We start from the raw sequence: 123,278 nt of genomic DNA, 5'->3' as shown, positions 1-123,278 counted from the left end.
TCCACTCCATTGGTTTATTGTGTTGTAACAAATTTGAACTATTTCCCTTAGGAATGGCTAACATGTTACTCCCCTAAGCATAAATGTTTGGTTGAGGGCGGTAATTTCATTTACTTCCAGCTTACTGTCATTGATCCTGGTGGTGTAAGGTACAAACACAGCTTACGGCCAGGAGCCCAGTGACCTATCACTAAGCTCACTGTGTGACTGGGGCCAGTCCCCTCTCATTATTCATTCACTGATGGCAGCAGGCACTGTACGGAGGACCAGGCCTGCCCTTGGGAGCAGAGAGAGAGAGAGAGAAAGCAGAAATGTACAGCTCATTAGAATTTAGAGTAGTCTGTGTCCGCTGAGAAGCCTGAGCAAAAGTTGCCTTCATGGCCTTTCTTTTCGTATCTGAATGGAAGGAAAGAAGCAACTATTGTCCTCCTGTTCTCTGAAGGCTTGGATTTTGCAGACTGAGTGCGCCAGGCCACTGTATCCTCACTTCAGCCAAAGTGGTTTCACTTTTTTTTTTTTGCATTTTATACGTTATCATCTAATATTTATTATTTTTAATATCGTTTTTTTAAATTGGAGGGTAATTAACAATGTTGTGTAGCTTTCTGCCATACAACGTGAATCAGTCCTAAGTACATGTATATCCCCTCCCTCCCACTCGATCTAAGATTTATTTCAAAGCAGAGGTTCTGCTGCTGAGAAACGCACAAGGAACCTGTAGAAGAGGGGTCCACATTTAACTGTGGGCTCTGAGGAGCCCCCGTACTTCCTCTCTGATCCACCCTTGAAAGGACTAATTTCAGAATCCTCGTGGTGGTGGACCGTGGCGCCAGCACTGGCTTTAGCACGTGGCAGAGGTGCCTTTTGAACGTCTTGCCCGTTTGCTCATCAGTAAGGCGAGGGCTATATGCTTACACACGAAGGCTGTGCTGCTTCACGCAGGCCTCAGTAAATCGCAGCTGCTGTTGTGACTTCCAGTTCACGTCAGGGCCCTGGGGCCTCTGGTGAGAGGTGGTCTTTGGTTCGGGGATGGTTAGGACCAGAACTGTGCTCTCCATGCTCTCTGGCCTAGACTGTCAGCCCTACGGTTAGTCCAGCCTTTGGCTCCAGCTTCCTCAGGCCCCAGGGATGTGCTGAGAGCCCAGGTCCCTGTGGCCAAAGGGAACCTTGTTAGGCATTTTTTATGTTTTAAAGATGATTTTATCTTGGAGTATTGTTGATTTGCAATGTTATGTTTATTTGAAGTGTACAGCAGAGTGATTCAGGTATAAACAGACATATGTATATATAAACTTCTCTTGCTCTTGGCTTCTTTTTGTATATAGGTTATGACAGAAAGTTGAGGAGAGTTCCCTGTCCTCTATAGTAGGCCCTTGTTGATTATTTTATAAATGTTACTGAAAGTGTCAGTTGCTCAGTCGTGTCTAACTGTTTGTGAGTCCCTGGGTTGCAGCCCACCAGGCTCCTCTGTCAATGGAATTCTCAAGGCAAGAATACTGGGGTGGGTTGCCATGCCCTTCACCTGGTGATCTTCCCAACCCAGAGACAGAACCTGGGTCTCCAGCATTGCAGACTTCTTTACTGTCTGAGCCACCAGGAAAGCCCATAAATATTAGTGGGTGTTGCTTAAACCCAGCCACCTCCTTTATCCCCCCCAACTTTCCCTTTTGGTAACCCTAACTGTATCATCTAAGTCTGTGAGTCGTTTCTCTTTTGTAAATTAGTTCAGTTCTATCCATTTTTGTACTCTACTTGTAAGTGATATCATACATGTCTTTCTCTGCCTGACTCACTGGACTTCATGTGGCCATCGCCCGGTCCGTCCATTTTGCTGCAAAGGGCATTCTTTCCTTCTGTTTCTGGCTGAGCCACAGTCCATTCAGTACATGTAGCGTATCTTTATCCGTTCATCTGTCGATGGACATTTCGGTTGTCCCCATCCCTTCTGTGTGCGTGCTTAGTTGCTCAGTTATATCTGACTCTTTGCAGTCCCATGGATTGTAGCCCACCTCGCTCATCCACTCATGGTTTTTTTCAGAGGAGAATACTGGAGTGGGTAGCCTTTCCCTTCTTCAGGGGATCTTTCCAACCCAGGGATTGAACCCAGGTCTCCTGCATTCCAGGCAGATACTTTACCAGCTGAGCCACAAGGGAAGCCCAAGAATACTGGATTGGGTGGCCTATCCAGCCCATCCTATTCAGTTCAGTTCAGTTCAGTCGCTCAGTCGTGTCCGACTCTTTGCAACCCGATGAATCGCAGCACGCCAGGCCTCCCTGTCCATCACCAACTCCCGGAGTTCACTCAGACTCACGTCCATCGAGTCAGTGATGTCATCCAGCCATCTCATCCTCTGTCATCCCCTTCTCCTCCTGCCCCCAATCCCTCCCAGCATCAGAGTCTTTTCCAATGAGTCAACTGTTCACATGAGGTGGCCAAAGTACTGGAGTTTCAGCTTTAGCATCATTCCTTCCAAAGAAATCCTAGGGCTGATCTCCTTCAGAATGGACTGGTTGGATCTCCTTGCAGTCCAAGGGACTCTCAAGAGTCTTCTCCAACACCACAGTTCAAAAGCATCAATTCTTCGGCGCTCAGCCTTCTTCACAGTCCAACTCCCACATCCATACATGACCACAGGAAAAACCATAGCCTTGACTAGACAGACCTTTGTTGGCAAAGTAATGTCTCTGCTTTTGATATGCTATCTAGGTTGGTCATAACTTTCCTTCCAAGGAGTAAGCGTCTTTTAATTTCATGGCTGCAGTCACCATCTGCAGTGATTTTGGAGCCCAAAAAAATAAAGTCTGACACTGTTTCCACTGTTTCCCCATCTATTTCCCATGAAGTGATGGGACTGGATGCCATGATCTTCGTTTTCTGAATGTTGAGCTTTAAGCGGGTAGGAGTTATTTATTTACATCCTTACAGCCCTTGTGAATGAATGTTAAGCACCGATTTGCAAGTTGTAGTTGCGAGCAATGGCCACAAGACGCAGGATTTCTTCATGCCAACTCTGGTTGCTGGGGCAACCAGAGCCCTAGGGAAAGTCTTGTTCCTGGGTTGTCCATTAGAGTGTAGTGTACCAGCACAAATATCCAAGGGCTTGTGATTCATTACTGCTCCTTCCTCACCCTTCTCCTCCAGGTATATTGGAATCCCTGCCAAGCTGCTATGCTGAGGGGTTGTCATTTTGTAAGTGGGGTGCCTCTAAGGAAGTGGGAACTCAGAGGACATGGGAGACCAGATGACTTTTCAAAGCTCTTCACGCCTGAAGGGACCATCATTTTGGGGGTCCTTTAGGCTTGGTTTAGCTGCAAGAGGGATCACCTGGATCTAAAGATTGTGGTCACATCCAGAGGGGACCAGACACTACAGGTCCCAGGGGGCTCATTGTTGGTACAACCTCCCCAGCAGCCTCAGCCAGAGGAGAGTCTAGCCTTGGAACCCAAGCCTCCTTAGGGATGAGATACCAGCCCAGGTCACCAAGGCCTGAAGGGAATATGGTAGGTACTTATTTTCATTAAAAACTTAAAAATTACATATTTTTCTTTTTGGCTGCATTGCATCTTAGTTGCAGCACTCAGGGTCTGCACTGTGGTGTGGGCCACTCTAGCTGGCGCGGGAATTCTAGAGCATGTGGGCTCAGGAGTTTCACCCCATGGGTTCACCCCTTGGGCCTAGCTGCTCTGAGGCAAGTGAGATCTTAGTTTCCCAAGAGGATCAAACCTGCATCCCCTGCATGGGAAGTCATGTTCTTAACCACTGGACCCCCAAGGAAAACCCAAAGATGCTGAGCATATTTTCATGTGATTGTTTTTTTTCTTTAAAGAATGGGAGGAAAATTTTGCTCTTGAAATGGCATCTTAAGAGTTGGCCCTGTACTGAATTCATTGATTTACCAACTGCAGGGCATTTCTTGAGGGAAGAGGTCATTTACAGTCCCACAGGCCTTGTGAATATTAAGCACCCTGAAACACCAGCTTTCCCTTCATGGATCACAGCCTTGCAGTGGTGAAGGGGCTTGCATAACTCAGTGAAGCTATGAGCCATGAAGGCCACCCAAGATGGACAGGTCATAGTGAGGAGTTCTGACAAAATGTGGTCCACTGGAGAAAGAAATGGCAACCCACTTGAGTTTTTGTGCCTAGAAAACTTCATGGACAGTATGAAAAGGCAAGAAGTTATGACACCGGGAGATGAGCCCCCTGACCCCCCAGGTCATACTGCATTCGGTATGCTACTGGAGCACAATTATTAACAGCTCTAGTAAGAAACAAGCCACTGGGCCAAAGTGGGAATGACACTCAGTTGTGGATGTGTCTGATGGTGATAGAACCAGATGGTCTGGTTGAAAGATGGTGGTAAAAGATGTGTCTGATGCTGTAAAGAACAATATTGCATAAGAACCTTGAATATTAGGTCCAGAAATCAAGGTAAATTGGACATAGTCAAGCAGGAGATGGCTTGACTGAACATCAACATCTTAGGAATCAGCCAACTAAAATGGACAGGAATATGTGAATTTAATTCAGATGACTATTATATTTACTATGGTGATGGCATTCCAGTTGAGCTCTTTCAAATCCTGAAAGATGATGCTGTGAAACTGCTGCACTCAATATGCCAGCAAATTTGGAAAACTCAGTAGTGGCCACAGGACTGGAAAAGGTCCGTTTTTATTCCAATCCCAAAGAAAGGCAATGCCAAAGAATGCTCAAACTACCGCACAATTGCACTCATCTCACACGCTAGTAAAGTAATGCTCAAAATTCTCCAAGCCAGGCTTCAGCAATACGTGAAGCATGAACTTCCTGATGTTCAAGCTGGTTTTAGAAAAGGCAGAGGAACCAGAGATCAAATTGCCAACATCCACTGGATCATGGAAAAAGCAAGAGAGTTCCAGAAAAACATCTATTTCTGCTTTATTGACTATGCCAAAGCCTTTGTCTGTGTGGATCACAATAAACTGTGCAAAATTCTGAAAGGGATGGGAATACCAGAACACCTGATCTGCCTCTTGAGAAATTTGTGTGCAGGTCAGGAAGCAACAGTTAGAAGTGGACATGGAACAACAGACTGGTTCCAAATAGGAAAAGGAGTACGTCAAGGCTGTATATTGTCACCCTGCTTATTTAACTTATATGCAGAGTACATCATGAGAAACACTGGACTGGAAGAAACACAAGCTGGAATCAAGATTGCCGGGAGAAATATCAATAACCTCAGATATGCAGATGACACCACCCTTATGGAAGAAAGTGAAAAGGAATTAAAAAGTCTCTTGATGAAAGTGAAAGTGGAGAGTGAAAAAGTTGGCTTAAAGCTCAACATTCAGAAAACGAAGATCATGGCATCTGGTCCCATCACTTCATGGGAAACAGATGGGGAAACAGTGTCAGACTTTATTTTTGGGGGCTCCAAAATCACTGCAGATGGTGACTGCAGCCATGAAATTAAAAGACACTTATTCCTTGGAAGGAAAGTTATGACCAACCTAGACAGCATATTGAAAAGCAGAGACATTACTTTGCCAACAAAGGTCCGTCTAGTCAAGGCTATGGTTTTTCCTGTGGTCATGTATGGATGTGGGAGTTGGACTGTGAAGAAGGCTGAGCGCCGAAGAATTGATGCTTTTGAACTGTGGTGTTGGAGAAGACTCTTGAGAGTCCCTTGGACTGCAAGGAGATCCAACCAGTCCATTCTGAAGGAGATCAGCCCTAGGATTTCTTTGGAAGGAACGATGCTAAAGCTGAAACTCCAGTACTTTGGCCACCTCATGTGAAGAGATGACTCATTGGAAAAGACTCTGATGCTGGAAGGCATTGGGGGCAGGAGGAAAAGGGGACGACAGAGGATAAGATGGCTGGATGGCATCACTGACTCAATGGATGTGAGTCTGAGTGAACTCCAGGAGTTGGTGATGGACAGGGAGGCCTGGCGTGCTGCGATTCATGGGGTCACAAAGAGTCGGACACAACTGAGTGACTGAACTGAACTGAACTGATGGGCAAGAATCCCTTAGAAGAAATGGAGTAGCCATCACGGTCAACAAGAAAGTCTGAATTGCAGTACTTGGGTGCGTTCTCAAAAATGACAGAAGGATCTTGGTTCATTTCCAAGGCAAAGCATCAACATCACAGAAATCCAAGTCTATGTCCCAACCACTAATGTTGCAGAAGCTGAAGTTGACCCATTCTGTGAAGACCTACAACACCTTCTAGAACTAACACCAAAAAGAGATATCCTTTTCTTCATAGGGGACTGGAATAAAAAAGTAGGAAGTCAAGAGAAACCCAGAATAACAGGAAAGTTTGACTGTGGATTACAAAATGAAGCAGGACAAAGGCTAAGAGTTTCCCAAGAGAACCCATTGGTCATAGCAAACACCCTCTTCCAACAACCCAAGAGATGACTCCACACATGGACATCACCAGATGGTCAGTACTTAAAATCTGATTGTTCTTTGCAGCCAAAATGGAGAAGCTCTATACAGTCCATGAAAACAACGTCTGGAACTGACTGTGGTCAGATCCTGAGCTCCTTATTGAAAAATTCAGGCTTAATTGAAGAAAGTAGGGAAAACCACTACTCCATTCAGGTATGACCTAAATCAAATCCCTTACGATTATATAGTGGAAGTGACAAATAGATTTAATGGATTAGATCTGATAGGATGCCTGAAGAATTTTGGATGGAGGTTCGTAACACTGTACAGGAGGCCGTGACCAAAACAATCCCAAGCAAAAAGAAATGGAAGAAGGCAAAGTGGTTGTCTGAGGAAGCCTTATAAATAGCTGAGGAAAGAAAAGAAGCAAAAGGCAAGGGAGAAAGGGAAAGATATACCGAACTGAATGCAGAGTTCCAGAAAATAGTGGAGAGAGATAACAAGGCCTTCTTAAATAAACAATGTAAAGAAACAGAGGAAAACAATAGAATGAGTAGAGATCTCTTCAAGAAAACTGGAGATACCAAGGAAACATTTGATGAAAGGCTGGGAACAAGAAAGAAGAGAAACAGTAAGGACCTAACAGAAGCCAAAAAGATTAAGAAGAGGTGACAAGAATACACAGAAAAACTATGCAAGAAAGATCTTAATGACCTGGATAACTGTGGTGGTGTGGTCAATCACTTAGAGCCAGACATCCTGGAATGTGAAGTCAAGTGGGCCTTAGAAAGCATCACTACGAACAAAGATAGTGGAGGTGATGGAATTCCAGTTGAGCTATTTCAAATCCTGAAAGATGATGCTGTGAAAGTGCTGCACTCGAAATGCCAGCAAATGTGGAAAACTCAGCAGTGGCCACAGGACTGGAAAAGGTCAGTTTTCTTTTCAATCCCAAAGAAGGGCAATGCCAAAGAATGTTCAAGCTACTGTACAACTGCGCTCATTTCACATGCTAGCAAGATTATGCTAAAAATCTGTCAAGCTAGGCTTAAGCTGTACTTGAAATGAGAACGTGAAGATGTACAGGATGGGTTTCAAAGAGGAAGAGGAAACCAGAGATAAGACTGTCAACATTCCCTGAATCATGGAGATAGAAAAGGAGTTCCAGGAAAAACACCTCCTTCATTGACTACACTAAAGACTTTGAATGTGTGGATCACAACAAAATGTAGAAAATTCTTAAAGAGGTGGGAATACCAGACCACCTTACCAGTCTCCTGAGAAACCTGTATTCAAGTTAAGAAACAACAGTTATGGAATAACCAGACATGGAATAAAGGACTGATTCAAAATTGGGAAAGAGTACGACAAGGCTATATATTGTCACCCTGCTTATTTAACTTCTATTCAGAGTACATCATGTGAAATGCCAGGCTGGGTGAATCACAAGCTGGAATGAAGACTGTCAGGAGAAATATCAACAATCTCTACACAGATACTACTCTAAAGGCAGAAAGTAAAGAGTAACTAAAGAGCCTCTGATGGGAGTGAAGCTCACTTGAAAGTCAACACTGAGAAAACTAAGATCATGGCATCTGGTCCCATCACTTCGTGGCAAATATTAATAGAAGGGGGAAAAAGTGAAAATAATGACAGATTTTATTTTCTTGGGCTCCAGAGTCACTGCGGATGGAGACTGCAGCCATGAAATTAAAAGCGACTTGCTCCTTGAAAGAAAAGCTATGACAAAGCTAGACAGCATACTGAAAAGCAGACATGTCACTATGCCAGTGAAGGTCTATCGAGTTTGGTTTTTCCAGTAGTCAGGGACAGATGTGAGAGTTTGTTCATAAAGAAGGCTGAATGATGAAGAATTGATGCTTTCAATTTGTGGTGCTGGAGAAGACTCTTGAGAATCCCTTGGACTGCAAGGAGATCAAACCAGTCAGTCCTAAAGGAGATCAGTCCTCGGTGTTCACTGGAAGAACTGTTGCTTGAAGCTCTGTACTTTGGCCACCTGATGCAAAGAGCTGACTCATTGGAAAAGACCCTGATGCTGGGAAAGATTGAGGGCAAAAGGAGAAGGGGGCAACAGAGGATGAAATGGTTGGATGGCCTCACTGAGGCAATGACCATGAATTTGGACAAACTCTGGGAGATGGCTGGGGACAGGGAGACCTGGTGTGCTGCAGTCCATGGGGTGATAAAAAGTTGGACACAACCTGGTGACTGAACAAAGGACAAAGCACCAAGGTTCAAATTGTTTTGAGACAGAACCACAAGCAAGGAGCCCTTCTTTATGACCCACTCTTGCAACCATAGCCTAGAGGTAGTCCTGTTTCTGCCTGGTAACTTACAAGTGGAAAGTGTCTGAAGAAATACTCAAGGGCTGTATCTCATTGCTTACACTTGACCTCCGGCCCCAGACAAATCCAAAATTCTGCCAAAGTGCTATGATGAGGGTGCTGTGGTAAGTAGATGGGAGACTCTAAGGAAGGAGGCTGGAAGTCCAGCCCCAGAAGCCTGGGAGACAATATGACTTTATGAAACTCTTCATGGACAGGGGGTTCATGACCCTTCAGAGACACAAACCTTGGCATAGCTATAAGCAGACCAGTCTGAATATGGGAAAGGAAGTCCCAAAAGTAGGGACAAGGTAATCCAGATACAGTGGGGGGAGCAGCAGCTGGCATAACCTCCGCAGTTCCCGCAGCCCCACTACAGCCCAGCCTCCCAAGGGTCCCAACCCATGCCTGCTCAGGCCCCGTGGATGTGACACCAACATAGCCCATCAGGAAGGAGGGGTTGAACACAGGCCTTTGGGTTTAATTTTCTATTCTTGTGTGATTCGTATCTTCTCTTGCAGTACAGTTTACTTGCAAAGTTAGCCTCTTGTCAGGAGCACAGCTCCTTGATCCATCTGTCTGTATGGACATAAGTATCCCTTTGCACATTCTCTACACGAGTAACTTACTACCCTGTTGAGGAGAACTCCCTGTTGTATCCAGGAAGTCACAGTTCATTAACTTTCTTTCTAACTATCTTTCCAGGCCTCCACCAAACTCTCTGTATACCACCTCATCTATAATTCTATCTCTATTTCTCTTTCTGGCTATCAATAAATTTCTCTACCTATATTTTTATCTCTGTCCATTCATTTGCTATCTATACATCCATAGGCCTCACTGTTTCTCTGTGTGTATTCCTCTTTTAAGTCCATGATTCCAGCTGCCTCTATGTCCATCTATCTAGGTCTGTCTGTCTGTCTAGCTGGCTATGTATCTATCTCTGTATTTGTGTTTTTCTTTCTCCAGGTACCTATGTATTCAGGAATCCAGCTATTGATCTACCTCCCCGTCTATACTCATCTCTCTCTCTCTGCTTCTCTGCAGCTGTTGGAAGATCTTTCCACGTCCTTTCATCCTCTGTGTGTGTATTTATGTTTTATCCATCTCTCTATGGATCCAGTCTCCCTATCTCCAGCTAGATTTCTATCACACTATCTCTGAGTTTCATCCCTCCAAATCTCTCTATAGCTACGTGTTGATACACATTTTAATTTATACCTACCCATGTATCTACATAAGCATGTATCTATTGATATTTTTACAGCTATATCTAACTCTCCCACTGTCTTTCCACCTCTCCAGCTCCCTTTATGCCCACATCTCTCTCCACCTCCGTATGTCACCCAAACTTCGTATGTTTTAATCCCAACATCCTCAATTACATCTCCCCTCGTCCCAGACATCGCTTGGCCAAGTCTCAGTTTGATGTCTCCGTCTGGGAATCCGTTTCTGCTGGGACACCAGTTCATTGGCATTGCTTCTGGATTCTGCTGAATGCTGTACTGTGTACACTCTTCATCTTTCTCCATCTGGTTTCCTTGAGTCAGTGTGAGGGTCCTTCAGTGTGGCTCCAAGTGACATGACTTTCTTGGTGTTTCTGGATGAGTCATAATCTACTGCATGTATGCAGCCTGTCTTCTGTATTCATCTGTGAATGGACATTTTGGGGAGTTTCCAGTGCTTGTCTCTTCTGGGGAATGCTGCAGGTGACAGTGGGGTTCAGGTGTCTAGAAGAAGGATGGTTTTCTCTGGATAGCGGCCCTGCAGTGCAATGTGCAGATCTCCTGGTAGGTGCATTTTTCGCCTATGAACAACCCTACAGGCTGTGTTTTCAGAGAGGCTGTAACAGTTTCCATTCCGTGCAGCAACACGGGGGTTCTGTCTTCTCCACATTGAGAAATTCTCTAATTCTGTCTATATTTCTCAATCTGGGTATCAATTAATTTATCTACCTGTATTTATATCTCTATCCATTCATTATCTATACATCCAGTAGTTTCACTACCTTTCTCTCTGTTAATATTTATCTCCGAAGTCCATGATTCCAGCTACCTCTATATCCATCTATCTAGATATTCACAAGGCCTGCGGGGCCCTAAATGATCCCCGCCCTGGAGAAACTTCCTGTGGCTGGTAATACTAGAAGAATGCAAAAGTGTGCCTAATTTCAGAGCCTATTTCAAGGCGAAAATTCTCCTCACAATTACAGCTTGTCAATGAACCTGGAGAGTTCTTCAGCCTCTCACCCATGAAGACAACCGCCATGCAAAACGACAGCCGAGGTGGCGTCTGGCGCTGGTCCTCCGCTACCTCTACAAAGAACAAATGTTCAAGGCCGCCTGGAGAAAACAGAACCCTGCTGTGTTGCTGCACAGAATGGAGGCTGTTAACAATCTTGCTACAGACACGGCCTGCAGGTTTGTTCAAAGGCAAAAAATGCACCTACCAGGAGATCCCCAAATCACACTCCGGGGCTGCTATCCAGAGAAAACCATCCTTCTCCATCACACCTGAACCCCAATGTCTCCTGCGGGGCTCCCCAGAAGAGTCCAGCATTGGAAACCACCAAAATGTCCATTCACAGATGAATGGATAAGGAAGACGGCCTACATACATGCAATGGATGATGACTCAGCCAGAAACACCAAGAAAATCACGCCAGCTCTTCCGCATTGATAGTCCCTCAGATGATCACACTGACTCCAGGAAATCAGACAGAGGAAGATGAACAGTATCCATACGGCAGCGTTCAGGTGGAGTCCAAAAGCATCACAAATGAACGAGTTTCCCCAACAGAGACAGATTCCCAGCCGGAGACATCAAACTGAGACTTGGCAAAGGGATGTCTAGAATGAGAGGAAGGGTAACTGAGGAGTTTGGGATGAAAACATATCAAATTTGAGTGACACAGAGAAGTGGATAGATATGCAGACAAAAAGGGAGCTGGAGAGCTGGAATGACAGCGGAAGAGTTAGATACAGCTGTAAATTTATCAATAAATACCTGTTTATGTAGATACATGGATAGATATAAATAAAAATGTATATAAAGACCTAGAGATTCAGAGGTATGAAATCCAGAGATAATGTGATTACATATATAGCTAGATATAAGAACACTGGATCCATCGAGATATGGATAAAATATAAACAAACACAGAGGATGAAAGAACATAGAAATGTAGATAAATAGATCTACTAACAGATGCAGAGAGAAAGAGACGAATATAGACAGAGATAGATCAATAGCTGGATTCCCGTCTACATTGGTACCTGGAGAGAGAAACAGAGATAAAGACACAAAGACACATTCATAGCTACAAAGCCAGCCAGCCAGCCAGACTTAGATGGATATAGAGATAGCTAGATTCATGGACTTAGAAGATGAATACACACAGAAATAGTGAATAAATGGACAGATAAATAAACATAGGTAGAGAAATGTACTGATAGCCAGAAAGAGAAATAGAGACAGAATTATAGATAGGGAGGTATACAGAGAGTTTGGTGGAGGCCTAGACAGACAGACAGAGAGATAAAGGGTAATGAACAACAGCTTCCTGTGTGCACATGGAACTCTACTCAAACGTATATTAACTTACTCATGGAGAGAATGGGTACGAGAATACCTGCATCTGTGTGGACAGATGGATCGAGTGGCTGTGCTCCTGACAACAAGCTAACCTTGCAAGGGAACTCCAATCGAAAATACAGCTTACACGACAGGAACAAATGACACCCAAAGGCCTGTGCTCGACCCCTCCTTCCAGAGGGGCTACGCTGGTGTCACATCCTCTGGGCCTGAGCAGGCGTGGGTCCCCAGGGTGGGCTGTCTCCTGGCTGAGGGAGGTGGGAGGATGGGTATGCAAATGAGCTCTTCCCTGCATCTGGAGGGCCTCGTCCTCTGCGCAGGGGACCTCAATCCTCAGATCCAGGCTGGCCCTCCTCCACCCTCACTAAGCCTACTGGCCCCCACTGAGGGACAGTAACAGGGCTCAGAATAGCCTGGAGTTAAAAGTTCCCCTCCAGGTCCTCCCCACCATTCTATGCAACACAAAGAACTCTCTCACCCGAAGAAAAAATGGACATTAGGTTGATTACGCCCAGCTCCCAGCCGGTTCAGCCTCTGCCGATCTCCAAAATTCCTTATCCCAGCTGTTTAAGAGATAATTACTCCTAACAACCTTGAGGAAGAACAGGCCCCAGTAAGACAGTAGCTTTCCACATAAGATGCCTATATATACTTACTCTTTTCTTGGGTTAGTGCAGCAGCTCACTAATCTGACTGCTGCCCCTTCTCGCCTCATTAAAGGTGATCTGTTCCTGTAAAGTGCTGGTCTCATTCTTTTTCTGAACCTCGCCTTCTCTAACTCCCTTACCCTACATTTTTGGTGCCAAAACCTGGGATGTGGAGGTTCCTCCTCGTTCTCCACGGCCACCTCTTCGGAACGTGGAAGCCTGTCTACCGGGCTTTCAAGACCTCTTCCAGAGGACGGCCTGTGCCTTCGTGAGCGGCACAAGCCCTGTGTAAGGGCTTTATTGGTTTTCCATGTAACCCGAGGAATACTGGCCTCTCTCTCTCTTCCTCTTTTCTCTACACTTTCTTTTCCACGAGACCAACCAACTCCAGGACAGGCCTTTTGCCATTCGACTGCTTTACACGCAACACTCCTCTCAAGCCAGCGCCTAGATTAAGGGAAGATCCGCACAGTGTTCTGGAGGCGCCCTAGAATCCAGTCCTCTCCGGGTCCCGGGGACCCCAGCCTAGGGCCACTCTGTAGGCAACGGTGGGGGATGCTCCACCTCGACACAGAGCTCTTTTCTCGTAACTCATATTGCGACTACTGGTGACGACTCGAGCTCCCAATAGGAGCCTCTGCTTGCCTTTCAATTATGGGGTCTGACCAATCTGTTCCAAAAGATTCCGCTATGGCCTGTGTTCTCAAGATTCTCAAAACACTCTCACTCACTGAACTCAAAGCTAACCGCTTAAAACAGCTCTGTATACAGATCTGGCCTCAGTACCAATTAGACAATTAAGACCACTGGCCTGAGTTCGGGACTTTTGATTTCAATATTTTATCAGATCTCAGTAACTTCCTCAAACGGAATGGCAAATGGTTGGAGGCCCCTATATTCAAGCCTTCTGAGGCCTTAAAAGCCGTGCCTTTTCTGCAAAGACTGTTCTACCTGTCCTCCTCTGCTCTCTCTCCCCCTCCATTACAAAAGAATCCACATCTAAAGCCCCTAAAAGGCCCCCTAAACCCTCAGCCCCCCGATTTCGACCCGGCAACTGAGCCTCCTCCCTACTGCCCCAAAGAAAAAGCTTCCGGAGACGAGACCCCATCCTCCAGCCATTCCTTCTCCAAAACAGAAAGCAATGACTCCAAAACCCCAGAAGAGACTTCCAGCCCCTCCATCGTCCAGGACCCGAAGCAAACACATTTCCTTTCAGGGTTAGTAGGATTGGAGGGCCCCATACCGGTTCCTGGGCCTTTCTCCATTTCTGATATGAGCCAAACTGAAGAAACAAACTATTGAGATCCTTTTCAGAAAATCCTACTAGATACAGAAAAACATTCCTCCGCCTTACACAAACAAATCATTTAACCTAGAATGATCTTTATTACATCCTAAATGCCACTTTAACCCCGATGAAAAAAAAAAACGGATATGACAGGCAGCCCGGACTCACGCTGATCAGATCCATAACCAAGATAGGACTAATCTGGTGGCTGATGATGCAGTCCCTTTAACTGAGCCACAGTGGAAATATCCAGCAGGCGATGCTGACATCCAGGACCTGCATCATATGATCACCCGTTTACTGGAAGAAATGCTAAAAAGCTCTCACATTCATATTAACTACGATAAGATTAGGGAAGTGACTCAGGAAAAAGATAAAAATCCTGCCCTTTTTCTTTCACGGCTTACTGAGGCAGTCCACAAATACACCAATTTAGATATTTCCACCCCCGCCAGACTTCTGTACCTACACATCCAGTTCATAAGCCAGGCAGCCCCCAATAAACGCCGAAAACTTCGCCAGTCAGAAAAGGGCCCCCAAAACCCCTCAGCGAGAGCTTCTAGAAATAGCCTTTAAAGCTTTCAACAATAGGGAAGAAGCGAAAAAAGAAAAAGAAAAGAAAAAAAAGGCCAAATATGCTTTATTCCCCGAAGATATCCAAGGAAAAAACCAACCCCTTTGGCCCATCAACCTCGGCCCACCCTTATGAGACCTAACCCTCCAGGGCCCTGCTTCAGATGTAACCAAACGGGACACTGGGCTAGGTCCTGCCCAAATCCCCGGCGACCCACCAAACCCTGCCCCACCTGCAAACAATGGAGCCACTGAAAAACAGATTGTTCTCAGACACTACCCACCAAACCTCGGGGTCCACCCCAGGCCCAACAACAGAGGGCCAGGAACCAGACTCAGGGAGGCGCTGGCACCCCAGACCATGGTTCCTCGGATGAGGTGAGAGATGATCCAATTGTGCCCGAGTCATTCCAGTGACAGAGCCCAAGCTCCAGACCCCAAGTCTGCCCCATACGGACGGACTCGGGGCTTCGGGTAACTGACACAGTGGCTGGACACAAAGTCTCGTTTCTATCAGACGCTGGAGCGGCCTGTTCACTTTTAACCTCCTTTAAGGGCCCTCTCCCGGAGAAGGCAATGGCACCCCACTCCAGTACTCTTGCCTGGAAAATCCCATGGACGGAGGAGCCTGGTAGGCTGCAGTCCATGAGGTCGCTAAGAATCGGACACAACTGAGTGACTTCCCTTTCACTTTTCACTTTCATGCATTGGAAAAGGAAATGGCAACCCACTCCAGTGTTCTTGCCTGGAGAATCCCAGGGACAGAGGAGCCTGGTAGGAGGCCGTCTATGGGGTTGCACAGAGTCAGACACGACTGAAGCGACTTAGCAGCAGCAGAAAGGGCCCTCTCCAACCTTCAAAACTGGCCATTAAAGGGGTCTCAGACATCCCTTTGTATCCCCAAATAAACCCTCCTCTCCTTTGTTCCTTTGGCAAAACAACACTAACGCATTCTTTTATAATAGTTCCTCAATGCCCGATGACATGGATGGGACGTAATCTTCCAGCCAAGCTACAAACTTCTGTAAACTTCCCATTCTTAGATCCCATATCAGTTCTTTGCATCCAAATGGCACCCGAACCCCTGGCAAGCCCTCACTCCCAAAACCTGCCCCTTGATCTTCCCCCAATAGATCCTCAGGTCTGGGACACCGAAGCCCCATCAGTAGCCAGACACCATTCCCACCCCCCGCAGGTCTTTCTTAAAAATGCCTCTCAAGTAATAACCCAAACTCAATATATCCTGACCACAGAATCCCGACAAAGACTTAAAACAATAATCCCAACTCAGAGATTTCGAGCCTTGACACAGACCCCCCAGGCCCCAGACCAAGAGAAAAACGGCTTTCTCTATTAGGTCTATTAAACTTCTTCCAAATATGGGTCCCAAATTTTGCCCTCCACGCAAATTCTCTCTACCAAGCTACTCAAAGAAACTTACATGATCCCTTATTGGCCCCCACCTCTCTCCACACCCCAATAGACTTTGATCAAACATTTACTACAGGCCCCTTCCCTTTACTTACCTGATTACACCAAGCCTTTTTTCCTTTTTGTACATTCTCAACAAGGACATGCTTTAGAGATTCTGTGCCAAAAAAGGGGGGATATATGGGGCCCTCTAGCTTACTAATCTAAACAACTCGATCTCGTCATGCTCAGATGGCCACCTCGTCTCCAGGCCTTAGCGGCAACCACCCTCTTAATACCTGAAGCCCAAACTCTCACCCGAAATGCTCCTCTAAATGCATGCTCACTCATTCCTTCAAAGATTTACTCTCTCATGGCTTTCCTTTCTCTGACCCCTGCTCGACTACTGATCCTCCACGCACACCACCTCGACCCATCCCTTTCTTTTATGCCTTGTAAACGTTTCTCTTAATCCTGATAGCTTATTCCCTACACCAGATCCAGAAGCAGAACACCTATTTCATGACTGTGTTCAGACCTTAGATATTACACTTAATCCCTTTGAACATATAATTGATCAGCCCCTTACTGACCCCAAAGTCCCATCCTGGTTCATAGATGGCATTGCCCAAAAACAAGCCCCATTTGGGGCTCAATGCTCTATAGTTCAGGGACAGCCTGACATAGTTATGCCCCCTCACCTCATCAAGTCAGCCACACTGCCAGCTCACACATTCTCACCACAGGCTGAACTGATAGCTCTTACACAAGCTTTGACCCTAGCCAAAGACCAAAAGATAGACAATTACACTGACTCCAAATACGTCTATAACGTATTACATTCTAACATTATAATCTGGAGAAGAAAGAGATTCCTCACTCAAAAAGACACACCTGTTCTCAATGCTTCTTTTATTTCTGAACTCCTCCATGTGGCTCAGCTCCCAAAACAAGCTGCTCTAATACATGGCCGGAGACATCAGCGACATAGTCCTAGCTCCTTTTATAACAATATAACAGATCACGACACAAAACGGCAGGCCGCCTCTGTTAGTCCTGTCTTTTCTATAGCCCAGATTGATGAGCCTAACATCCACACATTACTTTCATATTTACATTCCCTCTTCCACCCCTCTACAAAAGTACTTAAGGCTTGCCTTCAAAACTTTATTAAACTGACTAAAGACGATGTAACTTATTTAAATAATCTGACCCAAACTTGTACCATTTGTCAGCAGACAAATCCTAACATTCGCCCCCACTCCTTTCCCCACCCACCAAATTCACAGACATCTTCCTGCACAAGACTGGCAGGTAGATTTCACCCACATGCCACCTGTAAAAAGGGTTAAATTTCTCCTAGTCTTCGTAGATACATTTTCTGGATGGATTGAAGCTTTCCCTACTACTAACAAACGAGCCCCTACTGTGACTCAGCTTATTCTTACTGAAATCCTCCCAAGGTTTGGAATGCCTTCCTCCCTCCAGTCTGACAACGGGCCCAAATTCACATCCCAAATCACCCAAAATTTTGCATGAGCCCGTCAAGTTCCTTGGAGGTTTCACATTCCTTATCATCCCCGGTCTTCCGCTAAGGTTGAGAGAGCCAACCGAGTCCTAAAAGAAACTCTGACCAAATTAACGATCAAACTTCATCGAGACTGGACTAAACTCCTCCCATTAGCCTTCTTTAAGGTCTGGGCCTTACGGGAAAAAACCCTTAAATATCAGTCCATTTGAGGCCATGAATGAGAGGCCCATAATACCTGTGGGTCTCCCCTCCTCCCAAGACAGTCCCAAACTGCCTTCCCACCTCCCTTTTCCTTTACTTGCCCAGATACAAGATGGTCTTTGCAACATATAGGTAACTTACTCCCTCGACCACACCCCAATCTTCCATACCCATCCCTTCAAATAGGAGACAAGGTCTATATGACAGTTCAGTCCCCCTCAGATCTAACCCCAAAATGGCAAAGACCCTACACGGTAATTCTGCTGACCCCTACCACTGCAGAATAAAAAAAATTAAAAGAAATCACCCCTTGGGTACACACCACCCAGACAAAAAAGGTTACACAGCCCAATGATGAAAATGCTTGCCAGACTAATACTTATCAAGTTTCTCACACAGGCCCTACAACTTGGAAGTTCTCACGGTTTCCACTGGCCCCAATTGGCGATGGATGAGCCTGTCAGTTTCACAGCTACAATTATTCCTGGGACGACTTCTGGCAGATATCTGGGTCTCGAGTCCTCAAGGATCCATGCTCGAACACACTGAAGATTACATCTCCACCCTGTGGCTACAGGAAACCTTTTGTAACTTTTACCCCTTCTCAGACCATTCATGCTTATCATCTTCCTACTCACTTTTGGGCCTTGTTTGTTTAATCTTTTCCAGAGATTCCTCCAAGACCAAATCTGAGACATTTCCCAAGGCCAAGTCAAGACTGTTTTGCTTGAGACCCTGATGGCTAGAATAGAAAATCAACACTATGGGCCTTGGACTTCTTCCTCCCAGATCACAAAGCATTGACTCTCATTTATCAGCACGAAGAAGCCCTGAACATTAATGGCACCTGCCTCTCTTTCTTTTTTTGTATATATTCCTTAGGGTCTGGAATGAAGGACAGTTACATGGCTCAAAATAGGCTGGAGTTAAGATTCCCCTCCAGGTCCTCCCCACCATTCTATGCAAAACAAAGAACTCTCTCACCCAAAGAGAAAAATGGACATTAAGGCTGATTAAGCCCAGCTCTCAGCCCGTCCAGCCTCTGCCGGACCTCCAAAATTCCTTGCCCCAGCCCTTTAAGAGATAACTACTCCTAACAACCTTGGAGAAGAACAGGCCCCCCGAAGACAGTAGCTTTCCACATAGATGCCTATATATACTTTACTCTTTTCTTGGGTAAGTGCAGCAGCTCACTAATCTGCCTCATTAAAGGTGATCTGTTCCTGTAAAGTGCCGGTCTCGTTCTTTTTCTGAACCTCGCTTTCTCTAACTCCCTTACCCTACACCCACAAACGCTGGACGCCTCTGTGCTGAAAGAACTTTGCCAAGTCACCCTGTCTCCATGTCCCCTCAGGGTTCTGCTTCCCAATTTCAGCCTTCTCCTTTGCACTCAATTCAGCTTCCTAAGACATGGGCCTCAGCATAGCATATTTGCAGGGGTTCTGATATGACTGGGACTGGGGGCCTGAAGGGTAAAGGGGAGGAAGCAATGACCCTCAAGCCCTTATCGTTTTGTCATGGGCAGTGTGCAAAGTACAGTACAACCCAGAAACACAACTTTTGTTCAAGCTTAGCTTCTCCCAGTTCCTAGATCAGGCATGAAGATGTGCTGCCCCCTTGTGGACATTTCTGTGAACAACAACTTTCAAACCTGGTGCTTAAGGCTATAGATATTCACAAGGCCTGTGGGGTCCCTAAATAATCCCCGCCCTGGAGAAACATCCTGTGGTTGGTAATGCCACTGCTGCTGCTAAGTCGCTTCAGTCGTGTCTGACTCTGTGCGACCCCATAGATGGCAGCCTACCAGGCTCCTGCATCCATGGGACTTTCCAGGCAAGAGTACTGGAGTGGGTTGCCATTTCCTTCTCCAATGCATGAAAGTGAAAAGTGAAAGTGAAGTCACTCAGTCGTCTCTGACTCTTTGCAATCCCATGGACTGCAGCCTACCAGGCTCCTCCGTCCATGGGACTTTCCAGGCAAGAGTACTGGAGTGGAGTGCCATTGCCGTCTCCAAAATACTAGAAGAATGCAAAAGTGTGCCTAATTTCAGAGCCTATTTCAAGGCGAAAATTCTCCTCACTATTACAACATGTCAATGAGCCTGGAAAGTTCTTCCGCCTCTCAACCATGAAAACAACCGCCATGCAAAAGGACAGCCGAGGTGGCATCTGGCGCTGGTCCTCTGCTAACTCTACAAAGAACAAATGTTTGAGGCCACTGGAGAAAACAGAACCCTGCCGCGCCCCCGCCCCCCCCCCCCACCACCGTGTTGCTGCACAGAATGGAGACTGTTAACGGGCTCTCTACGGACACAGCCTGCAGGTTTGTTCAGAAGTGAAAAATACACCTACCAGGAGATCACTAAATCACACTCCGGGGCTGCTATCCAGAGAAAACCATCCTCCATCACGCCTGAACCCCAATGTCTCTAGCAGTGCTCCACAGAAGAGCCAAGCATTGGAAACCACCAAAATGTCCATTCACAGATGAATGGATATGGAAGACAGCCTACATACATGCAATGGATGATGACTCAGCCAGAAACACCAAGAAAATCATGCAGCTCTTCCGCATTGATAGTCCCTCAGATGATCACACTGGCCCCAGGAAATCAGACAGAGAAAGATGAACAGTATCCATACGGCAGCGTTCAGGTGGAATCTAAAAGCATCACAAATGAACGAGTTTCCCCAACAGAGACAGATTCCCAGCCGGAGACATCAAACTGAGACTTGGCAAAGGGACGTTTGGATGAGGGGAGAGGTAATTGAAGAGGTTTGATTAAAACATACCAAATTTGAGTGACATAGGGAGATGGATTTATATGCTGAGAAAAATGGAGCTGGAGATGTAGAAAGATAAGACTTGTGGTTCGATAGGTACAGCTGTAAATATGGGGACAGGAAATTGTTTACATAGATACATTGGTAGATATAAATTGTCATCTCTATCAACAGACAGCTACACAGACATTCAGAGATAAAATCTAACATAAGATGATATAGAAATAGCTGGATATAGAAAGATTGCATCCATGTATATATATGAATGGATCATATATATGATCATATATCTATGTAAACAAAGCTAGTCAAGGTGATGGAATTCCAGTTGAGCTATTTTAAATCTTAAAAGATGATGTCAAAGTGCCACACTGAATATGCCAGAAAATTTGGAAAACTCGGCAGTGGCCACACAACTAGAAAATTCAGTTTTCATTCCAGTCCCAAGAAGGGCAATGCTAAAGAACGTTCCAACTACCTCCCAACTGCACTCATTTCACGTGCTAGCAAAGTAATGCTCAAAACTTCCCAAGCTAGTCTTCAACAGTATGTGAACCAAGAACTTCCAAATGTTCTAGCTGGATTTAAAAAAGGCTGACGAATTAAGAGATCAAATTGCCAACATCGCTGGATCACAGAAAAAGCAGAAGAATTCCAGAATAACATCCACTTCTGCTTCTTGACTACACTAAAGCCTTTGTGTGGATCACAATAAACTGTGGAAAATTCTTAAAGAGATGGGAATACCAGTCCACTTGACCTGCCTCCTGAGAAATCTATATGCAGGTCAAGAAGCAACAGTTAGAACCAGACATGCAACAACGGACTGGTTACAAATTGGGAAAGCAGTATGTCAAGGCTGTATATTGTCACCCTGCTTATTTAACTTATACGCAGAGTACATCATGAGAAATGCTTGGCTAGATGAAGCACAGCTAGAATCAAGATTGCTGGGAGAAATAACAATAACCTCAGATATGCAGATGACACCACCCTTATGGCTGAAAGCGAAGAGGAACTAAAGAGCCTCTTGATGAAAGTGAAAGAGGAGAGCGAAAAAGCTGGCTTAAAACTGAACATTCAGAAAACGAAGATCATGGCATCCGGTCCCATCACTTCATGGCAAATAGATGGGGTAACAGTGACAGACTTTATTTTCTTGGGCTCCAAAATCACTGCAGATGGTGATTGCTGCCATGAAATAAAAAAGACACTTGCTCCTTGAAAGAAAAGCTATGACAAACCTACACAGTGTATTCAAAAGCAGAGACATTACTTTGCCGACAAAGGTCCATCTAGTCAAAGCTATGGTTTTTCCAGTGGTCATGTATGCATGTGAGAGTTGGGCCATAAAGAAGGCTGAGCACCAAAGAATTGATGCTTTTGAATTGTGGTGTTGGACAAGACTTTTGAGAGTCCCTTGGACTGCAAGGAGATCAAACCAGTCAATCCTAAAGGAAATCAACCTTGTATATTCATTGGAGGGACTGATGCTGAAGCTCCAATACTTTGGCAACCTGATGCGAAGAGCTGACTTATTAGAAAAAACCCTGATTTTGGGGAAGACTGAAGGCAGGAGAAGGGGACGACAGAGGACGAGATGGTTGGATGGCATCACCGACTCAATGGACATGAGTTTGAGCAAGCTCCAGGAGATGGTGAAGGACAGGGAGGTCTGGCGTGCTGCAGTCCATGGGGTTGCAAAGAGTCGGACACGATTGAGCGACTGAACTGAACTGACTGTGTATAAGACATTGTTCAGGCCCTCATGGAGTTTACAGTCTAGTGGGAGACTAGAAATATTACAACTATTTATGACCAGCACTGGGGAGAAGAGCACGAAGGACACGAATCAAGAGGCTGTTCTTGAAGGATGAGTAGGAGTTCACCAGGCAGAGAAAGTGCTCTTAACCACCTCTGATTTGAGGTTGCTGGAACTTAAAAGAGGGAGGCTCAGATTAACTCTTAGAAACCTGAAATGGGCAGAAATTAACGTTCTCACACACAGTGCTGCATTTCACGTGGAGCACACGCCTCCTCTAGTCCCTGAGCACCTCGCTCAGGGGCACCAGGGCTGAGGACTCTCAGTGCAGTCTCTTCCCACTGCTCCCGGCCCCCCACGCTCCTGGTGTCATCCTACCAAGGGTTTTTGACACCCTTTCCCTTTTTTGCCTTTTCTTCTCCACACAGGCACACACAGGGAATGCAGGTGAAACTCACGGTGACTTGAATCTGGTACCTCTAACAATGCATCTGCCCCAAGAGCAGACTGGAATCAGGGGCGCTGCTCACCGAGGATCAGTCCCAACTCTGGAGCAGCCCATCTGATGCCCCAGATTCCTGCTTCTCACTGAGGCTTAATGTTGTGGGCACAGCTCTGCTGCTCCAGAGTTTCCATCCAGAATATAGTCCCTCTTCCAAAATCAGACTTGCAGAGCCTAACAGGAAACACCAATTCACATTCCGTTTAAAATGATCACTTATGGAGAAGGAAATGGTAACCCACTCCAGTATTCTTGCCTGGAAAAGTCCATGGACAGAGGAGCCTGGGTGGCTGCAGTCCATGGGGTTACATGACTGAGCATGTGTGCATGAGGGTGGAGGGTGACGGGTTGGTAGCAATAAACTGGGAGAACTAAAAAAATAAATAAATAAAATGATCACTTAAACGACCATGAAAGGAAAAAGTGTCCTGCCATGACTCCACCCCCATTCCTTGGTCATCCTTCTCAGAGCAGCTCAGAGACCAGAGTTCTGATACAGTTCTGGAAACTCTGTCACCTTTGTGACTGGATCTGCCATTTATAATTTTTGATGCTCAGACTCAGATTAAAGAGAGGAAAAGTGAAAGTGAAAGTTGCTCAGTCGTGTCCAACTCTTTGCAACCCCATGGACTATAAATCCATGGAATTCTCCAGGCCAGAATACTGGAGTGGGTAGCCTTTCCCTTCTCCAAGGGATCTTCCCAACACAGGGATCGAATCCAGGTCTCCCACACTGCAGGTGGATTCTTTACTGACTGAGCCACCAGGGAAGCCGAAGGGAAGGAGAGGAAAGGACTTGAAATTTGGTGGGTAGATTTTATCTTTATTATCCATGATAATGAAAGAGAAGAAATAAAGATAATCTCTACTCCCATGAAGGCAAGGCTGACCTCTAAATCCTCCTGGGAAAGATGAACACAGAATACCCAGTCCCCAACACTGAATATGTAGTCCCCAGCAGATTACAACAATCAGCTCTCATAATATGTGGATCTTAGCAGTGTCTTAAACACATACCTGTGAGCATGCAGTAGATCCTCATGAAACATTCCTTTCGAGAATGAATACTTGTTGTCCCCCACAACAGGCTTGCTCAGACTCCGCTGCTTTCCCCAGGTCCTGCTCAACTGGCAGGTGGTGAGCAGAGAATGTCATCTTTTCAGAAGGTGGTGGTGGTCTTCACTGGCAACAGCAGTATTTGTGTTCAGATAGGGTGGTTGTGTGTAAGGCACTCAGGCGCTGTTCTTGATTTCTTTAATTAATCCTGCCAGAAATGAGGTCTGGGGTAAGCAACTTCAGTGGTCATTCAAATTGCAAATTAATGACCTTCATCCCAGATTTGGAGAGTCATACCCTCTGAGTGTGGGGCCCTAGTATTGGTTTTTTAATGAGATCCATAAGTGATTGCCATAGATGGGAAATTCTGATAAGCAACGTTCAAAGTCATTTTCATCTTTGATTCCCCACTGGGATCATTTGTGTATTTTTTAGAACTACCCTCAGAGCTTCTGTCAATTCATCTTTGGCAGAACTCAGATCAATGATATCTCAACGAAGTGGCCCAGGTTATTCTATCACGAGGCTGGGTATACACTGGGAGGCTCCAGGTTCATTCCTGAGACCTAGTAGAGGATCTGGGCCCTGGGGAGGCCTGCTCCGCACAGACATGAATGGGGGACAGTCAGTCTATCTCATGTTCCCGGCGTCAGCGGATGTGCAGGTGTCTCTAGGAGACAAGGGAGGAGAAACTCACACAAACTCCATAAAGGAACTCTGTAAACGCACAGATTTTCCCAGGCCCCCAAAAGCAATGGAAGAGTTAGAACATCCCTTGCTGGGCGTGGGGAAGCCTCTGGTTCTCACTTCAATTGCCATGGAAGATCACCGGAGCAAAAGGAAAAACCCTTAGAGGATTTAGGAGCATGGGGAGTGGAGCAGGAGAGGGACCTCTGTGACAGCGGGACACAGAGGCCTGGACTTCTCGAAGGAATCCCCCGTGAAGCAGAGCCGCCCAAACCACATTTTAAGGCCTCGGTTTCTCCTTCGCCTCGGACACCATCCCTGCGCAATCTGCGTTATTCATCCCTACCTACCTGGGTGCATGACTGTTGTCTCCTTTTCTTCACATCCCAGGGCTCCTTTCTTTGCTCAAAAAAGGTGACGAGGTTCAGCTTAGAGACAGCAAGACCTGTTTATTAAAAAAAGGAACATGAGTCATCCCCGAGATTCTACAATTTCCAATCTACTACAGTGTTCAGTAGAGAAGATAGGTCACTTTAACTTATAGAAAATTATTTCATCAAATAGTATTTCCTGACAGCCCCTTTAAAACACTTAGGAAGCATTTCTAATTTGCAGTTCCTTAACTCTACTTCCGAGTACTATTCAATCAAAACCATGTATACATGTTTATACGTGTCTGAGTCCCTTTGCTGTCACCTGAAATCATCACAGCATTGTTAATTGGCTATACCCCAATACAAAATAAAAAAGTTTGTTTTTTTTTTTAAAGGAATAGATATCTGATTTTAAGATGTGGGCAACATCTCATTTCATTTTAAATATCTAGAATGATCACTGATCAAGAGTGAAAGAGCCAGATCAACTCAAGACATGAGGACAAGATGAAACATCCTGAAGATTCTTTTTTGCATCAACAAACCCCTATTTCCTTAAAATGATTTTACTTCTCACCTGTGCTGATTGCAGCATTTTAAGGTACCTGAATTTTAAGCATTTTAAGAGTCCTATAGGACTCTTGTTTTCTTGTCCTGGAGATACAAACTGTAATAAAATGAATTCTTGTACATGACTGTGGAATAAAATTGCAAATTTATAGAACATTTACTTACAAAAGCCTGAACAAAGGTAAGAGCCTCCATTTTTCAAAGCCATCTACAAGTAAAGGAAAATGAAGCAGTCAGGGGGAGTATTCACTTGAAATGTGGTGGGTTTTAATACCCATCTCTCAGTAAATCCCTCCAAAACCCTATTAACGATGATGGGGAAATTACTAGCTTTTCAGTTGAGGAACCTGGGCAGACAGCCCCTGAATCAAATGAATAAAATTAATGTTAGCTGTAATGGGACAAATTGGTATCAGCTGATCAATACACTCATCATCACTGCTGGGATAGTTTTGACAAAAAATAATGATGACGGCAAAAAAAAAAACATTAATCTAGGATATCCCAAGAGGTCCAGTGGTTAATCCTCTGCCTTCCAATGCAGGGGGTGTGGGTTCAATCCCTAGTTGGGGAATTAAGATCCCACATGCTATGCAGTTTCGGAAAAAAATTAATACAATTAATCACAAGAGCAGGTTAAACACATTTAAAACCATATATAACTGTCATGTCCTGTACTTGGGTGTATTTTAAATAGGAAGTCTTGCCTTGAGGCAACTGAGAGCTCTCTCTTTCAGAACTTTGAGTTATTCTAAGCCATATAGCAGAGAAGGTAATGGCACCCCACTCCAGTACTCTTGCCTGGAAAATCCCATGGACGGAGGAGCCTGATGGGCTACAGTCCGTGGGGTCGCTAAGAGTCGGACACGACTGAGCGACTTCACTTTCACTTTTCACTTTCATGCATTGGAGAAGGAAATGGCAACCCACTCCAGTGTTCTTGCCTGGAGAGTCCCAGGGATGGGGGAGCCTGGTGGGCTGCCGTCTATGGGGTCGCACAGAGTCAGACACGACTGAGGCGACTTAGCAGCAGCAAACCACATAGCAACAGCTTTACTGCTGCACTTTCATTATCCTTGTCTACACAGACTGGTGCTACATCCAGACAGGACCTAGACATTGCATATTCTTCTTCTGCACTGATATGCCAGGACCCACCCTCACAACCAGTGGGAATCTTGTATCAACACATCCCCAAGGTGACCTGACAAAAAGGGAACATTTTCAACATTTGCACACTGGTAATTCATGGCAGGAATTCCTCATGCTCTGAAGAGACCTTGGACGGAGAAAATGGAGAGAAGGCGATGGGATATCAGAAGAATATCTTAAAGAGCTAACCTGGGGTATTACTAGGAAAAAAAAAAATGTATTAAAAACTAAGTTTGCCAGCACCACCCAGAGGTCAGAAGTAAATGTTCACAATTTCTAAGTACATGGGATTTCAGTAAGGGGGACCCAGCCTCTGATGTGGATCCCAGACTTTACCTGAAAACCTGCCACTTCCTCCTCTTCCTTCTCCATTTCTGGGTTTCTTTCTCTGGCCATATTATGCAGAGAAATCACACCTGTGCATCTTTGAAGCATCAGCTCTGTCCTTTCACCTGTTCACGCTCTGAGGCAGGTGGCCCTTGAAATGCAGAAAGACCACAGCGTCCCATCCTTTGTCATGTGACAGAGTCAGGAAAAAATGAGCTCCTACATCTCCTTCCGTTTCCCTAAGCCCTTCCGTCTCAGAGTCAGCCACCACAGCTGTGAGAGCAATGGGGAATGTGGGTGGCACCCACAGATGCTATCACCTTTCCTCAAACCAAAGGCTGGACTCAACTCTAAGTGCCTCTAACTCAACATAGTTCATATTTCAGAACCAATGACAGGCAAACTAAATTAAAAAGAAATGGATGGAGAAGGAAATGGCAACCCACTCCAGTATCCTTGCCTGGGAAATCCCACGGACAGGGGAGCCTGGCGGGCTGCAGTCCATGGGGTTACAAAAGAGTCAGACACAATTTGGCAACTAAACATCAACAGCATTTTGATGTATAATAAAAACAAAACGTCTGCTCAAAAAAAAAAAAGAAAAAGAAATGGAATTTCTACATTAACTGAAATGGTTTATGCACCCCCTTCACAGAGTATTTCTAAGACCCTTATTAAAGATAAAATGGAAAAAACACAAACTTCTCAAGTGCTGGAATCTCAAAGAAAGCATCTGAACCAGTAAAGATAAGAAGTCAGAGGATAAATGGATAGCAGACGACTAAAGCACAAGGAATGACACAGTATCACTGCCTGGGCGTTTTTGGCAAAAATAAATAAAATCTTAACCTGAAACAATCATGAAAATGTCACTTTTTTGCAAATTTCAATCCATACAAACTTTCCATTTCTTCTTCCCATTTAATCCATTTCTTTCTGTGTTCCTAATAGTACATTTAAATAGCAAGACTTTCCTAACTATAGAAAATAGACTCTCTGACTTTTTTAGAACATTATGAGGGATTCAAGATTATTAAGGTCATCCTGTTTATATGTGCATTTTCTTTTTTTAAACTTTTTATTTTATATTGGAGTATATATAGTTGATTAATGATGTTGTATTATTTTCAGGTGTACAGTAAGTCAGTTATATGTGCATTTTCTCAATCCTGTTCCAAGTGAAAAATGTATCCAGATATAATCACTACATTTTCTCCCACTTACCTAAAATCCAAACACCTAAACCCAACTCAACGGGAATCTTGGATAGCAGTACATTCCCTTGTTGATGTCTCACTAAGCGAACATTTCTAATACTTGAAACTTATAAACTCATGGTGGTAATTCTTCATCCTCTATAAGTAGGCTGGATTCAGACAAAGGAGAAAAGGTTCTGGGACAAAAGAGTATTTTAAAGAGTTGGCCATGACTATCATAAGAATAAAAGGGAAAAAAAATCAGGTTGAAAACAACCTCACTAGGCAAGAAATGAGGAGAGAATGAATGATTTGGACATTCTCAATCCATGGTATTTCAGGAGGAAAAGGGGACACAGCTTCTAAACCAGGACAGGGTATTAAGCTGCTGACGATGGTTTAGTCCAACTCTTGCTACCCCACTGACTGTAGCCTGCCAGGCTCCTCTGTCCATGGGATTTCCCAGGCAAGAATACTGGAGTGGGTTGCCATTTCCTTCTCCAGGGCACCTTCCTGACCCAGGGATCAAACCCAGGTCTCCTGCGTATTTACCTGAGATGCTCCTCTTCTTCCTCCTGCTCCAAGTTCTTTTCTCATCAATATTGTGTTGAGCGGGGCTTCCCTGATGGTCCAGTGGTTAAGATTCCACGCTTCCAATGCAGGGGGTATGGGTTCTGGTCGGGGAACTGGGATCCCGCATGCCGTGAGGTTTGGCCAGAAAGTTTAAAAAAAAAAAAGTTGAGGAATGACATCAGCATCTTGAGATTATGCCTTGGGTGGCGTCAGCACAGCTCCTCCCCCGCTTTCCACCACACCCACAAGCCAAACTTTCAAAGCCCAACTTGAAAAGGTGAAAAGGCCAGTCTCTCCACTCCTTTGTCTCAGGACAGATTCAGGAAAAAACAGGTCCTACATGGAGACCAAGCTGTGAGTTTGTCCTTTGTCGTCTACACGTGTTCTCTCTTCATAAACGTCCCAAAAACAGTGCGGGCAGGGTATGTGGGCTGCACTGCGTTCCCCTTCCAAGCCTGCGTAGAGCAGACTGTTGCCTCTTTCTGAGGTTGGCCTCAGCTCTCACAGATGTACTCAGAAGGCCACGTGCTTAACCCTGGCCGCACCTCAGAATCACCGGGAGCACCTACTTAAAGCAACACTGACTCTCCCACAGGACCAACAGACAGGCTCTGGGAAGCACACAGGTGATGCTCGTCTTAATACTGGTCATGAGATCCCAACAGGCACTCAGTTATACACTGAATACGGACGTGTAATCCCTACGTATTTTGAATGGCTATCTCACATGCTGTTTCATTTTGTGCAGTCTTTCCCCACAGTTTCCAGGCTGAGTTTATTTCTAGGAAAATGCATTATTTCAGATACATAATTGCACACTTGGGGCTCCTTTTCGTCCCTGAATTATTTAACAGGCTTCTCCATAATACTGCCCGCTCCACTACATGAGTAAGATTATATTTATACATGTATTTATACGATAAGCACGCAAGCATGCATTTACAGTTGTATTATGATTTACCGCTCCTTCTGGCCCATAAAACTGTATCATATGCCATTCTCTTATAAATGACTGTCTAATAATTATACTCAGGAATTACACAGGAGCGAGTAAACTAAAAACTGACCAATGTGCAAATATAATTTATATATATATATATCTCATAAGATTAGGAAATCCTCTAATAATTATCAAAGAAAAACAAAAGGGGGATTTCCCTGGCAGGCCAGTGGTTAAGACTTCACCTTCCAATGTAAGGGGTGCAGGTTTGATCCCTGGTCAGGGAGCTAAGATCATACTTGCCTCAAGGCCAAAAATCCAAAACATAAAAACAACAGAAGTAGTATTGTAACAAATTCAAGAGGCTTTTAAAAAAAATGGTCCTTGTTAAAAAAAAATCTTTAAAAATAGAAATAAATTAAGGCGGTTCCCTGGTGATCCAGTGGTTAGGATCCAGAATTTTCACTGCCATGGCCTGGGTTAAGTCCTTGGTCAGGGAAGTGAGATCCTGAAAGCTACGTAGTGCAGGCACCCCCAAAACACCCTGGGACCATCCCAGGGTTGGCCCAGTGGTTGAAGCTCGGAGCTTCCACTGCAAGGGGAACCAGGATCCCTCCTGCCACTCGACCAAACAAACAAACTTCAGCAGTTCCTTGCTGCAAACTGAATAAAGTTCAAGTTAAAAAAAAAACAACAACAAAAGCCTGGATACTCTGCAGTCATGAAACAAGAGAATGAAGGGGATTAGAATTAAGAAACAGTAATCAAAGAGACTGGCCTTTTATTTTAACATAAAAGTTATGCAAACATGGAATCTCTGATGTATAAAATCTTGTGCATTTTATTAAGTTGGAACTGGACATTTTTATTGATAGATTATTTTTTAAAAAGAGTGAATATCACAAGATATATTGGAGCCTGACTTCTGTTCTCTGAAATTCACTCATTTATATCTCCTTAAGAATTGATTCCTTTTCTTCAAGAGGGAAGGCCATCTCATCAAAATGACAGAGCACTGACATCTGCAGTAGGAAAAAATTTACTGTCTCCATTAAGCACTTCATACACCCTGAATTAGAGAACACAGTTCTATTCCAGTAACTGCCAAGCAAATGGATACACCATTTCTGCCCAAGACATAATGATTTCTGTACATTCACCTTACTCCTTTTATTATAAATGTGTGGTGTTACAGGCACATACCTGCATAATCCTGAAAATTTAGTGTCTGATTCTAGTCATTAATATGAACAACAAATTGGTTTCAGTCCTTAAGAGTATATTAAAAGTCAGGCTGAAGTATTACTTGGACTCAACACCAAGACATCAAGGTCATTTTGTGAATTACACTAAATTGATAGAAATTATAATCCCAGTCTCTTTTTGCTAGTTCAGCTCAAGCTTCAGAATTATTTCATCTTCCTGTGTGGCTAATGCAGAACCAAACCTGAAGAAGCACCTTCTCTGACATGAACATGTACCTAAATTCCTGACACCCTTTCTTCCATTGAGAAAGGAGACTCATGGAGAGTACCCTTTCAGATTGAAAGAAAAAAATTATCACCTGACTCCTTTCTATGCCAGGATGGGTTCAGTGTGATGGTCAAGACAGCCAGTACTTACACTGGAGGGAGGTAGGCATAAACCTAGGTACGGGTCTGTGGAACTTTGCTGGTGGACCAGTGGTTAGGACACCACCCTTTCACTGCTGTGGGCGGTGGTTCACTCCCTGATTGTGGAACTAAAATCATGCATGCTACATGTGGTGCAGCCAAAAAAATAGAAAGGAAAAAAAAAAAATCTAGGTATGGGTTTGTTATTGTGAGACTTCATCTTTCCTCAGAAGCACAAATATCTTAGTTTTGGAAAATGGAAGATATTTGTGAAAAACTTCATCCCAGTCATTAATTACTAAAAAACAACTACAATCTACTAGTTATTTCCACAGAGATTATTAAAGAGTTTTGAGAGACTTTTTTTTTTTATCCCAAAAATAAAAGTCAGAAAGAGGCTCAAGTGAAGGAAGCAGGAAATACTGAGTTGACCATAGAAACTGGAAATACACAGGAGACTGAAAGATTTTACAGAGGCAATAAATAATGCTCGAATCAAAAATCTGGAGGCCCATCAAGGGGAAGGAGAGCCAACCTAAAAAGTTCCCAATGGCCAAATGGAGATCGCCTTGAATGACAAAATAAAGAGCACAGCAGTGAATGATAACATAAAATATTCAATAAATACCTAGGGCTCCGAATCAATCTTAGAAAAATAACTACAGGAATAAATGAAGAAATTTATTCCTTATACAAAAATGATGAATAAACTAGGGAGTTGTTCCTCTTTTATAATGGCGAAGCTTATTCCAGTCTCCCCGCCCCAGCCTTTCCTTGAGTGTGAGATGCACTTAGTGATTTTCTGTAAAGAAGAGAGTATGGAAAAGGAAACCAGAGCTGTCACAGCGTGATGGGAAAACTTTTTTCCGGTCACAATATAATGAGGATCTTCCAGTTGAAATATCACTTTTCTTTAAATTGATGTTTTCTATGTGTGCTGAGAGCAGGTCCTAGGGGTCATGAACTCCCTGAGCTCACGGGCAGGATGTGGGTCTCATGCCACCATTGCTTTTTCGTTTGGGGGCAGGCCCTGTTGCTGATCAAGCCTGGATAAGTAAACCTGCTTTCTTGAGTCATCGTTAACCTACAGGGGTCTCCCGTATGTTTTTTCCTATAATCCCCTAGTGGGGTTAACCATGTAATCACCTACTTTGTCCCATTATTCTGTGCTATCACAAGTATGACCAAATCAAGAATATGGACTGGATATTTAAGATGTGGGCAATGGCATTTTATGTCATTCTATATTTTTTAGTATTTATTTATTTGGCTGTGTGGCACACAGAATTTTTGACCTTCACGGCGGCATGTGGGATCTTTAGCTGTGGTATGCTGGGGAATTTTTCTTTTGTGGTGATAAGATGGTCTGGAATTAGACAGTGGTGATGGCTGATAAGTATGTAAATATAATAACAAACTACTGAATTATACACATTAAGTGAGAAATAAATAAAATTCTAAAACCAGAAAAAAAAAAGTAATACTGATCTATCAGGCTGCGGGCTGTTGAAACTGGACATTTAATTGTCAGTTCCAGGGCAAGGTTCTATTGATCATCCAGGGTGCACAGCAGAAAGACAAATACAGATAAACAGTTCATCCTCTTATCCAGATAACATACCTCTGAAATGAGGAGACCCAGTGAACAGTTCCCCATCTCCTTAGATGGAGACATGTATCTCTCTGTGCTTTGAAAAATGACTAATCTTCATCTGAGAGAAACATCTCATTGTATCCTATGGTCTTCTGCAGGCACACCTGTTACATTGAGAGTGAGAGGCTCTGGGTCAGCACCAACCATCCTTAGGTATCCAGCAGGTGTCTGGATAGGAGGTAGGGTCTCCTCAGGACAACACTCTGAGATCGACTTTTTGCCCTTTCCACGAACTGCTCAGGGAGGCCAACTCTCAGCACTCTTCACGTCTGGCCTTGGTTGGGCACCTGACCCATACGTGTGACCACACACTGCAGAGCTCTGCATGGCCTTCATCTTCTTCATTGGTACAATAATGGGGTCAGGGGAGATCAGGGAGACCTGAAGATTGTACCTGGGAGCATCAGGGACCCTCAAAGGGGTAGGAGGTAACTGGTGAACAAGAAGAGTTCTGAGACCTGAAGAATGCTAGTAGAAAATGTAAAACAGGATCCTCTTCCACAGGACCTCTCCAGGGCTTTAATGGGCTGATGAGGGAAGCAGGATAGTTACAGCGATTAAGAGCACCAAACCCTGGAGCCACACAGACTTGGGCTGACCTAGTGATTTGGGCATTCATTATCTGTGTGACCTTGGGCAAATCACTCAACTTCTCTGAGACTTAGTTTCCTCATCCCTAAAAAGAGCATCTCCTTTTCATTATAGGGGACTGGAATGCAAAAGTAGGAAGTCAAGAGATACCTGGAGTAACAGGCAAATTTGGCCTTGGAGTACAGAATGAAGCAGGGCAAAGGCTAACAGAGTTTTGCCAAGAGAACACACTGGTCATAGCAAACACCCTCTTCCAACAACACAAGAGAAGACTCTACACATGGACATAATCAGATAGTCAATATCAAAATCAGACTGATTATATTCTTTGCAGCCCAAGATGGAGGAGCTCTATACAATCAGCAAAAACAAGACCAGGAGCTGACTGTGGCTCAGATCACGAACTCCTTATTGCCAAATTCAGACTTAAAGAAAATAGGGAAACCACTAGACCATTCAGGCATGACCTAAATCAAATCTCTTTTAATTATACAGTGGAAGTGACAAATAGATTCATGGGATTAGATCTGATAGACAGAGTGCCTAATGAACTATGGATGGAGGTTCGTAACATTGTACAGGAGGCAGGGATCAAGACCATCCCCAAGAAAAAGAAATGCAAAAAGGCAAAATGGTTGTCTGAGGAGGCCTTACAAATAGCTGTGAAAAGAAGAGAAGTGAAATGCAAAGGAGAAAAGGAACAATATTCCCATTTGAATGCAGAGTTCCAAAGAATAGCAAGGAGAGATAAGAAAGCCTTCCTCAGTGATCAGTGCAAAGAAACAGAGGCAAACAATAGAATGGGAAACACTAGAGATCTCTTCAAGAAAATTAGAGATACCAAGGCAACATTTCATGCAAAGATGGGCTCAATAAAGGACAGAAATGGCATGGACCTAACGGAAGCAGAAGATATTAAGAAGAGGTGTAAAGAATACAAAGAAGAACTATACAAAAACATCTTCACGACCCAGATAATGATGGTGTGATCACTCACTTAGAGCCAGACATCCTGGAATGCGAAGTCAAGCAGGCCTTAGGAAGCATCATTACGAACAAAGCTAGTGAAGGTAATGGAATTCCAGTTGAGCTATTTCAGATCCTAAAAGGTGATGCTGTGAAAGTGCTGCACTCAATATACCAGCAGGTTTGGAAAACTCAGCAGTGGCCACAGGACTGGAAAAGGTCAGTCTTCATTCCAATCCCAAAGAGAGGCAATGTCAAAGAATGCTCAAACTACCGCACAATTGTACTCATCTCACATGCTAGCAAAGTGATGCTCAAAATTCTCCAAGCCAGGCTTCAGCAGTACTTGAACCGTGAACTTCCAGATGTTCAAGCTGGTTTTATTTTTTTATTTTATTTTTTTAATTTTATTTTATTTTTAAACTTTACATAATTGCACTAGTTTTGCCAAATATCAAAATGAATCCGCCACAGGCATACATGTGTTCCCCATCCTGAACACTCCTCCCTCCTCCCTCCCTCAAGCTGGTTTTAGAAAAGGCAGAGGAACCAGAGATTAAATTGCCAACATCTACTGGATCATTGTAAAAGCAAGAGAGTTCCAGAAAAACATCTACTTCTGCTTTATTGACTATGCCAAAGCCTTTGACTATGTGGATTACAACAAACTGTGGAAAATTCTTAAAGTGATGGGAATACCAGACCACCTGACCTGCCTCCTGAGAAATCTGTATGCAGGTCAAGAAGCAACAGTTAGAACTGGACATGGAACAATAGACTGGTTCCAAATCGGAAAAGGAGTACATCAAGGCTGTATATTGTCACCCTGCTTATTTAACTTATATGCAGAGTACATCATGAGAAATGCTGGATTAGATGAAGCACAAGCTGGAATCAAGATAGCTGGGAGAAATATCAATAACCTCAGATATGCAGATGACACCACCCTTATGGCAAAAAGCAAATAAGTACCAAAGAGCCTTTGGATGAAAGTGAAAGAGGGGAGTGAAAAAGTTGGCTTAAAACTCAACATTCAGAAAACGAAGATCATGGCATCTGGTGCCATCACTTCATGGCAAATGGATGGGGAAACAGTGGAAACAGTGGCAAACTTTATTTTGGAGACTCCAAAATCACTGCAGTTGGTGACTGCAGCCATGAAATTAAAAGATGCTCCTTGGAAGAAAAGTTACAACCAACCTAGACAGCATATTAAAAAGCAGAGACATTACTTTGCCAACAAAGGTCCGTCTAGTCAAGGCTATGGTTTTTACAGTGGTCATGTATGGATGTGAGAGCTGGACTCTAAAGAAAGCTGAGCGCTGAAGAACTGATGCTTTTGAACTGTGGTGCTGGAGAAGACTCTTGAGAGTCCCTTGGACTGCATGGAGATCCAACCTGGAGGATTCAATATGTCAAAGTGGGGCTTATCAAGTCTGTATATCACAGCTTGGCCTTGGTCCCTGTGGGAGCTCAGAAAAAGCAGCACATAGTTCCCTGGGGGTTTGGAAGGATGACCAGGAGGTTTCCAGGGAGAGGGGAAGGGGAAGGGAATCCAAGGCAAAAGAAAAAGCACAAAAGCATGGAGGTGGGATGACAGGAGTGGACTCGACAACTGCTCAGATGCAGACGTGGGGGAAACTCAAGCATGGTGAGCAGGAGTGTGAAGGAGGAAGCAAGGGAGAAGCTGGAGAGGTGGGCTGGACTGGAGCCCAGTCACTAGGAGCCACAAAAGAGCCCTAGAAAGCTCCTCTGTCAACTGCAGGAAGCGGTGGAGGAGAGCAATGGCGTGCTACATGCATGCGGAGGAGGGGCCCGCCTGGGGACGACCCTTGTCATCCCCAGCCTGATGGCTAAGATGGTCCTCTCTCTTGCAGGGAACACGGAAGGAGACCCGAGTCCAGCCGTCAGGCTCAGGAGAGCTGAGAGGGCTCTCAGACAACCAGGGAAGCCCCGAGGGGTTGGAGTTGGGTGAGCATTACACTTGAAGCTACTCAAGGAATGAGGGTGCAGGCAACAAACAGACGATTTTGACTGACATTCACATGAGATAAGACACAAACCACTCAACATCACAGTCATCTAAGTCTATGCCCCAACCACTAACACCAAAGAAGCTGAAGGGAATGATACTATGAAGACCTAGAAGACCTTCTAGAACTAACACCAAAAAAAAAGATTTCCTTTTCATTATAGGGGACTGGAATGCAACAGTAGGAAGTCAAGAGATACCTGGAGTAACAGGCAAGTTTGTCCTTGGAGTACAAAACGAAGCAGAGCAAAGGTTAACAGTTTTGCCAAGAGAACACACTGGGTCATAACAAACACTCTCTTCCAACAACACAAGAGATGACTCTACACATGGACATCTCCAGATGGTCAATACTGAAATCAGATCGATTATGTTCTTGCAGCAAAAACAAGACCTGTATCTTACTGTGGCTAGATCAGGAACTCCTTATTGCCAAATTCAGACTTAAACTGAAGAAAGTAGGGAAAACCACTAGACCATACAGGTATGACCTAAATCAAATCCCTTATGATTACACAGTGGAGGTGACAAATAATCACGAGATCAGATCTGATAGGGTTTCTGAAGAACTATGGATGGAGGTCCATAACACTGTACAGGAGGCAGTGACCAAAATCATCCCAAGGAAAAAGAAATGCAAGAAGGCAAAGTGGTTGTCTGAGGAAGCTTTACAAATAGCTGAGGAAAGAAGAGAAGTTAAAGACAAAGGAAAAAGGGAAAAATAGACCTACCTGAAAGCAGAGTTCCAGAGAATAGCAAGAAGAGATGAGAAAGCCTTCCTAAGTGAACAATGCAAAGAAATAGAGGAAAACAATAGAAAGGGAAAGACTAGAGATCTCTTCAAGAAAATTAGAGCTACCAAGGGAACATTTCATGCAAGGATGAACACAGTAAAGGACAGAAGTGGTAAGGACCTAACAGAAGCAGAAGATATTAAGAAGAGGTGGCAACAATACACAGAAGAACTGTACAAAAAAAGGTCTTAATAACCCAGATAACCATGACGCTGTGGTCACTAACCTAGTCAGACATCCTGGACAGTGAAGTCAAGTGGGCCTCAGGAAACATTACTATGAACAAAGTTAGGAGAGGTGATGGAATTTCAGCTGAGCTATTTAAAATCCTAAAAAATGATGCTGTTAAAGTTCTGCATGCAGAAAGTCAGCAAATTTGGAAAGCTCAGCAGTGGCCACAGGACTGGGAAAGGTCAGTTTTCATTCCAATCCCAAAGAAGGGCAATGCCAAAGAATGCTCAAACTACTATACATTTGCGTTCATTTTACATGCAAGTAAGGTTATGCTCAAAATCTTTCAAGCCAGGCTTTGGCAGTTCATGAACTAAGAACTTCCAGATAAACAAATTGCCAACATTGGTTGTATCATAGAGAAAGGAAAAGAATTCAAGGAAAACATCTACTTCTGCTTCACTGACTAGATAAACAAATTGCCAACATTGGTTGTATCATAGAGAAAGGAAAAGAATTCAAGGAAAACATCTACTTCTGCTTCACTGACTACACTAAAGCCTTTATGTGGTTCACAACAAATTGTGGAAAATTCTTAAAGAGATGGGAATACCAGACCACCTTACCTGTCTCCTGAGAAACCTGTATGTTGGTCAAGAAGCAACAAAACTGGACATGGAACAAGGACTGGTTCAAAACTGGGAAAGGAGTATAACAGGCTGTATTTTGTCACCCTGCTTATTTTATGTGCCAGTGGCAGCCTGTTCATACAAAGGCCTATGAAGGCCTGGTGCACAAGTGAGAAGACAAGAAATCCTCTTGGCTCATCATGGTCACTCACTCACTCCAAGGATTCCACCCAACAGATACTAACTTTAAGCAAGACACTAACCTCAACAGGATACTAACCTCAAGCAGCTCCCACTGGATTAGTCCAAAATAAGCTTTAAATCTAAAGAATCAGACTGCCTACTGTCCAGGTCACAGCCTAACCCCGGGTACGCAGATACAATGAAACAAGGAGAAGCTGGCCTCTGACTCCTTATGCGAGAGGCAAAAAGTGACACCTCTGCAGACATGGGGAGCCAGTTTCGGAATTCTCAGCTTCGGAGGAATGTCCAAAACGTTTCGTTCAGTTTTCCCTTCTACTGAAGATATCCCGAATTCCCAAGGTTTTTTTTTTTTTTTTTTTTTCCTTTTAGTTGCTGCAACTAATCCCCATGCCGCAACTAAGACCTGGTACAAAGACAGAAGATTTTTACCAGCGAGATATGGGCAACAGGCTTCTCACCTTGAGTCACGTGGAAAGTAGTGTTCAGGCAAAAGGGCTTAAAATGAAAGACAGTGCAGGTAGGTGTGTGTCTTCCTCGAAAGCGGACTATCCCAATAGGAGATCAGATTTTACGTTCCAGCTAAGAGAACAAGCCTCAGTCCCCGAAATCTCTTCCCACCTACAATGGATGAAGATTGGGCGACTTCGATTCGACGTATACTCTCCTGCTCCCGTTATCTGCAGCGCCAGGCTGCCGATGAGGCGATTCCCGGCGTCCCCAGCCCCACTCCAGCCCCGCGAGCCCCGCAGCGCCCCTCCTCCGCATTCCCCACTATCCAGCCCGCCGCAGCAGCGTCCCGGGGTCCACCTTGTTTCCAAAGGCCAGCTTCAGCGAACCGAATGTGCCCCGGGTGCACAGGAACTTGAATACTTCCCAGAAGCAGCGCCACATCGCTCCAGGCAGCAGGAGGTGCTGGAATCCGGGGGAGCCGTCGGGGAAGGCAGCGGCGCACACCTTACCCCAAGCGGCCTTTGGCCTTCCTGCCACGTGTGCGCTCGCCGCGACAGACACCAGGCTAGATCGAGAGAGTTCAGCGATTGGACGGCGGCCCCACGTGACGAGACGCTCACGTTGGTTGGGTGGCCAATAGAGGCTCAGCGAAGGCCTGGAGGGGCGGTTGCCGGCAGAGACGCTGGGAGACTTGCCTCCATGGTATGCTGCTTTCCGCGTTAGGTTTAACTGCGCAGAACACTCCTGGCCAGATGTATGAGGTCGACTGTGGTACTGTGGTTGCTGTTGTGGAATAACTCTTCGTGGCCTAGCAGTTTGAATCCTTGTCGTTCGGTGTCAATATGGGCTTCCCCTCCCAGGTGTCGCCCCACATCTGTTCAATTGGACTGTGTGTTTTAACAAGTCTCCCGGGAGATCTACATGCGCCTTACATATGCTTGGGCACAGAGTGCCAGAGACCTGCAGACTCAGCAAGAAAGCGGACTTGGGTTAAGGCTTCTGACAATTCAAAAGGCCCAGATGTCCCAGTGCCCAATATCGTGAGCAGCTCATTACCGTTGCTACAAATGTTTGAGTAAACAGATTATGATTTGATGATAAAAGATAAAATTAAGAAACTTATTAATACGATGATGTTAACTAGAGCACCCTGAACTGGGACTATGGAGGGCAAGGAATACCTTATCCCACATTTATTTAAAAAGCAATGGAAACAAACCTCAGAGATGGCTAATGGACAAAAGATGATCCATTGAGTTCTGGGAGACCCACTCAAACTCTCCCTCAACTTCAGGGGCCAAAGTCACAAATTTAAGAGGCTACAGGGCCCAGGGAGGGAATATGAATGTGCAAAATTCCCCACACCGGTTACAGTGAGACAGGAAGGATGGGTGTGGCCTGTGATGACCTAGGGAGTGAATATCTTGTGTCTTACGCCTTCTCTCCAACCTTCCCTCAGTCTTTTCCTCTCTTCACTCTGTCCATTTCTCAGTTAAACCAATGAGCTAATAATAATATATACTCTGCTGCTGCTAAGTCGCTTCAGTCGTGTCCGACTCTGTGCAGTCATAGACGGCAGCCCACCAGGCTCCCCCATCCCTGGGATTCTCCGAGCAAGAACACTGGAGTGGGTTGCCATTTCCTTCTCCAATGCATGAAAGTGAAAAGTGAAAGTGAAGTCGTGTCTGACTCTTAGCAACCCCATGGATTGCAGCCCACCAGGCTCCTCCATCCATGGGATTTTCCAGGCAAGAGTTACTGGAGTGGGGTGCCATTGCCTTCTCCAAATATATACTCTGGGCCAGGCCTATTCCAGGCAGCAGAGATGCCAGGATGACTTAAGGTCCTGGCATTCCTCCAGTTTTGGCTTTTTGCAAAACTCAATTCTAACTCCGTCCTGAGCTGGCCTAAGGCTTTATCTCCTTTTCCTTTATCTGATTGACTTTATGTATTGAATTGTGGCCCCTAAAAAGACGTTTTGAAGTCCTCATCCCCAGTACTTGTGAATGTGACCTTATTTGGAAACAGAGTTTTCTCATCCTGCAGCGGCTTGAAGCAGGATTTCAGTTGCCAGCCAGAGTGCCGTAATTCTAGGCTGCAGCAGTTACCTTCATGGTAATTGGAATCACTTTTATGAGGCATTTCTTCTGGCTTTTATGTGGCCAATCATCTTTCTTTGCCTGAAGTGAGTATATACCAGGCAGAGCAAGGTATATACTTGGTGTATCTCAGGGGCCTCCCATGTGTGAGCACACACCTCTTAGCCAAGATGGGTTCTAGCGGAGAGGCCTATGGGTAGGTTGCTATCACTTACATGAGGTGATGCCCTCTCCCTTTTGACCTCCGAGGAACTTTTCTGTGCATGTATAGTTGGGAAGGTCTCACTGACCTTGAGAATGAGAAATACGAGGTCTCTTATCTGGGCAGGGCTCAGCTCTTCTCTAAATCCTGCTACTTTGGAGTATCTGTCCACAGGGAATAATTCCAGCTGCTGAGCCTGGGGCCCATCTATCTCTTGCCTCAGAGTCATTGCAAATGTAGGCAAATTAAGGTCATTAGAGTGAGTCCTACTCTGACTAGTGTTCTTAGAAGGACATATGTACACCTATGGCTGATTCATGTTGTTTTGACAGAAAACAAAATTCTATAAAGCAATTACCCTTCAATTAAAAAACAAAAAGGAGACAGAGGTGGGAGAAAGCCACGTGGCCATGGAAGCAGAGACTGGAATCATACATCAAAAAACCAAGGGACCTTCTCCCGCCATTGGCCACTGAGGGCTGAGGCCTGAGGCTGCCAGAAGCAGATGAGCGGCATGACCGGCGGTGCCAACAGCAGGGACAGGGCTCACGCCTGGCCGCACGTGTTCCTGCTCCCTGCATTCTCAAAATGACAACATTTTTGAGATGGAAAACAGATTAGCGGTTGCCGGGATTAGAGAGTATTTAAAGGATGCTTCAAAGAAGATGAAAAGTAGGCTTGTGTTGGTAAAACTGGCTAACCCATGTTCAGGGGAAGGAGCCATTTACTTGTTCAATATGTGTCTACTGCAGCTTTTGAAATAAAAGTTTTCAAGGAAAAAAACCCATTCTTGGTTTATAAATGAATCAGTTCCATCAGGAGGTCTTCTTCACTTTGCCACACCTGTGGACCCGCTGTTTCTGCTTCTCCACTACCTTATAAAGGCCGATAAAGAGGGGAAGTTTCAGCCCCTGGATCAAGTTGTGATGGATGACATGTTCCCAGATTGCATCTTGTTGCTGAGACTTCTTGAACTTGAGAAATTACTTTGACACATTACAGAAGAAAAAGAAATAGATATGAAGAAATACTGCAAGTACAGCAAAGAGAAGACATTAAAATGGTTAGAAAAAAAGGTTAATCAGACTATGGCAGCATTAAAAACCAGTAAGGTAAATGTCAGTGCCTGGGTACAGTCTACTGCATTTTTCTCTGGTGGCCAGGTTTCCAGTGACAAAGACGAGGATTATGTTTGTTATGCCCATGGTCTGATATCTGATTATATCCCTAAACAAGTGATGACATCTAAATATTTAAAGCTTCCAAAACCTCCAGCTTCAGTGCCGAACCCTCCATCAGAGAAAGCAAAGTTATCAGATGAGCCTGTAAAGTCAAAAGAAGATTACACTAGGTTTAATTTCAAAGACTTCAAGACTGTAAAGGAAAATAGCAAAATGACCACAGCTCAGAAGGCTCAGGCTAAAGTTGACAAGAGTGGAATGAAAAGTATTGATTCCTTTTTTGGTGCAAAACATGTTAAAAAAAAATTAGATTTGAACCGTTGAAAGTGAAATTGAGCAAAAATATCTGCCTTCTTCATGTCCCACTTTCATCCTTCCTCCTTGCTGCTGTACTTCCGAACCCTTAATTATCACCTTTTGAAAAAAGATAGGATGAGGGCAATTTTCAGATTCACTCAAACATTTCTTTGAATTTTGTGTTTCCTGAATATGGGAAAAGTAATTGGGAAACATCACGGATTATATATAGCCTTTGGAATTTATTTGACATCATGAAAAGTAATCGTGAGTAGAATTAACCTTTAGCATCACAAATTCCTCAATAAACTGACATGTGACAAAAAAAAAACAAAAAAAAACAAAACCAAGGGATGCCAAGGGTTGCTAGCAACACCACAAGAGAGGAATGAAACAGATTTTCCTCTGGAGCCCTCAGTCTTGACTTTGAAAAGCCCTAACTGAACGTCCGGTCTCCAGAACTGTGCAAGAATAAATTTGTTGTTTTAAGCCATCTAGTCTATGATACTTTGTTGCAGCAGCCCTGGGGAACTCATACAGATTGTTGATGAGTAACTAAATCAATCTAGAAAAGAAATGGAAAATTTTGTTCGAGCCAAAACTGAGGATTTATAATGTGGTCAAAACATCTCAGAAAGCTGAGAACTGTTCTACCTGTTAAAAGTCAAGGCACAGTTATATGTTTTTGAAGAAAGAGGGCTGTACATCAAATGATGTATTATTGACAGTTTAGATAACCGAGAACTAAACACCATGTGATCCCTTATGAAATCAAGAAGGAATATTATTTCAAGTTGTCTTCCTGATGCTAGAATATTGTTCTTTTATGGCTGAGCAGCCATTTATGTCAATGGGGAAGGTTTGGCTGACGCACAATGCAGAATCAGGACAAAAGATGTCAAAGAACAAAGATTTTTTAAGTTACATTTTTCTTGTCTTGCTATAAAATGTGAATTTTATTTCAGGAGGTGATAAGATTCAAGTTTCTTCACTGCCAGCCTCACTACACTACGTTCTCCCACCTCCAGGGCAGTCAGTGTCTGTATGTTACCTTACACTGAATTTTTGTTCATTTTTCATTTCTCTCTCTAGTATTATCTGTTGAGAATTCAACCATGCATCAGTTTTCTATTTATTTATTATTTTTGCTGCATCAGGACTTAGTTGCAGCACATGAGGTCTTCCTTGTGACATACAGGATCTTTCATTTTGGCGCAGGGACTCCAGAGCTCGTGGGTTCACTAGTCGTGGCGCACAGGCTTAGCTGCCCCACAGCATGTGGGATCTTAGTTCTCTGATCTTGGTTCGAACTAATGTCCCCAACATAGGAAGGCGGATTTTTAACCACTGGACTACTAGAGAAGTTCCTGCATTAATTTTCTAAAATTGTTTTTCTGTAGCATGACTGAGGTATAATTTACAAACCATAAAATTAACCTATAGTGCAGGTAATTTCATTCTTAGCAATTTTATGCATACGAAGATGTGGTGAGCTAACCCAAGTTTGGTTTGGTAACAAAATGTCCACTGAGAGGTAAGTAAATAAAATGTGGCATGTCTACAAAATGGAATATTCAGTTCAGTTTAGTTACTCAGTCGTGTCCGACTCTTTGTGACCCCATGAATCGCAGCATGCCAGGCCTCCCTGTCCATCACCAACTCCCGGAGTTCACTCAAACTCATGTCCATCGAGTCGGTTACTCCCAATAAATAAAAAGTGCTGATACACAGAAGTTCTTTAAGGGTGTTACAGAGTCCAGGCTTGTTCTGCTCGCTGCATGACAGACCAATTAACCAAGAGACGATGTGTTGAGGCAAGGAATATGACTTTATTTGGAAAGCCAGCAGACTGAGATGATGGTAGACTAAAGTCTCAAAGCTACCATCTTATTGGGGTCTGGATGCCAGTTTCCTTTATAGAACAGAGTGGGAGAGGTGAAGAAGTAAAGACCATTATTCTGGCAAATATCTCCTGGAATGGCCAGCCCCGGGAGGGGATGTGTTAATTCCTTCCTTTCTGTAGTCATCCACAGGTAGACAGGATCCTGAACAAAGGCATTTTGGTTTAACATTCAGGCCAGAGGGACAGGGTTCTCTGAGGCAGGCTATTATGTACGGACAATATCTTTCAGTGAACAAAACTAATGGGAAGCAAAGGTTAAAGTGAAAGAAACAGATCCAACATGGACTCAATTCTTCCCTGTAACAAGGGCAGGGTTTCTGTTGGCTTTGATCACTGATGACCAGTGCCTGGCATATAGCAGCTGCTCAGTAAGTATATATACTCAATAAGTATATGATGAATGAACACTATAAATTACATTATTAAAATGTATATTTTTAAAGTATTTTATTATATTTTAAAAAAGGCCATATTTACAGTCACAAAAAAGGCTCCTGAGAACACTTCAAGGAATATAAAAATAATCTATATTAACAAGTCTGCTATCCATACACACTGCGGAGTCACTAACTTCACTGGAAGTTTTGAAACCCCTGTAATATTGTTGGAGTTTCTGATGCAAGACTCAAAGGAGATTATGGCAGTATAAAAGGAAAAAATTAATCTGGCCAACATCCCTGTTTCCCTGTAAAGCCTCAGTTACAGGCTTTTATTTTAAAAAGGAAAAGGTTTTCCAATATTTACAGGTGACTTTAAAAGCTTTGAAATGGCAGCTTCTAACTGCAGACTGCCAGTTGCCACAGGTATGTACAGATGCGGTGTTCAGAAACTTGAGGGTCAGCCACCACCCCCACCCCCTGCCCCCAGGTACACCATTAATAGTCATGGCTCTTAATTCAGCTCTACTAAGTAGGCATGGGTAGCTCTTACTTTTATAAAAGGGGAAAAAAATTCTCCCAACAAGGTAGGCAGTTGATCAGGATCTTTATGGCTCATTCTTTTTCCTTTCTTTTAAAAATAAATTTTCAGCACGCAACTTTTCTGACTCCTGGTTAGAAAAAGAAAAGAAAAAAAAATTTAGGCTCTAATTCTTATAGGAAGAAGTATTCTCAGAATGCATTAAGTTTAAATTTCCACTGATAAACTCTTAACGGTAAACAAGAATCTCATGGGTACGATAACCGAATTACGCTTGGACTAGCAGTGGCCAACTTTTTTTCCAAGTAGTTGAATGATTCAATAATTAAATTTTAATTAAATAATCATTTAAAAATTAGAATGAGCCTATTTAGAACAATCAGGAGTTTACCTCAGTAAGCCTGACATTTTCCTTCTTCAACCGCACTACGTATTGGATCTTCTGATGGAGGTTTTGGTGACCCACCAACTTTCCGTTCTCCTCGGCCAGACACTCCACCTGTTTCCTTAACATTTCCATCTCCTGTAGGGAAATCAATACAGGGAAGGTAAAAATGAGCTGCTTTGAATTTTTCATTTAAAATAACATTATTGCATGCCTTCCAGGAGGAGAGGGAGGGAGAGACAGAGCCCAGGCTCCCAGCTTTCGTGACCACACATCTCTACGTGCTCTGAGCAACTCTCAACTACAGGGTGCCCAATCGCAGCCAGCACCCTTATGCTGATCGGCTCTGTTCATAAAACCAACACACAAATGCACCTGGCATGTTCTCTCTTTTTCTTCTTTCAGCTCTTCGAACTTTGATCTCAGTTGTTCCTTTTCTTGGAATGCTTTAAACTCCAACATTCTGACTCGTTTGACTTCCTCAGTCATCGTCAGGTAGTCGGTCTCTTTGTTCTGAAGGGTGCTCTGGAGCTGCTCCAGGCTGTAATGGTAACTATTGAGTTATAATATTCCAAAGGGACACAAGTATAAGACAGTACTCAAATCAGACATTTGTCACCCAAGCCCAGGATTTTGATTTGAAAGTATCACTAATATTCAGTCCTCCCCTTCTGACAGAACAGGAAGACAGCAAGAGTTGCAATATAAGCTTTTTTTTTTTAATGCTTGCTTACCCCAAACTTAAATTTTTCAAAGTTCCATAATCCATTTTTTTAGACAACAAAAAGTTAGAATGCAGATTTTTAGATGTAGCCCTTGGAGGAAACTGTTACTTAAGTATTATTAGAGTCTGCAAGATTTATTCAGTGCCCCTTAGAGTAATCATTTCTGATTTCAAAAACTGGTTCTCAGACGATGGGAGAGTAGTCATTTCTTCAAGGATGTGCACTTTATGCAACTATCACTTGAAAATAAACATTAAAAAGAAGGGTTACCCCAGAGATTGTCATACTGATTGAAATAAGCCAGACAGAGAAAGACCAATAACCTATGATATTGCTTATATGTGGAATCTAAAAAAATTATACAAATGAACTTACTTATAAAACAGAAACAGACTGACAGACTTGAAGAATGAACTTACAGTTACCAGGGGAAAGGGTGGCAGAGAGAAGTAGACGGGGAGTGTGGGACGGGCTTGTATACACCACTGTATTTAAAACAGATAACCAAGAAGGGCCTACTGTATAGCACAAGAACTCTGCTCAATATTGTGTAATAATCTAAATGGGAAAAGAATTTGAAAAAGAACAGAAACATATAACTGAATCACTTTACTGTACACTTGAAACTAACATAACATTGTTAATCAACTATACTCCAATATAAAAAAAAGTTGAAGAAAAAGTGTTCAAAAACAACTAAGTGTTCAAAAGGGAAAGGAAAAAGGATTACCAAAAAATTATACAGAATTTCACAAAACTAACTTAATCCTATAACCTTCCCAAAGAAATACTTTTAATTTATTTTACAATGCATATGGAATACAACACTGATAATTTAAATGATGTAATACACAGAATATATCATTTAGAGCCAACAATTCCTGGGGCAGTGTTTTCAGACTACATTCCGTGGAACCTCAGGACAGTGTGGGTGGCACTGATGTTTTCCTAATTGACCTGGAGCTGTTCTGCATTTGTCTTAAGTACTTTGCTTTTGTTTGATGAAAAAAAAGGCTTTGTGGCATGGCAGACACTACAGTTTCCTACCCATTTAATTTTTATAAAAACTCAGTTTGGGAGAACAAAGGCAGAGGAGAAGCACACCCAGTTCCCCAAAATTAGTAAATAATAACCGGTCTGAGCTGAGCATGGTTATCTCTATGCCACTGCCAGATACTGGTTTTTCTCAACTTGTCCTGCAGGCATGCTAATTTTGGCTAAGGCACAATCTTGAGCACTCCTCTGAGTATTTTTCCCCTGATAAAGTCCTTTTGAACCCACCACATTGCAGAGAGTTGACTCATTGGAAAAGACTCTGATGCTGGGAGGGATTGGGGGCAGGAGAAGGGGATGACAGAGGATGAGATGGCTGGATGGCATCACCAACTCGATGGACATGAGTTTGAGTGAACTCCGGGAGTTGGTGATGGACAGGGAGGCCTGGTGTGCTGTGATTCATGGGGTCGCAAGGAGTCGGACACGACTGAGCTACTGAACTGAACTGAACTGAACTGAGGCAGTTTATAAGATTACATAAGTTAAAACATGAAACTAAATGAATAAAATAAAATTATGTCCATAGAGAACATATAAAGAAACCTAAAGTCAAGACCAGAAGAATTCAGAGTATTCATCTATGGGTCTGAGAGGGCCTCAAGGTTTTAAATGAAGTTGAGAAGGAAATCTGGTTGGTTCTCATTGGTCACACTGTCCAAGAAGCGAAAACCCATCAATTGCCCCAGGGAAACTAAAGTTTTCCTGGCACTTACTTCTTTAAGATATATATATTTTTTTAATGGCTTCACACGAGGAACCCCTTTGGCAAGAGGCATTTAAGGCAAGAATTTTGTAACCACCTACTGTGTTCACATACTGTGTTCACTATTACAGAAAGCAAAGAATTTTCTTACCTTGTGGTTATAATAATTATTTCTTCCTTTAGAGGAATACTGCTTGGTATTAATAAAGAAAAGGTCAACAACAACTTGAATTACAAGAGTGTACTTACTCTCCTTTCATTTTCAGCATTTCTTCCACCAATTTATTCTATAAGAGGATTAAAGAAAGAAAAAGAAAAAATGGCTTAAGTTATTAACATTGCTAAACAAAACACTGAAAGTAACTAGTCCACTCATGGTAATAAAACCATGATAATAAAACATTATTTTATAATAATATAAAATACTGATAAATAATAAAAAAAGCAACATCCTTTTTAATATACAATCATACCTCAGTATTCATAGAAGCACTATTTACAACAGCCAATATATGGAAACAACCAAATGTCCATCAATAGAGGAATGGATAAAGAAGATATGGTACATATAGACAATGGACTATTACTCAGTCATAAAAAAAGAATGAAATATTGCCATTTGCAGCAACATGGATGGACCTGCTGCTGCTGCTGCTAAGTCGCTTCAGTCGTGTCTGACTCTGTGCGACTCCACAGGCAGCAGCCCACCAGGCTCCCCCGTCCCTGGGATTCTCCAGGCAAGAACACTGGAGCGGGTTGCCATTTCCTTCTCCAATGCGTGAAAGTGAAGTCACTCAGTCATGTCCAACTCTTAGTGACCCCATGGACTGCAGCCCACCAGGCTCCTCAGTCCATGGGATTTTCCAGGCAAGAGTACTGGAGTGGGGTGCCATCGCCTTCTCCACTAGAGATTATCATATTAAGTGAAGTAAGTCAAACAAAGACAAGCATCTTATGGTATCACTTATAGATAGAATCTAAAAAAATGATACAAATGAGCTTATTTATGAAACAGAAACAGACTTACAGACATAGAAAACAAATTTCTGGTTACCAAAAAGGAAAGGAGGGGAGGGATAAATTAGGAATTTGGGATTAGCAGATATAGACTACTGTGTGTAAAGCAGATAAACAACAAAGTCCTACTGTATAGTATAGGAACTATATTCAATATCTTATAATAAAACACAATGGAAAAGAATATGAAAAAGAATACACATATAGATATAACAATCACTTTGCTGTATACCAGAAACTAACACAATACTGTAAATCAACTATACTTCAAATAAAAAAAAAAAAATGGGGGGGATATCCCTTTCCATAATCCCAAATACACACACATACTGTGCCCTTTAATGCTTCAAATAGGATACTTGCTTCTAAATGGAGAACTCTATGTGAACAATGGGCTTACTATTTAGGCATGAAGACTACTTCACTCTCAATTTTCAACTATAGCCAAATAATGATGGTAAATATCAAACTTAACAGTGGGAATACAAAAAAGACAAAATTTCAATAATAAAATGATTTCTAAAATATATAACCATGAATGCTAATTATAAAAGCATGTCTCAGACAAGGAAAACAACTATTATATTAAAAAAAAAAATCATACTTTAGCAAGTCTTTCTTTGATCACTTCTTCTTGTTCATTCTTCAGCTGTTGACTGTCTGAATGATTCTGTTTGCTACATAGATTAGGAAGGGAGGATGGGAAAACACTGTCAAATTTATTCAAGAGTCAATTTCACATCTACTACACATACAACAATGCCAAGGTGTGTGGTATTTGAATGAAGGAATCTGACTGCTCCAATGAAACATCAGTTATCAAACAGGCTGACCCCTGGGCTGTAACTTTCTTCTAATCTTTCATGAAGAAGGTTCTGTATGGCTCCTCATATAAGGAACACAAGGCTATGAAGTATTTTAAATTGTGGTTTTATAAATGACCTGAAAATGTTCTGTGTTCCATGCTTAAACTAACTCTTGATAAAAAACAGTATACGATGTACAATGCTTTTCTTTAATGTGCCTGGACATGGGGGTGGAGCATATGGAAACTAGGTGAGCAGACTAGGAGCTACCTACATCAGAATCACTCAGAAGGGGAAGGTAAATCCCTAGAAGAGGACGCTTAATAAAATGACCATCTCCTTTGCTCATTAAAACTTGAAAGAACCATCTAGGAGGAACTTCCTGGTGGTCCAGTAGTTAGGACTCTGTGCTTTCAGTGCTAAAGACTCAGGTTTAGTCCAATATCACACGGCTTTCAAGCAACAGAGAGGACATAGCCCGGGTGTGGCTGCCCCTGACAAGATGCTGGGCCATTAGCAGATACAACTAGAAAGCTGCCTGAGTCAAAACCAACACACACACACACACTCACCTACCCAGACCTAAGAGAACACCCCTCTATAAAGTTCTTCCCAGAAGCTTTCTCTCCACTGGAAGCCATGAAGCAAAACCAAGGAAATTCTTTTTCTGCAGGCAGAACCTTAAGCCTTATCTTGTTGACATATCTGCTCCCCAAGCTCCAACCCCTCTTTCAGATACAAGTAGACAGTTTAGTTCAAGTATTTATTTCACATATTTGAAATTAATTTCAACAGCTCTACAGCAATAAAAAGGTCATCAGGGTGGGCAAGATCATGATGACCTTCTCCATCTCTGAAAAACCCCCTCATTAGACCTGATGGAGAAGCAACTGATGAAGCAGCTCCTGGATCATCGAGAAACGTCGCACACGCTGTGAAACCTATTCCGACCTCATTCACTCAGTGGTACCCAGGCAGGCCAAGATTCAGCCCACAGAGCTCTTGAGGCTCTTTCTTACCTGCTGTCCTTCTGTCTTTTGATATCGTCCAGTTGACCTTGCAGGAGCCAGTTTTTCTCTCTTAACTGCTCAGCCTCCAGGCGTAGGTTTTCCATTTCACACAACTGCTCCTAAAAACATCAAATCAGGTCTTTTCAGAAAACATATGATAGTAGACATTATTCTGCTCCCCAGGCCATATTAAGACAGGTATTGTGTTTTAAGTTCCCTCCACGCACTGAACACTGTTCTGTATATCACTGGATTAAAAAGGAGATGATGAGAAGCTCTTGGGGGCTGGGAATGTGATTGATTTTCATATCCCTACTGTCTTAAACATAGTCCTTTATCAATATCACACAAATCAGACTTCCCTAGTGGTCCAGTGGTTAAGACTTCCGTTGCAGGGGGCATGGGTTTGATCCCTGATCGAAGAACAAAGATCCCACATGCCATGGGGCAACTAAGCCTGTGAGCCACCACAACTAAACATAAGGGCTCTGGAGCCTGCGTGACACAACAAGAGATCGCGTGTGCTGCAAGGAAGACCTTGTTGTGGCACCAAAACAAAAAATCACATCAAAATTAAACTGGATTTTAATGATTTAATTAAATCATTAAAATTCCTTTATGAGAAAAGATGAACAAAAGTTATCTACTTTGGTAAATATTCTACTTGATTCTATTTCATAGATTCTAATTTTTTAAAAAAACTGATGTGCCACAGCCTCAAAATACTTAACTGTATTCTAACTTGAAAATCATGAGCACAACCATCCAGAAGAAATAAATACTTGTCTATAAGGAGTGTTCTTTTTTATTTTATTTATCTATTTTTGGCTGTGCTGGGTCTTCATTGCTAAGCAAGGGGTTTCTCTAGTTGCAGTGCCTGGGCTTTTCATGGTGGAAGTTTCTCTTGTTGCAGAGCATGGGCTCAAGGTCGCATGGACTCAGCAGTTGTGGTGCATGGGCTTAGCTGCTCCGCAGCATGTGGGATCTTCCCAGACCAGGGATCCAACTTGTGTCCCCTGCATTAGCAGGGGGATTCTTAACCCCTGGACTACCTACCAGGTTAAATCCTGGAGCAACCATATTGATTTACTTCTGCTTATCTATTCTTTTATTTCTTTTAACCTGACCCAATTTCTTCTAAGTACCAAGATTGTATTGATCTGGGTAATAAAAATGATCCCCTCTATCCTATTAGCATAGTAAGGTAATTTTGTTCTAAAACAAATACTCACTGCAGAGCGATGAGCTCACAGACGATCTTCTATGGAGCATCACACCCTCCCTACCCGCCGCCCCCCCCACCCACACTACACTTACCCAGGCACTCCTTCACACACCTTCTAGCCATAACCTCGCCCTAAACACACTCTCCCACACACAAAAACCATACCCTCCACGAGTGAGGTGAAAAACCTTAGAAGGAACTTTAAAGAAATGGCAAACAAGAGAAAAGCACTTTTTCACTATCACAGACAAAAGCAAATCTCTCTAATATACGAAGAACACCTGTAGCTCATTAAGAAAAAGTTCAACAACAGAAAAATGGATGAAGTATATATAGCTCATAGAAGCAAAAAACTAAAAGATGCTCAATCTGACTCTTAATAATAAAAGCACAAATTAAAAAATACGAGATAATGTGTTCCAGCTATTAAACCAGCAAAGATCTAAAAGCCTCACAGCACTGTCATGAGAGTAGCTGGTGCAGCCTGTATGATATGACACCATCACAAGGGAAAAAAAAAGGGACAGGGAGACTGTTTTAACACCTGGCTATACATGCATTGAAAAGCTCTCAGAAACTGACTCCACCCAGAACTTTCAGGGACAGCAAACCAGGTAGCTTGGAGTTGGGCTGAGAGGAAAACTTTTCTGCATCTTACACTTCAGTTTTGTTCCTTTTGAATTGTGGATCCTCAGTCATCATGAAAGATACTGCTTATTTTGCAACATTAAATTCATTGAAAAAAATTACCCAGTTACCTTTATCCTGAGAATCTCAGCATTTTTGACTTCTCTCTCTTCATTGAGTTTTGTTATCAGGTGTTGCAAAGAAATCTTAGAGGCTTTCCAGTCTTCTATCTCTTGTTCTTGCGTTTCCAGGAGTTTTGCCAAATGTGTTTGAAAATGTGGTGGTGTTTTAGGGCTCTAAAATAAAATCAAATTTCATCCAAATACCTGATGAAGTAGTTACAAAGATTTCATGGTAAATGTATATGTCACACATGAAGAAAATACACAGGCCACACATCGTTTGTTATCCTAATTCTTGTCCAAGTAAAACAAATAAAACACTGGTACCTTTTCATCAAAAACAAAAAAACAGAGAAGGTGTTTGTGACAATCTTTTTCTGTAAAGACAAAGCTAGTCTTAGCAATTTTCAGCTTTCGTTGTTCACAAAATCGCTTATTCCTCCTGAAATGCACTCGTTTATGAAAAGTACCTGGGGATAATTGACAGCAGAATCCATCACATGTCCTAGTTGCCTCATTTTGAAGTTATATTCGTTCTTTTTCTGTTCTACTTCCTCTTTCTTTTGATTTAGCTGGGGAAAATTGAACAGGAGTTTACAGATTAGATAATAACATGGGGACATGATCCAATTAGAATAGACAATCTTCCCTGGGCATGTGGAAATGGACTTCTTATGTTATTTTTTTCATGACCTGTTTGATAATTTGAAATTTCTCTCACAAATTTATTTCCACTTTAAAAGAAACTTTCTTTTTAAGCTTCACAAGTAATCACAGGGTCATCTGAGGAAAATTACAAAATATAAAACCACAATAGCCAAAATGAGGATGGAAGTCAGCCATAACCTTTTGCCATAGTAGTCAGAACTTGCTGGCATGTGTCAAGGGTCGAAGGTGGGTAGAAGGACAGCCATGCAAGTCTGAACACAAAGAAGCAACCTGTTAAGAGCCCAGCTACACACCCTGCTAGCCTGCTTTTCTGAATGAGGAGAATTACCCAAGGTGGGGACCTCATAGCTCAACCACAATGCAGCCCTGCTTCCCCCACCCCCATGCCCATCCTGAGTAATGGTCCCCCTGCATCTCACCTCATGCTGAAGTTCCTGGATGAGGGCATCCTTCTTGGTCAGCTCCTCCTGGGCCGACTGCAGAAGCCCTGAGTGCTTTTTCGAGGCCTCGGTGAGCATGTTCAGCTGCTCAGTGGCATGAGCCAGGTCCTCACAGAGCATGTCCTTCTGTTAGGGGACAAGGCCCACGGAAGAAGACTCTCTTAATTGTGCCACTCCAATATCAATTTACAAATCATTACTATGCAGGATTTTTAAAGTGCTAGGAAAGTTTTAAGTGAAAACTTTTTTTTGGCTTGTATGCTAATCCATTTTAAGATAAACCAAGCAGTTAATATTTAAGTCATCACATCTAGAGATAAATATTACAGTAAATTCATTTAAGTAGCCAGACTGAAGTCTCACTGCTCTCTGCTCCTCTCTCCCCTCACCCCCATGGAATCAAAGCTGATCTCTCTCACCTTGGGAGGACTCCAGGCATTGGTCTCTAGTTTACCTGTTGTCTCTCCAATAGATTCTATACATGGGAAGGTAAACAGTTATAAAGACAAGTACTCCTCAGCTAATTGTGTTAGAGTGTCACAGGCCATCAAAGTTTCCGGGGAGCAGCTTGATAGAAAATGGCAGAGAGAATTAGAAGTCCCAGAGGTTGCATGCACAATTCCTACATCCACAGTGTATGTAATCTCTACCAAATTAGAGCAGCATCTGTTCCACCTAACTTTCCAAATATGCATGCATGAAAGTGAAAGTGGTACCTGCTCAGTTGTGTCCAACTCTTTGAGACCCCATGGACTGTAGTCTGCTAGACTCCTCTGTCCATGGGATTCTCCCAGGCAAGACTACTGGAGTGGTTAACCATTCCCTTCTCCAGTGGATCTTCCCAACCCAGAGATCAAACCTGGGTCTCCCACATTGCAGGTGGATTCTTTACCATCTGAGCCACCAGGGAAGCCCTGTGCATGTATGTGTGCGTGTGTGTGTGTGTATAATAGTGTATATTACATATACATTAAACATACAATATTACATATACATCATAGTATGCACACATATACTTGATAGATCACAAGATCTCCCCATATACTTATTTTTATGACAATAAGTTCCCTACATATGAACCTTCAAGTTGTGACCTTTCAAAGGTGTAAATGTATATTTGCATGTCCAATCATGGAAGTTAGTTCAGGTGTCTGGCACACATTGTCACAGGTGTGCATCCTCTGCAAATGGTTGTGCTTTTGTGCACTTCACTGTATACTACTGTATATAGTAGTAGCAGTACAGTATCTTTATTTCAAGCCCAGGGTGTCCAGAAGCAAGTGTAAAAGCAGGAGTGATGCTCATGTGCAACAATTACTGAAGCCCAAACACCCTAGAGCTCGGGCTCTGCAACAAGAGAAGCCACTGCAATGAGAGGCCCAAGCATCTCAACTAGAGAGTAGCCACCATTCGCCACAACTACAGAAAGCCACATGCAGCGATAAAGACACAGCACGGCCAAAAAATCTTTTTTGGACTTAAAAATGCACTCTCGAAACGGAACTCGTTCATATGTAGGTGACTTACTGTATATAATTTTCATTGAGTGGGCTCTATTTCATCTTATGGATGTACCATTTAACCTTCCACTAAATATTTTAATTGACCTGAATTTCTCACTACTATATGCATCTTATTCTAATATCTAGATTATTTTGTGATGTGCTTAGTCACTCAGTCATGTCCAACTCTTTTTGACCCCATGGACTGTAGCCTGCCAGGCTCCTCTGTCCATGGCGATTCTCCAGGCAAGAATACCGGAGTGGGGTGCCATGCCCCCCTCCAGATCTAGATTATTACTTTTAGGCTAAATTTCTAACTGTGCAAATTTGAAGCATATGCAAAAAATTTAAGGCTACATGTTATTACCAGATCACCTCCCGAAAGGTTGAACTTAAACTTCACCAAAAGTTCAAGTAATCCTCTTTCTCTGCATATCTTCAAGTCTTAATATTCACCAGTTATAACATCAAAAAATAATTCTTATTTCAATTTGCATTTTGCTGACTTCAGAGCGGTTCCTGGGTCACTACAGTTCTCCTTCGGGAAACTACTCCGCCTAAGCTCTTGCATCTCTAGCCACTCACAACTAACTATTCCCCTTGATGGGGATCCTCCACAAACATTCACAACTGCCATGCTTCCCTCCCTAGCAAAGTCCTGTACAAATACTATCTCCTTCTGGGAGCTCTTAGGAATTCTCCAGGCATAACTGCTTCCTTTTCTGGGATCCCAAGTCTTTTATTACCTTGTAACACATCTACCTCTTAAGTTAGACTGCATGCTTCATGGTAAATAACTGTGTTTCAATCATTCTTCTATTCCCAAATGCAAAACAAGTACAGGTTGTATGACAGGAGGGTTCAGTAAATACTCGTTGAATTTGTTTCATGGGTAGCAAGAGAACTATTTGTAAAGCAAGTGCAAAGCAGTATACATAGTGAGTTCTCATCAAGGTATACAGGACTAGCCAAAAATATTTCTGGAAGGATACACAAGGATATTGCTTTATATATTTTTAAGTTTGAACCACATGACAGTACTGCTTAATTTTAAAAAATACATTTACATCAACAACAAAACAAAATCTGTTTCAGCTAAAACACAAGAAGCCACTCTGAAGTTAATCAGCCCTTTCTTTGCTCCCTGTTGTTGCCACTACATCCAAGTAAGTGTAATTTCCACTCTGCTTCCTTTTCAGAACAGAGTTAGTTACAAGAACTTAGCATGGTGTTAGCACAAATGAATGAAGATAAATCAACTAAACAAAATATAACAAGCTCAGTGTTATCTACCAATTATGTAATACCTTAGGGAAAATGGTCCTAATTATGACTTACTCCTTTTAAAAAGTCTTATATTTATTCATGAATATACACATAAACATACTGACAACTAAAAAAAGCAAAAAGAGTCATGATGTGTTAACATCTACCTCTATGTCCTCAGAGAGTATTCTCAGTCTCAGGGCTTCTTTGAGATCCAGAATGTCCGCTTCCTGTCTGTTAATCAATGCTTTGCTCTCTTCTTTGTCAGCCAAAGCAGAGTTGTATTTGCCCTACAGAAAAGAAAATTATGATACAAGATCTGTCTGCCTTATTATCAGTTTATTTTTAGAGTAATAATACTCTAGTAACTGAAGAATGAGTCTCAGTTCTAAGATGTTGACCAGATTAACACAAATGAGTTTAATAACTACTTGTTGAATGAAGGAATGGAACAGTAAATGTATAAATTCCAAAAGAGAAGTGGAAAAGTCCTGCAGGTATCAGTGAAAATACACCTGGTTTTGTCATCAGGTGTAGAGGAGTGAGGGACATTAACAAAAAACTTTACCTTGACCCAAGGCACGGAGGAAGCATCACCGTTTATATGCAGAAAGATTAAGTCTTTACTTTAGGAAATGATATCAGGTATCACTGATACCTGATATCCTGCAGGTATCAGTGAAAATACACCTGGTTTTGTCATCAGGAGCAGAGGAGTGAGGGACATTAACAAAAAACTTTACCTTGACCCAAGGCACGGAGGAAGCATCACCGTTTATATGCAGAAAGATTAAGTCTTTACTTTAGGAAATGATAAAGTCCAATAATAGAAAAACAAACTCATTTTTTAAATCACTGACATTTCTGAACATCACTAAAATATGCTTTTTTTTTTTAAGCAATTAAGGAACACCACATACCCTTAAGAATCAGAGACAACAGCCAATCTGTTTCTGATCTGGGCTGGATCAGCAATGTCCTACTGTGCAGAGAGGGCACTCTCTCAGGTCAGTGAGGTCTGAGAACACTACAAAGTGACTTTGCCTTCCTGAGAAGCACACAGCATGTCAGCATACTAAAGGCTCTGCAGGTTCTGCAGATACCCAAGCATGCTGAGCTCTCACCAATACATATTTCCAAACCTGGGTGAACACAGAACCTTGCTTTTGTGTGAAGCATTTGTGTCTTGTGCTCAATTTTAATATCTTTTTGGCGAAAGAACTTACATTGATGTCCTCCAGTTCTTGCCTCAGGGTGTCTATTGTTTCTGTTTTCTCAGAGACTGAGGTTCTTAGCTCCTGGATCTGGCTCATGAGGTCAGTTACAACTTCCTGACAAGGACAGAAAGGTATCTTCATACCGAGTGACAGCAAAGAGACCATTCTTTAATGGTAAATAGTTTACCTTTCCAAAGGACAACAGAAGTCAATTTTATTTTAGCAGAATATCATGTGTCACATTACATTATTAATATCATCACATTATATTATCAATTTATATTTTAATGATTTTCTAATATTTTCATCATTTGCATTGGTTTTATGAATGAATAAGAGCTGAACATAAAAGGAATGTATATCTAATTATTCACATCAGGGGACTGACAATCAATGAGAAAAGGTTGCATTAACGGCATCTTAGTTAAAGGGGGCAGGGATGTGTTTTAGAAACACTGCAGTTGTGACATAACAGTTGGCACTTCAAGTTATGAGGAAAGTTAACTTAAAAGACCTCATTCTCCAGGAACTTTGGAAGATGAGCACAGCCTAAATGCATACAGAAATGCTGGCTACCTATCACCTTGGGAGCAGGAAACCAGCATGTGAAGGCAGCATTTATAAGGAATACACAGGGGGCTATAACCTCAACCTCAACCTACCTTGTCAGCGTCTCTAGACTTCTCCAGAGAACTGATTACTTTTTCATTAGCACACAAACTTTCCTCTAGTTTCTGTACTTTTGCCATCTATGGGGGGAAATTAATATTTTTAGAAAGAGAATTAAATCACAAAGTTAACCGTGCATATATATCCAAAAAAAAAAAGAGTTGAAATCTGCTTTTCGTATTAAACAGTGTACACTAAGGTATAATATTTGAAAATAAAAAGTCGAGCCAAAAGACAATGATTTTGTGGTCTCCATCAGGAAGCCACCAACAAATTAATATTACAGCCATCTGGGGGTTAGAAAAACAAGAGCTGAAAATAATATAACCAACTCCATCTTTTTATTACCAATATTCAATATCTGAAACCTGGAACAATTTTTATAACAAAACTATTTAGATACCAGGAATAAAAGTTACAAACTTCAAATTTCATAGTTAAGAGTATAGGATATTTACCTGCTGCTCACACTTGGCCATCTCTTTCTGTTTCTCCTGACGTACCGCTTCAAGTACTTCTAAGATTTCTCTGGAAAAGAAGAATTATCTTCTAGTCATGACTCATTCAATGGAAACGGGAACTGAGTCCATTCATGAAAAAGACATTCAATGCAACTGAACTTCCTACACAGTGTTAGGAATTGCATTTCACTCGGATCAGAAATTTAAACTAGTTTCTTCAGTAGTTATTTTAACGAGAACCCAGTTTCGTGCCAGGACAGTTTATTTTTCTCCAGAGTACTTAGGACTCCCTAACATAACATGAAGCATTTACTTATCACCTATCTCTCATTTAAACCTCCTAAGGGTGGGGATATTTTGTTCATCGTCTTACCTCTAAATGTCCTGGCATTTACTAGAATAGTGCCTGGCTTGCTGGCTATCACTAAGCATCTGAATGAATGACTAAATGTTAACTATCTTTCCCAAATAGATTAAGAGTCACTACTGTATACCAGGAACTAGAGAAGAATCTGTCTCATAGTAAGAACTCTACAAGTATCTGCTGAATAAACTAACACAAATTCTTCTTACTAGAGTCATTATCCTACTGCTGGCTGAAACGAAGAGACTGAGAGAGATCACCAAGGAGAAGGACTCTGAGAGAGGGAAGAAAGACAACTGCATTCATGTTAAGGACCAGAAGAATAAAGGAACAGAGAGAGAAAGAATAGTAGAAAAGAACAGAAATAATTTCCACTGGTTTATAGTAGAAATAAACCAGTTCCCATCTTCCAATAATAAATACCGTGATTTATTTACAGAAGGTCCCGAATTCTAATCACCACCAATTCATTTAAAAAATACTATTCATTTAAAAAATACTGTAGACAGTTATTAAATGTTTTGAAAAATCAAGTTTCTCTATATATCTGTTTATACAAAAGAATCTGGTATTCATTTTGAAATTAAAAAAAAAAACAAAAACCTAACAGGCTATAGCAATTAAAAAAAAAAGGCCCCACAAGATAAAGAATGTAGTAGTAAATGATATTCTAGTCAACCATGGGAAAGATAAATAGCACTCACTTAGAACTGTTTTCTTTATCTTCTTCAAATTGTAATAATAATTTGTTATTGCGTTCTTTTTCTGCCTCAAAAAGCTCCATCAAATTCTAAAAGACAATGTTATATTAGATTTTAACGTGTAGTCAACAAACACACGGAATACCTTCCACGTGGTAGCCACAGTGGGCCATTACACAAGTCAGGAATAGGTCAAATAGTCATACATCCAGGACAAATTCATCAATAACCAGTACCTTTCTTAACTTACATTCAGATCAGATTTCAGAGTTTCATTTTCTTTTTTGCAGTTTTGGAGGCTTTTTGAAAGTTGGTCAATTTCAAACTTCATCACTTCTTGTAAGTTGTCATAGGAATCCTGTAGGCAGGTTTTGCTCTCAAGCAGCTTTTCATTTTCTAATCTTTATCAGGAAAACATTTTTACAAATGTAAATAGAGACGTTAAATGAAGTTCTGCTCGCCAGACTTATCTGCAGTTCACTGATCCCATTTACAGACCATTCCCAACTTACAGAAGCCTGACTGATGTAAAGCTTCTCACAGACTTGTGTGAAATGGTCATGATGCACAAACATTAGTGTGAGGGGGATGGAGAAAACAGGGTGAGTGTGTCAGCCTGTAGCCACCTATTTCCTCATTCTTTCTCCCATGGAGTCAACCAGACATGCTTAATTGATCGGTAATTTCGGGTGATGAGACTCATTTAGGGAGGTCCAGACCTAACCCCTTTGTAAACCAAAGACTGGCCACTGACTTAATTTTATTGCTAGCTCAACTCTATTCACTCAGCACATATTCTCCAAATCCAGAAAGACTTTTCAAGATGGCAAATGTGGCTTCGATCTGAACAAGAGAATAAATTCCTTCAGGATAGAACTATCTTTTTAAGTCACATGATTATTATTTACTGCTTTTTAGGTTTTCACCCTCTCATTCTGCTTCGCAACATACAGTGACACACTCAAACATCAAGAGTTCATCCAAGAACTAGTGAACAATGAACTGATCTCTGGACCACTCAAAACAGATGTCCCAGCTTGTATACAGAAGGCTAACAGATCTGGAACTATCTGGTTCCACAAACTCCAAGCAGAGCAGAAACAGCAAATTATAAATTGCTAAAGACCATACATATAGGAAAGGGGAACATACGTGTTTATGATACAAATTGTATATATAAAACATCAAATAATTCAAGAGTGCAAAAAGATCACACAAAATTCATTGATGACAGAGCCAAGATAAGATTTCGTGATTTAGATGTTCAAAACAAATGCCAGGTCTAAGAAAAAGGAACAGTGCACCAGTGTTGATAAATGGCCATTGATCACCAGCATTGGTGCCGGCAGATGGTGCAGGGGAGTGGAGGTTGCACGAACTCAACACAGGGTCCCCCTCCACTAAAGGATGGCTGCCAGGCAAGAATGTGGGCCCAGAGCCACCCACTTGTTGGATTTTTAAGAGGATGCTGAAATATGGATCTTTACAGGAAAGATCTCAATTTTTTAAATGTTATGCTTTTTTTTTTTAAGTCACACTGGGGAACCTTCCTGGTGGCCCAGTGGTTTGGACTCCGAGCTACAATCCTTGGTTGGGAAACTAAGATCCCACATGCTGTGCAGCGTGACCAAAAAATTTTAAAAAAATAAAATAAAAAGAAGTTAAAAAAAAAAAAAAAAAACCCTGACCACCACACTGGTTAGGTCCCACAAAAACATGTCTATGGATGATTTGGCCTGCAGGCCTCAAGTTTTTGTCCTCTATTTTTAATTCCTTATTGTATATTCATAAACCACTCAAGCATTACAGATTTTTGTCTTTGCAAAGTCTATAAAAATTAAATTCAAGGTTGTCTATTAGTAGCCTTTCTAGAGTGAGGAGTCACACTCATATCACACTCAGAGTATCATGATCAAAATGTCCACTATTAAGTTATTGCGATACTCAGGAAGCAGCATCAAAACCATAGGATAGCTTTAAGTTATATTTTGCAAAAGGCTGAAATTAGTAAGAAAAAAAAAAAAAAAGTGGAAACAAGCAGTTTACATCTTTAAGATTATTTTGTTTTAAGATGACCAGCACTTGACTGACTAGCCAGCCTCTGGCGTTCTGGTGGACAACGGGGACTACTACTGATCTGGTCTACCTTGTACTGTCCAGTAAGAGCACACCCTTCCCTCTAGAGAGGGAACAGGCACATCACCCAGGCTGGGCCAACCCTTGGTAAATGACTGGTCCAAAAGTAAGCAGATGACTCCAGTAAGAATAACCGCAATTTTCTCTGGGATTGACATATGGCAACTGAAAGACACTATTTCTTTGCAGGGATTGTTACACCAGAAGACAGAAGATGGAGCTGTCTGAGGCAGTCTGTTCCCTGTCAAAAAGAGGAAGGTTCTTAACAGGAGAAGAGAACGAGGGCAATACACAGAGGGAAACAGAGCACCGAAGGAGTGAGGAAGACAGGAAGAAAAGCTTGGCAGGGGTGGTGGGCAGAGAAGGGAGTGCATACTGACAATGTTGTTTGAGACTCAATCTAGTCTGTCCCTGAAACCAAAATCACCTCTGGGGCTTCCCAGTATCAATAAAGTACCATTTTTCCCCCCTGTGGCCCCACACGCTGGGCCCCACCTGGAACAGAGTGCTGGGTCTTAGCTCCCTGATCAGGTGTCAATCCTGGGCCCTCAGCAGTGAAAACACAGAGTCCTAACCACTGGACAGCCAGGGAAGTCCCAATAAATTACCCCTGAATTTTTTAAACTAGCCTGAGCTAGGTAAACAGCACTTGTGCTTTAAGTAGTCCTAGGTGACAAGCCAATCAGGCAACTTGAAAGCAGAACAGAACTCTACCTGACATTATCCAGTTGAAGCTGGACCTGCATGTGTCTCTCGGAAAGGCTGTTGAGTTCTTTCTCCTGACTCTCTCTGAATAAAGTGTACTCCAGTTTCACTGAAGAGAGCTCCTTGTCTGCAGAATGAAGAACGACTCGCAGGTCATGTACCTCACTTTTCAAAACTAAAACAAAGAAACACAAAATAAATCTAAACAGGCTTTTTGTCACATGCATTTTTACAAAACAGACAAATAAATTTGATAGGTACCCTTCACACAATCAGCAAAAACAAGCTGAAGAGACCATTTTGAGTGTAAAATGTTGAACTACTAACTGGGAGGTACCCAGGAACACTGGGATTTCCATTTTCTTCCTCTTCCTCACCCATGGACTTTGGTATATTGTTTTAGTCGCTAAGTTGTGTCCAACTCTTGTGACCCCATGGACTGTAGACGGCCAGGCTCCTCTGTCCATGGAATTTCCCAGGCAAGAATACTGGAGTGGGTTGCCATTTCCTTCTCCAGAGCATCTTCCTGACCCAGGGATCGAACCTGCATCGCCTGCATTGGCAGGTGGACTCTTTAGCACTGAGCCACCAAGGAAGCCTGAATTCTGATATATTCCTACCCCCAAAAAAAGTTAATATCTGACCCTCACGTGTAGGTCATTTGATTTTTCTACATTTCTCCTGTAGAATGTGCATCAAAATTCTTAATATAAGAAAAAATGCAAGAGATTTTAACATACTTTAGGTGACCTAATCTTTACTTTTTGAAAACCCTTTGGAGATGTACCAGAACTTTCGAACATAGATTAAACACTCTGGTCTTCTTAAAAAAACTCAAACTGGAATTAAAACTGGGCAACTTTTTAACAGATCAAACAAAAGAGAATGGCTCTCTTTTTTGTCTTAGTAAACTACTGTAAATACTTTGATAAAAGGAGACATAAACTGGAAAAACTGGGAATTAAATGACACTCCCACATCTACAAATATATACAAATATATAATTTATGCTTTTTTTGTCACTACTAAAACTCTTAAAACATTCATCACATGCATTTAAGACACTGCATTTTCAAAGTGGTCTTCAAACTTCAAGCAAATATTTGTATCATTTTTTTGAGAGCAGTCTTGGAGAAAATGACCCTTTATATTACTATTACTCATCTAGTCTAATTTAAAAGAAACAGGACCAACCAACTAAAAACACAGACACAACACTAAGCCGTATCAGTAAAAAGTTACTGAGTTACAGCGTTCAGATCAGGAAGCTCCCAGTGTTCAGACTCACAGTCATTCTTGGTCTGTGTGTCTTGAAGCTGCTTTTCAAGGACGTTCAACTGAGAGAGATGCTCCAGCTGCTGTTTGGTCCAATCATTTCTTTCTGATGAGAAAAGCTTTGGGAAAGAGATCAATTTACTGGAAGAGGAATACTAACAAGCTAAAACACACACCAATCACTTTGTTTCTGTTTTTCAAATGCAGTTTTAAATTCAGACTAGGGGTGTGTGTCTCCTTATCAGAGGAGTGGCTGAAATAATAAGAGAATACAACTCAAATAGACCTTGACCCAAGCTTTCTAAAGTCTCTTCCTTCCTTCCTTACTTTGAGGTTCAGACATTTTCTGAGGTCATGCTTGCAATCTCACCTCCTGCATCTGAGTAGAATGATGTTCCAGTTTGTCAATCTGCTGCTGAAGCTTTACATTTTTATGCTCTTCTTCATCCAACTTGACTTGAAGGGCACTCATTTGTTCCTGCAACACAAGAACTTCAGGGGTCAAAAATTCTTTTAATGAACATCTTAAACATTCCACCATTTCTCCTGCATTAAAAAATACACAACGCAAAACCTCATATGGACAAAGGTATCAAGTATGGCCAGTATGGAGCCAACAAGCAGACTATATTGATGATTTCTCATGGTTCAGAATTATACTTGTGGCCTGTCAAAGTTGGTAATTTGAAGCACAAAGGAAAGAAGAGATTAAAATTAAAATCAAAGACTACATCAGAGCCATCTTAAGACTTCTTTGATGCTTCCTCAAGCCTCTATCGAGTGACCTCACCAGAAAGGCCTCCCTGTCCGTGAAAGGTAAACTTTCAGAATTTGGGGTGATGTAGCTTCAAGTCTTACTAGAGAGTAGAAAAACTTGTACAAAAAAATAAATCACTGAATTCTGAGGTAAACAAACTTCATGCATTATTTCAAATACACAGAAAGCTGTCTAAAATTTGAACTATCGTAAGATTCTTTCAAACTATGTCATCTTCTTTAGCATATGTAACAGTGTGTCTTATAAATCAGTTCTGGAACTAAAAGATAGAGGCAAACTGGTCTTTTTACACACAAGAGAACCAAACCCCAAGGACAGCAGAAGGTGACTCGCTAAATGCTGGATTAAAAGAACAAGAGTAGGCTGATTTCTAACCCAAGGACCTTACATCCTTAAAAAGATATGATTTTGATATTAAACAGGTTCAAACACTGCAGATTACCAAGAGTTAAAATGATAAAGAAAATTTATTGAAGTGAAAGTCTATTTCTTTCTAAAACTGAACATTACCTGCACCATTCTCAGCTCTTCGGAAATGGCTTCAAAAGCTTGTTCACTCATCTCAGGAGGCACTGGCTCACTTAAGATATCATTATCCAAGTTGCTAGAATTCTGGGTTTGCGCAGAGCCAAAGCTCTCTGGTTCAGGGCTGAACTTCAGTAGTGGTCGAGACCTAAGTTGATAAGCCTTGGTTGGTGTTGTTATGATCTGCAGCAAAAAATTATTAGGAAAACAACATTAGCACACATGAAAAGAATAACTTATTTAGTAATTGTGTGAACAGAGGATAAAATTACAATTCTATCAAGTGAAAATTCATCAAAAGAAAAGAAAAAGTATCCTTCAGAGCCAGCACAGAAGAAAGGCCCATGTGGAAACAAATTTATCAATTCAAAGCAATCTCAAGCAAAACTGTCAAAAGATTTTTAAAAATAAAACTTGATAAGTCAACACAAAAACTTCATTCAAAAAAATAAATGTGCAATAAGTCATTGTTAAAAAGAAGAATTTAGGAAGATTTCCCTGGTCAATATAAAAATAAAAGGGTATGGTCATTAAAACAATGCATCATTACCATGCGGACAGTCAGAACACTGGAAGAAAAGACAAAGTCCAGAAACAGGACACTTTATATGTGGAAAGTTCAAAGTAGTGAGGAAAGTAAGGCTGACTTAAAGAAAGGTAAACCCAGAGGCCATGCCACTTAAAAATAAAATAGCAGGGACATCCCTGGCAGTCCAGTGGCTAAGAGTCAGCCCTCTCAATGCAAGGGGCCCAGGCTCATTCCCTGCTCGGGGAACTAGATCCCACATGCCGCAACTAAGAGTTTGAATGCTGCAACTAACACCCAGCACAGCAAATAAATAAATGTTAAAAAAAAAATTAGACACCATTGATTTAAGCTTCAGATTACCTACCTTCAGTGTTTCCGCATGAATTTTACTCAGTTGAGAAACTTCTTGCCGGTTGCAGACTTTTGTTGCTTCCAAAAGGTTTTCAAGATTAAGGTTCGCTTTTTGCAAAGACTGAATCTCTGATTCTAATTCCACCTGCCTTTTTCTAATAGATAAGATAAAATGCAGTATTTCAGGTAATAAGTAATGTCATACATTTGTAGAGTAGTTTATACTCTCACATAACATATAATTATCCATTTAATCAGAGACTTTGGCAGATTATTACCCTCATTTTCCAATTGGGTGAGGTAAAGTTCAGAGATTGATGACTGTTTAAAGTATTCAACTAGCAAATGGTATGCTCCAACTCAAAAGCCCAAATAATTCAACAACAATTCCATGTTACATTATTTTTAAAACAAATATTTCTTTATCTTTTAGAATAGGATTAATCTTAGTTGCATATATGAAGGTGGTTTATCTGTTTTCTTTTACACAGTATATCAAGAATATTAACAAAACTGTAATTTCTAAAAATACCAATATAATTCACAACAGCAATGATTTAAATTTTGTGCTCAGATAAAGAATTCACAAATAAGTTTAACAGATACTCATCTCAATAGGTATATCCCTTCAAAGATTTGTATCATCTAGTTTACTAAATATATTATTAAAGACTAGAAGTTTAGGTCAATTTTACCTCAGTTTTTAAAAAATAACTTAAGAAAAAGAAAAGAGCAAGATGCAAGCCCTTTTGCTTCATGTCAAAACAAGTTAGCTGCTATATTAGAATATTTAAGGTAAATGCTCAACTAAAATCCTAACCAGGCTAAACACTAGACAAATCAACATTAAAGGACATTGAAACAGTAAGTATGAATATGTATTTATACTTTACCTAGTTAGTTCTTTGAATTCTTCATACTCTTGCTTTGAATTATTCAGCTCTGTGTGAACTTGCAGGAGTTGTGCTTTTAACTTCTCAGTGTTTGCTAATGAACACGGCTCTTTCAGAGCTTTTGGGGAGAATCCTTGCTGACCTGATAATAAGGAAACAACCTGGCCTTTGAAAGACAGAAAATCACAGAATACAATTTCTAAGTTCTCTGCCAAGTATCAATTTTGAAGCACAAGGAGGGAAAACGAGAAATCATTGGAAAATGAACCCTAAAATACAAGAGCCTATAACTCAAGAGGAGACATAAGACACAACAGAGTGTGTTGAAGAGTATTAAAAGTTGTTTTTGTGAAGTTGTGAAGCAACAGGATGAAGGGGCATATTTAAAGCAACACTTTTTCCATTAAGAGAAAAGAACAAATAATGACTGAAGTATAACACCCACACTGCTGGATAGAGAAGTATCACCAGTTGAATTTTGCATGAATTAGTGTCAGCAGTCAATGAATTTTTAGCAAAGGAGATAAACAGCAAAGGCAGCCAGTTCAAAGAACTTGGTATCATTTACCAAGTAGAAAATACTAATTTTTAGGAATTCCTTAGATGACTGAATTTGTTGAAGAGAGTACCACTAAGTTTCAGTATGGGAAAATACCACATAAAAATTGTTCAGAGACTGATGTTTAGAAGATAGTGAGGTCCAGAAATTACCATTAGTATCTTTGGAAGATAGTAAGTTAAGGTACTATAGAGGCCAAAATGGCCAATGAAATATAGAGCACTGTAGGATATATAATACAAAAAATCTGATTTTAACTTTGCATCCAAAATCATGGTCTCTCTACAAGCCATATTCCAAGAATTTTATTCTTTTGTTAATTCATAACAGAATGGAAAAAGGCTTGGAAAAGGAAATTCATAAAACTTTTTTTTTCTTTATCATTGCAGTATAAAAAGATTAGAAGTATCTTCATTTCAACTGAATTCATTTCAACCTAAAAAGAAACAAGGACTGAAACAGAATATGATAAAAGGCCACGAAACTACTCAAAGAATGAGCAAACATTCTGTCACCAAATCCCATAGCATTAATACCAATAGCTGCCAAGCCTGTAAGTTAGATTAGTACTAACTAAACCACTTTTCAGAAAGTAACAGTAAACTTAAAGAACTAATGTATAACTAACAGAACCGACAGTGGCAAGATGACCCGCAAACAAGACATCAGGATCAAAAACTGTGCTGGCTGGACCGTGAGTCTGACCGCTCTGACCAATCTCTCACACCATATAGTTGTTAATCAGGGGGATAAAGATGTCAGCTCTACAGTCATTCAGATTGTCATTAGTTAAGCACTTTTCAAATACTTAACACAGGAAAATTCCATTTAATAAAAATGTAAAGTATCAAGATCTGCAAGACAGAGATATAGGAGTATTCCCTTGCTCGTGGGTATCTATTAGCCTACATGAAGAATAAGTATGTACATAGGAAATTTGCACACCAAGTCTGGAGGCTAAGTGCAAACCCTCAGGGCAAGGCAATATCAAGGTCCTTATAAACAATCTCCCTGCCCCTAGAAGACATGTTTACACAATCATGTCTTACTTTTGTCATTTTTCTCTGTTCCAGACACTTCGAAGAAGGCTTTTTCCAGGATTGCAATGGTCTGGGCGTCCATTTCATGGGCTCTTTTCACAGGCTCTAACAGTCTCAGTCTTCTGTTCTCCTCCCTGAGGGAATGATTTTCCATAGCATATTTTGCCACTCTGGGGTGGTGCTCTATCTTTGACATGGAAGAATCAGAGACATATATTTACAAACGTGACCATTTTAGAGAACAAGTTTTTCTAAAAACCAACAGAAAACACTGTGGACACCACAGGAACTATGGAGAGCACCTCAGTTTTTATGATCAGACTGAATATGTGCATATCCTACAACTCTCAAGTCCACATTTGGGTCTGAAAATTTGAAACTTCTCCATCTACTCTTGAAACTCACCCAGACATCTTCAATAAGCATATGGGGTGTACCCTGTGGCAGACTCTTCATGCAAGGGAGACTGCTTCAACACACTGAACATAATAAGAAAGCTCTCCAATGACTACAGCGAAATGCCACTCAAGATTCAGTAAATGAAAAGGGTGAGGTGCAAAGAAGTGTATATGGCAGCTGTCTTTTGTGCACAAAAGGAATAAAAGCCAAAATATCTGTATTGGTCTGAAAATGCATAAAGACCTCTTGAAAAATGTACACTCTGATAAGAGATTATCTTTGTTTCTTAATAATGTGCCTGGTGTCAACTATCCATCCTCCCAGGGAAAAGGAAAAACAACAAAACTTTGATGAGCTCAACTGCAAACTGACTCTGATAACCCCAACTGGCCCCTGGAAGGAACTGTACCTGGCCTGCCGGGGCTGAGTGCCACAGCAGCAATATCACAACTTTCTCCCTTTTCCCTTCAGGTTTTACTATTTTAGAAAAATGGGGTGTGTGTGTGTGTGCACGCACATAAGTAGTGGGGTGGGGGAGTGTTTGAATTATATAATGATACTGTCAGTTCAATTCATTTAAAACACTTTCTCTTGCATTATATTACAAGAATTTGCTGACCAGTCTGGTGACTGACTTATACTTATCCTGAATCTCTTATTTTTAGAATTACTGTGAATGTCACGTACTCACTTGTTCTCGCAGAGTTTGAATCTCATCCCTCAGTTCCGACAGCAAACGGTCCTGCTCCTCGGGCAGAAAACTTCCCCGGGATTCCCTGTGGAGCTTTTCCAAGCGCATTATTTGATCCTCTCGGAATTTCACGATCATTTTATTCGACTGAATGAATTTTTCTTTTTTGAGGGTGAGATCTTCCAATTGCGTAACTTTTTCTACCAGAGACTTAAGAAGTTCAAAATTTGATTAGACATAAAAAATAACTGGGCTTCCCTAAATTTCCACAAACCAAGCAACAAACACTAACTTCACATTTAATCTCAAAGTCAAAATTAAGTGTTTCAGTCTTCCTTTGTTTTACTGACTTTTGCCATATATTTTACTCAGAAAAGTTCCAGACAGTGAAAGCCTAAAATATCTTGAATCCCCTTTATAGTAAAGTTTCCTACCTTCTTTTCCTGTTCAGATTTCTTAAAGAATAACATTGCCTCTCGGAAATACTTGATGTAGTTAGTCTCATCTTTATCTGTAATGGGTCCAGTAAAAAAGAAAAGGAAATAGGAAAAATGTTTTATCTCTAAAATTTTAAGAATCAGCAATGAGCTGGAATAGCCTTTGATGGACTGCTCTCTATTACTCTAAAAGAATCAGACTCTCATCCCCACATGATGAATTTCAAATTAACTCAGTCTACAAGTTAGCTATTCTTTGAAGAAAAGTAAGTCTCTGATATCCAATTTAGTAAACATATAAAGATTACATATGACAGAATCCGGAAATGGATCTGAGTGATTTACTAGTATCTCTTTTTTTAGCACTTATTAGGGATGCATTTTCAAAATTGCTTCTACACCGCCCCCTACAACACCTCTCACAGAACTCAGCACCTGCAGTAACTGTGAATTCAGTATCTGTAGTAACCACGTCTGGTTTCTATGCAGGTGAAATAAACACGAACAGATACTCGTGGGCAATCTGGATAGCCATACAGTGCTGTGCCTGTCATCGGAGGGCTCCCATACTACATCCACACCTAGATCTCCTCAGCTTAAAGGACACTGAGCTCATCTTACCTACGGTGCGCAAGCTTTCTGGTAGCATTTGCCCTGCAGTAAGCTGGGCCAGTTGCTCTTTGAGTCTCTTCACTTCAGCTTGGAGCTGGGTCACGTTTCCTTGTGTGTCTTCATTTACTACTGCCTGTTCAAGAATTTTTTTTTTTTAACCATTAAAAGAATGCTTTTTGAATCATATATTTGTTTGTATGGTTTGGAGTGATGAAGACCAAACAAATTGACACTTGCATCCCACCAAGAGTCCGAAGGCTTCCAGAATTGGTGTGCTGGAGGGGAGGGGAGGCTTCTTTTCCCTGTGCCATCATGCCTAGAACCAGAGACTCTTTCCTTCCCCTCCCTATGCCCCACTTAGGTCTCTAATCTGTTTACAAGGCAATGGCACCCCACTCCAGTACTCTTGCCTGGAAAATCCCATGGATGGAGGAGCCTGGTAAGGCTGCAGTCCATGGGGTCGCTAAGAGTCGGACACGATTGAGCGACTTACTTTCACTTTTTCACTTTCATGCATTGGAGAAGGAAATGGCAAGCCACTCCAGTGTTCTTGCCTGGAGAATCCCAGGGGCAGGAGAGCTTGGTGGGCTGACACCTATGGGGTCACACAGAGTCAGACACGACTGAAGTGACTTAGCAGCAGCAGCCCTGGGCCCTGCTGGGCTGGTTCACTCCTGAAGTGAAGTGAAGTGAAAGTTGCTCAGTCGTGTCTGACTCTTTGCGACTCCATGGACTATACAGTCCATGGAGTTCTCCAGGCCAGAATACTGGAGTGGGTAGCCTTTCCCTTCTCCGGGGGATCTTCCCAACCCAGGGATCGAACCGGGGTCTCCTGCATTGCAGATGGATTCTTTACCAACTGAGTTATCAGGGAATCCCGATTCACTACTGGGGTCAGCATATATGCACCTAATACTGCTTTTTCCTGTGACTGACAGCCCCACCCCATGAAGAAGGGCAAACACCTCCCTTGGTATCACCTTCCCCTGTCTTTGCTCACTAAAGAGGGGTGAGGAACTGCATGGCTGGCCTGAGCTCCCCTGGCTCCACCCTCTTCAGAGAAATTCAACCCTGTGTCTTCCTAACAGTCCTCATAGAAGGGGGAGGTGGTTTGACAACTCCATTTGTGTTTTATTATCACAGTAAATGCTCTTTCAAATAAATGTCTATCAGAAGACTTCTAAGGAGTTCACAGTCTCACAAAACCCACATGGTGTTAGCAAGACTCAAGAGCTAATGGGGACTTCGCTGGTGGTCCAGTGACTAAGACTCAGTACTCCCAATGCAGGGGGCCTGAGTTCTATCCCTGATTAGGGAACTAGATCCCACATGCCACAACTAAGACTTGGCAGAGTCAAAAAAAATTTTTTAATAATAATAATAAAAAAAAAAGGCCAAGAGCTGAGTACCAATCAAATCAAATACCCAATACTCCAGAGTGAGAGGGAAATCTCTGACAGCCCCAAGCTTCCCATGTTCCTCTCTTAGGCTGGGTCTGCCCACTGGGAAGGACTGTTCACTCTTAAGTCCCCAATATCTGAGTCACTTTCCCCTGGGAGGCTGCAGCAGAGGACTTACCATTGATAGTGACTAGTACAAGGTTCCTACTTTTCTTATTTCATATGTTAAGAAGTCATTTCCAGTTGTTTCTGCTTCTTAAGGACAGACTCATCACAAGGCAGTCCTATACACTATGACATCACAATCTCACATTGGTGATGTCATAATTCTAATCATCCCTGCAGCTTTCCATTCTCCAAAAACTTATAGTAAGTCCCAAGAGATAGGGTCAGGAAATGCTAATGATTTCTCCTCCTTGTATTACATATATCCTATAAAGAGGTCATAATCCAATAAACGGAGAAGGCAATGGCACCTCACTCCAGTACTTTTGCCTGGAAAATCTCGTGGATGGAGGAGCCTGGTAGGCTGCAGTCCATGGGGTCGCTGAGGGTCCGACACAACTGAGCAACTTCACTTTCACTTTCATGCATTGGAGAAGGAAATGGCAACTCACTCCAGTGCTCTTGCCTCAAGAATCCCAGGGACGGGGGAGCCTGGTGGGCTGCCGTCTATGGGGTTGCACAGAGTCGGACATGACTGAAGTGACTTAGTAGTAGTAGTAGCAGTAGTAGTAGTAATCCAGTAAATGAATGAATAACCAGACCCATACTCTTCTGACTTATCCAACGGAAAAGGCATCATGAACCTCTTTGCTTTTACCATGATGAGATGATCAGGGAGTCTATTTTGTGGGGTAAGAATAACCACTGTCTCCTTTGAAAGAGAAAGGAAATTAATTTGCCAATATATGCATTTTGATTCTTCTGTTTAGAACCAAAGAGGCCTCCAACCAACCTCTCCAAAACAAGTGGGGAACTCCTTGGTCTTTTGACAGTCTGCACCAGAGGTTAGCCAAGTGCTGCTTGACCACAGCCATGCTCATGTGTTTACACAGCATCTACAGCTGCTTTCTTACTACAAAAAGCAGAGATGAGTAGTGGGGGCAGAGACCATACAATCCACAGTCCAAGAAGCTGGAATTATTTATCACTTGGACCCTTTACATGAAAACTTTTTGGACCACCGATGTACAAGAATATCAAATAAACTTTTTTTTTTTCTCTCTCTTTCTTTTTGGCCATGCTGTGCAGCATGTGGGATCTAGTTCCTGGATCAGGTATCAAACCCACATCCCCTGCAGTGGAAGCAGAGTCTTAACCACTGGACTGCCAGGGGAGTCCCAGAAACTTCTGGTATAGAAAGAAAGACAAGAAATCCCTGGAGTTACAGACAACTTGAAAGACAGTTTGTCAAGCTTGTCAAAACTATTTTCATAGTGGATCCTCTCACCCTTAGCACCCAGCTCTGCTAGCATGGTTTAGGTACATAAATTTAGTCTCCAACCCAATTACAAAGGAAAAACTTTCCCTTCCCTTAAGAAAAAACAGGCCAAACAATAATGACCATAAGACCTCATCTAGGTCTCAAATTACATGATCTATACAGAAGGCTAGGAAAGATGAAAACAGAAACCTTGCTTAAAGTTAGGCTTTCACAACAGAGAAATAAATAAAAGCTAATGTTAATTTCAGGGCAATTACAAAAGTGAGATACTGCAAGCTTCAATATTTTTTTAATTTACTTAAATATACTCAGTATTTTACCTTATTTTTAATCAGCTTGGCTCTTTGAGCAAAATTAAGCGTTGATAGGGTTTCACCAAAACACCTAGATCCAGGATGAACATTTGCAATTATGACTGTTTTGGCATTACCTCCAAGGGAATCCTGTTTAATGATACAAATGGCACACATTTCAAGGGAGAAACCAAAAGATATGGCATAAACGAACCTATCTATGAAACAGAAACAGACTCACAGACATAGAGAACAGACTTGTGACTGTCAAAGGGAAGGTGGGTGGGGGAAGGAAGGACTGGGAGTTTGGTATTAGCAGATGTAAACTATTATAGGTAGGATGGATAAACAGCAAAATCTACTATATAACACAGGCAATTATATTCAATACCCTGTGATAAACCATAACGCAAAAGAACATAAAAAAACATAACCTAACATAGTTTTGTTCATAGTGAACATAACTAAAAAAGGGGCTCAGGAACCCAGTGATCTGCTTTACCCGGAGTAAGAAGGTAAGTTTGGAGTCTCTGTAGCAAATATGTCTCTGTTTTCCATTACCCACATCGACAAGCGCAGTAATCACCTGGCCCAGGCAGCTCAATGATCGGTTTATGTTACCTGCTTCCTAGGGTGTTAGGGAAAAGGAACAAAAATTGAGGTGCACTGATTTCTTTTTAGTATTTTGAATTAAAATATACCTAGCAGGGTGGTAAGTTTGAATGGAAAGGCAAGACAGGGACAACGTTAGTTAAGGGTAACTTTTCAGCAAAAAGATGTCCTCAACTGTCCCCTAACCTTTTCCTATTGAGGCACACACTGCAATTCTAATACTATTCAAATTCAAACACAAAAGTCATTGAAGGAGAAAAATACTGTTATCAACTCATGATTGTAATAGTTTTCAACTGACCTATAGGCAGGGATAAAATCAAGAAGAGAATAGAGGAAAACATGGTAAAGCAGTAAATTATAAGCATATTTTTCAAGCCTTTTATGTTAAAATGTTTGCTACGTTATAAAGGTATGGTAACTAACGTCCCACTCCCATGTCCCACAAAGCTATTAATGAACATATTATAGATAAGAGAACATTCACTCTAATTCTGTAAATTAGAATTTACACTTATCAAATGTCAATTAGAATTTACATTTATTATATGTAAACATAAAATTTCTTTAAAAGAGTGGTTTGGGGAGAAAAATGTTTGGGTTAAACCTTTTACTTTAGGCAGCGTATTTTTGATAACTGAGTCTGCAGAGATGGGAGTATAGAAAAAAGAGAGGAGAAATGGAAATTATTAACAAGATGCACTGAGCTCAGAGCTTCCACTGTTACCATCCTTAAAAGTGGTTTAGGCCCACGGCTCCACTGTCTGTGGAGCTGGACTACTGCTTGAATCTCAGCTCAACTCAATCACGTGCCCCTGGAAAATTTACTTCTGTTTCTTCAAAATAGAAAGGATAATAATATCATGTCCTAGAATTCTTAGGAAGGTTAAATAGTTTTATATGAAGCATTTAGAAAAGACCCAGCATATATCCTATTATGAACATATGCTATTTTTCTTTGCTTTATGTCACCGTATAAACACAAATGTGAGACAGCCTGACGCTGTCTGAGAGCTCAGGAGGCTCAAATCCTTGCTTTCAAGGCAAACAGCACACTCTCCTCTACCATTGCTGACTCTTCGCTCTCTGCACCCATATATCCTAACATGTAGAATCCACACATTTTGTTGACAGTACATGTCACAATACATATGCATGTGTGCTCAGTCGCTTCAGTTGCGTCCAACTCTTTGCGACTGTATGGACTGTAGCCTGCCAGGCTCCTCAATCCAATGGAATTCTCCAAGCAAGAATACTGGAGTGGGTTGCTGTACCCTCCTCCAGGGGATCTTCCCTGACCCAGGGACTGAACCCACGTCTGCACTGCAGGCAGATTCTTTAACCACTCAGCCACCTGGGAAGACCACAATACGTATATACATTAGTAGTTCATATTACTGAGGACCTCTGGTAATGCCTTAGCCTAGAATGAAGTCTTTAACCCTTAACTCCAGAACTACTTCTTTCCCACGCTTCCCCCAAGTAAGGGGCATGTCATATCCTTCTTCCTCTACCACTCATACCATCGGCCTTTTCGGGTGACAGTGAATTCAAATACTCTTGCTCCTGACGCTTGTCATATCCCATTATGTTTACTGTCCCTACACTACCACAAAAGTTTCTATACCTTTAGGATAGAACCAATTTCTTAACACTTTGTAGCCATCAAAATACTGAGCTTGGTATTGACTTCTAATTCTCAGTCAAGTTGAATTGAAGACCGTAATTCCAATCTTACCTTTAATCTCATGCCTTCTGCATGGGTGTCCTTTTGCCTTTCAGATCCTGCCAAATCCACCAGATTGAGAAGAGAGGTGCGTATATTCACAGTTTCATGGCTTTTCTCCATTGACTCTATTGTAATTGTAAAGACTGCATGAGACCTAGAGGATTCTCTATTCATTGATGTTGAGGCGACACGTCTGTTTCTCCACCCTCCAGACAACACCTAGGCAAAAGGAAAATACACAATCACAACTTCCACATTTTCACAACAGCTACAAACATCAGCAGGAAATCTGTAAAGGGTGGTGTGAGACTACTGGTCTACTGAGCAACATACGCAAGTACACACGCTAATTTTCCTTTCCCTTTCCTTTTTTGTTTCTTCTCTAGGTCATGAGACCAAACAAGCAGGAAATCAGAAGGCATAGGATCTAGAATGGGTTTTGCCATTTCTCTATTTGTATTAATGCAAGTCGTAAAATCTCTCTAAACCCTTTTCTTAACCAAAACTATGAGAAGTCAGATAAATCTCAAAATTACCTTCAAGCCCAAAGCTTTATCAGTCCTTTTGGTCTACAGAGTATTTGTTTTTACTTCCTGTTCCCTGTGGCAGGCAGGCTACATGAAGGTTCAGATAGCAGGCTCTAAAATCAGATGAATACCAGTTCAACCCTTGTCTCCACATCTACCAGTTGTGTGGTCTGGGGCCAAGTGACCTTTTCAAGGCTCAGTCCCATATGTGTAAAATGGGAATGTGGGTACCTCCCTCACAGTGCAGAACATCTCAAACTGTAATATGCACGCTAACCACCTAGTCCCATTAAAATTCAGATTCTGATTCAATAGACGTGAAGTAGAGGCTGAGATCCTGCATTTCTAACAAGCTTCCAGGTGACACTGATAGTATGAGAACTACATTTTTGAGTGGCAAGGTCACAATATGTATTGGATAAATAAAGAAATTATTAGCTTACCTCAAAAGCAGATAAAAAATTAAATGAAATAATATATACAAAGAAGTTAGTATAGGCTTCAGCATATATACTCAATGAATAGAGCTGTTATAACCCTATTAAGCAGTCACAGCATAAAAATGAAATTGTTTATACCTTTTATTTTTTGGTTAATTAATTCATGCTTCCTTTTCATAACACCAAATACTGTATATTAAATATTAGATAAATAATGACATTTACACAGCTGCAAAGTGAAAGAAGAATCCTCACTCAAACATGAGACAAATTTCAAAATACTATTAGCTTGAAAAAAGTGTGGGACTTCCCTGGTGCTCCAGCAGTTAAGACTCTGCACTCCCAATGCAAGGGGCCCAGGTTCAATCCTTGGTCAGGGAACTAGATTCTGCAGGCCACAACTCAGGCCCGGTGCAGACAGACAGATAGTGAATGAACAGAATGAACAATACCAAACTAACCCAAAATCAAGGAGTCAAACATCTATTTTAACAAAGGGGAAATTTATAAAATATGGTCATACTCTTTTTCTTTCCTTCTCATGAACATCCTGGCTATGGCTTAAAAAAACATCTTTAGTAACACAATTCCTTCTTTTTTTTGAGGTCAAGGCGTTCTTCACAGCATCCTATGTTGTCTACGGAGCAATCATTCGATGTAGGGTACCTGATAGGCTTCAGCTGCTGAGGTCACCACCTGTTCTACTGCACCAACAACAAAGACCCCCTTCTTAATATGCTCCCTTATGTACAGTCCAGCCGATGCAGAGTCCAGCAGGTCATAGATGTGCTCGTTGTAGATCTCAATAAATGAACACTTACAAAGAAAACTCTTTCCAAGTCCAGCCTGTAAAAGAGAAGCCTGGTTTAGTGATATTGTCATGAGTTCATCCCTACCTCTCCTGAGCACTCATCTTTTCACTCACTTCACAACATATAAATTTCCTACAATATTATCCTTTACACAATACAAGATACTTCAAAGTCAGTTTAAAAACATAGGTTACTAGTTTCAACACATCATTAACAGTTTTAAGCAGCATCAAACCGTGGTCCCAGGAGCCCTGACATTTCCAACAGTACCTGAGAACCAAGATAGGGAACTAGGACTTGAGCATGCCAAACGGGCAATTCCATTTTTCGCTTAATTGAGGTATAATGGATATAGAGCATTACACTAGTTTCAGGCATACAACACAATGATTTGATATTTGTATATACTGCAAAATGATCATAAGTCTAGTTAACATCCATCACCATACATAGTTACATAACTTTTTTTCCTTGTGATGAAAATAGCAGTTCTAGTTTCATCGGTCATATACTGGACTTCCTCATAAGTGTATCTGAATCAAGTGTTATATTTTCCAAATGACAGAAAATAAGGCATTTTAAAAGCCTCTCTTACAAAAAATAAAAAGCCTTGCTATAGGATTTCTAACCACAGAAATGCACGTCACTAAATCTATTTCACTGGCACATAATATGCTTGTCTAACCACAATGGTAAGAGATAGTTTCTGCAAAGGAGTTAAGTGGTAACTCAATGTTATATATCAGTCTCCCTGGCACATAGGTAATAGAATACAGAACACTAATGGCCCTTAAGCCTGGAATTCACTAAGGTAACAATGCACAATAAAGAGAATGGCCCAATCTGGGAGCTAATGCAAAATGGAAGCCCACATAGCCAGGACAACAGAGCCACACCAAGTGTGAAGCAAGATCATGGTCAGATGGTAGCAGGTAAAGATGGCCCGTTACTACTGTCAGCCTAGGTGCAGGTAGGTGATACGGATTCATGAATCTGTTTTCCTCAGTTAAGATTTTCTTTACACTTTCTCTTTTGTAAAATCTGAGTGTCTAAAGAAGCACTACTTTCTACTTTCTTTTAATGTCAGGTCAAGGATGATGCATGTTTTATAGACTAAAACCTTTAGAAATAGAAAACTCAGAATCCTTAATTTTATCTTGAGAACTGAAGGATTTTTTATACCACTCTAGCCTATCCACGTGTAGATGACCAGTTATACCCCTCCATGTATCATGAACTATTATTAGTAGTTAACTACTCAAAAGTAGATATTGCATGGAATTCCCTTTATTTTTACAGTAAGTTTTACCTTCTCTTTTTCACGTTCAATTAAGGAAAATAAATATTCAAAACTTCGAGGGATTACTCCTCTCAGATTATGAGAAAAATTATCAGATTCAGATGGTCCTAAAGAAAAACATAAAAAAACACAGATATGTAACTGCTCATTTTTATTCTGTAACAGAAGTCCTTCAAAATGGCAACAGTGAAAGACAATTTAACGGAAGATACATTGTATAATCAGTTTCTTCTGGGCTCCCAAACAAGTTAATCTGTGGTAAGAGACGGCATAAGAGAACCAGCCTATCAATAGGTGCATGATAGTCACTAAGCCATTTGAAAAAGCAGCTGTTGTTTGATAAATTAAAAAATCCATTGAAGTCCCAAGCTTGAAATGTTTCCTTCTGCAGATATCAAAATTAGCAGAAATAATAAGCAATTTACTTTACTGGTGCATAAGACATTCAGTCGTCTAGGATGACAACTGGCAGTGTGGCCACGGGCTAATTAAATACTTAATCTCTTTGAGTCTTTCACTATAAAATGGAGATAATAATGGAAATAACTAACTCACAGGGTATAAAAATTAGCATTAGCTAGCATTTTCTTAATTGGGCAATAAAAGCCAGGGTGGTAACAAAGATACTGTAGGAATATGTCACAAGATTTCTATACAGAGAGAAAACTGAAGAGGAATCCTACCCTTATTTTGTTAACACTGGAGAAAAATATGTAGATATGTAAGTAGTAGGAGTTTTTGGAATATTAATTCAAACTAGCTATGTTTAGCAGAAAAAATTATATAGCTAGAAAAGATCTAAAAGTTACTGTACGTATTAGATAATTATACCTTAGAGACCACAGGAACTAAGAAAATGCTGGTGTATGCAAGAAAGCTACAGAAAATAAATTTTAAAATATTATCATCATCTTGATGTGCTATATCTAAATTATATTAAATGGATCCTGTAAACTGTACCTTAAATATATGTGTGTGTGTGTGTGTGTGTGTGTGTGTGTGTGTATATATGTATATATACACAAACGGTAGAAAAATGGAAGTAAAGAACACAGAGGACAGAATATTAGAGTATGTGCAGATAATTTTTTAACATTTTCCTGCTAAATCCTATACAAAGATATTCAGCACACTCGTTACAGTTACCTTATCATCTCTTGCCTGGTCTCCTGACTCAGCTCGCAATCCTGCTTCTGTTCTAACCCCTTCTTATAGTCTCTACTCCATTCAGCTGCCTGAGTAGTACTTTTAATTTAACATCACTTCGTGCAATGCTTCTTAAAAACAAACAAACAAACAACAAACCTTCCCATGACTTCACATCCCCTCAAAAAAAAAATCCAAAATCCATGACTTGCCCTCTGGCTATATTTCCAACCTGCCCCTAATTCTGGAAAATTCCACTCTAGCCCCATGTGTCTTCTTGCTGTTCCCTGAATACTTTTCAGCATACTCCCAACTTAGGGCTTGCCTGTGAATTTGCAGGGACAGCCCCTCTGCAGAAGATTCTCCTCCTATGGTCTCAAGGTTCCTTCTCATTTCATTAAGTCTCTTCAAATGTCACCCCAAGAGGCCTCTCTGACTCATCAACCTAAAACAGTACCCCCTGCTCCTTTTTATCCCCTTATTTTTCTTCACAGCACTTATTACTGCTGCTGTTTAGTCACTAAGTCATGTCCAACTCTGAAACTCCATGGGCTATAGCCCACAGGATCTTCTGTCCTTGGGATTTCCCAGACAAGAATACTGCAGTGGGTTGCCAGTTCCTCTTCCAGAGGATCTTCCTGACCCAAGGACTGAACCCGCATCTCCTGCTCAGCAGACAGATTCTTTACCAACGAGCCACTGTTGCTGCTGCTGCTGCTGCTAAGTCACTTCAGTTGTGTCCGACTCTGTGCGACCCCAGAGACGGCAGCCTGCCAGGCTCCCCCGTCCCTGGGATTCTCCAGGCAAGAACACTGCAGTGGGTGGCCATTTCCTTCTCCAATGCATGAAAGTGAAAAGTGAAAGTGAAGTGGCTCAGTCGTGTCTGACTCTTTGCGACCCCATGGACCGCAGCCTAGCAGGCTCCTCCGTCCATGGGATTTGCCAGGCAAGAGTACTGGAGTGGGGTGCCATTGCCTTCTCCAAATGAGCCACTAGGGAAGCCCATATTACTTATTACCTCTGGCATAAGTGCTAAGATATTTATTTGCTTTCAATTGTACATCTCCCCATGAGAATTATAAGCTCCAAGAGAGCCTTGACATTGCCTTTTATTTGAACAGACCACCGGAGCCTTGAAGAGTGCCTGGCATATTTTTAGTACTCACTTATATGTATGTTGCTGTAATTTCAGAGAAAGGAAGACCTTTCTTACTAAAACTCACAATTCAGAAACCATTAAAAAAAAAAACAACCCTGAAATTCAACCATATAAAAATTAAAATTTTGGCATAAGAAATACTTAAGTAAGCCAACAGAAAAAAACTAGAGAAAAATTTGTCATCTATATTATAGACAAAGAGCTAACCTATTTTATGAATCCCCACAAATGAGTAAGAAAACGATATGCTAATTTTTAAATAAGAAAAAAAGCTTGACTGTGCATTTAACAGAGAGGCTATTTAAATGTTCAATAAATATATAAAAGGTGGTCAATGGAAATCAAGGAAGTGCAAATAAAAACACAATGAGACAGTACTACACACACCCCAGAACAACTAAAATTTTTAAAAAGGACAATATGAAGTGTGGACATGTACGTGGAGCACTGGGAAATTCCACGGTGACACATCTCTATCATGGTGACACATCTCTATCATGGCCCTACCTACAAAAGCTGAACGTACACATACCGTGACCCAGCAAGTCCACTCCCAGAAGTTTAAAGTTCAACAGAAATGAATTTTAAAAGACACATACAAGAAAAAAATGTCCATAACACCATTATTCACGGGGTCTAAAACTCTCTAGCAACAGCAGAATGGAAAATGTGGTCTACTCATACAATAATATATTATACAGTAATGGAAATAAACTACTACTACATGCAATAACATGAGTGAATCTCAGAGTCTTCATGCTGACAGAAAGACTCCAGACATAAAAGAGTAAACACAGTAAAATGTCACTCACAGAAGTGCAAAACCCAGCGAAACTAGTGACACAGAAGTCAGAGTAATACATACATCATGGGGTGGAGTGGGAGTAGTTACTGATTAGGAATTTTGATCAGAAGAGTGGTTATACGGGTATATAAATATGTAAAAATTCATTAAACCCTCTTCAAAAGTTGTTAGTTAAGCACATATTCTGTGCTAAGCTTTAAACTGGAAATAGCCAAAAACACTGATTTCACTGTTATATAATGGAAGTCGTAATCTGACAAGAATGTGGGAAATGACCCTAATTTCATGAGTTCAACATCATACACAGAAAGTATGACTTTCCAAAAAACATGCTAAGTTCTGTTATCACGAAAGAGTAGACTAAGCCAGTAAATGTTAATCTCTAGTTTACTTACCCATCATGGTAAATGTTTTCCCTGAACCAGTCTGTCCACTGTAAAAAAGAATGTTTTATATATTATTTTCACACGTATAATTTAGAAGACTACCTAATTTTAATATGGTCTGCTGCTGCTGCTAAGTCACTTCGGTCGTGTCTGACTCTGTGCGATCCCATAGACGGCAGACTACCTAATTTTAATACAGTCTACTAGTATATAAATTTTCCCCACAAAGAACTAATTTTCTTTCTTTCTTAAAATTTATACCAGGTAAAAAGTGAACGATCCATTTTCTTTCTCTCCTATTCTACTACTAAGAGCTAACTACTCTTAATTGTCTGATAAGTCCTTCCAGAGTATACAAACACAGCCATCAGAGTTTTCATTTAATTTTTATTTATAAAATTGGAATGATGTTATTCATACTTCTCTGCAACCTGTTTTTTTTCCCCCTTAATTTCAGACATTTTTCTACATGGGTAAATAGAAATCTACCTCTTTATGTTTAATGGCTACGTAGTACTCCACGAATGTATCATAATTTATTGAACCAGAACCAACTGGATTTTTTTCCTAATTTTTTCTGTTCTAAATAATGCAGCAATTCTCCTAAATTCTGCCTTTAAAAGGAACCAAGATATTGTCATACTAAAAATAAAACAATTAAAAACATCCTTAGGCTATAGGCTTATTTTGGGTAGTGTCATGATTTCTCAGGTACCCTGAGAAACAGGGGTAACAAACAAAATACAAAAATAAAAACTTAAGTTGAATATAGTTGTCAGTTAGGATGATAAATGTGTTTAGCTTGGATTCATAGCACAAACATAAAATTTTGAGTTTACTTTTTGGTTCAATGCCCCAAGAGCTAGAAAACAGCATAATCTGCTTGTTTACCTATTTCTTTTGGAAGCAGGTTGGAGATAAGTTCTTTAGTTAACTTAGAATGAGAAATGGATATTGCTGCGTGCCCTGCTTGAAAGTGAAAGGGACACTATTAACAATAACTTTAGGAACTTCCTTGGCAGTCCAGTGGCTAAGACTCCATGCTTCCAATTCTGGGAGCTCACGTTCGATCCCTGGGCAGGAAACAAGATCCCACATGTCGCAACTAACAACTGGTGCTGCCAATACATTAAATAAATAAATATTTTTAAAAATAGCTCATGAACCAGAAAGTATGCTCATTCAACCAATAAATCAATGCTCACTTCTCTCCATGTACTTCTCCTTTCTACCCTCAACTACCAAAAGTAATTTTCAAACTAAATCTATGATTAGTATGCCTACAGGAAACACTTTGAAGATACATAATCTCTGGTTACTGGGGATTTCATTTTCGAGCTTTACCACTCAAAATATTCTGTGAGAAAAAATCCTTTCTTCTCTTGAGAAGAAATATGAGAAAATGGTTAAGTGCTTCACAGATGAAGAGAGAACATTTAGTTCTGCTGAACACAACTGAAAAGCAAGCATGAAAGGCAAAGGGAAATTTTCAAGGAAGAAAGTGTATGCAAGATGAACACAAGCTTCAGACTTCTGGATTTTTATTTTCTTTTATTTTGAGCCTATTATGGATAAACCAAGGGTACATACACACACACAAAAATCAACTATTCAAAATGAACTATATAATTCACTAAATTCACTACATTCTATTAAAAACTTCTGGTTCTAGATAAAATTAGGAAGTCTGTTGCTAGGAGAAAAGGAAAAAATAATTATAAAATTCACCTTGTATACCTGCCAAGATTGTCAGCTTACATTCTAATATTAAATCTAGAGCAATATTTGAAGGCTGCCAATACTTAGAAATTCACAATCATTGTGCACTTTATTTTGGCCGCACTGAGGGGTTTACAGGATCTTAGTTCCCTTTCCCAGGCCACTGCAGTGAAAGCACCAAGTCCAAATAACAGGCTCACCAGGGAATTCCCATCATCATGCACTTTGAATATACGTCTTGAAGACAGTTTCATAGTTCCTCATACTATAGGACCCAGCAACTGTATCTCCAGGTATTTACTCAAGTGATTTGAAAACTTACGTTCACATAAAACCCAATATTTGAATGTTTGTACTAACACTCATAATCACTAAAAACTGGAAGCAATCAGAGAAAGACAGAAAGAAAGAAAAAGCTATTGATGGATGCAACAACACAGAAAAATCCCAAGTACACTTTACTAAGCAAAAGGCTACATATTGTGTGATTTCTTTGGAAAAGGCAAAAGAGCAATGGAAAATATATTAGTGTATCCAGCGGCTGGGAGAAAAAGAAGTGGTTGACTATGAATGCAACAAGAGGAACTTTGAAGGGAAAGCGACTGCTCTCTTCAGTAGGTGTGCCAAAAACATGACTCTGCAACTGTCAATACACTAAGAAACCGTACATCACAAAGGGTGACCAATAAACAAGCAAAACACATCAAACTAGGATGTCAGAGACCCTGGGATGAAATGCATCTAACTGATTACAAGTTCATGACACACTGCACTGAAGGCAGTAGGCAGAAAAGGAGCTGACCTAAGTTGACAAAAGGAGGTTTTGATTAGAAATTGTAGGACTTAAGGGAAAAAAAGGATCTGTGCATCAACAATGTACTCAGTAAAATTGTTTCTCACAGGGATCCACGATAACAATTTGGAAACTGCTTTGCATGTGTACTAGGGCTGAACAAATAAATAAATGGATGATAGCAATAGGAATCCAGATTTCTGTCAGCCAGGAAGTTACAGATAAAAAAGAAAGGAAGGTTAGAATGAACCCACGTCAATTCTCAATCCTTGGATTAGTCAGACATTAGCATGAAGGCAATGGCACCCCACTCCAGTACTCTTGCCTGGAAAATCCCACGGATGGAGGAGCCTGGTGGGCTGCAGTCCATGGGGTCGCTAGAGTTGGACATGACTGAGTGACTTCACTTTCACTTTTCACTTTCATGCATTGGAGAAGGAAATGGCAACCCACTCCAGTGTTCTTGCCTGGAGAATCCCAGGGACAGGGGAGCCTGGTGGGCCGCCATCTATGGGGTCGCACAGAGTCGGACACGACTGAAGCGACTTAGCAGCAGCAGCAGCAGCATGAACTCAAGTCTAGCTTACTGTATATATTCAAAAGAAACAGACAAGAACAGAAACAATTGTAGATATGTCTCCACACATGACTTAGTATATGTGCACATATTACCAAGCTCTGTCTGCTGAGATGGCCTAAAAGCAAAACACAGTCCTGCTGACACCTATATTTTAGCTCAGAGAGCCTTGTCGGACTTCTGACTCACAACACTGTAAGATAATAAATTTGTGTTGTTTCAAGCCACTTAAGTATGTGGTCATCTGTTATAGCAGCCATAGGAAACAAATAGAAGCACTTACTATTGTAACCTTGTATAAGAACACAGGAGACAACTTACTATGCAAAGATGGTGCCATTGTAACCGCTCATGCAAGACTCCACAATGCCTTTGGCCACAGTTGAGAACATAGACTCCTATAAATGTAAGCACCAAATATGTTAACATTTTATAAAAATGAAAATGTTTTCCCTAAATGACATTCTAAAATATAATAAAATTTGTGTGTAAATTGTCATTTGCAATGTGAAAATTATATCCACTATACAAAAAAAGGCTAAAATATCTAAGATGATAAAGCTGTAAACATAATTATATCCATTAATCTGCTATGCAATTATAGATTTAAACCCCACATCTAGACTTTATATAGAAATTAGCATGTTGCACACAATATTATACTGCTATTAGCATAAAATACATAACCCTATATGTTCTTCAGTACTTTTCCCACAAACTTTTATCTGATTTTTCCTTTCTTTTTTATATACAAGTAGATGCATCATTAGAAAAGACCCTGAAGCTGGGAGAGGGGGACAGTAGAGGATGAGATGGTTGGATGACATCACTGACTCAATGGACATGAGTTTGAGTGAACTCTGGGAGACGATGAAGGACAGGGAAGCCCGGCAGGCTGCAGTTCATGGGGTCGCAAAGAGTCGGACACAACTGAGTGACTGTACAACAACAGATGCACTTGTATTAACAAACCATGAATTAGACACCTGCACTGCCCAGTATTAGCAGCCGTGAGTCACACATGGCTACAGAGCACCTGAAGTGTGTCTAGTTCAATTTGAGATGTGTTGTAAATATAAAACAATCATCAGTTTTGAAAGGTTGAACATGAAAAAAACAATGGAAAATACCTCATTAATAACTTGCTTTATGTTCATTACATGTTGAAATGCATTTTAGATATACAAGGTCAAATAAGATACAGAATTAAAATTAATTTTACCCATTTCTTTTTAATTTTTTAAAGATGTAGTTACTAGGAAATTCCTTGGTGGTCCAGTGGTTAGGACTCGGTGTTCTCACTTCTGAGGGCCCAGGTCAGGGAACTAAGATCCTGCAAGGTATGCAGAACAGCCAAAACTGTAGCTATTAAAATTTTTTAAATTATTAATATATATGTGACTCACTTTCTATTTCCATTTTTCAGACATGTCCTAGATGAAAAAAAAGATCTAAAAATCTATGTGTCACCAAAAACGCAAATCATGTGTATTACGAGGGAACACAATATGTGTGATGTCCAATGCAATAAACATTAGCCATATGTGGCTATTAAAGTCAGGTCCTCAGACACACTATTCATATATCACACATGACTAGCCACATGTGGCTAGGACTCTGAGAAACTAATAATCTGAAAAGGTGGGTTTAAATTTTAATTAATCTTAATTAATTTAAACTTAAATAACCATGTGTGGCTAAAGGCTAATGCAATGGACAGCACAGATACAGAACATTTCTATTACCACAGAAAGTTTCAGTGAACAGTGCTGACTAGATTTTAACCAAATTGTTCTTAATTAGCAAGTTATTGAAAGCATAGTAATTATTTTTTTGGCTGTGCCCTGCAGCAGGTGGGAATCTTAGTTCCCCCACGAGGGATGAGTCTTAACCACTGGACCATCAAGGAAGTCCCAACACCATAGTAATCTTACGTTGATCACTCTCTAAGTGGTTTTAGTCAATAAGTCATGTCCAACTCATTTGCAACCCCATGAACTGTAGCCCACCAGGCTCCTCTGTCCATGGGATTCTCCAGGTAAGAATACTGGAGTGGGTTGCCATTTCCTTCTCCAGGGGATCTTCCCGACAAAGGGATCGAAACCACATCTGCTTGGCAGGCAGATTCTTTACCAGTGAGCTGTGTGGGAAGCCCTTGAATTTCTGTAACCTCCCTAAAATTCCCACATTGAAATACTAAGCCCAAGTGTGATGGTATTTGGAGATGGGGTCCTTGGGAAGTAAGTAATCATGAGACTGGAGCCCTAGTGATCCAGTATGGACACACCTTGGAGATATTGTAGGTTCATTTCCAGACAATCTCAATAAAGTGAATATAGCAGCAAATCGAGTCACATGAACTTTTCAGTTTTCCAGTCCATATCAAAGTTAAATTTATACTATAGTCTATTAAGTGTGGGACAGATTATTTCTAAGAAAACAATGTATATGGTCTTAATATAAAAATACTTTATTGCTAAAAAATGCAAAGAGTTACAACAGTAACATCAAACATTTCTGATCACAGATCACCATTACAAATATATAGTCACAAAGGATATGGGGTCACAAATGAAAAAGTATGAAATATTTCAAGAAATATTGACCACAGTGTGACACAAGGACATGAAGTGAGCAATGCTGTTGGAAAAATGCAGAGTTGCCACAAACCTTCAATTGTATATAAATAAACCCAGTATCTGCAAAGTGCAATAAAACAAGGTATGCCTGAGTTCCCTGATAACAAAAGACACACAGGATTCTCTCTTTCCACCACGTGAGGACACAGTGGAAGGAAGCTATCCACAATCTAGTGAGTCCTCACAAGACACTGCATCTCTGGCACTTGCTCTTGGATTTCCCAACCTCCAGAACTCTGAGAAATAGATGTTTATTGTTTAAACCACCCAGTCTTCTATTTGTGTAACAGCAGCCAGAACTAAGATATTCTTAAACTAGGCAGTTCAACTTTACTTTTCAATCATCCAGGGGTTCTCAAAAGTATACTTTCAATAACCTCCATCACTGGTTGGAGAGGGAAAGTAAAACAGGCTTGTCATGCTGTTCAAACTTTGACGGAGGCAGAAAAATATTTAATGAAATTAAATCTAAAATGCTAATGGAATATGTGCGCTTCCTTACTTACTTGAGATCTGTTGAACTGATGAAATCAGAAATGAAATTCTCCCAAGTAACAGAATCTTGTATGTCCCAAATGATAAGTGGAGCTCCCCGAATTATCATTACCTGAGTCGTGTCCATGTTGGCCACATGATCAAACACGAAGGTCTTAGGCTCAGGGTTGGAGTGCAGCCGGAGAGTCGTAGAAGAGAGCACAGATAAGCATAAGTTTTGCTCTCCATCAGCTGATCCAGAACCCTCTATAGGTGGGCGTATTCGTACGAAAACTTTGATAGCATCACCTTCATTACTAAAGACAAAAGACGTAGTAGCTCAATTTACAGGAGAAAAAGAATCTGAGCCTCCTATTGCCTCTACTGTTCCTGGGTCAAGTTTCCCCAACAAGCCCAAAATCTGTCAGTTGACACTGACCGCTTTTCAAGAGTCACACATGACCCAAACCCTTTACTGATTTATAACTTCCTCTGATCTCTTCACAATTGCCATTTTCAAGACTTTACTACTTGAAACTAACTGAAACGTAGTTCGAAACTTTGCTTATCTCTGGTTTCCCTCTTAAAAGCAATAATAAACTGAGTCATTCTAAAGGAGAACTATGTTATTGATTTCATCTTTTAACCTGGAAATTGAGAAGATAGGGCTAGAGAGCAGACATGATTGTTCTGTATTTCCAAGTAGCTGAGGACAAAGGTTAACACTGAAACAAGGATCCCTTACTATGCTAAATGGTTGTTTTTGGAATACTACACCCTTAATTCTTTCGGCCTCATTCTTAATATTTTTTCCTTACCTTGGTTGGTTAGACTGACAGTTTGTCACACTGCGTAACTCAGCTAGAAAAAAAGATAAGAAGTCAGTAAAGATTTTTTAGAGTGCAATATAAAAACCCCATTCTTCTAGCCTGTTCTTCAGTTGCTCACACTCATCAGTCTCCAGGGTCCCTGGCCTGGGCAGGTCAGGGGACAGGCCTCGATCTTCCTACCTATTCTAACTGTGAGCAGACTGGTTAAGGGGTCCCTGCAGAAAGTGAACCAAAAATGGCTTTCTCAACATAAAAGAACTCATTGTGGCTAAAGCCATTTTGTGATCTAAGCCTGGCCCAATGTTTGCCCTTCAACAGGTCTCAGTAATTAATGATCTTAAGGGAGGGATAATTAATGATCTCGGCAGGAGGGCTGAGAGGAGCTACTCCACGTTCAAGGTCAGGAGGGGCAGCTGTGAAGAGATACCACTCATCCAAGGTAAGGAGAAGTGGTTGCGCTTTGCTGGAGCAGCCGTGAAGAAAGACCCCACATCCAAGGTAAGAGAAACCCAAGTAAGACGGTAGCTGTTGCAAGAGGCATCAGAGGGCAGACATAGAAACCATAATCACAGAAAACTAGTCAATCTAATCACATGGACCACAGCCTTGTCTAACTCAATGAAACTATGTCATGCCGTGTGGGGCCACCTAAGAAGGGCGGGTCATGGTGGAGAGGTCTGACAGAATGTGGTCCACTGGAGAAGGGAATGGCAAACCACTTCAGTATTCTTGCCTTGAGAACCCCATGAACAGTATAAAAAGGCAAAATGATAGGATACTGAAAAAGGAACTCCCCAGGTCGGTAGGGGCCCAATATGCTACTGGAGACCAGTGGAGAAATAACTCCAGAAAGAATGAAGGGATGGAGCCAAAGCAAAAACAATACCCAGTTGTGGATGCGACTGGTAATAGAAGTAAGGTCCGATGCTGTAAAAGAGCAAAAATGCATAGGAAACTGGAATGTCAGGTCCATGAATCAAGCAAATTGGAAGTGGTCAAACAAGAGATGGCAAGAGTGAATGTCGACATTCTAGGAATCAGCGAACTAAAATGGACTGGAATGGGTGAATTTAACTCAGATGACCATTGTATCTACTACTGCGGGCAGGAATCCCTTAGAAGAAATGGAGTAGCCATCATGGTCAACAAAAGAGTCCAAAATGCAGTACTTGGATGCAATCTCAAAAACAACAGAATGATCTCTGTTTGTTTCCAAGGCAAACCATTCAATATCATGCTAATCCAAGCCTATGCCCCACTCAGTAACGCTGAAGAAGCTGAAGTTGAATGGTTCAATGAAGACCTAAAAGACCTTTTAGAACTAACACTCAAAAAAGATGTCCTTTTCATTATAGGGGACTGGAATGCAAAAGTAGGAAGTCAAGAAACACCTGGGGTAACAGGCAAATTTGACCTTGGAATAAGGAATGAAGCAGGGCAAAGGCTAATAGAGTTTTGCCAAGAGAACGCACTGGTCATAGCAAACACCCTCTTCCAACAACACAAGAGAAGAGTCTACACATGGACATCACCAGATGGTCAACACCGAAATCAGACTGATTATACTCTTTGCAGCCAAAGATGGAGAAGCTCTATACAGTCAGCAAAAATAAGACTGGGAGCTGACTGTGGCTCAGATCATGAACTCCTTATTGCCAAATTCAGACCTAAATTGAAGAAAGTAGGGAAAACCACTAGACCATTCAGGTATGACCTAAACCAAATTTCTTTATGATTATACAGTGGAAGTGAGAAATAGATTTAAGGGACTAGATCTGATAGAGTGCCTGATGAACTATGGACGGAGGTTCATGACATTGTACAGGAGACAGGGATCAAGACCATCCCCATGGAAAAGAAATGCAAAAAAGCAAAATGGCTGTCTGAGGAGACCTTACAAACAGCTTTGAAAAGAAGAGAAGCAAAAAGAAAAGGAGAAAAGCAAAGATATAAGCATCTGAATGCAGAGTTCCAAAGAATAGCAAGGAGAGATAAGAAAGCCTTACTCAGCCAACAGTGCAAAGAAATAGAGGAAAACAACAGAAATGGAAAGACTAGAGATCTCTTCAAGAAAATGAGAGATACTAAGGGAACATTTCATGCAAAGATGGGCTCGATAAAGGACAGAAATGGTATGGACCTAACAGAAGCAGAAGATATTAAGAAGAGATGGCAAGAATACACAGAAGAACTGTACAAAAAAGATCTTCACAACCCAGATAATCACGATGGTGTGATCACTCACCTAAAGCCAGACATCCTGGAATGTGAAGTCAAGTGGGCCTTAGAAAGCATCACTATGAACAAAGCTAGTGGACATGATGGAATTCCAGTTGAGCTATTTCAAATCCTGGAAGATGATGCTGTGAAAGTGCTGCACTCAATATGCCAGCAAATTTGGAAAACTCAGCAGTGGCCACAGGACTGGAAAAGGTCAGTTTTCATTCCAATCCCAAAGAAAGGCAATGCCAAAGAATGCTCAAACTACCACACAATTGCACTCATCTCACACGCTAGTAAAGTAATGCTCAAAATTCTCCAAGCCAGGCTTTAGCAATACGTGAACCGTGAACTTCCAGATGTTCAAGCTGATTTTAGAAAAGGCAGAGGAACCAGAGATTAAATTGCCAACATCCACTGCATCATCGAAAAAGCAAGAGAGTTCCAGAAAAACATCTATTTCTGCTTTATTGACTATGCCAAAGCCTTGACTGTGCGGATCACAATAAACTGTGGAAAATTCCTAAAGAGATGGGAATACCAGACCACCTGACCTGCCTCTTGAGAAACCTGTATGCAGGTCAGGAAGCAACAGTTAGAACTGGACATGGAACAACAGACTGGTTCCAAATAGGAAAAGGAGTATGTCAAGGCTGTATATTGTCCCCCTGCTTATTTAACTTATATGCAGAGTACACTATGAGAAACGCTGGGCTGGACGAAGCACAAGGTGGAATCAAGATTGCCGGGAGAAATCTCAATAACCTCAGATATGCAGATGACACCACCCTTATGGCAGAAAGTGAAGAGGAACTAAAAAGCCTCTTGATGAAAGTGAAAGTGGAGAGTGAAAAAGTTGGCTTAAAGCTCAACATTCAGAAAATGAAGATCATGGCATCTGGTCCCATCACTTCATGGGAAATAGATGGGGAAACAGTGGAAACAGTATCCGACCTTATTTTGGGGGGCTCCAAAATCACTGCAGATGGTGCTTGCAGCCATGAAATTAAAAGACGCTTACTCCTTGGAAGAAAAGTTATGACCAACCTAGATAGCATATTCAAAACCAGAGACATTACTTTGCCAACAAAGGTCCATCTAGTCAAGGCTATGGTTTTTCCAGTGTTCATGTATGGATGTGAGAGTTGGACTGTGAAGAAAGCTGAGAGCCGAAGAATTGATGCTTTTGAACTGTGGTGTTGGTGAAGACTCTTGAGAGTCCCTTGGACTGCAAGGAGATCCAACCAGTCCATTCTAAAGATCAATCCTGGGTGTTTTTTGGAAGGACTGATGCTAAAGCTGAAACTCTAATACTTTGGCCACCTCACGCGAAGAGTTGACTCATTGGAAAAGACTCTGACGCTGGGAGGGATTGGGGGCAGGAGGAGAAGCGGACGACAGAGGATGAGATGACTGGATAGCATCACTGACTCGATGGACATGAGTTTGGTGAACTCCGGGAGTTGGTGATGGACAGGGAAGCGTGGCATGCTGCGATTCATGGGGTTGCAAAGAGTTGGACGCGACTGAACTGAACTGAACTGAAAGGAGGGAATGCAGAAACAAGGGAGGAGCAGTCAAGAAACAATAGTGCGGCCTTGGGGCATGCTCCTGGCTACTCAAGGGAAACACACAATATATATTTGAGTTCTTGAGGACCTAAGGCTCCTACCCAGGGAGAGGATGGAATGATGATGTTGAAGCTCCAGACTTCAGTCAACTAAAGCCTGGACTTTGTTGACCTCTGCCCCAACTCTACGCTAAATTTCATCTGTCCAATCAAGTGCTTTCATGAATATACATATAGCCTTAGCTTAAAACCTCCTCAATTTTGCTGTTCAGAGAGACTGCTTTGGAAAGATTCTGATGTTCTCCTTATTTGCTGTACATAATAAATCCTAGAGGATGCAGAGACCACTTACCCAGAGTTGCTACAACGTATTACCCAAGATGTCTAGTTTCTAACAAAAAAACTGCAAGGAATTCAAAGAAACAAGAAAGTATGACCCATAAATCAGAATAAAAAGCCTGTGAGAGTGCTTACATGTTGATATCAGGAAAAAGACTTTAAAGTAGCCATTACAAAGATGTCCAGAACTAAAGGAAATCATAATTACATTAACTTTGAGCTGAAAGAAAAAAAGAACAACCAAGCTCTAAGATCAACAGAGATTATGAAGGCCAAAGAACAGAGAGAAAAAAAATGAAAAGTGAAGTGAAACTTGCAGAAATGTAGGCCCACATTAAGCATACTAACATGCACAAATGGGGAGAAGAGAGAGAGAACAGAAAAAAGTCAAAGAAATAATGGCCCAAACTTCCCAAAATCCATTAAAAAATGATCTATATATCCAGGAAGTTAAACAAATCCCAAACAGGATAAACACAAACAGACCAACTGATGCATCACAGTAAAAGTGTTGGAAGTCATTACTTAAGAGAGAACCTAATTTAGATTAACAGTTGACTTCTCAGTCAAACAGGAGGGAAGGGGGCAGGGCACAACATTTAAAAGAATGACAGACACGGGACACGACAAAAACTGGTTAGAACAAACTCAGTCAAAGATGGTGGAAGATCTGACTTCCAGTGGACCTTGACCCTCATTATATGCTTACTGTAATATACTAGCATAAGCTAAGGGACATACCAACCAGTGCCACGATCTTTCAGGCCAATTATCAAAGAACAAAGAGGGCAAAGTGCTTGTCTGAGGAGGCCTTACAAGTAGCTGAAGAAAGAAGAAAAGCAAAAGGCAAGGGAGAAAGGGAAAGAATATTCGATTGAATGCAGAGTTCTAGGGAACAGCAAGGAGAGTTATGAAGGCTTTCTTCAATGAACCATGCAGAGAAATAGAGGAAAACAATACAATGGGAAAGATTAGAGATCTCTTCAAGAAAATTGAACATATCAAGGGCACATTTCATTGCTTGCAATGAATTTCACACCCATTGCAAGGATGGGCAGCATAAAGGACAGAAATGGTATGGACCTAACAGAAGCAGAAGAGATTAAGAAGAGGTGGCAAGAATACACAGAAGAACGATACAAAAAAGGTCTTAATGACCCGATAACCACAATGGTGTGGTCACTCACCTAAAGCCTGATATCCTGGAGTCTGAAGTCAAGTGGGCCTTAGGAAGCAGTACTAGGAACAAAGTTAGGGGAGGTGACGGAATTCCATATCAAATTCCATTTCAAATCCTAAAAGATGTTGCTGTCAAAGTGCTGAACACAGTATGTTAGCAAATTTGGAAAACTCAGCAGTGGCCACAAGACTGGAAAAGGTCAGTTTTAATTCCAATCCGAAAGAAAAGCAATGCCAAAGAATATTCAAACTACCATACAACTATGCTCATTTCACATGCAAGCAATGTTATGTTCAAAATCCTTCAAGCTAGGCTTCAGCAGTACATGAAATGAGAACTTCCAGATGTACAAGCTGGGTTTCAGAGAGGCAGAGGAAGCAGAGATCAAATTGCCAACATTCATTGGATCACAGAGAAAGCAAGAATTCCAGAAAGACAGCTGCTTCATTGACTACAAGGAAGCCTTTGTGTGTGGATCACAACCAACTGTGAAAAATTCTCAAAGGGATGGGAATACCAGATCATCTTACCTATCTCCTGAGAAATTTGTATGCAGGTCAAGAAGCAACAGTGAGAACTTTACACAGAACAACTGACTGATTGAAAATTGGGAAAGGAGTACATCAAGGCTGCATATCGTTACCCTGCTTATTTAACTTCTATGCAGCACAAGCTGGAATCAAGACTGCTGGGAAAAATATCAACAACCTCAGATATACACATGATAACACCTCTAATGGCAGAAAATAAAGAGGAATTAAAGACTCTCTTAATGAGGGTGAAAGAGAAGAGTGAAAAAGCTGGGTTGAAACACAACATCCAAAATACTAAAATCATGGCATCTGGTCCCATCACTTCATGGTAAATAGAAGAAAAAGTGGAGACAGTGACAGGTTTTATTTTCTTGGGCTCCAAAATCACTGCAGATGGTGACTGCAGCCATGCAATTAAAAGACACCTGCTCCTTGGAAGAAAAGCTATGACCAACCTAGACAACATATTAAAAAGCAGAGACATCACTTTGCCTATAAAGGTCCATATAGTCAAAGCTACAGTTTTTCCAATAGTCATGTATGGATGTGAGAGTTGGACCATAAAGAAGACTGAGCGCCGAAGAACGGATGCTTCTGAATTGTGGTGCTGGAGAAGACTCTTGAGAGTCCCTTGGACTACAAGAATATCAAACCAGTCAATTGTAAAGGAAATCAACCCTGAATATTCATTGGAAGGACTGATGCTGAAGCTGAAGCTCCAATACTTTGGCCACTTGATGCAACTTGATGTGAAGAGCTGACTCACTGGAAAACGCCCTGATGCTGGGAAAGATTGAAGGCAAAAGGAGAAGGGGGCAGCAGAGGATGAGATGGTTGGATAGCATCACCAACTCAATGGACATGAGTTTTAGCAAACTTTGGGAGATAGTAAAGGACAGGGAAGCCCGGCATGCTACAGTCCGTGAAATGGCAAAGAGTCTTAGCAGGCTTACCAACTGAACAAGAACAATAATCAAAGAACAAACAGTGGGCAGTGGCCCACTTCCTGGAAATCTCCACCCTTTCTGTGAAGTAACTGAAATAATCCACCCACTCAACAGACTATGAAATTATCCTGCCCGTAAAAACTAACCACTTGCCACATTTCGAGGCCCCTCACCTCCTGAGATGGTCCACACTCCATTTGTAGAGTGTGCTTATATTTAAATAAATTCAATTCTTACCTATCACTTTGTCTCTCACTGAATTCTTTCTGTGACAAGACATCAAGAACCTGAGCTTCATTAAGTCCTAAGACCAGGTAAGTGATCACAGACAATCAAACTCAAATTCACGTGGAAAAAAAATCAAAGAGCATCAAGTTACAGCAATCATATAATTAAAAAAAGAAAAAACGTAGAAATGTCTGTTTTCTCCTGTTTATTTTTAAAAATTGTAAATAAAAATGTATAAAATAATATGCATAAAAGGTATCAGGCTTCCAGGTGGTGCCAGTGGTAAAGAACCTGCCTGCCAATGCAGGAGATGCAAGAGAAGTGGGTTCGAACCCTATCAGGAAGATCCCTTGGAGAAGTATTCTTCACTTCACTCCAGATCCCCACTGGATCCCATGGGGATCCCTAAGATCCCCACTCCAGTATTCTTGCCTGGAAAATCCCATGGACAGAGGAGTCTGGCAGGCTACAGTTGGTAGGTTGCAAACAGTCAGACACTACTGAAGCAATTTAGCATAGCATATAAAGTATCATAAGCCTTTGACTGTGTGGATCACAACAAACTGTGGAAAATTCTCCAAGAGATGGGAATATCAGACCACCTGAGAAATCTGTATGCAGGTGAAGAAGCAACAGTCAGAACTGGACATGGAACAACATGGTTCCAAATCAGGAAAGGAGTACGTCAAGGCTGTATACTGTCACCCTACTTATTTAACTTATATGCAGAGTATATCATGAGAAATGCTGGACTGGATGAAGCACAAGCTGGAGTTGAGATTGCCAGGAGAAAGATCAATAACCTCAGATATGCAGATGACACCATCCTTACGGCAGAAAGCGTACAAGCTGGACTCAAGATTGCTGGGAGAAATAACAAGAACCTCATATATGCAGATGACACCACTGTTAGGGTAGAAAGCAAAGAAGAACTAAAGAGCCTCTTGATGAAAGTAGAAGAAGAGAGTGAAAAAGTTAGCTTGAAACTCAACATTCAGAAAACAAAGATCATGGCATCTGGTCCCATCACTTCATGGCAAATAGATGAGGAAACAGGGACAGACTTTATTTTGGGGGCTCCAAAATCACTGCAGATGGTTACTGCAGCCATGAAATTAAAGGATGCTTGCTCTTTGGAAGAAAAGCTATGACCAACCTAGACAGCATATTAAAAAGCAGACATTACTTTGCCAACTGGTCAAAGCTAGTCCATCTAGTCAAAGCTATGGTTTTTCCAGTGGTCATGTATGGATGTGAGAGTTGGACTATAAAGAAAGCTGAGTGCTGAAGAATTGATGCTTTTGAACTATGGTGTTGGAGAAGACTCTTGAGAGTCCCTTGGACAGCAAGGAGATGCAACCAATCCATCCTAAAGGAAATAAGTCCTGAATATTCATTGGAAGGACTGATGCTAAAGCTGAAACTCCAATACTTTGGCCACCTGATGCGAGGAACTGACTCACTGGCAAAGACCCTGATGCTGGGAAAGATTGAAGTTGGGAGGAGAAGCGGACGACAGAGGAGATGGTTGGATGGCATCAACAACTCAACGGACATGAGTTTGAGTAAGCTCTGGGAGCTGGCGATGGACAGAGAAGCCTGGTGTACTGCAGTCCATGGGGTCGCAAAGAATCAGACAAGACTGAGCGACTGAACTGATAAGGTATCATTGGATGTATAACATAGAGAAACATAATATATATATATTTGCCAAAATATCACAGAGAAGGTGAGTAGGAACAAACCTGTAATAGACTAAGGAAATGAATAAGATGTAAAGTAACATACTGTTGAGTTTGTAACAATACATGTTAATGTGTTTAACAATAATACCAGGCATTCCCTGGCAGACCAGTAGGTAGGGCTCTGTGCTCTCACTACAGTGGCTGGGGTTCTATCCCTAGTCAGGGACCTAACATCCCACAAGACATTACAGCCAGATAATAACAATAATAATAACACCAAAAAAGAGGATAAAAGGGAATAGATCTACACAGGAGTAATGTTTATATCACTGGAATTAAGCTAGTATAAATCTGAAGCTGATGCTGTTAAGATGGATATGTTAAACCCTAGAGCAACCGTTAAACAAAAACACAGTGAATGAAGAACAGAGGACCATGAAAGACCTGAGACACACAGAAAAAGAAAAGTAAAATGGCAGATGTGAATCCAACCAAATCAATAACAACACATGAGTAGATTAAACAACCCAATCAAAATGCAGAGATTGTCAGACCCAATCAAAAGGCAGAGATTGTCAGACTATATACTGTCTTCAGGAAACACCCTTTAGATTCAAAGATATGCTTTCACTTTGCGAGTGAAAGGATTAAAAAATTATCTCATGCAAACAGCCATCATAAGAAAGTGGGAGTGGCCACACAGGTTTCAGACAAAATGGGACTTTAAAACAAAGATACTAGAGATAAAAAGGAACATTTTATAATCATAAAAGGGTCAAATCACCAGGAAAATAACACAGATAAAAACATATCTACCTAATAACAAAGCACCAAAATACAAGAACTGACAAGAAATGAACAGAAAAGACAATTTTAGTTGGAGACTATTAATAGTTGGAAACTTCACCAATAATAGTTGGAGACTTCAGCATGCCACTTTAAATAATGACTACAACTAGACAAGATAGCAAGCCAATTAGTTGTTGCTTAGGGCAGGTGGGGGATGGGGAGGTAGCAGGTGAGAGCTCAAGGATATGAGATTTCTTTCTGAGGTGATGAAAAGATTCTAAAATTGACTACAGTGATAGTTGCACATATCTGTAAATATATTAAAAAACACAGAATTTCACATTTTACATAAGAAACTGTATGAGATAATATGTGACCTATCCCAATTATGTGCTAAAAAAATTATTTTAAAGAGGTCAGAGATGAGTACTAAATGCAGTGAAACTACAATGAGAAATCTGGTATCCGATCTGGTTCTAGGGAAAAACAACTATAAAAATACATCACTGGGACATCTAACAAAATGTAAACTATGGGCTGTGGATTAGACAACAATATACTTTCCATTAAAGAAACAGATGCTCTAATTATAGCACAGGCATCAATTCTCTTGCTTAAGTCCAGATTTATTGAACAAACACTGTGATTGTGCAGAAAGCACAATGAACATTTTGGTCCAATAATGTACCAATTTGTGTGCTAATATCCTCTGAATGCTGAAAATGTTGGAGGAAAACGAACATTTTAGATGGGAAAAGAGAGCATAATGATGTTTTAATGGTACGAGCGACCTAAAAAGTAAGTGAAACAACATATTAGAAAAGAATTACGATTGACAGCTAAAAGCATTAACGTTATTGGAAGACTCAAACACCAAACCAAAAATTCACCGTTTCTTTCATCTTCTAACACAGGCATCGCCTCCTTACCATTTATACCATTCACTAAGATACATCAAATTAGTCCAAAATCCAGTCCCTTGGCTTTAAAAATCAAGATTTCTTAAAGGGTTAGGCAATGTAAGAGGTGGGGCATGTAGTCAGCAACAGCAAAGGACAATGGAAGGGTTTATCAAAAGCAAAAACGACAGGCTCCCCTCCGTGAGAAAAAAGGAAGAACTTCCAGGAGAAGGAAAAACGGGATTGTGAGAATGTAAATACACCACTGAATTCTGTGCTTTAAAAGTCTCCTATCTAAGAAGAGTCCACAGCGGACCCTCCAAAAGAGAACGAGGTGCATAGAACAATATAGTAGGTTCTCCCCTTCAGAAAAGTCAGTAATCTAGAATTAAGCAGAAAGTGGGGAGAGTGTGAGCCGACCCTCAAGTTAGGATACAAAAGAGGCAGCCCCGACTGGGACTCGCGAAGGGACCAGCGACGAATGGAAGGTCCGAGAACAGAGGCAAGATTCAGCACGTCGCTTAGGAGCGCCTGGATGACAGCTCTCCGTTTGGTTTTGCTGCTCAGCCCCAGTGCCTAGAACTGCGCCAGGCTCTTAGCGTGCTCCCAATACACAGACGGAAAGACAACTGTTCCATTAATGTATTGTCTTGGCGAGACAGAGACGCCAAACACCCTCCCTCGCCGTTCTGTGCGCTCCTGCCCTTCACGGCCAGCAGGAAAGCTTGTACTTGTGGGAGGGAACGGGGTCACGAAGCTGGGGCTCCTCACTTACTTTTGCAGCCGGGCGCCATCGTGCCCTCAGCCCTCGGTCCCGAGACCTACGGAGCGACAGTACTCACTCCCAGCCGCGCAGCGCGCGGGGATTCCTCCCATTCAAGATGGCCGCGAATTTAAATTTGGCGCTCAGGTCCGACGTTGACGCCAGCGTGGAGGCCGCCATGTTGCCCGGCTTTGGGTCAGGGGACGGGGCTATGTGACGTCACGAGTAGGCGCCGTCGCCTCTGTACATCCTCTAGGCGCCCGGGAAGGCCTGTTTTCCCCCAGAGCAGCTATGAGCAAGCGGAACCAGGTGTCGTATGTGCGGCCAGCCGAGCCGGCCTTCCTGGCCCGCTTCAAGGAACGGGTCGGCTACAAGGAAGGGCCCACCGTAGAAACCAAGGTGAGCCCGGGCCTGTCGGGTTACCGCAGAAACGCGGCCGGCTCCGCTACTTTCGGCTTCTGCCTTGGAGGCCAAATACTGATGGGTCCCACTTCCCACCCACACTGGGCCTTCAGTCCGAGTGTCATCGGACCCCAAGCTGGTCCTCTTCAAACAACTACAGCCTCTTGCGCCCAGAAAGCTGTTGGTCGTTTTCACAGTGTTGCTGTGTTCTGAAAATTACTTGATGCAGGTAAAGCGCCCAATCCTTGGTAGATAGTACTTAAGGAATGATCATTTTTCTGTCTCTTCATTTTCACTTGCTCATTCCAAAACCTGTAGTTAACACTGTAGGTGATAGTGTCGTCCCACCTTCCAGGTAAAGAAACTGAGCACTTAATCAAATGACCTAATATACTTCCCTGGTGGTCTAGACGATAAAGCGTCTGCTGGGGAGACCCAGGTTCGATCCCTGGGTTGGGAATATCCCCTGGAGAAGGAAATGGCAACCCACTCCAGTACTCTTGCCTGGAAAATCCCATGGATGGAGGAGCCTGGTGGGCTACAGTCCATGGGGTCGCAAAGAATTGGACACAACTGAGCGACTTCACTTTCTTTCTTTCTTTTTAATATCCTAAGCCTCGAATCTAGAACATCTTTAAGAATGTCTTAGATCTACTTCTGTCCTTTGTTCTTACAAAAAAAAAAAAGATGGAAAGCAAATACTTTTCATATCCTAGATCTGAATACGATCATGAGAGTCAATTTCTATGTCCTTCCAAGCTCCTTCCTGAACTGATTCACATCAAAACCTGCCCTATCTCTTCTAATAGAAAAGAGACATACCCTTATGCTTAAGACATGTGTGGAGAAATAATTTATTTAGCATTTTATCTAGCATTTGCAGTAAGACCCACTCCCATGTCACCTAATAGGACCCAAGATTGACTTAAGTGCAGTTAGTCCAGTGAGTATGTGTTAGCCCCAGGCACTGCGCCAGACTCTGAAAAGACAAAGAGATGGATTTCCAGAATGCTGTGTTCTTTAACTTTTAAATATTTCTTTGCCTGCATTGGGTCTGGATTGTGGGGCGCAGGATCTTTGTTGTGGCATGCTAGCCTCTCTCTAGCTGTGGTGCTGCAGCTCCAGGGTGCATGGGCTCAGTAGTTGCCTCTAGCGGGCTTAGTTGCCCCGCATGGCATGTGGGATCTTAGTTCCCAGACTAGGGATTGAACCCACATCCCCTCTGTTGGAAGGCAGATTCTTAACCACGGGACCACCAGGGAAGTCCCTGCCATGTACTTTAAACACCTTCCTGCCTGCCTTATTGTGACCTTCACAGGTCACCATCTCAGTGAAGCCCTTTGAACCTCCCCCACAACAGTTACTCCTCTGTTCTTCTCTTCACTCTATCCATATCTTATCTGTAGTACTTACCATTCTGCATTGCAACTGCTTGCTCTCCTGTATATCTCCATCACTAAATCTAACTCTTTTAAGTATCTTAATCCATCTATATTTTCCTAGTACAGTGTCTGTGACCTCAACGAGTGTGTGAGAAGTTACAATGGTTAGATGACTGTGCTTATCATCCTGTTGGTCATTCATGGGTAGATTGACAAATGTTTCTTGTCCCTGCTGTTTGCCAGGCTCTGTGCCTTTAGATACAGAGAAGAAACACATACTGCATTACCTAGTAGAGTCAGGAAAACATTGATGACACTGTGTGGTACATGCCACCTGTGAGCTATAGACAATATGAAAAGAAGAGGTGAGATCTCGGAAGCCACTGCTGAAGGATTTGAGTCTAGAAGCAGATTGATTAGGAGTTGGCCAGGGTCAGTGGGTTCTTCTAGGCCCTGGGAATTTACGCAGTGACAGGGTAGGCAGAGGAGCTAATATGTTCAGGGATCTGCAAAACTCAAACTTGTCTGGAGCCCAGAGGCCATGAGCATGGCGAGAAGATAAGACTGTGCTTCTAGCTGTGGTTATTGACTCAGGCCAGATCCTGCAGGGCTTTGTTGCCCTGTCTGGGGGACAAGGAAGGCTCTGTGAGAAGTGGACTGACCAGCTGTGTGTTGAGTTTGCAAGCCTTGAAACCTAGCATTTCCATTCAGGGAATTCCATGTATAAGTTTGGAAAGGTGAACAAAAACATACAAAAATTTTATCATAGTAGAAAAAACTAGAAACAACCAAAATTTTTGCTTACAAAGAACTGATCAAATAAACCATGAGATAACCATATATAGAGTTAAATAATAGTAATTTTTAAAAATAGATGATGCCATATGTATCTCAGGGTATTGTGCAAAGCGTTTTGTTCTGTTTTTCTTTGAGTAAAAAAGTTGGGCAAGTAGAGCTTTTATGGTGTCTGATATTTTTCTTAAAAATCTCAATTAGCCAAAGGTTACCATGTGTTACGTGTGTAAAGTGAGTCCATGGTTTCTGTTACATTATTCTCTGTACTTTTTTATGTTTGGGAATTTTAATAATTTAAAAAGAAAAAAGAAAGCAAGTCATATAGTAGTATGTTTAGCGTCCTGTTTGTTTACAAAATGTTTTCTATACCTCCACATTTTTATACGCTTAGAACAGCTGATGAGATACCCACCAAACAAGCTGCTGAGAGGGAAGAAAGATGAGCAGAGCAGGAGGACCTTTTACCTACCGTTTCCTGTACTTTGGTGGTGTTTTTTTGTTTGTTCATTACTCTTTGAGAAGAGATGGAAGTGAAAAGGGTTGATGAAGAGCAGCAAGAACTGGCGCAGCCCAGCACTTCCCTGAATAGACTGGACATGGAACAGAGGGCCCCTGACATCAGGAACTGCAAGTTGGGGTCCTGCTGGGATGGAAACTGGTTCCCCTGGATAGGCACCCCAGAATAACTGGCAGGTGGACCTCTTCCCTACTCTGGCGAGGTTTAGATTCTTAAGAGTTAACTTGAAAATTCACTGCCAAGCACATTTAGTCAATAAGCTTACTCTTCTCACTCTACTGATTAGTTTCTCACAGAGACAGTGGTTGTATTTAGTTCAGGGTCAGAACTTAAATGTTGTGTTTGTGTTTTTCCCTAGAGAATCCAGCCTCAGCTCCCAGAAGAAGATGGTGATCACAGTGACAAAGAAGATGAACAGCCCCAAGTGGTGGTTTTAAAAAAGGGAGATCTGTCAGCTGAAGAAGTCATGAAAATTAAGGCAGAAATAAAGGCTGCCAGAGCAGGTATGTCTGAAAGTAAGCTGGTTTTCCCACCAATTTAACGTTAGGTATGAAATCATTTTATATAATGGTATGGTATGTTTGATATTTCTCCTGGCAGTCTTGATTCCAGCTTGTGCTTCTTCCAGCCCAGCGTTTCTCATGATGTACTCTGCATATAAATTAAATAAGCAGGGGGACAATATACAGCCTTGATGTACTCCTTCTCCTATTTGGAACCAGCTTGTTGTTCCATGTTCACTTGTAACTGTTGCTTCCTGACCTGCATACACGTTTTTCAAGATGCAGGTCAGGTGGTCTGGTATTCCCATCTCTTGAAGAATTTTCCACAGTTTGTTCTGATCACACAGTCAAGGCTTTGGCATAGTCAGTAAAGCAGAAATAGGTGTTTTTCTGGAACTCTTTTGCTTTTTTGATGATACAGTGAATGTTGGCAATTTGATCTCTGGTTCCTCTCCCTTTTCTAAAACCAGCTTGACCATCTGGAAGTTCATGGTTCACGTACTGCTGAAGCCTGGCTTGGAGAATTTTGAGCATTACTTTACTAGCGTGTGAGATGAGTGCAATTGTGCAGTAGTTTGAGCATTCTTTGGCATTGCCTTTCTTTGGGATTGGAATGAAAACTGACCTTTTCCAGTCCTGTGGCCACTGCTGAGTTTTCCAAATTTGCTGGCATATTGAGTGCAGCACTTTCACAGCATCATCTTTCAGGATTTGAAAGAGCTCCACTGGAATTCCATCACCTCCACTAGCTTTGTTCATAGTAATGCTTTCTAAGGTCCATTTGACTTCACATTCCAGGATGTCTGGCTCTAGGTGAGTGATCACACCATCATGATTATCTGGGTCATGAAGATCTTTTTTGTACAGTTCTTCTGTGTATTCTTGCCATCTCTTCTTAATATCTTCTGCTTCTGTTAGGTCCATACCATTTCTGTCCTTTATCGAGCCCATCTTTGCATGAAATGTTCCCTTGGTATCTCTAATTTTCTTGAAGCGATCTCTAGTCTTTCCATTTCTGTTGTTTTCCTCTATTTCTTTGCAGTGATTGCTGAGGAAGGCTTTCTTATCTCTCCTTGCTATTCTTTAGAACTCTGCATTCAGATGCTTATATCTTTCCTTTTCTCCTTTGCTTTTCGCGTCTCTTCTTTTCACAGCTATTTGTAAGGCCTCCTCAGACAGCCATTTTGCTTTTTTGCATTTCTTTTCCATGGGGATGGTCTTGATCCCTGTCTCCTGTACAATGTCACGAACCTCCATCCATAGTTCATTAGGCACTCTATCAGATCTAGTCCCTTAAATCTATTTCTCACTTCCACTGTATAATCATAAGGGATTTGTTTAGGTCATACCTGAATGGTCTAGTGGTTTTCCCTACTTTCTTCAATTTAAGTCTGAATTTGGCAATAAGGAGTTCATGATCTGAGCCACAGTCAGCTCCGGTCTTGTTTTTGCTGACTGTATAGAGCTTCTCCATCCTTGGCTGCGAAGAATATAATCAATCTGATGTCGGTGTGTTGACCATCTGGTGGTGTCCATGTGTAGAATCTTCTCTTGTGTTGTTGGAAGAGGGTGTTTGCTATGACCAGTGCGTTCTCTTGGCAAAACTCTATTATCCTTTGCCCTGTTTCATTCCATACTCCAAGGCCAAATTCGCCTGTTACTCCAGGTGTTTCTTGACTTCCTACTTTTGCATTCCAGCCCCCTATAATGAAAAGGACATCTTTTTTGAGTGTTAGTTCTAAAAGGTCTTATAGGTCTTCATAGAACCATTCAACTTCAGCTTCTTCAGCGTTACTGAGTGGGGCATAGGCTTGGATTACCGTGATATTGAATTGTTTGCCTTAGAAACGAACAGAGATCATTCTGTTGTTTTTGAGATTGCATCCAAGTACTGCATTTTGGACTCCTTTGTTGACCATGATGGCTACTCCATTTCTTCTAAGGGATTCCTGCCCGCAGTAGTAGATACAATGGTCATCTGAGTTAAATTCACCCATTCCAGTCCATTTTAGTTCGCTGATTCCTAGAATGTCGACGTCTACTCTTGCCATCTCCTGTTTGACCACTTCCAATTTGCCTTGATTCATGGACCTGACATTCCAGGTTCCTATGCAATATTGCTCTTTACAGCATCGGACCTTGCTTCCATCACCAGTCACATCCATAGCTGGGTATTGTTTTTGCTTTGGCTCCATCCCTTCATTCTTTCTGGAGTTATTTCTCCATTGATCTCCTGTAGTATATTGGGCACCTACTGACCCGGGGAGTTCCTCTTTCAGTATCCTATCATTTTGCCTTTTCATACTGTTCATAGGGTTCCCAAGGCAAGAATACTGAAGTAGTTTGCTGACCCTGATGCTGGGAGGGATTGGGGGCAGAAGGAGAAGAGGACGACAGAGGATGAGATGGCTGGATGGTATCACTGACTCGATGGGCATGAGTCTGAGTGAACTCTGGGAGTTGGACAGGGAGGCCTGGCGTGCTGCGATTCATGGGGTCGCAAAGAGTCGGACACGACTGAGCGACTGAAATGAACTGAACTGATGGTATGTTTGAAGGAGATAGTCCTAGTTCAAACTTCATTTACCAGATTTGTGACTCTGAACAAGTTATTTCACCTCTCAGTCTCAGCTACCTCATCAGTAAAATGGGAACAATAATTGTGGCCACCTTATTGGGTTGTTAAAAGGATTAAACGCAAATTTAAGTAAAAACATCCTTTTTTTTTTTTTTTTTTAAATAGCTGGTTAGGTTTACAAACTAGTCAGCAGAGGTCTATTTAGTGCCTGAAGTGTGGAATGCTATATAGCATTTTATTCATTATTTGTAAGTTTTTATTACATTGCTTTAGGAGGAAATGCTGGAGTTTCAAACAATCACGTTTCAAAATACTTAAAAATACAGCATGATTATGGATAACCAACAAGGACAGTAGTATCTGCCCAGTGGTATGTGGCAGCCTGGATGAGAGGGGAGTTTGGTGGAGAATGAAAACACGTATATGTACGCCTGAGTCATTCTGTTGTCCACCTGAGACTATCACAATATTGTTAATCAGCTGTACTCCAATACAGAATAAAAAGTTTAAAATATGTGCGTGTGTGTGTATCTCCTGATTGTTTTGAATTGGGGACTGCCAATATTACAGTATACTTCAGTAAATGAGTTTCTTTAGGTTTTTTATTAAGTGACTGCATGTGTTGTGGGTACATAGCTAGAGGGAGCAGAGAAGAACAGGCTGAATTGACTCAAGGACATCCATAAATACAGTATGAGATTTTCTTGCCATCTGACTCTCCATTAAAGTCAAAATAATGAGAGAAAGAAAGTGTTTTAACTTTGTTTTTTGGTGCAGATGAAGAGCCACCTTCAGCTGATGGAAGAATTATGTATCGAAAACCAGTCAAGCGTTCCTCAGACGAAAAACATTCAGGTTTATCAGCAAGCTCAAAAAAGAAAAAGACAAAAGAAGAAGATGAAATAAATAAGCAGGACTCGGTTAAAAAGAACTCACAAAAGCAAATAAAAAACAGTAGCCTCCTTTCTTTTGACAATGAAGATGAAAATGAATAAATACATATTTTGGACTTCTTTAAAAACATATGGGATTTTTAGAAAATAACATCTGTTTTCCTATTATAAAGTAATATAAGTTCATTGAAGAAAATTTAGAAAATTCAGAAAACGTTCAGCAAGATAAAAACTATCTATCCATCAATACCCTTTTGACCTGAACTGCTAATTCTCTAACATTAACTACCACTAACATTTTATTTCCTGATGTGGGATGTGTGTGTATGTAAATTATATTTTTGTAACCAAATTTTTACTGTATTCTGTATGTTCTCTGTCCTGCTTCTCACTTGACATTGTATCATGAGTATTTTTCCAGGTCAGTAAAAATCAAAATCCTGACACTAATAACTACAGAGGATTTTGTAATTAAACAGGTCCCATGTTTTATCGTCCTCTTCAGCAGAACCTCAGTTTGGATGAGGGAAATGATCATGGGCCTAGTTACCAGTACTTCCCCAGCTCCTGCTAAGGACAGCCTTGTGATAGCTCCGATAAATTAAGAGATACAAGTAGATCTTGAGCAAGGATCTAATACAGGGGACCGTGATACAAGTTCGGATCTACTGTATCACATGGTGACTATAGTTGTTACATGATTTAAAAAAAAAGTACAAGTGGAAATCTGCTTCCTATGTATCTGATACAAAAGGACAGATTTGGCAAGCATGAACGGTTGTCCTCTCTCCATCCTGCCTGGAACACAAACATGCAACCAAGAAGTTCCAGAGCCATTTGGGGGCATGAAAAAGACAGCCACTTGTTCCAGCTGGTACACTGGACAGACTCCAGGAGCTTGGATCATGATGGCATGCCTGGAGGATCTGCTGTACCAGCCTTGGACTTACTGATCCATGAGGATAAACACCTCCACAGTTAAAGTTCAGTCGGGTTTCTGTGACACGCAGCCTAATGATACAATGGTAGAATGTGTGTGTATAGAAACCTCCAAGTGTATTTCTGATGATTTCCTTAGAATGAGTTGCTAGAAACAGAATTACTGGATCAAAGTATTTGAATATTTCTAAAGCTTTTGATGCTTTCTTTCAAATTGCTTTCTATGTAGTTTTACCATTTTATTCATACCACCTACAAGAAGCCACATCACCTCATCTCTGGTAACTGCACCACCATTGGACTGGCACCTTTATATTTTTGTCAATTTGATATATTGAAAATGGTGTTTAATAGTTCTATTTAACCAGCATTTTCTCTGACCAGGGAAGCCCAACTGTTTTTCATGTTACCTAAAAATTTTCCTCATTACAGCAAGTCCACCACATCTGGAGACTTATCAAGATCCCATTCTTCACCAGCCAGAAATTAGGAATTTCAGAGCTTCCATGTTATGAATTTGGTGCTACATCTGTCTTTCAGTTATTTTAAGACCTAATGTAAAGAGTCTCAAAAGTGATTCAAGTGAGTGGGCTCACAAGTCTTGAAATAGGCTCTGTAAGTTACACAGACTAGTCCCAAAGCCATTCTGCAGTGCTATCTTTAATGTGTACCCAACTTGTTATATAAACCAGGGTTTTTCTAGTCTGTATCACTGCTATATCTATTCTTGTACCAACACCCCACTGCTTTAATTACTGTAAATTTTAATATGTCTTAGGATCTACAGGTGGGAGTCTTGAGGACAAGGACCTTGTCTTACTTATCTCTGTATCTTTAGTACCCAGAACAGTATCCAACATATTAAGAGCATAATAAATACAATGAGAATGACTGTTTCTCTAATTTTTCAATAGGCTGGTGATTCTCAAAGTATAGATCCTAGACAAGCAGCATCAGCACCTCTGGGAACGTAAAGATGCAAATTTGTATGCCTTGCCTGAGAACCAGAAATTTAAGGTGTAGGGCCCAGCATTCTCTGTAACAGGCCCACTCGAAGGTTCTGATGCTCACTCAAATTTGAGAAATACTGATAAAAGCCTATAGTAAGGGAGATGAAGCCAAAAATTTAAACAAGTAACATGGAAGACTGTTTAAAAGATCTTAAATTTTAAAATTTATCATACTGATGAAGTCCTGACTGTAGGTGATACTTCTGACAATGTAAGTGGTACCAGCCAGGAAGCACATCTGAAGAAAGCCCAAGATCAAGGTAGAGTGGCAGGTGAGATATGCTGAGCAGCCTTCACAACACTGTTTGACCTCCGTAAACTGCTTTCTAAGAACAGTGGGTCCTGTTAACTGCAGAATCTAGTTTTCTGAGAAAGATGAGTGAGTTTGGGGCCAGAGGGGAGAGGATAATCCTTTCCCCTCACCAGCCCCAGAGTGCCTCCTTGCTTCTCATGAATGGACCATATGTACAGGTTAGACAATTAGGCCAATAATGTGATCCCAAGGCTGAGGCAGGAAACCTATTAATAAAAAGACAAGCCTGGGAACTTCCGTAGTGGTCCAGTGGCTAAGCCTCCACACTCCCAATGCAAGGGACCAAAGTTCAGTCCCTGATGGGAACTGGATCCTAGTTGCTGCAACTAAGAGTTTGCATGCTGCAGCTAAGACTCAGTGCATCCAAGTTAGTTAACAAAAGAAGCCTGGAACATCTTGTGCCCCAAAGTAAGGAGGTCCTCAGGGGATAATGGGGGTATGTCAAAAGGATGGAAGGAGAAGAGAAGGGATAGGTCTTCCTTGCAAAGGAATCCTAATTAATCAGTGTAGGAGGAATGATGGGAATACAAAAATCACAGTTCTTCCTGGTGGTCCAGTGGTTAAGACTCCAGTTTCAATGCAGGGGACACTGGTTTGGTCCCTGGATGGGGAACTAAAATCCTATGTGCCATGTAGTGTGGCCACCAAAAAAAAAAAAAAATTGGCAAATTCCACAGTAATAAGTTCCAGTGGGCTGAATGGTAGCCTCCAAAGAGTTTGGTCCTAATTCCTTGGAACCTGGGAATGTTACCTTATGTGGTAAAGTTTTTGCAGGTATGATTAAGGTTCTCAAGATAAAGAATCCTGGATTATCTGGATAGGCTCTAAAAACCATCACACATCTCTTTATAAGAGAGAGGCAGACAGATTTAGACATAGACAAGAAACTACAAAGAGAGGCTGAGAATGCTCACAGCCACCAGGAGCTGTAAGAAGACGATGCCCCCGGAAGTCTTCAGAGAGAGAGCAGACCTGCCAACACTGTGACTTCAGCCTAACAAAACTGATTTCAAACTTCTGACTTCTAGAACTCTAAGAGAATACATTTCTGTTCTTTTAAGCCAGTGAGTTTGTGACAGTTTGTTACAGTGGCCATGGAAAACCAACACGTGGTGTTGGCAAGATTCATCAAAAGATATCAAAATTAGAGACTTCCCTGGTGGTCTAGTAGTTAAGACTATGCTTCTACTGCAGGGGGCTCAGGTTCGATTCCTTTTCAGGGATCCTGAACTAAGATCCCACATGCCACATGTCACAGCCAAGGGAAAAAAGAAGTTTTTTTTTTTTGCCAGAAATATGCTGAAAAACAATATTTGCATAGTATCAAAGTATAGTTCCACCAGAGACTGATTAATTACAAAAAGAAAACTAGTCACTTAGAGTGGAGAACCAGGCAGGTGCCACATTATCTAAATGATCAAAGTAACATCACCAGTATACTGACATCATGACTTCCTGAAATGATGAACTGAGAAGGGCATATCACTTTCCAAAAGCCAGGAAGATTCCCCTACGGCCTTCCTGATGCCCTTTTCAAAGAGCGCAAGTCTTAATACCGAAGAGACCCAAATCCTAGCAGCTGACAAAGCACAGAATGTCAATACAGACACCAGAGCTTCTCTGCCAGTGTCAGTGCAAAGATGCCAGCTTATACTTTCTGCTTGGAAAAGGAAATAGCAACCCACTCCAGTGTTCTTGCCTGGAGAATCCCATGGATGGAGGAGCCTGGTAGGCTACAGTCCATGGGGTCACAAAGAGTCGGACACAACTGAGCGACTTCACTTTCTTTCTATAGTTTCTTTTGGAGAAGGAAATGGCAACCCACTCCAGTGTTCTTGCCTGGAGAATCCCATGGACGAGGGAACCTGGTGGGTTGTGGTCTATGGGTTGCAAAGAGTTGGACACGACTAAGCAACTAACACACACACACACGTATACTTTCTTCTGAGGAAGTCCTTTATTCTGAGATTATAGGTTTCTTATCTCTGGTGTTTCTTCTATGAAACAATGTTTATAATAAATGGTAGGTTAATTTAATATGCTTACTCTTCAAATTAAAAGGCAATAAATCTGTATCAGCTTCCAAAAAATATTTTGAAGTTTATGGCCAAGGAAAGCCAAACATCAAGGCCAGCTGTTTGATAGAATATTCCACAGTAACAGAAATGTTTTATATAGTAGCTTTGCTATCCTTAGCCACAGGTCCATTGAGCACTTGGAATGTGGCTAGAGTGAGAAACTTAACTTTTCCTTCTGTTAATTTTAATTAGTTTACATATAGGAAATTCCCTGGTGGTCCAGTGGTTAGGATTCAGCACTTTCACTACCAAGGACTGGGGTTCAATCCCTGATCAGGGAACTAAAATCCCATAAGCCAAAGTATTTACATGTAATTAGCGGCCACTATATTGGACAGTACAGTTTTAGGTATTACTGAGGTAGACAGGAATTTTTTAACTCATTAGGAGTCCTGCAGCTCATGAGGAAGTCTGTCCTACTTTGTAAAGGTCAGAGATGTTTCTATATTTAACATGAAACAGTGCAAAATGCAATTATATCTGACTATGTGGCTCAAGATAACCAGGCCCATACAGTCAAATCAGGCAGCAGGCTCCCGTTTCTGTGACCCTTTCCCCAGTCCTGGGCCCTGTCTCTCCAGAGGTTGTTGCTTTCAGAGCCTCACACTGCTATGGAAACAGTCTCTTCACTGTATCTACTCGCACCAACCTACTGCTTCTCCCGAGACATACATGAGGTCTTTCAGACAGGAGAAAGGCTAGACAGAAGGCATCTGTCCAAGTGTCAGGTTAGGAACTCTCCACTGCCTCACAATCATTCTAGGCTAATGGCAGCCCCAAGTTTAATGTGATTTAGGCATATGTGGTCCCAGAAGCTGGCACAGAAGGGCCATTTAGTTATCATCATTGATTTGAATGTTTCCTTAGAGACTGGCAACAGTGACAGCACAGTCCTGGTCCCAGGAGCTGCTGGGGAGAGCTGAACAACTTTGTCAGCTGCAGGATGGGACCCTGAACTTTGTATCCATATAGCTGATTCCCCAAATTCTCCAAGTCTAGTCATACCTTCTCGTGCTACTCATCCCATCACAGCCTCCATTCTCTCCAGTGCCTGGGTCCTTCTGAACCTGCAGTGTCAGGTCTGAGAACACAAACTGTCTGTCCTACCACCTTGACACTGAGTCATTCCCAGCCTTCTCCTCCCTACACCAATCCAGCCGTGCACCACTACACTCTTCCCCTCCTACCTGGTGCCCTGAGGAGACGGTATCAGAGAGTCCATTTCCCATTGCCCCTACCTCTCCCTGGGTCAACAAGTCAAGCTGGGTCTCTGGTGCAACTGTGGCAGTATTGTCTACCTCCTGGAGATAGTTCTCTATAAAATTGTATGCAACAGAAGCTGTACATCCAATTAAAAATGAGGAAACATCCTGAACAGATACCTCACCAAAGAAGCTGTACAGACAGCAAATAGGCATAGAAAGCTGTCCCACTTTGTATGTTATTGAAACACAAAACAATGAGCTACCACTACACACATATTAAAATTACTAAAGTCCAGATCACTGACAACACCAAGTGCTCACAAGAATGTGGAGCAATAGGAACTCTCTTCATTGCTGGTGGGAAATGCAAAGTGGTATTGCCACTTTGGAAGACAGTTTGGCCCTTTCTTACAAAACTAAATGTGATCCAGCAATTACACCCCAAGGTATGTACCCAAAGAACTTGAAAACTTATGTCCACACACAGACCTGAACACAGATGTTCATTGCAGCTATAACTGCCAAACTCTGAAAACAACCAAGATATACTTGAGTAGGTGAATGAATAAACTGTGGTACATCCAGACAATGGAATGTTATTCAGCACTAAAAAGACATGAGCTGTCAAGCCATGAAAAGACATGGAGAAAATTAAATGCATATTACTAAGTGAAAATAACTAATTCAAAAATTACAAAACTACAATTCCAACTACATGACATTTGGGAAAAAGCAAAACTATAAAGACAATAAGATAAGTGGTTGCCAGGGATGGGGAGGACGTGAGGATAAACTGGTGGAGCACATAAGACTTCTAGGGCAGTGAAACTATTCTGTATGAAACAATAATGGTGCATACATGTCATTATATATTTATCCAAGCCCTTAGGATGCGTGACTCTTAAGAACCCTTATGTGCAGAGAAAGGAGAACCCTCCTATACTGTTGGTGGGAATGTAAATTGGTACAGCCACCATGGAGAACAGTATGGAGGTTTCTCAAAACTCTAAAAATGAGTTGCCATATGATCCAGCAATTCCACTCCAGACAAAACTATAATTCGAAAAGATACACACATCCCTATGTTCATAGAAAAACCATAATAGCCAAGACATGGAAACAACCTAAATGTCCAAAAAGAGATGAATGGATAAAAAAGATGTGGTACATACAGACAATGGAATATTACTCAGTCATAACAGAGAACAGAGTGATGCCATTTGCAGCAGCATGGATGAATCTAGAGATTGTTATGCTGAGTAAAGTAAGACAGAGAAAGACAAGTATCATATGATACCACTTATATGTGGGATCCAATAAAAAATGATACAAATGAACTTTTTTACAAAACAGAAACAAATAGAGAGCAGACTTGTGGTTGCGGCGGGGGTAGGGGGGGAAGGGGGAGGGTTCGATTGGGAGTTTGGGGCTATCAGATTCAAACTATTATATATAGAATGGATAAACAACAAGATCCTACTGCATAACACAGGGAAATATATTCAATATCTTGCGATAAGCCATAATGGAAAAGAATATGTATATACATATGTGTTGTTTTTGTTATTTAGTCACTCAGTCATGTCCGACTCTTCTGTGTCCCCTGGACTGTAACCCACCAGACTCCTCTGTCCATGTGATTTCCCAGGCAAGACTATTGGAGTGGGTTACCATTTCCCTCTCCAGAGGATCTTCCCAACCCAGGGATTGAACCCAAGTCTCCTGCATTGGCAGGTGGACTCTTTACCACTGAGCCACCTGGGAAGCCCATACATATGTGTATATACGTTTATACACACACACACACACACACACACACACACACACACACACACAATGTGGCCTTCCCAGGTGGAAATGGTAACCCACTCCAATATTCTCGCCTGGGAAATCACATGGACAGAGGAGCCTGGTGGGTTACAGTCCAGGGGACACAGAAGAGTCGGACATGACTGAGTGACTGAGCACATATGTGCATATATTTCTGAATTATTTTGCTGTACACCAGAAACTAACACAACATTGTAAATCAACTATACTTCAATTTTTTTTTTAAAGAGTCAACCCTAACTTAAAACTGTGAACTTTTAGTTCATGGTATGTAGGTTCATGACTGTAACGACTGTATCACCCAGATGCAGGACACTGGGAGTGGGGAGATTTTACATGTATCAGAACTCCATGTACTTTCTATTCAGTCCTGCTGTGAACCCAAAACTGTTCTTTAAAAGTCTGTTTTCAGGGACTTGACTGGTAGTCTAATGGGTAAGACTCCGTGGTTGGGAATCCATGCCTCCACTGCAGGGGGCATGAGTTTGACCCTTGGTTGGGGAACTAAGAATCTGCATGCAGCATGGTACAGCCAAAAGGAGAAAAAAAAAAGGTCTGTTTCCAAAAAAGGAAGAAAACATATTTCCTTGCTTATAATCATCTATCTCTGGAAGGAAAACAAGAAACTGATAATATTGGTTATCTGGAATGGCTGGCAAAAAGGCTTTTCACTATTTTCTTTTGTACTTTTAAAACTTTAAACCATAAGCTTGTATCATCCAGTCAAAAAAATTAATGAAATTTTTAAAAATAAAATTAAATCCTAAGGCAATAACTTAAAATGATGAAAAAGCTTTATATACAAACATGTGTCACCAGTGAATTAATAATATTACTAACAAGAGAACATACCATGTGTCAGGCAATGCACTAAGTGGACGAGTGGATTTATAAGAAAAAAATGGCATTAATTTAAATATCAAACGAGAAACAAGTCACTAAATTATGAATAATTCAGTAAAATGTTAGGCAGCCATTGAAACAAGGTTTATAGGAAGTCTTTAATAGTATGGCTAAATTCTTACGTTAAATCAATAGCAAGATATAACACAATGATCATAGTTACTTTTTTTTTCTTGCCATGCAGCTTGTGGGACCCTAGTTCCCTGACCAGGGATTGAATCTGGGCCCACAGCAGTGGACATGCAGAGACCTAACCACTGGATCACTAGGGAATCCCCCAGTTACTTTCTTTAAATGAAAGAAAGAAAAACTAAGCAGAGAAGAAAGGCTAGAATAAATATACTAAAGTAACTATTATTTTAGTGTATTTATTTGATAAAAGCATATAATTTTAATTTTCCACTCTTATAATTGTGTTTCAGTAAGTACACACTACTGTAAGTTGAAAAAAATACCCCCCCCTTTTTTTCTTTAATGGTTTTCACAATTTTGGCATCTCACATAATGGAAAGGTTCAGTGATGGAAAAGTACCTGTGAGTTTGGTACTATAAAAACCAGGATCTAGACTGAAAATCAACTCTGACATTACCTATTTGACTTCAAGGAAATCAAGTTCCTTTCTCTTTTTTCTTGACTCTGGAATTTGGAAAACAGCTCCTACTTTTCTTACAAGGGTACATTTTAGTGTCAGATATGCTTGTTTACATTGAGCAGCTTATTAGTATTGCATGAAGCACAATCAAAAGTATCCTTTGATTTCTTTGCTTCTTTTGAGCTGCTGGTGGTGGCCAGATCCTCATTAGAAAGCCCAAGCCAGACACTGACATGACTCAAACCATCAATACAGTCGCATACCATGCCAAACCTGATTCTGATCAGCGCTTCTGCACACAGTATATCATCTATGAGGACTTGTCTAATCATCACCCAGAAAGGGTTCAGCAGGGCAAAGTCTGGATGGCTCCTTCCAGCTGGTTTATAGATTGTGTGATGTCCTTTGAGTTGTTCCCTCTTGACAACTGAACTCGCACAGTGTGATAACCTAGTGATTGCACTGTTTTCATCAGTCACATTTTTACAAATAGGTAGACTCATTCATTGGAGAAGGCGATGGCACCCCACTCCAGTACTCTGGCCTGGAAAATCCCATGGATGGAGGAGCCTGGTGGGCTGCAGTCCATGGGGTCGCTAAGAGTCGGACACGACTAAGCGACTTCTCTTTCCCCTTTGAGCTTTAAGAAGCCATTCATTGTTGTGAGGCACTCCCATCCGCATATCTCTGTATCTCCAGTATTCTTACCTGGAGAATCCCACAGACAGAGGAGACTGGCAGGCTACAGTCCACAGGTTTGCGAAGTCGGACACAACTGAAGCAACTTAGCACAGCATACATACAATGGATCTAAAAATCTATACATAAAGCTCTTTAGAGTACCCAAAATGTTCACTCAAATCTCAGTAATTTCTTCCTTCTCTGATTAAATTTGAATTTTTTTCAAGGAAAAACTGGTCTTAAACGTGTTCTCCTATTTAAATCTTCACATCATAGCTTAAATAGCCTTCTGTAGATTAAGTATGAAATCACAGACCAATTACAAGAATATTCTTTAGAAAAAATACATTATGGAACCAAAAGAAAAAGGGTGTTGAACTTTGTTTTCAATAACAAATTTATTAACTTCTGGAACATCTATCATTCAAAATCAACTAACGGCAGTTATTTATTATATACAATTCATTTTATTCTCAAGATAACCATAGTAAGTATCATCATTATTTTTTAGGGGGGATGGAAAAAACTGAGGCTCAGACAGGTAAGGTCAGACACCCATTAAGTGGCAGAGAAGCCCTCAAACTCAAGACTGTCTAGTTCTATTTTCTTAACTTTTAGGACACAATTGCCTCTTGTGCAACACATGAAATATTCATCCCAGCCAAAGACTGAATCCTAATCTCCTAAGAATTTTGAAAAAAAAAATTTGTTTTCATATTTCACCCTGGTGGTATCTCGAGTTTATTCTCCAGCATGAAGCCTCTGATGTCATGCAAGTGCTAAGCTAGTGCTGAATCCTAATCTCCTAAGAATTTTGAAAAAAAATTTGTTTTCATATTTCACCCTGGTTGTATCTCGAGTGTATTCTCCAGCATGAAGCCTCTGATGTCGCGCAAGTGCTGAGCTGTGCCTGAAGGATTTCCCACAGTCAGCACACTCATAAGGTTTCTCTCCACTGTGAATTCTGTAATGTTCACTAAGGTGTGCTTGCTTGCAGAAGTTTTTTTCACACTCACTACACTTATAAAGTTTCTCTCCAGTGTGAGTCCTCTCATGTTCAACAAGGGAAGAGTTCTGAGTGAAAGCTTTACCACATTTGGTACATGTATAGGGCTTCTCTCCTGAGTGGATCCTCCAATGCTGCATGAGGCATGCTCTCTGATTAAAGGCTTTCCCACAGTCATTACACTTATAAGGTCTATCTCCAGAATGACTTCTCTGATGACGAGTAAGGCATATACTCTGACTGAAGGCTTTGCCACACTCATCACATTTATAGGGTTTCTCTCCAGTGTAAACTCGCAGGTGTTTAATAAGGGATGGACTCTGATAAAAGGCTTTGCCACATTCACTGCATTTATATGGTTTTTTTCCCCAGTATGAATTCTCAGATGCTGGATGAGCACTGCTTTTGTTTGAAAAGCTTTCTCACATTCATTACGTTTATAAGGTTTCTCTCCTGTATGAATCTTAAGATGTTGAGTAAGATTTGACTGTTTACGGAAACAAGTTCCACATTCAGTACATACATAGAGCTTCTCTCCTGTGTGAATCCTCTGATGCTGGGTAAGAGATGATCTCTGAGTAAAACACTTCCCAAATTCACTACATTCTGAAGGTTTCTTCTACCTGTTAAATCTCTGATGTTTCATGTGCAGTGAAATCTGGCTGGAACTCATGCTGTGTGTAACAATAAAAGGAGTCTGATAGGCTCCAGTTTACAAGAAATGTTCTGTCAAATTCATAATATTTACAAGGTACTTTCTCGAAGATGATTGTCTTTAGAGTAACACTGCTCTCCTGTAAAAGGTCTGTGTGCCTGTGGTGTCCTCCCAGTCATTCCTCACAGTTTCCCCTCCTAGTCCTTGTTCAGCATGCATCTTCAACTTCTCCTAATGCAAACCTCAGATGACCAGGTTCTCGGATCTTCCACATCTTTTCAAGTCATTTAACACTGTGCCATCAGGCTTGGTTTTCTCACCTGAAAAAAATTCACAAAGGAAAATATCCTACGTGCAGAACAGAGGACCTGCATTGTAAAGCCCTGATTTTTATCCTCTTGTCAATAACAGAGGAAGATTACAATGATGGAGCAGGGATTAGAATAGGTGATTGGCAGAAAGAGATTAAATAATGACAGGTCTTGGGAAATCTGTAAACTTCCCTATTGTGATTTATTCTGAAACACACAAATAGTAAAACCTGATCCAGTAATTTAGGATTATCCAGACTGATAAATAGAATAATAAGATACTAATCTTGGGAACTCCGGGAGTTGGTGATGGACAGGGAGGCCTGGCGTGCTGCGATTCATGGGGTCGCAAAGAGTCGGACACGACTGAGAGACTGGACTGAACTGAATCTTGGGTAACTTAAGTGTTGGGGAAAATTACTACTCACCTAGTCTCTAGTCCTCAAAAAAATGGGTGAAAAGTAATGATGTTTCCTTCGGTTGCCTATAAGTAGTATCTTCACAGACTAGTGATAACTGAAGAGCTTCTCTGTCAAGATTTCAAAGGTCATCCAGGCTGTAACATTTGCTAGGTCCATCTCACCAATCCTTCCCTATTCACTCACCTTGATAATGACTCTTTGGACCTCTCTCTCTCCAAAACATTCAGCATCCACTGCTCTCCCCCTACATACAATTGGGAAATCTCATAGGTTTGGAAACTAGAGCTCTGCTCAATGAAAGAAACTAATATACCACTGTTTTGTTTACAGAAAAATAAGATAGAGGTGGTCCTTAGGGAAGAAGACCCTACTGGATAGTAACTTCACTACAACCAGGATCTGGCCCTCACCTTTGAAGCCAAAAAAATTCTTCATTATCTGACATGTACTAATCAAATTCACAAGGAGAATGATGTAGCAAACACAAAGTCACTTTACTAGTTTACAGTGAAAATTTTTTATGCTTAACATCCAGCTGGTTAATTCATTCTCCCCACTATAGAAAAACTGTATGACAACCAAATTGTCATCAGGACACGCCTCAGGAAGCACAGAAGTGGAGAAAGAGTGGACTACTTAGACAATCTTAATAGCATCAAACTTTGATGCACTCATAAAGCTGCACAGAATCAGAGAACAAATATTCAGGCACCCCACCATCAGAGCAATCTCTTCTCTAGATGGTCTGGAGACACAAACACATTCTTATTTCCTGAGGCCACCTTCTATTTTAATTATACAAGTTACACATGAATGTATCCTCATTTAAAAATATTATAATAACACGAAGGTATATAGGATAAAACTGTAATTTGTATAACCATCACCACTCCACTCTACCAGAACAAACCCATCTCCTTCCCAGAGATAATTTGTAGTCTTTTTTCTACATATTTTTTACACATATATAGCATTTGATTTTTTTACATAAATAAAATTGTTTCTAGATGCTGCTATGCAATTTGATGCTTTTTTCACTAAGGAATATGTCTTTGAGATCATTTCATGTTTATACATATGGATCTACTGGGGCTGAGAGTCAACTGGTATACACTGGTATATCTGCACAAATGGTTTACAGTCATAATGGCCAATATACACAAACAGATCATGCAGTTCTATGTCAAAAAAAAAATCAAAACATAGGCAGAAGATCTAAATAGACATTTCTTCAAAGAAGAATTACAGATGGACAAAAAGTACATGAAAAGATCTCAACATTACTAACTAGAGAAACACAAATCAAAACTACAATGAGGTATAGCCTCACACTGGTCAGAATGGTCATCATTGAAATACAATTAATGCTGGAGAGGGTGTGGAGAAAAGGGTACCCTCCTGTACTGTTGGTGAGAATGGAAATTGGTAACAGCCACTATGAAGAACAGTAGGGAAGTTTCTTAAAAAGCTAAATGTAGGCCTATCATATGATCCAGCAATCTCACTCTTGGGTATATACAGAGAAAGCCATAATCGGAAAAGGTACATACACTCCAATGTTCACTGCAGCACAATTTACAATAGCCAAGACATGGAAGCAACCTAAATGTCCATCAACAGAGGAACGGATAAAGAAGATATGATACACATATACAAGGGAATATTACTCAGTCCTAAAGGAGAACAAAATAATTCCTTTTACAGTAACATGTTTGGACTTAAAGATGAACTAAGTGAAGTAAAGGGGAACTAAAAAGCCTCCTGATGAAAGTGAAAGTGGAGAGTGAAAAAGTTGGCTTAAATCTCAGCATTCAGAAAACTGAGGATCATGGCATCCGGTCCCATCACTTCATGGGAAATAGATGGGGAAACAGTGGAAACAGTGTCAGACTATTTCTGGGGGCTCCAAAATCACTGCAGATGGTGACTGCAGCCATTAAATTAAAAGACACTTACTCCTTGGAAGAAAACTTATGACCAACCTAGATAGCATATTGAAAAGTAGAGACATTACTTTGCCAACAAAGGTCCGTCTAGTCAAGGCTATGGTTTTTCCAGTGGTCATGTATAGATGTGAGAGATGGACTGTGAAGAAAGCTGAGAGCTGAAGAATTGATGCTTTTGAACTGTGGTGTTAGAGAAGACTCTTGAGAGTCCCTTGGACTGCAAGGAGATCCAACCAGTCCATTCTGAAGGAGATCAGCCCTGGGATTTCTTTGGAAGGAATGATGCTAAAGCTGAAACTCCCAGTACTTTGGCCACCTCATGTGAAGATTTGACTCATTGGAAAAGACTCTGATGCTGGAAGGGATTGGGGGCAGGAGGAGAAGGGGACGACAGAGGATGAGATGGCTGGATGGCATCACCGATTCGATGGACGTGAGTTTGAGTGAACTCCGGGAGTTGGTGATGGACAGGGAGGCCTGGCGCATGGGGTCGCAAAGACACGACTGAGCGACTAAACTGAATTGAAGTGAAGTAAAGTAGACAGAGAAAGACAAATACTATATGATATCCTCATATGTGGA

At 41.4% G+C, this 123,278-nt stretch overlaps 2 protein-coding genes, 1 long non-coding RNA gene and 1 pseudogene across 7 annotated transcripts; 3 read left to right on the top strand and 1 right to left on the bottom strand.

The window, feature by feature from the left end:
• The first annotated feature begins 39,652 nt into the window (after positions 1–39,652).
• Positions 39,653–44,114, top strand: LOC100139192 (ribonuclease H2 subunit B-like; annotated as a pseudogene).
• Positions 44,115–44,584: 470 nt separating this feature from the next.
• Positions 44,585–101,845, bottom strand: KIF15 (kinesin family member 15). 5 transcript variants are annotated; one of them, XM_005222538.5, is made up of 35 exons: positions 101,747–101,845; positions 90,570–90,612; positions 89,885–90,068; positions 86,960–87,036; positions 83,559–83,596; positions 80,063–80,160; positions 78,608–78,787; positions 76,984–77,193; positions 75,136–75,261; positions 74,661–74,783; positions 71,503–71,626; positions 70,879–70,955; positions 70,445–70,654; positions 69,364–69,541; positions 67,756–67,921; positions 66,876–67,017; positions 65,968–66,165; positions 65,050–65,157; positions 64,693–64,798; positions 63,414–63,579; positions 60,814–60,964; positions 60,567–60,652; positions 59,496–59,565; positions 59,031–59,117; positions 58,378–58,482; positions 57,319–57,441; positions 54,363–54,509; positions 53,745–53,846; positions 53,284–53,448; positions 51,310–51,419; positions 50,089–50,161; positions 48,717–48,754; positions 46,359–46,524; positions 45,990–46,121; positions 44,585–45,728 (listed from the first exon to the last, which is right to left on the bottom strand). In XM_005222538.5, the coding sequence occupies exons 1-35, from the start codon at positions 101,763–101,765 to the stop codon at positions 45,666–45,668; spliced, it is 4,191 nt and encodes a 1,396-aa protein (XP_005222595.1). In that variant the 5' UTR covers positions 101,766–101,845; the 3' UTR covers positions 44,585–45,665. The 5 variants fall into 5 exon arrangements, with proteins under 5 accessions (XP_005222595.1, XP_059735804.1, XP_059735805.1 ...); NM_001192832.1 differs by having other exon boundaries at positions 45,120–45,728; positions 67,756–67,897; positions 101,747–101,809; XM_059879821.1 differs by lacking the exons at positions 74,661–74,783; positions 75,136–75,261.
• LOC112443436 (uncharacterized) lies at positions 79,591–80,421 on the top strand. Its single transcript, XR_003031800.2, has 2 exons — positions 79,591–79,723; positions 80,219–80,421. It is a non-coding gene; the product is annotated as an uncharacterized lncRNA (long non-coding RNA).
• Positions 101,846–101,977: 132 nt separating the features above from the next.
• Positions 101,978–110,631, top strand: KIAA1143. The gene is given in 3 exon segments (NM_001034721.1): positions 101,978–102,133; positions 105,189–105,333; positions 108,689–110,631. Coding segments are annotated over 3 exon segments (471 nt in total). The 5' UTR covers positions 101,978–102,025; the 3' UTR covers positions 108,907–110,631.
• The last annotated feature ends 12,647 nt before the right edge of the window (positions 110,632–123,278 follow it).

The sequence above is a fragment of the Bos taurus genome, chromosome 22, assembly GCF_002263795.3.
Source record: "Bos taurus isolate L1 Dominette 01449 registration number 42190680 breed Hereford chromosome 22, ARS-UCD2.0, whole genome shotgun sequence".
Lineage (NCBI taxonomy): Eukaryota > Metazoa > Chordata > Mammalia > Artiodactyla > Bovidae > Bos > Bos taurus.
This window is presented reverse-complemented; position numbering and strand designations above follow the sequence as displayed.

Excerpts from the sequence above, each read along its gene's own strand:
- KIF15 (XM_005222538.5), bottom strand. Across the intron at positions 67,922-69,363 it reads AACAGAGAAAAATGACAAAA|GCCAGGTTGTTTCCTTATTA; the intron begins GTAAGACATGAT and ends TGTCTTTCAAAG. Across the intron at positions 48,755-50,088 it reads TCAAAGAAAGACTTGCTAAA|AATAAATTGGTGGAAGAAAT; the intron begins GTATGATTTTTT and ends ATCCTCTTATAG.